The sequence below is a fragment of the Equus przewalskii genome, chromosome 18 (genome assembly GCF_037783145.1).
Source record: "Equus przewalskii isolate Varuska chromosome 18, EquPr2, whole genome shotgun sequence".
NCBI classification, from domain to species: Eukaryota; Metazoa; Chordata; class Mammalia; order Perissodactyla; family Equidae; genus Equus; species Equus przewalskii.
In genome coordinates, this window is record NC_091848.1 from 30,404,286 (window position 1) to 30,548,464 (window position 144,179).

Below are 144,179 nucleotides of genomic sequence, written 5' to 3' on the forward strand. Positions count from 1 at the left end.
TAGAAAGTCTTCTAAATTTTTGCTAGCCTAAAGTCTGCTTGTTTTTTCAACGTCAAGTCCAAATAAAACCTCCTCCATGTGGTTTCTCATACTGGGGCTCTTTGAGCTGTGAGTGACAAAAAGTCAATTTTTACTAGCTTAAGATAGTAAAAGTACCGGTTTAAATTCAGAGGATGCTGGGGGTAGATCCTAGAATCCAGAAGCTGCAGGAACCCCGGCTGCTCCAGGGACCTCCTGGTTTGCTATTGTGGGAACATCAGAATATGCCCTCTTCTTTCTCTTATCTTTGTTTCTGTCTTCACTTTGGCTTCATTGTCTACTAGTGAGGGCAAACCTTCCCCACAGGAAATAGAATGCTTATCTATCCCTCTTTATGTAATAATTCCAGGGAAGTCTTCTGTCTTGGTCACACACCCATCCTTAAATGAACATGTGTGGGTGGAAGAGGATGGAAGACTGGTGGTGGTAGCCAAGAGGAGAGGCTCTATGATTGCACATGCTTGGCAGAGGAGCCCACTCGCTCCTGAGGAGGGTTTCCCAAAGGACGGGAGAATTCTGTTGCTAGGAGATGCAGACAGGAAATGTCTATTTCGGGGAGATACAAATGTCCCAATTATAGTCCAATGTGTGACATGCCATAAGAGATGTCTGACACACGTTTTATCACCCCCAGTACCTAACATCACACTTGGTAGACATTCATGCGTTTTTGATGAATGAATGACTCAGTTCCCCCAGCTGGTTGTGAACACTCTCTTCTCTAAACTGGCCCAGATTTTTATCAGCTGCTCTCTAGTTCTATACGTTGTATTAGAGGATTTTTTGTGCCCCTATATTAGCTTGTCTTTAATCCCGGGAGGCAAAGAAGGCCCGGGAGAGCCAGGCACACCGTAAGCATGCCGCGGAAATCCGCCCCAGAACCAAAGCACAGAATGCTGACGGCACCGCTGACACTAATGATTCCGTTCTGGACGACCCCCGTGGCCTTTTTGTTGAGGCCTTCAGGACACAAAGCTCCCACCGAAAGACGCGACCCTCCTTTGGGAGGGAGGCAGGGCTGGGGGCGGGGGCACAGCGGGGCCTCAGCCTCAGGCGCGTCACCCGGCACAAAGGAGCCAGCAGGGAGGCGGCCGCGGGAGCCGATCTCAGCTCGCCAGCCACTCGCAACTGCGGTTCCAGACCTGCAGCTCCCCTCCCCCTCCCTCTCCCCTCCCCCTCCCCACCCAGGCCCGCCCGCCCGCCTTTCTGTCTCCTCTCTCCCTCCGTACTGGCCGGCCCGGGTCCATTTCCGGGCGCCGGCTATTTGGTATCGATCCGGGCCGGGGGTGCGCGAGCAGGTGGCTGCGGCGGGGCAGCTGGGCCGCCGCCTGGGGCGCCGGCGCCCGTCTCCCGCCGCCTTTGTCGCCAGCCCTTGCCCGGCGGCCCGCCCTCCTCGGGCCCGCGCGCGCTGCCGCTTGGACTTTGCGCCGCGTCGGGCGCTGCTGCTGCTGTTGCTGCGCGCGGGGCCGCGCTCGGGGCCGGCGGCGGCCGGGCAGCGGGGCGGCTGGGGGCAGCCGGACCCCGGGCCAACATGGCTGAAGTCGGCATCGACCAGTCCAAGCTGCCGGGAGTCAAGGAAGGTAGGGGCCGGGCGTGGAGCGCGCGCGGGGCCCCTCCCCTCCGCCGGTCCCGGTCCTCTCGGGGCAGGGGCGGCGTCCTTCGGCCCCGCGGCCCGGCGCCCACGGGTGCTGGCCTGCCCTGGCCGGGAAGGAGACGGAAGGGAGGCTGTATTGTGGGACCTTGGGCAAGTCCCTTAGGTTGTAAGCCTCGGGTTTTTCCTGTTTAAGGAGATCGGGGAAGAGAGGATAGCACCACCCTCATCAAGTGGTTGTGCAAGTGTTCCAGGCACTAAGCACAGCCCTTCATGGACGCTCCAGGGCTCGCCAAGTTGGACTTAATTTGTGTTCTTAAAAATCAAGGCCCATCCTAGTTGGCGTGAAGGCTAGCACAGGGGAGGGGTTGACATCCAGTTCCTTGTGGAGCCTTTGTTTTGAAACTTGACTCTTTCCCTCCTCTCTACTTTTTCTAGCTCAGCGTCTGGCTGGCTGACTTTCCCACCTTCCTCAAGGTTTAAAAGTTGAGTCTTGGCACTGCCCAGAGCGGGCGGCGCATGGGAAGCTGCTATAAGCTTTTTCCTGCGAAAAGCAGTGAGGGACGGGGAATAGGGGACTGACAGGTGACCTTGATTTTTAGTGGCTCCCTATACTGATATCCAGAAAATAAAGCTTAGTACTTGTCTGACTGGGCTACCAGCAAGTAGTCCTTTGACTTCCCTTCCCTGGTCTTGGTCACTTGCCCCAAGACCTCGCATTTTCGCTGCTGGATCACCTTAATCTTTAGTTATCTTAAGCTCTTTTTTGGCCCTAGGAAGCTCAGAAGTTCCAAAGTGCTCTCTGGCCTTGTAAAGGTTCTCTTTGTTGTGGATGTCATTTGTTTCAGCTGAGCATTGTGGCCTGTGGTGTCTTGGGAATGTAGAATTGAAAATAAGGATCTTTGCTTTCTTGGAACTGCGTGTTTCATTGTCAGTTTGATTTGACTCAAATGGCCTTGTGGATGCACCGGCCAACCCCCAAATTCCAAGAAAGCTTGACTGCTTTCTTTCCCAGAGTTCCAAACACTAGGAGACCGAGTCACTGGTTTTCTGTAGAATTTTTACTGGAGCTGGGCCTGTCCTATTGTTCCTGAAGGGTATTAGAGCTTAGGCCTGAGATTTTAGCAGTAGTATTTTTCATCCTTTCAGTTCCCAGCCTGGCTTTGGTGAAGATTCTGGCATTCACATGTAAATGTAGTTTTTACAGCACTGTCAAGACTGGAGCGTGAGTGATAGGAAAGGCAAATCTACACTTTGAAAGTCCTTTGAAGTTGTCTGGTTGTCCTAAGTCTTTTGAGAATGAGGTGTCTGTGTGTGTTGGATGTCTCTAGAGAAACAGCGATTCTTATGTACTGTGTAGTGCTTCTTTGGGAGTGGGGGATGAGTAAAATGACAGTTGGAGTTAAACACAACCTTAACATGTAAAGTATTCTACCATATTGAAACTAAAAAAAAAAATCATATAGTGCTTTGATTTACTCAGCCAAGTATACATGTCAGTGACCTGGAACAAACTTGAAACTCATTTTCTGTATGTGCATTTATATTACTCTTAAATCTTCTGGTTTCTAACCAAGACATGAATGATTTGTTCTAGTGTATTTTTCAAGGGGTTCATCAAACACTTTCCATCTAAAAGAGTTCGAGATTTTTCCCTTGCAAAACTTTGGAGTTTAACACATTTGAATTGGCTTTCATTTTGTGTAATACGGTGTTTGGCAATCCAGTTTACATAATGTGGTAAAGGGGTAAGGAAATTTAGTGGGGCTCTTTCATTAAGTTAGAATTAAATATTGATTGATTTTGAAGGTGGTCAGAAATTGTTGAGAAGATCGATGTCTTTGTAAGCTTCTAACTTTTCTGGAAATGATGTAGTGGGAACGACCTAATGGTGTACTTTTTGATCTGGGAAGTACTGCAGTCTAATAAAGTGTATCTTTCTCTAATAAACTCTTAATTATGATCCATTTACTCCGTAACAATGTCTTTGGATCTAATTAAAGAGAATAAAGCTGGTTCCCATGATTGGGTAAAACATACACAAACATTGAGACTGTTCTTAATAACTGAAACTCCAACTCAGTTTGAGAAGGAAGTTTAGTAGTAATTTGCTTAATATTCTGGCACAGTTTTTAAACTCCATTTTTAGAAATCTGTGTCCTCCACTTCTCTTTTCAGTTTAAACCTTTGGTGGGTTTATATACAATTATGATTTGGGATCATGGGTTAGATTCCAATAGAGATTGAGAAGAATAGTGCAGTGGGTGTCTGCCCCTGCCTGCTGTGTTTTCTCTAGGAAGGGGCGGGGAGCCCTGTGACCTTTGTTTCACATCTCAGTAGAGGTCTTGGGTAGCAGCTGACATGAGGAAAAGGGAATACTTGAAAATTTCCATTTCTAGGTTGAAATCTAATGCTTGCCTACTTAGTTTGAAGACGGTCAAAAATATTCATCATTTGGACAGACCTTTAAAAAAAAAGACTATGGTGGTATTTTTCCCTTGGGAAATCTTTTAAGATGGGAGACAGAGGGACACTTTTGAGTTCATATGTAGGTGAAAAGAATTAAGTCTAACTGAGTGTCCACACACTTCATTATTTCTGGTTTAAAAGCGTATTTGGAACAACCATTACTTTTTATAATAGAAATACTATTGCCGATGCTTAAGAATAATGCTTTATTTCTTCTGAAACATATGAGGTCTATGCAGCAAGATTGGAGATAATTCCCAGCCATGTTTTTAAATCAGTAGATGTATAACTGAAATGCGTCATGCAATTTATGAATAGTAGGCAAAGGTAAAGTCGTGTTCCAACAAAATTCTGAAAGTTTCTTAGTTTAGATCAGAGCTGGGCATATGTTTTTCTAAAACTGAACACTTTTCATCAATTAACAGACTTACACTTTGGGTCAATTTTAGTTTCAATTTTGCTGAATTTTCTTTCTGAAACAACAATGGGGACTCCCCACTTTACTTTTTACTCTCTTCAGTTAGATTCCTTATTATGACTTAATTTGAATTGCTCTCTTAGCGCTGTGATCTTGCCGTTTCCCTCATCTAACAAAGGTTTCACATTATCTTACAGTTCTGGTCTAAGAGTATTAGCCTGTCCGTCAAAGCCGTTTCTAGACCCTTTCAAACTTTATTAATTCCTTTGCAATTTTTTAGGTGTTGGAGTTTTCCCACTTTTAGCCATTTAGCATTTCTGTTTCACCCCTCCCATCCTCTCCCAGTGCCAGCCTTCTTTTTCCTTTCCTTGTAGCAGTAGGGGATTTTATTTTGTGTTATGTATGCTTCAGATGGAAGTTTCCACCATCTCCAAAGTTGGTTAACTCTGTGTGTGTGTATGTGTGGGTGTGCACGCGTAGCATCGGAAATCACTGCGTCTAGAAGTGACTTGTTTCTTGAAGTAAAGGTAGCTAGCTATTCTGAGAGCAAATCCTTTTTCTTTCATGAAAGATAAAAGTTAATACTTTTTCAGAAATATACCTAGAAAGCACTGATTGATTTTTAGGCCCAGGACAACCCAGTGGCATAATAGGGTAAATTAAATTAATGGCATAAATCCAGAACTTTAAGGGAAAGTTACAGAATTACATCTGGTGCAGCCAGTTAGCCCAGTATTCCCAAGGATCTAAAGCACATCACATGCATGCTAGATGTCTAATGGGACTGCAGTCTGTGAGATGTACGTTACCAGGCTCCGGGGCAAACTCACTTTCTCTTTTCTTCAAAATTCCACAGCAGTTGTTTTTGGCGGTTGTTTTTTAATGAGACCACGGCTGGATGTCCTTGAGTTGGGAGGTTTATGTCTTGTTTATCTTTCTTCACCGTCATCTGGGGTCAGGTCTTTTACATAGGCAGCAGCTATTCAGCAAACATTCAGCAAATATTTGAATGTGTGAATGAATGAATGAGCGAATGAATAAATGTGTTCTCAGATGCTCCCTGTTGGTTCAGGAATCCTGTCTCGGGCATAATTATTTCATATTCCTTCTCAGAGTGTGAGCTCTTAAAGGGCAGAGATAAAGCCTTTTAACCATGAGTATCACATATCATAATGCCACTATTAAATTTATAAAAACTTTTAATCTGTTTTTCTAATGTTTATTTTCTCATAGGTGTGTGTTAGAATTCATCTGACATAGGTATGTGTAACACAGAAAGTAAAAAAGTAATTCCATGCTCTTCTGTCTGGCCTTGGAGGTAATCATTATTAAAAATAAAATTTTAGTAAAAACACTTGTCAAATGCTATTTTATGGTTTTGATTTTTATTAAGTAATAGGTTTAATTTTTTCCTTGAGTACAAAGGAACATCACCCTTTGGAAGCTGGAAAGAATCTTAGATACGCATTTAAAAAAACAAACAAACAGTTTATGTGCTGTATGCCACTTATTGCTTGAGAATAGTTTCACAGTAAAAAATGCCCTTTAGTGCCTGGGTATGGTCTTCACTGTGGTGGAGAGGCAGGTGTGTGGAGTTCAAGGAGTTGTAAAGAACCTTCTAAAGTCGTCTGTGCACCCAAAATGCCTCTCAGGTAAGGGGAAAAAAACCCTTCAGTTATTGCTATATGCAAGTATGAAATAACTTTCTTAAATGAATCAGTGATTTTTATAAAAGGGATATAGCTGTTATTTGTAAAATAAAAATTCTTTTAATCAGCATTTCTGCAATCATTAATTTTTTTTAAAACAGGTCCTTGAAGGACAGTTTCTCCCTTGTGGGAGACTGTAAAGTTAATTGGTACTTAAAAAAAGGATCTCAGAGTAGAAAGCATTAAAAACCACTCATCTCGGCCAGCCTCCTCATTTTCCAGATGAAAATTTGAGGGCCAGGATGAGGAAGTCAGTGGTACCAAACCACAAAGACTGAATAGCTAGGAATTGGTGTATCGGGGCCTAGAATTAGAAAAGTTTAAAACTGTGAATTTTCACACTGTTCAGCCTTCCTTCCTCTGTTCTTCCCCGCCCCTTCTTCTCTTTCCTTTTTTCCCCTCCCCCTCTTCTTTTAAATTATTCTGTAGATACATACAAGTCTTTCCTGATGTGTTTCATTAATACTGTCATATGCTTAAAACAGTAAAATGAAAATAATGAATGACAAAACAGTTTCAGAGATTTTTGAAGTTATTTTAGGGATAATGTTTGATATGAATGTTAATGAGTTAACGTTGGTTTTATTTTGCTTTTTAGTTAAAAACTTTTTTAGGTTTTATTTTGATTCAGCAAATCAATTACTGGGTAAACTATAGGAGGTTGCACTCCTGCCTCAGTGTTTTTTTCTACCTAAAAAATGAATTTCTTCTCTGGTACACTCATCCTGAAGGAGCTAATGTTTAAAGATTTGGACACTTTAAGATTAAACATATTAGGGAAATAAACTCAAAGAAAGCCGTAGGCTGTGGTCTTTCCTCAGTTCTTGTAAAGGACGTAGGAGTTTTTTGAGATAAACGAATTTTGCCTCAGTAACAAAAGGCAGTGTGATATTCTGCTCAAGAAGAAAGCACTTAGAGATACCACAAAAGTTAAGTAAACTCTGCTTGGAATCCCAGTTCTCTAAGTACAGGAGCATATTTTAAAATGACTACCCTGGCCTATAGGGGCGAAAAAAAACCCCTTATCGTAGCTATATTTGCAGTTTCAGAAGTAGCCACTGAAAGGGCTGTTGGATTAATGGTTTTAACTAATGACCCATTTAAAGCGGTCCTGTGCTTCAAAACTGTAAAATTAGGATACCCTAGATTTTGGATAAGACCTATATAGGATAATTGGTTTTTATATTCAGAAGGACCTTGGAGATTATTTGGAGTGTTTATTCCGAGATGTTTGAATTTAGAAACCAGTGCGAAAGAGTTCCCAGTTTTAAAAGGACATGACAAACACACACACACACACACACACACACACACACACGAGAACTGTCTGTTTTGCCATCATTTTATGAAAAAAAAGTACACATTGAGCTATGTAGGTATGCCCGTGATAGTTGGTAACCAGACACGGACATGAAAAGTGAAGACTTTCTGATAAACCAGAACCAGTGTATAACCAATCTTGTTTATATATCAGTGTTTCTTTTTTCTTTTCAGTTAAAACCCTTGAGGTATAATTTACATACAGTAAAAATTCATCCTTCTTAGTATACAGTTCTGAGTTTTGACAAATATGTAGAGTCTTGTAACGACCACAACAATCAAGATACAGAGCAGTTACATAACCCCTAAACTTCACCCTTTTTCCTCACCCCCGCCAGCCACTGGTTTGTTTTCTGCCCCTATAGTTTTGCCTTTGCAAAAATGTTGTATAAATGGGATCATACATTAAGTAGCTTTTTGAGTTTGCCTTTTTCACTTAGTGTAATGTATGTGATATTATGTTGTGTGTATCAGTAATTCTGTTCGTTTTTATTGCTGGGTTTCTGATTATGGCTGTACAGTTTGCTTATCCAATCACTGATTGAAGAACCTTTGGGTTAATTTCACTTTTGGTGGTTATAAATAAAGTCGCTATAAATGTTTGTGTACAGGTTTTTTTTTTTGGTGGGTGTAAATTTTCATTTCTCCTTGGTAAGCACCTTCTGGGTCGTGTGGTTAATGTGTGTTTAGCTTTGGAAGAAACTGCCAAACTGTTTTTCAAAGTGGCCATACCATTTTGCATTCCCACCAGCCATGTATGTGAGCTCCAGTGGCTCTGCATCCTTGCCCACACTTTGTATTGTCGGGGTCTTTTTTTTAATTTTAGCTGTTTTAGTAGGTGTGTCATGCTATCTCAAGTGCCTGTAATTTGCGTTTCTCTAGTGACTAATAATGTTGAGCTTTTTTCTTGTGCTTATTTGCTGTTCTTTTTATTCATTTATTTTTTTGAGGAAGATTAGCCCTGAGCTAACATCCACTGCCAGTCCTCCTCTTTTTGCTGAGGAAGACTGACCCTGAGCTAACACCTGTGCCCATCTTCCTCTATTTTATATGTGGGATGCCTGCCACAGCATGGCTTCACAAGTGGTCTGTAGATCGCCACCCAGGATCCGAACCAGCGAACCCCGGGTGGCTGAAGTGGAACCTGCAGACTTAACCACTGCACCACCCGGCCGCCCCCTCTTATTTTCTATTCTTATATCATTTGTTGAAGTGTGTGTTCTAAGCTTTTGACTTTTTTAACTAAGAAATCAGACTTTTCTTTTTATTGAGTTTTGAAAGTTCTTCACATACTCTGGATTCAAGTCTTTTATCAGATGTATGTTTTGCAAATGGCAATGACTTTTAAACCTTGGTGCATGGTTAAAATGATGTGGAGAGCTTTACTATAAACACATTTCTAGTCCTACTTGATAGCAGCTGAATCTCTTGGAGGCAGTCCCAGGAATCTATAGTTTTTAGACCCAGATTATACACTTGGATGTACACAGTGGACATTTGGAATCTACTGACAGAGGAGACTGGGGCCACCCTAATCCAGGGATCCTCCCTACTCTCATTTCTTCGGTTTTTGCAGTAATAAGTCATTTCTCTATCAGTATTAACAAATCAGCAGCACTTTTTTCTCTGCAGTAATTGAAATTTGTTCCTCTGAGATAGGAGTGTGCAAACTATGGCCTGTGGGTCAATCCAGCCCACTCACCACTTGTTTTTCTACAACAGGGGAGCTGAAGATAGTTCTTATGTTTTTTAATGATTGAAAAAAAAAAAAAAGAGGACGGAGAGCGTTTAAAATGATATGAAATTCACATTTCAAGGTTTATAAGTAAAGTGTTTATTGGAACATAACCTTGCTCATTTGTTTACATGTTGTCTGTGGCTGCTTTCGTGCTCCAAAGGCTGAGATGAGTAATTGTGGCAGAGACCAGATGACCAGCAGGCTTAAAATTTTTACTATCTGGTACTTTATAGGAAAAAAATGGTTTCTTTAGGACAATTTTCAGTGAAATTTTAAAAACTTCCGTATTTAACCTTTTTTTGATATTTCAGTTATCACTGTGAACATCAGTGATCAAAACTTTAAGGGGCCAGCCCCATGATGTAGTGGTAGTTCAGCCTGCTCCACTTTGATGGCCCAGGCTTGCAGGTTCAAGATCCCGGGCATGGACCGACACCACTAGTCAGCCATGCTGTAGCGGCGACGCATATGTAAAGTGGAGGAAGATTGGCACAGATGCTATCTCAGGGCTAATCTTCCTCAGCAAACAAAAGCAAATAAACAAAAAAACCTTGTAATATAGTGGTGGTGTTGGGAACTATTGTTGATACAATATGCTATTATAATAGCATATTGTATTTTTATAATGACTTTTAAAAATATAGACTTATATCCTGATTTTTTTTTTCTTTAAGAAGAAAAAATTTTCACTCCATATAAATTTCTAGGGACTTGAAAATAAATTACTAGGTAGAAATCTTACATGATGTAGGAGTATGCCGCATGCTAGCTCTGTGGGGCTTTATGAGTGAAGTGCTGGAGTAAACAGATGCAGCTTTTTGAAAAAGTTTGCTTATGATTTTTAGCCTATTACTTATTACTGCCTCCCTTGAAAACATGTTTCAGGCATTTGCATGAATGAAGTGTCACTTTGTCCTGTTGGAAATTTTATCAGAAGTACCTAGGCTGCTTTACCACTAAACTTGGAAGGCTTAGTAAGTGATGAGCGTTTCCAGTCCTGAGAAAACTCCTCAGTGACCAAATGCCAGGGGAGTCTCCACTGGACTTTTTTGGCTTTTATTTTTCTAGTGAGTCATAAAGGCTGAGTCATTTTCCATTAACTTTACCCCAGGACTTTTAACTCCGTATAGTAAAAGCATGAATGACTTATGATGATCTCTTTCCCTCTTCACTGCATCCCCATAACAATGAAATTTGTTTTGTTTGCTGACTGTGTAGAGGAGTCCATGATTTACTGTAAGTATTATGTTCACTAATTTTCGAGCAGCACTTTCCCACCAAATACTTTAAAATATTAACTTTTTCTTTCACATGATGAGGTTCTGTAAAGTATGGAATGTTAGGATTGGCAAATATTGTCAGAAAGTCCTTATTGTCTAGATGGGAAACCTGAAGTAGAGAAAGAGAAAGAAGGGCCTCCATTAAGACCCTTGTCTTCCCATCTGCACATCTTGAGTTTGGCCTGACATCTGGGCCAAGAGCTCTTTTGGAAAAGACTGTTCCCGCTCAATGTCTGCATTTACAAATCACTTTCTGGCTTTGCCTACAAACATTTCTTCATCCTGTCAGTGATTGCTCAATTCTAACTTCGCGTGTCTGCCTCTGTCGTTCTCCCAGGTTCCCGTGGTCAGACCTCATTATTTCACCTGGGCTTTAGTGTGCCCACAAGGCATTTCTTCTTTTCTTTTCTTTTTGTAATTACTCTGTTAAAGCTCCACAGAGCTGATCCTTGAAAGATCGTTTTGGCTCTGTGTGTATGTTGGAGGGGATAGGCTGGAGGTTTAGAAAGTGGTTTTAGGAACCTGTTGATAAACTCCAGTTTACCGTGCTTTTAGCATCCAAGAATTCCAGAAACTTGGTTTCAGTGGCGCTCACGCTCCCCAAACTAGGGTAACCACTGAGGCTTAACGGCAGGGGTCGCCAAATAATTTATAGGCCAAACCTGGACACTTTTGTGAGTAAAAAGGTGATTCTAATAATTCCACCAGAATAGGCATGTACTGGTGACCACACAACTGAAGGAGACTGAACTACCACCGTCTCTTGGATATGATGACTGAGTGAGGTCCTTGTTACAAAGCCCTCTCTGCATATGTAATGTAAAGCTTTCATTGGCACTTAGAACCTGAAGGGCACCTATCTCCCATGCACTGCCTTGAGCTTCTTAATTTATTTTTTCTTTCGTAATTGATTACTAAATGAAACATTTCATTTGGCTATTCATATTTGGGTTTATCAAAATTCTATTTTTATTTAGTTAGTTTTCTTTCTGTTCCCTCTCTAGGGGTTCTCTCCATGTATTCCCCCCAAATGTGGGGAACAGATGTTGAAAAGATTTGTGCAACTGAAGGAATGTAAGAAATGCACACATTTCTGATTCCTACTTACTTGGCAGTATGTAATATAACTAACATTTTCTTTTTCAATTTAAATTAGGACGCTCCCTTTTTACTCTAAGCATTTTTGCTATGCATCTTTTCAGTAATTGAGCTCATCCTAGAATTATTTAGCAGTATTTTCTCCGGTTTACTGATACATTGAATAATTCAACCCAATTGAAATCAAGCTTGTAGTATAAAATTTAGCTTCAGCAGCCTTAATTTTTTTGTAAAGGCAAGTACCTCGAACCTAGACTTATAAGACTGGTTTCACATCTCCTCTTGACCACTTATTAGGTGTAAAGGCTCAGAGAAAACACTCAGTGTCTCTAAGCTTCAGTTTACTTACCTGTTTATTGGAGATGGTATTTGCTGTGCCTGATACATGGCCTTGTGATGAGAGTTAACTGAAGAAATGGATATGAAAACGTTTTATAAAATACACTGGTATAGATTCAATCTCTTGGTGATATTACTGTTCAAGTTGCCTTGCAACGCGCCTGCTTTTCCTTCTTTCAGACCCTTGTCCCGTGAGCCCTAACCCTGTGCCGTGTCTGACTCCCCACCCCCAGGCCTAGCTCAAATGCTCATTCTCTGTTAAGTCTGCTTTCCTGTGGATCTCTTCAACCCGTTTTGAAGTACTTCCTTCCTTAAGTAACATGTCTCATTCTCTATTTTGGTCTACTAGTTCTCTCTCAAGACAAGACTGGTAGCTGACTGATCTTAGGATTTCTTGGGGATTCTTACACAGAGGAGATACCCCAGAAAACTTGTCAGACTATCTGACAACTTGTACTCAGTGGACAGACTGACCTGAGCTAACTGAACTAATGAGACTAGAATAAGAGCTATGATCATTTTCGTGCATTCACTAGAGTAGGAGCAAGTCACTTTTACTTTTTGTTGTATGAGTTTGGGCTAAACACATGGTAGTCTCTTTTGGAGGCAATGCTTTTTCCTGTTTATGGGTTGATTTCAGTTATGTAAGACCTTGTTAATGTGTGCACATTTTCCAGGAATGTGATATGGTGTCATTTTGTCACTGTTACTAGAGGATCCAGTTAGTTTCTTAAATGATGTTGGGTTCCATTCAGAATTTTTATGTTTACTATTCCCTCCTTTAGGTCTATTTTTAGATAAAGGGGCAGACTTCTTAATAAAGTTTTAATTTAACAGATGAAACATAAAATGTATTTTTTTAAGTTCTTGATTGTAAGGGGAGATAGTTATGAAGAGTCCCAAAGTTTTGGATTGGAAACTAAACAGATGAATGTACAGCTTGCAAACTTGGAATGGTTTATGATCAAAAGAGGGTGCGAAAGCGTGAACAAAAGAGTCAGCTCAAGAGTTTTTGCTTTGAGGATGGATATGTTTAATTCATAACTGATTTTAGGATGGTTTTCTAAATTAGGGCATACTAGTCTCTTAGCTTCGTATGGTGTATTAGAAGTTAACATTGTTGGAAAAACATGCAGTGCTACAAAAAAAATTATACTTCTAGGTAGATATTATATCAGTTTTTTAAAATCATCAAAATAGTTTTGACTCCTTAAAAAATGAGTCAGGCAAGTGAATCTTCTAGAGCAGGAAAGTATTTAGGGACAGCTTGTCTTCCTGTTCACAGTTATGGGCTGCCCCTGATTTTCTTTCACTTCCTCTGCAGGGGAATTACATGATAACCAGTATACTGTAGGCTGTACTGAAGCCAGTTTCTGTAGCAATACATAGAGAAATTCAAAGCATTTAGAACACATTCCAGGTGAACTTAAAAAATTTGGTGATCTTCAAGAAGCCTTCTGAATTTGGAAGATGTTGGCTTTCCCAGGCTGTATGCTGATCCTCAGGCCCCAGGTGAACCTCTGAGTAAATGGCACAGTCCGCATTCGTATCCATTCAACAGTAAGCGACTGATAACGTCGTCTCATTTTACCCTGATACCGAAGGTTCTGTGAGAACTGCTAGTTGAAACATAAGTCTCCCTTTTATAAGGCCCCAGATTGAATGAAAGGTTATTCTCAGATTTATTGGTGGTTAAAACTACTATACAGATGTTTGCCATTTTTTGTGGTAGAAATAGTAGAACCAACAGCAGCGATGAAGAACATTTCGCGCAGGAGAAAGTTGGGAGGACAGTCATCCTGTGTGGACAGCCTTTCACATAGGCTGCCATGGTCACCTTTTAGATGATGTGCTGTCGCCAGAGACAAGTGTGTATCGCTTATCCAGAATCCGCTACATTTCGTACAACCCTCTATCTAAGTTGGATGAGTTCTTAAAGGTAATTTGGGCTGTTACCTTCTAGATCAGGACTTTGAGGTTCTAATTGGGAAAGTGACTTGTCAAAGGTCAGTCGGTGAGCTGCTGACAGAGCCAGACCTAAAATTCTGACCGGGATCTGAAATTAAGAACAGGGCCTTTATACTTCAACTTGTTTGCTCCTTATATGCTACAATAAAACTATTATATTTCTATAAATTGGGCAAGAAATACCCACATTTTTTACAATAAAGGTACCAAAATGTCATATGGATTTGGCAGAAAGCTTTTCCTAGAGCAACTCTAGTTTTAAGCATGCTGTATTTTTAATCTAAATGTTAATACATTGTTTAGATTTTGCCCGGCTATGCTTTTACTCAACAGTCTATCCTCCTGTCGTTCTTGATGGTGATACTTTGATGATTCTTCTATTTGAGGAAACTATAATTACGTGACTTTCACAGAGAATTCTATTTTGCTTTCTAATCCTGGACATTCAACTGAAAAAAATTTGGAGCTTATTAAACGTTCTAGACCTACTGATTTCCTTTTAACTCAAACGCACGGTATGTATAGGAAACATGTTCTCCCTCAGTTGGACATTTGAGGTGAGAAAGCGCGATAGAATGTAGTAAACTGTTGATTATATTGTAATTCCTTGCCAGGAAACATTTCCACACATTCATAAGAGGAAGTAGTATATTCTGCTCTAGATTCTACACTAGAAAAGTGACTAGGTCTGTGTTAATCAGTGACTTAGTGGGACCTGAGTAGAAGAAATACTTACTAGAAAATAACTGATTATAGGAATTCATTAATTCTGTTAATACTAATAATAACAGGTTCAATTTATTGAACTTCCTTTTATTGAGATTTTTGTTGTTGTTGGTTTTTTTTGAGGAAGACTAGCCCCGAGCTAACATCTGCCACCAATTCTCCTCTTTTAGTTGAGGAAGACTGGTCCTGAGCTAACATCTGTGCCCATCTTCCTCTATTTTATATGTGGGACGGCTACCACAGCATGGCTTGATGAGCAGTGCTAGGTCCATGCCCGGGATCCGAACCGGTGAACCCCGGGCCACTGAAGGAAAGCGTGCGAATTTAAGCTCTATGCCACTGGGCCGGCTCCAACAGATGTTTTATTTGGCCCATCACTTACCTAATTTAGTTGTCACAACATTTATCTTCATTTTACAGATGAGGAACCTGAGGCTCAAAGACATTAAATGACTTGCCCAAGGTATTTTAGTCTGTAAGTAAGCAGTATTTAAATCCTGATCAGTATAGCTCCAAAGTTGTTTTTCATCTCTGAAATACTCTTTAAACACTAGGCAAAATACAAAACAGAACCATGTTGCCACTTTCTGTACTCTGTTTGCTTTTGTATTATTGAGGAAATCTCAGCTTCCTCCCTGTTGGAATTTACCGCTAAGCTTCAGTTTGCTTTTCTCTTCCCGTACCACTAGCTGAGTTTCCAGCTTTCTTTGTGAATAGAGAACTGTGAAAAGTGCACATCTAACTTAAATACCATTAAGGTGAATAAGAATTTCTTTCTCAAAAAGGAAAAAAAAATATCCCCTCTGATGAACTATGTAGAGAGCCACAGTGGTTGACAGAATCACTTCTTTAAATCTACCCACAAATCCCTGTTACCTGTGTAGGAACTTTCTGGAAGTACTTTGAAACACAGGCTCGCTTCTTCCAATTTACTCTTGGGTCGCTGCCTTCTTCTGTATAGGCTGTAATCCTAGGAGAGAAAATTTGATTTTAATGTAAGCCTATTTGCATTGCAATTAGGAAGATAAATCCTCCTGATCTTCTGGGAAGGCATTTCCCTAGATTAGTGTAAAAACAGAGTTGATTCTAGGAATGTGCCCATGATCTCAAGCTATCTTTTAGAAAAACGTATTTCTGGTCAGTAAACATGCCCAATTATTGAGCATATCGCAGCAGCATATGAGTAGAATTCCAGAAGTCTCAAGATTGACCCATGTGTTTTCTGTTTATACTTTTTTACGTAGGTATGGATTTACATGATCCAAGATTACTGGAAATGTGTGTAGAGTTCTGATCAGTGATTACCGGAGTGGAACTGTGAGTGTTGCAATTTGCTTTATGGGAACAAAATTCTAAGAGAGTGCTTTTACCATGCCTACTTATCCCATGACCACTATTTAAAATAAAGTTTCTTGGGAATTTTGAGTATTACTCTCAATTTGTTGAAATGGGAATGAATTTGCTAATCTGAATAGGAAAGAAAGTGCTAGCTCGAGTATCTGCTTGCAGAAGAGAAGTGGAAAGTGGAAATATCTGCCTCAAGGATAAATAGGACTTGCAGTACTTAAGGAAACTCTTGTCATGTGAAACCAATAAACCAAAATGGTTTTTCTTCCCTTGGTGTAAACTTGTACTTAAGTTGGGTTGGATGTGATCTTTTGGGTTTTCATGGGCATGACGGGGTTTATCCTACAGAGGTTTAAGGAGCTGGGTGGCTTTTCTTTCTAGGCTAAGGCAAACAGAAAACCAAACCATGTGAGGGCTGCCAAACCATTTGAGGGCTTGTTTAAGTGCCAGGAAAAGTGCCATTCAAATAGTGGAACACAGATGGAGTTTCTCTAGGGATACATGGAATCAAAATAAAACAAATAAATTCTTACCATGTGGATATTCTTAGTGGAAAATTGCTTTGGAAAAACTTCTGTCTGCCACTGCTTATCTGATGGTATTTACGCTTTTGAGGACACCTTGTGGTTATCAATGGTCTATTGTTTTCTACTTAGAAGATCTATCTCCAGAATAATTTGTGAGTACTTTTTAAAAAAATAGGCAAATTTCCTGCAGTGCTCAAGTACTTACAATGGTTAGTGTTACTCTGATGTTACAGGTGAGCAAATGTAAGTGATATTAATTAGTTCAAAATTACTCATCTCATGAGTATTAGAGTCAGGATTGGAATCAAAGTAAGAGTACTCTTGGTTATATCATACTGCATCCTTGTGCAGTAAGGATTCACTGAATATGTCATGTTATCAGGGCTTGTGCAATGGACTACAAAAAACACTGTATAAGAGTGTCGCCTTGGGGCCGGCCCGGTGGCATAGTGGTAAAATTCCTGTGCTCTGCTTCGGCAGCCCGGGGTTTGCAGGTTTGGATCCCCAGTGTGGACCTAGCACTGCTTGTCAAGCCACACTGTGGCAGCATCCCACATAAAATAGAGGAAGATTATAGCAGATGTTAGCTCATGGCCAATCTTCCTCACTAAAAAAAACAAAAACAAAAAAAGTGTCATCTTTTTCTAAGTGTCATTTTGATAATCAGCTTTTTATGTTTAATTATGAAATTTTATAAATTTGTTTAAAGAATAAACTGAATCATTTTAAAGCAAGAGTGCTTCCTTTTTAATCAGTTTTATGATATTTAGAGTAATTATTTAGCTCCTGTGTAAGTTCATATATTCTTGGATTGTTCTAAAGTGGAGAATCCATGTAAAATGTAATTGTTCTTTAAAGAAGGCACCAAAGACAGTAAACGTAGGAGAATGGTTCTCCAGTTGTAATCAGTTTAATTTCCAAGGCAAGTTGAAATTCACAAATGCACAGATTTGCTAATCAGAATCCAGAGTTCTTCAGGAAGTGTTTGACTGGCAAAGTATTCAGTAGCAGCTGTATTTCCCAGAATTGAATTCCTTTTTCTGTGTTGAATACCAGTTCACGTTCCTTTCCAGGTGGAGGTGTGTTCACATTGTTTGTGTGACTATATCTGCACAATGGTTGCTTGATAAATGTAGAATATCTCTTGATCTTTTCACCTTGCTGAGGTTAGCAAAACTATCATCACTTGAGGGTTGAGGAAAAGAAGCATAGGAGAAATAGTATACAAGCACTTTGAAGATAAATCAGTGGCTAACACAAGACCAACAATATATTTAAGAACCTTGGTTGTCCATACTGGCAAAGTGAGTTATATCTGTTGGTTAAAACATAAGCATGCATACGCATTCTCACACACACACACGAATGGTTAAAATGGTTTTTAAATACTGCTAAAAGGTCCAATTGTCTAAATTAGCACTGTCCTATCTATCACAACTGAGTATTGTTTAGAGCAGTGCTGTCCCATAGAACTTCTGTGATGGTGAAAATGTTCTGTATTCCACACTGTCCAAAATGGTAGACAGTGGCCCCATATGGCTATTTAGCCCTGGAAATGTGGCTAGTGAGATGGGGGAACTGAATTTTTAAAATTTAATTTTAATAAATTTAAAGAAATAGCTACATGTGACTAGTGTCTCCATATACAGTGTGAAAAAAAATTGTGATTTGAGTGGATGGAATAATAGTGGCTTATAGAACATACGGCTTTGATCCAGTTTAAGGAAGTCTTTCCTGATGTCTGTCCCATCCAACATTGGACCATGTGGGTGCTCAGCACTTGGCGTTTGGAGAAAGCCTTAGTGATCCTTTGGTGGGAATGTGGAAGACAGAATCCAAGCATCAATTTGCTGGGGACTTAGACTCAGTGACCTCCAGGTTGAACTCATTTTGGGATTATGGCTCTTTCTTGAGAAGAAGGGAAGCACACTTAGAGCAATTTGCGTTAATATCTTGTATCTGCATTTTCTAAGAATAGACAAGGTCTGAGTTGTAACTTTTCTTTGTTTGGTTAGTGCCAACAGAAAAAGGTTTGGCTTCCAAGCACCAATCCATAAAGTTGACGCCTGCAGCGCAGGAAGCTTCTGAGGTTGTTTGTGTTTGTGGGTATTTTTTCTCATTTATAACTTGAGTCAGATATTTCCTTATGAAAGTCTGCTCTCTATCCAACAGTTCTCCCAGGATGAGTAAAAATTGCTGTTTCCACTCTGCTGCCTTCTCTCCTCGCTGTTTTCACCATTCCTCTCACCCCCATCTTTTACCCTGTCAGATGGAAATTTCTGACTCAGCCATTTTCACTTTTCCAATAAGTTGCCCAGTTACTCTGTGGTCTCTGATAATGATGTAGATGGTCTGTGATATTAAAGTGGTACTTCTGATTTGAGGACTTACATTATCTCAGCATTTCCAAAACCCACTTGCCTGCAATCGAGTGTGCCTGTGGTTAGCTATAATATATCTGCTTGCCAAACAAGTGGTTTGGGTTACTGGGATTTTCATTTAACTTTGAATTTGAGGGATTAGGAAGAAAATAACTCAAGAACCTATTTTGATAAATTGCATCAGAGTAAAATGTTGAGATTAAATCAGTTGTTTTGGTTTTAAAACGTCTCTTTACTGTGCTTCGCCTTGTGCTTCTGTTGAAGGTGTGTCTGTGTGTGTGTGTGTAGGCACATGTTTAAAACTCATGCTTAAATTACTGATGATGCCCATTAAATAATGTAGGGCTTCCTATTTGAGTTACAACATGGTAACTGAATTTGCTTTCATATTTGGTGCTAGTAAAACATTTCTCTGCAGTGAAGAACTGGTGTTATTTCTCCTTTACGTTAATGAGAACTGAGCAACTTTTCATATTTCCCTGCTTGCTTTGGTTCTCAGGAAGGTCCGATATAAATTTGGGGCCTTATGTAGACTTTGTTTTTGCTGGCATACTTTTTTCCTTAAAAAAAACCTTCATTCTGTAACCTTTGGAAATGGTATAATTAAATTGCATCAATAAAACGTTGCTACTGCAACTCGTTTATTTTCCTAGTAAATATCTGTTGCTTCACTGTTTAGATCCGTAAACTGGATTAAAAACATATCTGTCTTTCATTATAAAGTTTTATGAAAAGGACTATAAACAATAAGATTCCCCTTCATGGCAGATAAATTGGAAAATGTAGAAATGTTTAAAAAGGAAAATAAGCTACACTGTAATCCTACAGTACATAATCAACATTAGGATTTTGAAGTCTATCCTTTTAGTATTTTCTAAATGGGATTTAGGTTGAAAAGTCAGGTATTTGAACTATAGTCAGAGTGTACCCTGTGGAGAGGCTCCCAAGATCAGCTCTGGGCTCTTCCCATGTCACCCAGAGTACCTTTAGGACTTTACCTTTGCACAGCCCATACCATACACCACGTGGATGGTCATCAGTAGGGTGTATAAAACAACAGACTTCAGGGTGCCAGTGGTTGATATGAAACACCCATATTATACACCCTAGGGAGTGTACGTGCTCTGAGGCTGGGACTAGAACCAGTGGTGATCTCTGTAGATTGGCAGGTTTTGTCCTTCTGAGACCATTTTACCTGAAGGGGGCTGTGTCAAAAGGAGGTAGGCTTCCTGTGGCTGAAATATTTAAGAGGAGTCCAGATGATTATTTCGACAGGATAAGGCTGGACTTGACAACTATTAAGACCCTTTCTGATAATCAGTTTCTATAATTTTAAGAAAGTGATGAATCAGTCAATACCTTATGAACAGTGACTGAAATTTAGAAATAAGTGAGGAAACTTTGGAACCCAGCCTATCATCCAGGGCCTTTACTATTTTCGGAGATGCTTCCTTGGGATTAAAGTCTCCATTCTCTAAGACAGTTTGGTGCTCTAACCAAGGTGGTGACTTTAGCAAATCAGATATTTGGTAGAACCTTGAAGAAGATTCTGAGTTGTACTCTTCTGATCCTTGTAGAACTTTTTATGAAAAGGGTAGCTTTCTATCTTTCTGTAATGTTAATGGCAAGATAACTACCTCACCATCAGTTTCTAGGATTTCTTAAGATTTTTCTTTTGGTTTTGGTTCTGCTTTTTTTTTTTGGTTCTGTTGAGTTTGACTTGTTTTTCATTCACCTTATAATTAATTTATTAACATTTTTAAATTTTCTGTACTATTTGGCAGCTGGCAACTATAGAGGATTTCTGAGGACATGAGACAGTTTTCTCAAACAAATGACTCAGGAGACTAGCTCCAGATTCTGAAAATTCCTGCCAGCGTCTCAGCACAAATTGCGTTTTCTGCTTCAAAACGCCACATACCTGCTATGCACTCTGTCAGATTGTTTAGCTTAACAAACATCCTCATGTATGCACACATTTTTCATTGTCCTGGGGGCCAATCTTGGAAATGCCTCTTATTTAACTGTGTGATCCTTGGCATGCTATTTCAGTCTCAGAGCCATTGTTTCTTCATAAATTGAGTGATGTGTTTAATTGTGGTCTAAAGGGACCAACAATTGACGACCTGCCTTAGTGTACCACCTTTCTAGGTATTCTAGGATTCTATCAGGTAATTCACCTTTCCGTTATAATACATCTGAAATTTGAGGTGATGGAAGCAGAAACCTTTTACTGTCATTTAAGATAGTGTAGGTAGGCGTCAGTTCATTAGCCTTGTTTTAAGTGAGCTGGAGGATATGGATGGATTACACCTGCAAAAAATGCAGTATTTCATGGTACATCATTTATACTAGTCATTTTTCTCAGGAGCCCTTTATTTCCACAAGCATTTATTTGAAAATCATTATCTCAGGTACTGGGATAAATATTGGAGAGAAAATGATCCATAAAATTTTTCCTGCCTTTCAGGATCTTGAATGTATGCTGGGGAAACAGATAAGTAAAAGTAATTATAATATGATTAGTGTCCCAGTACTTTATTTGCTACATGCTGTGAGATCAAGGAAAACAAAAAGCATAGGTAAGTCTGCTAGGTGTGTGAGAGAATCAGTTGTGTGGTTTTGGTTGCATGTCCTATAGGATTGGATTAATAGAGAGATGACATTTGAATGAGGGTTTTGAAGGTTGATTATGAATTTTCTAGACAGTGGAGGGGTGCCTCAGGCAGATAGAACAGGGTTCTTACCCCTGCCCTCTATGTAATGGTGACTAAGCTTCCTTCAGACTTGTGAGGTTCTCCCATTCTCTGTGTTCCACACCCACACCAACCAGCCAACTCAAACTGAAACCATAATCATAAAAATCCCCAAACAGTCGAAACATTGGTTAATGATACTTAATGCCACAATCATTTGTACAATGTATGGAATGAAAGTCTTTTGTCTTTCATAAAGGAATTACAGAAATCTCTGTGCACTTTGGGGGTAGTTTTTTAGTAAGGGGGGATAATTATACTAAGGTACTCAGGATAATAACTCTGGGAAGGTGGATCAGATTTAATTATATTAGGGATCTCTGCTCAGAAGGATCTTCTCTCTCTCTCAGGCAGATGGAGTAACCATAGTATATTGGAAAGAACAGCAGATTTGGAGACTTAATCAGAGAAGTAGCCCTGCCCTTGGCTACTTTGATTGGGAACAATGTAAATGAGGATGGAACGCCTGTGTTATTTACCTCCTTAGCATAAGCCCAAATTAGGTGCCACTCTCCTCCCTCTGCCATATGATATTTGGATTTTGTTAATTTCAAGAAGATGGAAATTTTAGGGCAGTAAAAGTCAGAGAAGGATCAAAAGTTTCTGTTACCCTTTATTCCCTAGTAAATTAATTGCTCAAACATGACTTAGATACTTTTCCCTTTGTTTTCAGCTTTCTTCCTGAAATTGGGAAATTTCAGTTGTCAGAGTGACCAGCAATGTTTGCTTTTTTGGGACTCATAATTGGGGCAGATGGGTAGGAGAGTGTCTGTAATCTGTAGCTGAGCATCTCTCAGCAGCTCCCTAGCTGCTACTCTAGCCACTGACGGTGGTGGTGATGGGAGGGGTGGTGTTTTTGGTATTGGTCTTAGTGGTGGTGATGTTGATGTCACCTTAGTCCCTGTATGTGTATTATAAACTTTGCTGGGGCTGGGAATGTGGACAATTTGGCATCAGAATGAGATCTGTTCAGTTTCCCTGCATCCCGTTTCTCTTCTACTCAGGCAGTTTTATTAGAGCTTTAAATAAAGAGAAAAGACTCTTATAGATTAGGGAGACATTTCTCGTAGGGCAGTGAACAAAGGCATAGGGCTTTGCTTACCTTATCATTTCTTAGTTCAAATTGTCTTTAACATCTCTTAGACACTTAATCTAAAATTCATTAATACTGTCTTTCCAAAGGGAGGGAAACTCATTGATGTTGGAGGGAGAGTGAGGGAGATGGGAGAGGTGGTTAGATTCCAAAGGGATATTTTCCTTGGAATTTCCCTCTGCAGTTCCTGCCTAGGATTTTTCTCGTAGGTCACCGAGGAAGCATGTGCAGATGAAAGGAACGTTTTATTGCTCTTGTTTTTCAGAAGTGAACACAGGCCTATGGTGATTACCACAGGCTTATTCTTGGGAGATAGTGAGACAAACTAAACTGTGTCCCATTTTTATTGCTCTATTTTGGGACTTGGAACCCGACTTCTGAACACATATACTACCCATACCTAAATTTTATTTCATCCTCAGTTTTAAAGTACCTGGTGCGTGTTTGTCTTATTTTAATTAGGATTTAATAATATCACTCTTCTGCCATACTGAAACATAGGCCTATTTTTTCTGAAAGTTCTTTGAGCAGAACTATTTGGGGCCAGAAGAGCTCAGTTCGGTTTCCAGTTCATTTGTTTATTTGTTGCGTCATCTTGGTCAAGCCACTTTATTTCTCTGAGCCTTAGTTTCCTCATAAATAAAATGAGGATATTGATAAAACGTTTATTTTCAGGTGGTTAGGAGGAATAAATGCGAAAGTGCGTTGTAATCTACAAAGTACTATATCACTGTCAATTGTGGCTGCTTGTCATTACCAAACTTTACAAGACACAATGTGTGTCTGGAACATCTTCATTCATAGAGGGTGTTTTGATGTACGCAGAACAAAGGAAACCAAGCATAATCCCTGCTCTCAAAGCAGCGAGTTTGTATTTCACCTGCTACTAGTAGCATTTACACAAAGAGAGAATAATTCACAAAATTATACTAGAACATAAAAGGCAATACAGACACAGTTGAAAGAAATAGTTTCCAGTGAATGTGTTATTAATCCAAGCTTTTTTATGTGGGTGGAAGCTTGTAAAGATTGAATCATAAGAATTGTATTTTCTGGGGCCTACCTGGTGGCATAGCGGTTAAGTGTGCATGTTCCGCTTTGGCGGCCCCGGGGTTCGCTGGTTTGGATCCCAGGTGCAGACATGGCACCGCTTGGCAAGCGATGCTGTGGCAGGCGTCCCGCATATAAAGTAGAGGAAGGTGGGCATGGATGTTAGCTCAGGGCCAGTCTTCCTCAGCAAAAAGAGGAGGATTGGCAGCAGATGTTAGTTTAGGGCTAATCTTCCTCAAAATAAATAAATAAATAAGAATTGTATTTTCTGAAAGTTTTGGAATGTGGGTAAAAGAATGACAGAAGGGGAGTGACTTCTTCACTCCTCTTCTAGTTTGTATAGAGTTAATTGTTCCTTCTGCCGCCCCATAGGAATTTTAACCTTCCTTTGAGATTCATTTTGTACTTTAACTACTTTAAGGTTTCCTGATAGTGCTCTGCCCAAGTCACCCCTACTCCTTATACCTACCCCCAAATCATAACAAGCATAACTGCTCCATTGTTATGCCTGCAAAGATTTTCTCTAGATCTTTATAACATTTATCGGATTATATTATGCTATTTACCTTTCTATCATTTCCACCTCCTTGATGGCTTGGAAGTGACTTATTCATCCTAAAACAGCTCAGCAAATGTTTGTTGAACAAATGTGTTTACTAGTTGCTTACTATGCCATTTGTTTATTTAGGGGGATCTCAGATGAATGAGAATCATCTTTCTCTTCAAGGAAAATGGATGGAGGAGCTTTATATATGTATAAATCCTTCCAATTTCCGAGACTTGCTTGGCTTAATGTAAACTAATTTATTGTATACATATATACATATCTGGATTAAAAAATCACTAACGCTCTATTTCTTTTAATGGGAATGAAGGAGGTTTCTAGTTTTTATTTAAATGATGTTTGAAAAATGTTAGAAGTTTCTATCATGCTATCCTAACGGCAGACCTTAATTCTATTCATAACATTATTTTCTTCCTTTTTCCATGGAACTCTTACTGTTTTTTGACTTTATTGACCAGGTTTTCTTCATTTTTTTCTATTAATGGGCATCTTCTGAAATCTTACTGTATTGCTACATCCAGTGCTAATTGAGTGGAAGGCGCAGAAATTAGACCTCCAAGATCCCTACCCTGAAGAGTTTGCAACTGGATGGGGAGGCAGCTACCTGCCAGAGTTGAAGGATAAAGTCTGTTTCTTTCTGTTGATGCTCTTCTAAGCAAGAAGGCACAGTTGCATGGTTATTAGAGTTCCAAAGAGACTTAGCCGCCACACCCTAACTTTGGGGAAAATGTTTGGGCAGAGGGAGATGGCTACAGGACCACAGAGGTCTGGATGGGAATGAAGGAGAATGATAGGGTTGGCTTAATGGCAAGATCAGCCTGAGATTGGGGTGAGAGAAAGTCGACATTGGAGGGAAAAAGTTTGAGAAGTGGAAAGATAAAAGTCCAGAGTCCAGTGGTTCATCTTTTTTTTTTTTTTTAAAGATTTTATTTTTTCCTTTTTCTCCCCAAAGCCCCCCGGTACATAGTTGTGTATTCTTCGTTGTGGGTTCTTCTAGTTGTGGCATGTGGGACGCTGCCTCAGCGTGGTCTGACGAGCAGTGCCATGTCCGCGCCCAGGATTCGAACTAAGGAAACACCGGGCCGCCTGCAGCGGAGCGCGCGAACTCAACCACTCGGCCACGGGGCCAGCCCCTCCAGTGGTTCATCTTAAATGTGCTTACAGGGAAAGGTAGTGAAATGAGTTTATGCTGTTTATCATCAGTACTGTTTATACTGTTTACTTTGAAATAAAGTAGATTAGAGAAGGAGGAAAGATCGAGGCTCTGAACTTGGCCTGGCTGTGAAATGTTTTCTGTAATTCCCTACCTGGTTACTGATTTACAAAGGTGGCTGGATGTGTGAGTGTTGTCCAACTTGCGTTAGAGTAGTGATGTGGAGAATACAGAGGCAGATCCTGAAAGCAGCTAGAGTGGATGCAGAAGAAATTATGGATTGAGCAAATAGTATTTTGGTATTAATGAGATTATATGTTTGGAAGTTCTTAGTAAACTCTGAAGCGCTAAATTGGTGTATTGACAATGCAATTCTGTGCGTATGAGTGCGTGTACTTCCTTGTAGTTAGTGAAGATCGTCTGGATTCTTTTCTCGCTCAGCCCCTGCTCATATTTTGTGGTACCAATTCAGCCTCTGCTGTAGGAAGATTCAGGGTCAAATCACAATGATTGACTATACTTCAGTCTTGCTGTTTAAGTATTAGGAAATCATTGAGAAGAGTCATTGTTAAGGTAATCAGTAATTCATAAATTCCTTGTGCCTGTTATGATATGTCTAACATGTCTTCATGTTTATGGTTTAGCCCTGTTTGCTGTTGATGGAATAAAAGATAGGAATTTAAAAGATTTTTATATTATAGAGTTTAAATATAATATATGTAAAACATTACGGAAAGGACAGAAAATATAGAAACCCAGGAACCTACTACCCAAATTTAATAGATGTTAATATTTTGCCTTATCTGCTTCAGTCTTCTTTCTTTTGTTTGTAAGCAATAGAAAGAACAGCATATACAGCAATGGCACTCCTGCCCCTTGGCTCCTCTGTCTAGAGGTAACCACTGTTCTACATTCAGTTTGTGTCGGTGCTGTATGTTAAAAACAGGTACTTTTACTACAGGTGTATGTCTCCATAAGCGTTATGTTTTCAGTGTTGTGCTGACCAAAATAAAAAATATAGAACTATTGCTGTTCTTCACCTGGTCATCCACATGGAAAACTGCAATAACTTTATCATTTTTATTTTAGTTAGCATATTAAAAACATATAAAATATATTGTTTTGGCATAACTTTCTGCCATAATAATATAAATTGAAGTGGCTTTTAGACTTTTTCAACTGTAATCTACAGAATGATACATTTTACTTTGTGATGTAATGCATATATACATGTTTGTGTATGTAAAACTGGAAAAATTTCTCCAACCGATAGTTTCCTGTCCTAGGTTTGATGTATACTGTATTTTCTAGCCTATTCATTCTTAAATGCTTGTCCTAGACTTAATAAATTGATTTTATGACCTAATAATAGATTGCCACTCATGATTTGAAAAACAATCTTAAGATTAATCTAAAAAAACTTATCTTAATCTAAAATTAATACTAACTTTAGTATACAAGCATAAGCCTTTGTAGTATAATAAAAGTACTTCATATAATAAGGCAGTGTATTTAAAATAGCATTCTTTTGCACAAGATTTGATTACATTCATTCTGAATATTTGTTTTCTATGAACTAAATCCGTACATGCCTTAGCCATTTAAGTAATTAATATTAATTAGCTAAATGTTGTAGAGAATGCATGTTAGTCAGTAGAATATCTCCTTTTAGTCTAGTCCGACTTTGGTTTACCTGGAGTCCGGGAGGGCTGTCTTGGTGTCCTGGTGTCAGGAAAGGAAAGTGATCTTGCTGGCTCAAAAGCTGGCTGCTAACCCTGTCACCAGCAAGCTATGTCTATAGCCTTAATAAGTCCTTTCATCCTCTGGCCCTCATTTTTCTCACCTATCAATCAAGATGGTTAACTAGTTCATCACTTTCATTCTGTGAAATATAGAGTAACTTGGACCTGGGCCTCAGGTTATTAGAATTTGCTGAGAATATATCTGACGTAAAAGAACAGGACTGTCTGTTGGAATTACTGGCTTTACAGTTGCATTTGAGCAAGGCGTACGCAGGTCATGTTCAGTTTAATATGGTTCTTGGGCAGAAATGATTCCTCCGTCATGAAACCTTTTCAGAGGAATCTTGACGTCTGTGAGATCTGCCTGCTTTTCTGTTGTATTCTCTCTCGGTGAGGGACAAGCTATGTGAATGGATATGGGAACATTCGTAAGTGCTAAGAATGGCCAAGGAGTGTTTCTTCATTCCATTTCAGTTGAATATCCTCACAGGCAAATCCAAAGCTGCAGAAAGAAATCTGTCACCTGTGGTAAGCCCTAGAGGACAGTTTCAGGAGTCCTACACGTTGCGGTAGTCTGAGGGTTTGGGGAATTTTCCTTTTTAGTGTGAGTTACGTGTTTGGAGTAGAGTAAGTCCATACTACCTAAATTACACGACCTTAAAACAAATAAACAAAGCGGCGCTTTTCATCCTAAGAGTTCTTTGTGTATATGTTTGTTTTAAGAAGCAGGAGTTTCAGTTGCAGCATAGGGTAGAATGGACCTTGGGGACCATCTCTTCCCATTTGCTGTCTGAGAAAATAGGCCAGCAAATACTCCTGCCTGGATGTCCAGATGGAAGCAAAGTTAGGGGCAGATTTCTGGTATCTTCCAAGGTTTCCGTTGTCTTTTGGTTTGCAGATTCTTTTTAGGCAGCTCTACATTTAGAGAGACCTAGAGAACCAGTTCTAACATGTCTGAGGGTGTGGACGCATTGAAGAATGTGATTATCCTTAAAGTAGAGATCTGCTCATACCTGAGGGACCAATGTGTGTTTTTCTTAAAGAACACCAGAATGGATGTCAATCTCTGGGAAAGGATCCTCTGAACCCCAGATGACGGAGGCATAGGCTAGATTTCTTTTAACTTCTTTGACCATGGAGAACTCAGCTTTCTCTCAGCTGCAATATGCAAAACTTCTCGTCTTTTTTATTGCAGCAGTACATGCCCTCCCTTTATGCAAGCAGATTGGAATTTCTGGACCTCTGGTTCTCATTCTGTGGTTAATGTCCTTAGGCCAAGGATCAGAGCTAAAGCTAACCGTTGTTTTCTGATACTCTGCTTGGCTCTAAGCAGGTGCCATGTGGATTTTTGTGAATGAAAACTTTATACTAACTAGTCACTATTTCGTGCATTGCCACTTATAAAATTAATCGTCCTGAAATAGTACACTTGATTTTTTGAAGTAAACAAAATCCTTTTCTTTGTATGTTAAAATACTACTGATGAGCCTTCCTGCCTTCTTGTCCCCTCTCCTCCTCTGCAGTGTGCCGAGATTTCGCTGTCCTGGAGGACCACACCCTGGCCCACAGCCTGCAGGAGCAAGAGAGTGAGTAATGGCCCTCATTCCTGCTCCTTCAGTTTGCTTTTTTAATGGTAGCTTGAGGCAAGTTTCTTAGGGTGAGGCAGGGAGAGACCATCTGTCCTTCCTGAGGGATTTGTCTAGACAAATGACACCTGGCTGAAGAATGAAGTTCTGGGTGTTTTGAAGTAAGACAGCAGCCATGGCTTGGAATACTGTTGGGTGTATCATCGGTGGAAAAGAGGGACTTGAACCTTTTCCCTGTCTTAGTGTTGTGGGAGGGCAAGACAATTGTCCATGCATCTGGGGTGTGTAGAAGGCTGGCCCAGGGGTCTCTTCCTTCCCCTAGAACAGGAGCCAGAAAATCTTTTTCCAGGCAGGCAATGGTGGCATCTAGATTGTGGGTTTTTCTGAATATTTACGTATATAATTATAGAAGGTAAATCTAAGTTGTATGTTTTATACAAAAGTACATATTTGTGAATATGTAATTTGTGAGTTATTAACTCATATGTCAGTATAAAAATTAAGTAGTGAAAAATGTAGGTTATAAATTGAGTGGCAACTTGTAGGGCAGAAAGAGCCCTGGCCCAGGCTTTGGAATATTTGTGTAGAAGTCCTGGCACTGCCTCTGTTTTGCCGTGTGACCAAATGCAAATTACTTAACCTTTCTGATCCTCTTTTACTTAATGGAAAGATGAGAATAATAAGTCTGGTGCAGCCTATTATGCAGTGTTACAGAGAGCATAAAATAAAGTGATAGATGTGAAGCTCTTTTTAATAGAAAAGCTTTTATTAAGTTTCTTCTGAGGTTTATTATTAACAAGCCAGAGCATTACAATTCCTCTCCTTAATGTTTCTGTCCAGTCGAGCATCACTTGGCATCGAACGTTCAGCGGAACCGTTTGGTCCAGCATGATCTCCAGGTGGCTAAGCAGCTCCAGGAGGAGGATCTGAAAGCTCAGGCTCAACTCCAGAAGCGCTACAAAGACCTGTGAGGATTTGGGGAATGGGAGGAAGTCGTACCAGGCCTGGTTTTCTCTGTGGAGCCAGCAACCAGGGCGGAGAAGGAGACTCCGTCTGTCCCTCTGATTCCTTTCACTATTAGGTTACAAATCCTGTGGTGGCTATTCCATAGTTTTCTTTGCTTTGAAAAATTTTCTTTGTTGTTGGAACACTTTACTAGCTTTTGGGACATGTGAATTCTCATGTGAACTCCAATACTTTTAACTGTATGACTTTGACCATTTGGTCTCCCTCTCTGAGTCTGTTTTCCTTACCTGTAACCTGGGGAAAATAACCTCTCTCCCCTCCGCTCATAGGTTGTTTGGGGGATCCAGTGAAATACGGGATGTTAAAGAACTTTATGAGTTATGTTGGGTTCCTTTACTGTTTCCTAGCTGTGTTTGCTGCTCTTATCTTCCTTGAACCCCTTGCTTTTCAGGTAGAGGCAGACTCTTCTGGAAAGCTCTGAATTGTATACTCAGTGTTCTTCTTAATTTTAGTGTCTGACAAAAGTTCTTTCTCTGTCTTCTCCTTTAACGGTTAGATAGATGGAAAGATCATATCTAAGGTCTCTTCCAGCACAGTGACTTTTTTACTCTTTTTCAATGTTTTAGAGCTCACGGGGGAGTAGCTCTTATACCTAAACCTCTAATGGTGGATTTAACCACAAGATACTGTTTTGAGGAGGAAAGGTTAAAAGAAGAAGTGAAGGGATCCCTCAGTTTACTTTAGTTGCCGTGTTGAAATAAACAGGAAAGGCTGTCATTTTTGTTGCCTTTGAGAAGAGTTTGTCTTTCTGTTTTATTATTGGTAGAGAGGACTTTATTCATCATTTTGTTCAGCTTTCTTATTTTATACATAAATACTCTTATTTATTCTTACTAAACCTGACACCATGAAAGGCACTGGAGACCACAGACGTGAATAAAACATAGCCATCACCTTTAAGGGTCTCGGGAAAAAACTCGGAGCACTCCATATCTAGTGATACATGTACGAGGCGCAGAGAATTGAGTGGTAAATTTCATACCTATGAAAGAGGAGACTGGTAACCCAACACAGGTGATATATTTAACCTGAACCTTGATGGTTAATTAGGAACTTGTAGTGACAATGGGGGAAAACCATTCTAGCCCAAGGGAGTAGCATGCATCAAGGCAGAGGTAAAAGGACCTGAAATCTCATGGTAGCTGCGCAATGTTCAGTATTGATGGAGTGGAGAGTATGGTTGGGGGTATAGGTCAGGGATGAGGCCAGCAAACTAGTCAAAAGCTGGACCTAAAGGCCATGTAAGTTATGTTGAGGAATGTAGGTTTCATAGATTTTATAGTATAAACAATAGAGAACCATTGAAGGATTTTAGATTTTCATTTTGGGACCTACCCTTGGGTGCTGGGTAAGTAAAGGATTGGAGGGGGCAAGATTGAAGGCAGCTATTGAGCAGTGTTCAAATTAAGAAATGATGAGGAGGTTTGAATTGAGGACAAGGATGAGAGAGATATAGAGGGGAGGGAGACGATGAGGCCTGAATTGAGGGTAATGTTAATGGAGTTAGAGAGGATCAGAGAGATTTGAGATGTGTGGAGGCTCAGTGTCACACCGTTAAGATGAGAGCCAGAGCTAGAACATTCTAGAGTTCTAAATTATTGCCTGTTATGAAGGCCACTTCTGAGACTCTTGCAGAAGTTAAAGATCCTGAATTAGGGTAATGATAGTGTCATAAGGTTAGTCAGAGATTATCAAGACAAACCACTGTAAAATGTAAATCAGGATTTGGAGAGTGATGGATTATAGGTCCTAGATGAGCAGAACCAGGTATTATTTTTCTGCCTAGGACTTCAGGGTTTTTGAGGCATTCCTGGTCGAAATAAGTAAGCTAGAAAGGAATTTTTTCAGTTTTCACTCCCTGGCAATCTTGACAGCTGAACATGATGGGAAGGATGAAATGCTGTAGATTTTAATGAACTGGAACCTTTCACTCAGTCTGGATCCTGCACCCCCTGTCCGAAGTCAGGCTTACCAATTCTTAACTACTCTTTTCTAACTAGATTTTGCTTCCCCAAAATTCTGTATAATTAGCTGAGTGAGTTAGAACTGGCCCTTCTTGGATATATGGTTTGAAATAATTAAGCTCAGCTTAAACTTCACCTCTTTATTTTCTGTGCTAGGAAATACATCTTCTGTGTCACTTCTGACATTTAACATTTCATGGGATTTGCCTTCTCTGCTCTGCTCCTGCTTTCTTCTCCCAGTTGTCACCCTGCGTGGACTTAGTCGTTGCTTACTCCTGTGTGGGTTTTACATTAGTTTGGGAGGTCCAGGTAGACAAGTGTGAAAACCAAGACCGTGATTTTGTATATGATTCTTAATTATTAGAAATAAGTGAATGGAAAGAGGATATATAAATGAAAATTGTTCTGAGTAGATTTTTATTTATTTTCAGTTCTTTGGATTAGATGGTGGAGAGTCCTAAAATATTAGACCCGTAATCCGAAGTCATTAAGTCCAAAAACTTCTATAGCCGATAAGGTGACATGACAGGGCTTGATTCACTGGTTATTGGTGGCAGGACCAGAAGTCAGATCTTGCAGACATCTTCTTGTCTAGTGATTTCCCTACTGATTCTAAGAAAGTCTTACCACTTCTGGCCTGTGCTTTCTGTCTTGCATTCTCTTCCTTCCTTTCTGTCTTGTGTGTGCACACACACATACGTACACACCTGTGTGTCTGGACGCACATCTCCTTCACCTACATATGCCTATTTTCAAACCATTGAAAGTGACCCTTTCCTTATATAAGTGAGAGTAATTTTTCATCCCCTCAGTTTTGTTAGTACTGAATATATGGGTTTCAGTTCCTCCAGAGAAGTTAGGGTGTTCCCCACCCCCAGCACTTTTCAGTTACGAAAGACTGCCATTCAGTGTAAATATACAACCAAGACTGAGACTCATTGAGTACTTTAAGTTCAGTTAGCAGGGGGAGAATAAGAGGATATATTTGTTTAGCAAGCAAACTGTGTATATAAATCACAGTTGTAATTTTATCCCAGAATGTTTTTAGATAGTAAACTCTAAGCACGTTTGTGTTCATCTTTCGTCGCTACCAGTTTTGTGTAGAGGTTGGCTCACCAGAGCCATTGCGCTCTAGAATTTTACAGTGCCTGTTGGCTTTTCTTGAAAACTAAAAACAGAAGGCTTGTTCACCTAGGGGCATATTCTGTAGCATCTCCGAGAGATCCAAACCCCATTTTCTGTTGGAACTGCTGTTTTAAAGGTGCTGTTTTAAAGGATCTGTTTCTTCCACCGAGGTGATTTCTCGTTTCTCCCATCAGAATGTATTGTGAGCTGCTGAGTACAGCATGAAGATTTGTTCATTTTTGTATCCTCAGTGTTGAGCATAGTGCCTGGACCATAGCAGGTGTTGTTTAAATCTTTGTTGAATGCATAAATGCCAAAACAAAACAAAAGTACGGTAGCAGTGGTATTACAGCGTTTGGTTTTTCTTTACAGCATTTGGTGGCCAGAGTATTAAGAAAACGGGCATCAGCCAGAGAGGTTCTGTTGGGAACCAGAACTGGGGAATATAGTTTCTTTTTTTTTTAAGTATGATTTTATAAGTATTCACTGTTGAAACTGAAAAAAAATACACCGAATTAAAAAACTTATAAAAATCCTTTTGAAGTCATACCCCCACCTGTAGGTGACTGCAGTATTATTGACATTTTAGTGAACTTGCTCCCAAATTTTTCCTGTGTGCTTTATACATATTTGGATATTCGTGGACATATTCACGTCACGGTCTACATGTCCTTTGCAGAATCCTGAGAAAACATTCCTGTCTCAGTAGAGTGGCCCCAGTAGGGTGAGATGATATGGTGGTGTGGAAAAAGCCTGGAGCATTCCATTGTAGTGTCTGGGGATCAGATTCTGGTTCTGCCCCTCATTTTCTCTGTGATCTCAGGGAAATGATTTCACTGCCCTGGGCCTCAGTTTTTTCATCATAAGATGTGACAATATCAACCCTGTTGTATTGTTATTGTGAGGATTAAATGAAATAACAATACCTACTGGCTCAAAGTGAGTATTCAGTAAATTGTGTTATTTTTAGGAAAAATCCTTTATTTATTCATGTTGTTTTCACCTTTGTTTTTCAGTGAACAACAAGACTGTGAAATTGCTCAGGAAATCCAGGAGAAGCTGGCTATTGAGGCAGAGAGACGACGCATTCAGGAGAAGAAGGATGAGGTAGGACTTAGTTAACGCTCCTCATGCCATAGAGGAAGGGCTGCTGAGGTCTGGAGCAATTCCTTTCTGTATTCTTGGGCTCAGTGTAGGGTTGCTGAATAGACAGCAGAATTCTCCTCCCCTGGGGTGAAGAGACTTAAGGATTGCCTTCCATGGACCACTGTTTATTGCCTCTTGACCAGTTGCGTAAGTGGTGAAGTCCTAAAGATGATGCTGGTTACTTGGACATAAGGTGTGAATTAGTTTCCTAGGGCTACTGTAACACCTTACCACAAACTTGGTGGCTTAAAGCAGTAGAAATTTATTCTCCCTCAGTTCTGGATGCTATAAACCTGAAGTCGGGGTCTTGGCAGGGCCATGCCACCTACTGGGAAAGATCCTTCTTTGCTACCTGCTAGCTTCTGGTGGCTGCTGGCAATCATTGGTATTTCTTGGCTTGTAGCTACATCATTTTAGTCTCTACCTCCATTGTCACATGGGCTTCTTCCCTGTATCTTTGTGTCCTTTTGTTTTCTTTTAAGGGCACCAGTCATTGAATCTAGGACCCACCCTAATCCAGTGTGATCTCTTTTTAACTAATTACATCTGCAAAGACCCTGTTTCCAAGTAAGGTCATGTTCCGAGGTTCTTGGTAGAAATGAATTTTTAGGGGACACTGTTCCCCCTAATACAGGGTGTCTGTCTATGAGTTATTCCTGCAACTTCAGAGAGCAGACCTTGAGTGTAGCCTGAACAGGAGTCCAGGAGTAGTCAGTATGAGGCCAGGAGCCGTCATTGGTCTCACTCTTTTTTTTGTTGATGGTTTCACTCTCCTATGATATGCTGCCTCAAACAACTAATCTGTTTGAGCCTGTATATATTTTTAAATTGTGTTGTTTTTAAAGCTGAAAATGACTAAAATTAGCAATAGTATCTGGTTTGTAAGAAGACTTGAATTTGCAGTTAACTGTTACTGGCTTTTGTTTTATGTTTTCAGCATTTCTTTTTTGTTTTCTTAAAGATTGGCACCTGAGCTAACATCTGTTGCCAATCTTCTTTTTATTTTTTCTTCTTCTTCTTCTTCCCCTCAAAGCCCCCCAGTACATTGTTGTATATTCTAGTCGTGAGTGCCTCTGATTGTGCTACGTGGGATACCGCCTCTGCATGGCCTGATGAGTGGTGCCGTGTCTATGCCCAGGATCCGAATGGATGAAACCCTGGGCCGCTGAAGGGGAGCGCGTGAACTTAACCACTGGGCATGGGGCTGGCCCCAGAATTTCTTGCAATTTCTTTTCAATTTGCATTCATTCTCTGTCTCCCTTCTTTCACACTGTCTTGTGCTGTTCTTGGCCACTGTCTTGATTTATAATGAGGAAGAAAATGATTTATCAGTTTTAATAGTAGGATGACCATATGATTTATTGTATATTCAGAAACACTTTTCAGGGTTAAACAGGGCACTTTTAATTTTTACATAAACTGAGACTCTCCTGGGCAAACTGGCACTTATGATTACTCTATTAAATAGATGTGATCAGGGTCATCAGTAAGCTGGCCCACAGACACTGCAGCTCCCACTGAACCATGCTCGTTCCTCCAGGACTCCTTGTTCAGTGCCAGGTGAGGGTGAGACACCTGGTATGAGTGTATTTACCCGTTTCTTTAGAAAACAAATCATGATTATGTGATAATCAGAACTGCAAGTAAGGGTTAGGGATTAATTTCCATCCTTCCTGTTATCAATACAGGAGCTCTTTCTTACGACAGGATGTGTTGCCTCTTTATAGTCAAGACTTTGCTTTGGGGATGAAACTGGGAACTGAAAGAAGTAATTATATGTTGTAGACAGGAAAGCTTCTATTTTAAAAATAATGGAGTAATGAAGTTGGCTTCTTGTAAATGCTGCTGGTGTCCTGTGATTTTCTTTCCCCCATTCAGAGAAAAACAGGCTAGAAAGAGAAACCAAAACACTTTATTTTAGGCCTGTAGAATCTAAATAGCAATCACAATAATCTCATGGTAACACTGTATAAAGTAGGCATTGTAATGATTAACTCCATTTTTCAGATGAAGAAATTAAGTCTTGAAGAAGTAAGTAACTGGTGTCAAGCTCTAGTAAGATACTAGAGAAATGTCTGTACAATTCAGGTCCCCTGACTGAGTGCTTCTGCCTTAGATTTACTGTGACAACATAAAACACGCAGACTTTGGAGTTAGCCTGCCCTGGGTTTGAATCTTAGCTCTTTAACTTTTAGCTGGGACTTTCAGCATCTCACTTAACCACATGGACCTCAGGTTCTGAACTGGAGAAGTCATGATAATGGTACATACCCTGAGGGGCTGTTGGGAGGTTTAAACGCGATTGATCATGTGTATAAGGCCTCTGGTGCCTATGAAGTTAATAATTGTTCCTTCCTTTTGGCTTTCTGGCCAAGTGTTTTCCCCACCATTCTGCCCTTTATAGCAACTCCGATTTCTCTTGGAGAGAGATGTGTGCTTAAATCAGAAAGAGGGAGCAATAGACAGACTTAAGTGTATTCCAGTGTGGTGGGATCTGAGGATCTTCTGTTCCCTTGCCTGTCCAGGCCTCCCCTACCTTGCCCTCCATTACTGCTTGAGCTGCTGAATGTCCCCCTTCCCAGTGCAGTGGAGAGATTAAATGAGACAGCCAGTTGTGGAGATTTACTGAGAGTAGCCTTTAAAAACTCCATTCAGGCTTTTTGATTTCTCAACCGATGGCTTAGATGAGAAGATGGCTGCTGTGCCAAGATATTCTTTTATTGCAGAAAAATGTGACTTTCAGCTGACTGGTATGTTGTTGATATTAAATGAAGAAAATTTGCATTAGTAGAGTATGTCTCTGAAGGATGAGGATAATGCTTATTTATTTTAGTCCAGGGTGCCTCATAGAGGAGACTGAAACTGAGACAAGAATGCTGATTTTTTTAGCCAACTCTTGAAAAAGCATTGCTTGTTACTCATGCACTGTCCTAATTCTTTTTTATTTATTTTTTCGCCATTCTTCTACTTCCTTGTAGAGTCTGCTTACCTAATAAGTTCTTGTTTAGCAGCAAGGCTGTGGAAAATTCCTCTCTGGATTTTCACCAAAATTTCTTAGAGATTTTTGGGGTCAACACTCTTGGGTAGTTTATAATCCCCCAAAACAACCTGATGTAGACTCCAAGGCCCCTTTCCTCTTGGGACAGAGATGTTTTTTCTGAACAACATTGTATGTGAGAAGTAGAGTTATACAACTTTGTGAGGGTGAATTAGCATTTCTGAGTTTGTTGTGATATCATTTTATTGTTTTTTTTTAACAGAGCACAGATGTAAGGAAAGTAGTGCTTTTTTTTTTTCCCCCTAAGGAAGATTCACCCTGAGCTAACATCAGTGCCAGTCTTCCTTTATTTTGTATGTCAGTTGCCACCACAGCATGGCCACCAATGAGTGGTGTAGGTCCACACCTGGGATCAGAACCTGCGAACTCGGGCCTTGAAGTAGAGCCTGCTGAACTTAACCACTACACCATGGGGCCAGGGCCCCTTCCATTTTTTAAAAATTCTTTTACACAATGTCTTAAAAGTAGTAGTTGCATTTCTCTCTAGGCACCCTATTGAAGGGGCTTGTAGCCTTTGGGAATACTGGACTGAGGAGTGTGTAATTAAGGAAAGTGGACTAACTCCATTGGGATCTTTCTCTTTGGTCACAACATAAGCATTTTTCAGTGTTGTTTAATAAAGCCAAGGAATGTGTTTAGTTCATTTAACTTAGTTATTCTTACATAAAACTCTAAGTAACTGCGTGTCTGTGTGTGTATGTGAGTATCTATAGGTATACATATGTGTCTTTGAACGTAGGTCCAAATTTATGTGCACATGCAATTATTTTAAGGAAAAATATGTCTTTTTGCTTAAGTAAACATTAGTATGGCCGACAATGTTATGAAAAGTCTGTGTAACTAGTTCAGTGATTTGAAACCATTTATAATATGAACTGTTGAGGGATAAACTTAGTAATCAACTTACATTAAAAATTAACTAATGTGAACCATGATACTTTTCATAGCGTTCTTAAGATGGTTAGAATTTCATGTTCTAAAAGAGTATATAAGCGCTAATATTTTGAGAATAGCTTAGATAGCAATACATTTTAGCTACTAAAAAGAAATTTCCTGTTTTGGCGCCTTAAAAAATAAGTTTAGGGGCCGGCCAGGTGGCGTAGTGGTTAAGTTCTTATGCTCCGCTTCAGTAGCCTGGGGTTTGTGGGTTCAGATCCCAGGTATGGACCTACACACCACCAAGCCGTGCTATGACGGTGTCCCACATACAAAATAGAGGAAGATGGGCACAGATGTTAGCTCAGGGCCAATCTTCCTCACCAAAAAAAAAAGTTTATACATATATGGCCAGAAAGGGGAAGTGAGAGGGAGGGAGGCTTTTGGTTGAGAAAATTCTTCTCTCTCCTTTTCCTAGTTATATTGATGTTTTTACATTCATAGAGTTGGTATTATCCTGTTTTCTTGTCTTATAACCCTTTCAGGATTATACCTGCTTTGAGTTCCTTACTGTGTTGGATGTTACAGTAATTGCCAGTTAGAAGTTTAGCAATCTAATGGAATAAGTTTCCTTTTTTGATTCTTTTTGACAGTCATTTGAATATCACATTTTCAGATCTCCTTTTGATTGTTTTTATACCGAAGATTTCCTCATTTTGAAACTCACTATCTTTGTAGGATAGAGGTGAAAACTTTCAGGGAGAAATAACCCTGATGTAAAATCATATAAACCATAAAAACACCTGAAGGAATCCAACACCATGGCTCAGTGAGTTGTCATCTCCTTGGGAAAGCTGTGCCAGGCCCCCGTGGACTCCTCGGCCCTTGTTTGCGTGTGTGCCGCTCTTAGAGCCCTCACTCTGCCTGTCTTACGTTCTGCTGATCATTTTGCTTCTGACATTTAATAGATAAGAACTGTGAGGATGCTGACCACACGTCTTGTCTCTTCAGGTCTCTAGCAGGATGTGTGGCCCATTGAAGCGCATCAGTACATCTATGTGTTCATTAAAATGACTTTCCTCTGGCACTCTAGAGGTGTTTACCTGTGTCCTTTCTTACTCTCACAGTTCCAAATTTTCCACAGCTGGGTGAGCTTGGATAACAGAAAAGGGAGAGATGAGATATAATTGTAAATTCTCATTCTGATAAATGTCTTTATTGGAAACTCTTCTGTGTAACAGTTATTTCTACATATTAGCCCAAAGTAAGCCCACTATATGATTAATTAAAACATTGTTGAAAATGACTTCAAAGGGCTTATAAATTCTTTTAGATTTTGTTTTGTGGAACACTAATTCCATAAGGTTTAAATTTTTTATGTGGAAAAAAGTTTTCTGTCTCAAAATATATTTGGCAATTCCTGGGTTACAGGATAACTGGTTTCTTTTCTTTTATCAAAGTTATAAAATATGCTACTGTGTATTTTAAAGAGTTAGCTGTAATACATGCTTTCCATTGAATGCTTTGTGTTTTTTGGAGACCCTTGAGATCACTGTTCTCAGGAACAAGGCTTGGGAACTGCTGTTCTAGAATAACGTTTCACAGGAAGGAAACTGAGGAGCAAGGAGGTTGTTTATGTCAGGGGGACTGAGCTGCATCCAAGCATGTGACTAAGAATTGCCATCTTTAGCCTGTTCCAGGGGAAATGCTTTATACTGAAATCACCTCACTGGACTCCTTCCACAGTAATGTTGGGAAGCAGTCAGGAGAACTAACTTGGGTTCAACCACAGTTATAACAGAGCGTCAATTTTTCTTTGACTCCTTTATCCTTTCACTCCTCAAGCCTAGCCAGCCTTTCCTCTCACCCAGTCGAAGCTTACTCAAAAAAGCGCTAAGAGGGGCTGGCAAGTGGCATAGCGGTTAAGTTTGTACTCTCCACTGTGGCGGCCTGGGGTTCACAGCTTCAGATCCCAGCACGGACCTAGCACTGCTCCTCAAGCCATGCTGTAGTGGCATCCCACATGAAACAGAGAAAGATTGGCACAGATGTTAGCCCGACGACAATCTTCCTCAAGCCAAAAGAGGAAGATTGGCAACGGATGTTAGCTCAGGGCCAGTCTTCCTCACACACACACAAAATAATTTTAAAAAGGCTCTGAGCTTAAAAGAGCAAAAGCTTTGGGTGCTAAGGTGCATAACACATTTTGACTATTATTTTTCTTCTTGATTAAAAGCACTTCCTTTGACTAGCTAATGTGTTGTAAAGAAGGAGCATCATCCTTGTTTCTCTCCTGGTTCTTCACACTAAGAAAACAGCTTATTACTATGTATTCTTTAGGACTAAATTCAATGGCAGGAAAGCAATTACAAGGTCCCTGGAGTGTAGTTTAATAATTTCTGCTGGCAGTTGGACCTGGTAATTTTCCTTTATATTTTTACTCAGTTATAGCAAGGGAAATCTTTTGTATTCTATAAAACAAACCACTTAGGAAAATGTGGTGTTGGGTGCTTAGTAAACATGACAACTCAGAGAAGTTTTGCATTTATGTTATAAGACACCAATGTCATGAAACTGGCACATGGGCTGGCCCCTGGTAATACAGATTTATCAAAATCTGATGTATCAGGGAGTCAGGACTTTTGACTTTAAGTAGTTCAAACTCTTCATTGTATAGATAAAGAATTGAAGCCCAAAGAAATTCATTTTAGTAGTTAATATTTCTCTCCCACTGTCTCGAAAAGATCTCTGGCTTGAATTGGAAAGGAGAACAAAATCATCTTGACTTTCAGATTTAGGGGAATTTTTTTCCATCAAAGTAGTAGAAATTCAAATTTCTTTGCATGAAATTGTACTTGTGTTAAGTAGGATTGTGTTCTTTACCTCTCATTCTGAGATGCAGCATTTTGTCAGTGCCCACTTAAGTGTATGACACTATAGCATGGGCTTTTCCATAGATTATTTATTAGATGTTTATATATCTTTCTTTCACACAGTTTTATGAGAAATTTCCAGCATAGAAATCAGTTAAAGGCAATATGTTAATAGTATATGTGTAAGTTTGAATTTAGGCATTTATTTAATATAAAGTCAGATTTGTAAGGCTATTTTGATGAACATTAAAAGCTGAGTATGTGGATCATCGTGGCTGATTTACCTAGCCTCAGCATCCAACTTCTTTCTCCACTGACATGAAAGAAATTGATTCATTCAGGTGACCTTTTTTTTGTAAGTTTGCCTTGCAGTCAGTATATTCTTCATTTTGACTTATTCAAAAAATTGCAAAAGGAAGAATAGTACTTAATTTTTGCTTCAAGATTTCCATCACTCACCACTGAGCTATCATTGTATTCCTTGTTATAAATATGAAGAATCAAGCACCTCAGACTACGTATGATTGTTATTGCCATTTGCACAAGTGAATATTGTTGCCATATTTGTACAATCTCTAAGAATCTGGTGACAGCTAGGGACATTCTCTCCAAAAAAGTGTATGTGAACAAAGTTGGTGTGCTATTTTACTGGACTTGCTTAGAAATCATCTTCAGATTGAGAACACTGTCACTCTCCAGCTCAAAACCTTTAGTAACTCTTCATCCCTTCCGTTGTAGACTCTAGACTTCGTACAGTTGTCTCTAAGGAGTGCCTGTGATCCAGCCTCAGACTGTGTTTCTAGTCTCATCTTTCTCTGCAACACCGCACATCCTACATTCTAATTAGTATATTGGTTTGTTTCCTAGATGGATGCCCATTAAAATGTTCATAACTTTGCTGATGTTGTTTAGTCTCCTTACTTTGCCTATTGGAATCCAGTTCTTTATTCAAAACCTAAAACGAATGCAAAACCTTGCACTAATTCATTTAAGCAGAAATAATATTGCCTCTTTTTGTACTCCCATATACATTTTTACCCTGTTTTTAAGCCATTTATAATTTATTTGCGTTGTAGTTATGTATAACTTTGTTTTCGTGGGGGATAGAATGGGGAGGGTCGGAATGTTATTCATCATTTAGGAACTGGTAAAAACTTGCCTAGAGATGAAACAGGGGAAGATAGGAAGAAAACTTTCTCTTTTTCAGTTAAGACAGAGGTATTCTAATGCAAAGCTAATTCAGAATCGGCTGAAGAATTCTTTTAAAAAGTTTTAAAAGTATAAATATAATTTATAAAGCTTTATAGATTACTCTGCTCTTCCCCATCCAGAATGACTGAATCATCATCTTGGAAAAAGGGCCCACAAATATGTATTTTAAAATTCTCTTGTATAACTAGCTTTAGGAATGCTAGGTTGAATGTCTTCACATTGAGTAAGATTTAAATTTCAATTAAAAAAAGCCTTTCTTGCTCACCTGGATCATGAGCCTCTCCTGTCGAGCAGCCCTATGTGGCATTTGGATAGCATGAGCTTAATGCCAGAAAGTCTGGAGAGCTGTAGACAGAGCCCACAAAAGCTTGGCAATAGAATGTCGAACCATTGACCTGGAGGATCACTGTGTGGAGTTTATTTATTCTTTCGTAATATTTATTTCCATTCTCTTTGTGTATGCAGGACATAGCTCGCCTTTTGCAAGAAAAGGAGTTACAGGAAGAGAAGAAACGAAAGAAACACTTTCCAGAATCATCTGGGGCCAATGCTTATGGAGATAGTTACTATTATGAAGATGGAGGTAACAGTGCCTACAGCATGAGCTACTCTATCCTTAGACTCAACTGCAAAACACCCCTTTTTAAATTCATCCATTAAGTGACCTGAGGGCCCATTTAATTTGTAGCAGAATTCTATCTGAATCTAATAAATTTATCTGTTCCTTAGTTGGATGACTAGAGGCAGTTTTACGGCTGTTAGAAGCTGAGTATGGTTTTGTAAGATTTGGCATGCATTCTTTTGTGCTATTGTCACTTGGAATGCTGTATTACATTCTAAGCTTATAAACTGGGGTGTGGAAAATGGCAGATGAGTCTCTGGGCTTGATCTTTCTCAAGAAAGTCTGGGCAGTACTGTTTGAAGCAGCGGGCTGGCACAAATAATAAAGAAGTTACACTATATGTCAATTACTGGATAACAAAGCTCTTTTTCAATACTTGTCTTTTAAACCTAGGCCAATGGTTCAGCCTGCTGATGATAAAATTAGATTTTAAGGTTCTCTCTTCATGTTTTGCTCTTGATGCTTTCTTTGCTATTTGATGATCATATAGAAAAATTTCTGAGGGAGAGGAGTTCTTCCAAGTTTCTCTTCTCAAGGCCCTGCTTTTGCAGTGTGGTGGTGGTGATGGTATGGTGGTGGCAGTTGTGGTGGTGGTGATTCTTAATAAAGTGTGTTGGGAAATGAATATTTGCAAGTATTGTTCAGTCCTTTTCAAAGATCTGTCAAAGGAAAGATTTCTTATAGTTTCTAGAGTCAATATTTATTGTTGTTCAGCTTGGAGACTATACTTTGGAGACCAAGTAAATAAAATCTAAAGGCAGCTCCTAGAGAGCAAAGATTTTAAGGTTAGTGATCCCAAAGTTTTCTTGCAAACTAATTATCAATTGCTTTTCTATAATTTCATTATAAGAGGTAAGTGTTTGTCTTTGATGAGTAGAATGAAAGGAATTTATACTTAGATGTTAGGATTATTATAGTTTGAGTACAGTCTTTTCCAGTCACATTGTTCTAAATTTGTCATATTCAGTAGAGCTCAGCTCTCTGGCATAATTAGTAAGCAGGTTGATTCTCTATTTATTGCTTAATGTGTTTTTCTTCCATATGTAAAATGCTCAGCTCTGTTTTGATAGCCTTTTTCCTTATGCTGGCTTTTCTAATCAAATCATGTATTACATCATTTAAAAAGAAAAATTATTGCCATATTTTGCAATACTAGAAACCAGAAGGTAAAGAGTTACTCTTCAGCTTTAATTTAAATCTTAGAAATGTGGTGTGGTGTTTTTGTTTTTATTTTTAATCCTGCTCTAGAGGCATGCTCACTGCAATGAAAGTAACTATTTTAAACTTTTCAGGCTATAAAAACATTAGGATGGCAAGTAATTAAGTACACTCAAGTAGTAATTTTAGCCTTCCTCTATTAAAACCTTACACTAACTTGAATTAGGACTCAAACTTGGTTATTTTGACCAGAATGCTGTCATCCTGATTCATATCTCGGGGGCAGGAGACTATGTGAAGAGTTTAGTGGTTTTTCAGGGTCACCTAAAAGTTAAAAAAATCAATTCTGTATATATTTTAACTGCTTTCATAAATTTAGAGTGGCGTGTATGCCACTTTTTTGGAGTTGGGGGGGATTAGGAATAGGAAGTAGTGACCTCCTGAGCACATGCATGTAAATATTGGAAATTCCCTTCAGTCGTGTTGTTGAGAGATTCTGTGCTGCTGAATGTTTGATCCTCGTTTATATGCCTTTGAGTTAGACCAAGTTGAGTTCCACAGAAGCCACTTTATAATTCAGCTCATATTTACGAAGCAATCCTTATGTTCTTTGCAGTGGTCCTTTCCCAACACATAAGGGATATTCTTTAATTGTACTTCTCTGTCTAGTGCATAATATGATTTTTGCCTTACTTACATAATAATCACAGTATATCATTACAGAAATGGTCTTCTTTTCATCTTTTATTTTACTTACACTGTCATAAATTGATCTTTTTAAAATAATCATTTATAAATTCTCTAAAAATTTGAAATTACCCAAAACATCTGTCAGATTTATATCAACTGAAATGGTATATCTTATTCATTTGTGAATCCATGTTTTTCTTTCAAAGCCACTTACATGTATTGCAAGCATATTAGTAGTTTTTTTTTTAAGTCGTGGTCTTTGAGTCATAAGACCGTGGTTCAAGTTCCATCCCCTCCTTCAGCACAATTGTAAGTTATCTACTATAATCACTCTAAACCTTTTTCTCATTTGTAAAATGGAGATTATAAAAATACATTCTTTACATGGATGTTGAGAAGATCAAATAATGTAATTTTGATGAAGACATAAACTTTAAAGTACCATTTTTGTGTTTATCAATGCTATGTGTGTATAGCATAGAATTTTGTATATCTAAACAGAAATCATCTATTTTGAAAGACAAACATGGAGGCACACAAATAAAATGTGTACATATGCATTTGTGTGTGTTTACATATGTATATGTATTGGCTACAAGGAAGTGAATTATATTTGCCAAATAACATGGTCTCAAGAAACATACAAGTCTCAGTTCTGAACTGGACGAGGTTTTAAGGGATTCACACAGATTCCCCCACCCCGTCTTTTTTTTTTTTTTTTCTTTCCCAAGTTTAAAGATATCACAAATGAACTAGACAATAAGTATTTTTTTCTATCAACTCTGTGAAAATGTAGTGACAGCTCTGTTCTAATTCTTGCAACACATTTCGCTAAACTGCTAATATCAATTAACTTTTTAGAAAGAATCGAAACAACAATAAAACAATCATAGCCTCACAAATCCATGTTGAAAACAAAACCCTTCTTGTTTCTTTTGGGCTTAAAGGCGGACTTCACTCTTGCAGCTGCTCTCTGGGAACGTTTAGTATTCACACTGTAAACCGTTGTTCCCTGGATGTGGTCCTCATTTAAGTAGCTGCTCAATATTATTTTGATTCACAGCAGTAGTCAATTGATTCTTTCTCAGTTGTCAAGATTCACTTAAAATAATAGTTTTGTTAAAAGAGTACTTTTTTATCATGGAGAGTAATTGTTCAGTTTCATGTTTGCTTTTATGTAAAAAAATAAATCTAACCACAAATTATGAAGATAAATACTTTCTGGAAGAGAGATTTTAATTTAAATGTCATCTTTGAATCAAATTTCCTTTTCTTCTGAAAAGCTCAAGAGGAAACAACTTAAAGTTTTTGAGAAGCTTATGGCATCAGTGATGCATTTAAGCACTAATCTCCCCTTCCTCTATTTCTTTATTAGATTAGGAATAACATACTTGAAAAAAAAGAACCCATGGGTCAGCCCTGCCAGTCTGGTGGTTAAGTTTGGTGCACTCTGCTTCAGCGGCCTGGGTTCGATTCCTGGGCGTGGACCTATACCACTCTTCTGTCAGTGGCCATGCTGTGGTGGCAGCCCACATACAAAAGGAGGAAGATCAGCAACAGATGTTAGCTAGGGTGAATCTTCCCCAACAAGAAAAAAACCCCAAACCAAAACAAAACCAAAGGACCAACAACAAAAATCCCTAAAAACTAAGAAAATGCATATAGTCCTTTATTTCCTTTAAGTCTCATCAAGGTAGGGTAGCTGTTTCAAAGGCAGTTCAGCAAGTGGCTAATTCCAGCAGGGAACATATCTGTGCTGTCTTAGCAATTTTCCAGGGAATTAGGATTTCTTTTTATTATTTCCAAAATGCACTAAAAGTTTTAGAAAATGTTAAAATAAATATGCTTTTGCAAAGTGTGTATTAATTTTCTTTGTTTTCACCGTACACTTGTGCCTAAATGAGGCCTCAAAAGCACCCATTTATGTGCCATTTTTGAGGTTTGTATTAAATTTATGGACTTGTATATTTAGCACATACTGTATTTTCATACAGAGAATACAATATCATAAAGTTGTTTAAAATGTATTTAGGAAGTGACTCCATTTTATGTATTCCATTGTGGCATCCCTTTTTATTTTTGTTTGTTTATTTTTTTGTGAGGAAAGTTGGCCCTGAGTTGGCATCTGTTGCAATCTTTCTCCTTTTGTTTGAGATGTCACACTAGCATCTGTGCCAATCCCTCTCTACTTTGTATGTGGGATGCCACCACAGCACAGCTTGATGAGCAGTGTGTAGGTCTGCACCCAGGATCCAAACCCAGGAACCCCAGGCCACCAAAGCCGAGCACACGAACTTAACCACCATGCCACCAGGCCAGCTCCCTGTTTATATTTTTGCTCTGCCAAGTTTCAAGTAAGACTGAGAGAGCAGAGTTATCCAAAGATAACAGGGGCATTTACTCACTTAAAATTCTCCTCTACTCCATCCTCTTCTACAGTGAACTGTAATATGGCTGGGAATATTTGCTTTGGCCACCTAAGGGGAGAGGCTGGAGGAATACTAAAATCTGTGAATCATTTCTCTGAACTAAGTGGAAACTAGCAACATTCTGATAGAGGTTTATTGTTATTTCCAATAAGAATGTTCGAAAGCCTCTGGCTGGAATCACACAGCTTAGTGTTTTTCTGTTTTATAAGATTCCCTTAATCCCCACTTTTCCCCCATATACTAGTTCCAAATTGGTTTGTAAGTGGAATTTAACATTTAATGGCTGTAATTTTTGTTATTGGCAAATATTAAAGTACTGTGGTAACTCTTCCCTAATCATGATCAAGGTCTTTCAGATTTAAGTTATTCCACTTAATTTTATTTTAGTTTTTACCTTTTTGCTATGTACCCAGAATCCTTCATGTATACATGGAACATTCCAGTAAATGCCCATTCCCTTTTTTCAGTTAAGTTGAAAAAGTAGTCTTCTCCATTTTGAAATATGTTCAACTTGGGCCCTGTCTCTCCCCTGTGGAGTGAGTTCATACTCTATTCAGTTAACCTGCGTTTCTATTTTTCACATCCATCCACCTCCACTCAGACCAGCTACGGTCAAGGAGGGCAAGGGAGTTGGGTTCTGGATCCTCAAGATCTTGTAGACTCCAAAATGAAGAAAAGACTGCGAAGCAGAGGAAGAAGAAACCAAAACATCCACTGGAGAACTTGGAAGAGCTTGAAGTACATTGTTCATCAGACAAATCTCTGTCTTCCTCTAACTCGGGTAAAATGAGGGATGATCCCCGAATTAACACTGAGCAGCATAAAAGGAAACGGTCTGATCATGAGAGGCTTCGGAGACCTCCTCTTCCTAAGATCAGTGGTGAGGTGTTTTTGAGCGCTGAATGTGATGACTGGGAGGCTAACCGTAGCCATCGAACTCGGAATTTGGAAAAACAGTCCAGAAGCCAAGACCCACTTTCACCCAAGTCCCCACAGGAAGCAGGGCTTCACTGCAAGGAAGCTGTGTGTGGGAGGGACCGTGGGAAAGGTGAGCACAGAGAAAGGAAACACAGGCCCGGGACTCCTCCCTTCTCGGAGAGTGAGGAACGGCTCCAACTTCATGACACAGGTAATAAAGGACAATCTCGTTGGAAGTCCTGGTATCGTGTACATATGTACAAACAAATTTATTTAATAAGCATTTTAAGCAACCTGTTCTTTCTCTCTAGTTTGTGCTCATGGCTTTGAAATGTATCATGGAGCCAAATATTACAAAAGATATTTACTTAATCTCAAGTCCATGGGAAGAAGGAAAATGTTTGTATTCTTCCCCTTCTGCCTTCTAATCAAAGAATACGCTGATTCCTTACAAGGTTCTTTCAGCCCCAGACTGCAGTGGAGGTGCCCATCCCAGATACAATTCTTCATTTGCCAAGACCATGCGTCAGAGATTCTGACACAAAATCAAAGCTTCTGAATTTCTGGTTTTAATTCAGTGAACCCAGAAGATCTGGTGACACTGCCTTCATACTGTTTGCCTAACTAGAAGACCAGCAGGGCTGGAAGTACTAGATTTTCTTGACCTCATCTTTCCCATCCGTAAAGTGAGATTGGATAGTCAATCTCTTAAGACAGCATTTTTCAAATTATAGGCCTTAGTCCATTTTGTCAGAATCAGCTGGGCTGTTTCCTAAAAATTGCGGATTCCTGATCTCACATATGTTATCATCTCTGGAGTGCAGCCTGGTAATTTGGGTGTGTTTTAGACCTGGAGGTGATTCTTCTGTGTTCAAAAGTTGAAAACCATTGCCTTAAGGTACTTTCTATGATCTAACCTTCGACCCCAACTCTACAGTTGGCATTCTAAAGTACCGATATCAGGTAAGTTCTTGGTACTTGTATAGGAATGAGGTGAATATTAGACTTCAGCCTCAAATTTCTGGCATCTCAGAGGTTTAACTCTGAAGTCCATCATTGACACAGTCATGGTTCTCTCTCTTCTTGTCTGGAAACTGCTGTGGTGATGTTTTGCTTGCGGCTGTACCACTGCAAGTCGTAGCACTACCCTGTCTGGTATTTTAATTAGATATACTCATCTCCCTGATTCTCTTTTACTCTTAACTGAAGTTTTACAGAGATGCAAAGGTTATTGGGAAAGGTTATTGGGAAACCAGGGAGGTATCTGTTCTTAATTTCTTCCTTATTGTTGCCCAGACAACCTATGCCTCTGACCTCTGGTCTGGAAACTGGTTTCTGGGTTGCAGATTCAGGTTTGTTCTTCCTATCATGTTAATCCCTTAAATTATTAAAGGACTTGGTCATAAAGAAAATGAAAATTCAGTTCAGCAAGCCATGTTGAGTATCTGCCACAAATATTCTTGCCTCAGGCTTTATGTTTGGAGATTTATGCTTGGATCTGAGCCTCAGAGGGTTAATAAGGCAAGCCAAAAAGATGGATATGTAAATAGACAATTGCAAATTAGGTATACTTTGAACAAAGAGCTCTGGGGCAATGGAAGAGGAAGTGGTACAATCTATAGAAAGTAGGCTTTACGAGTAAGTTACACTAAATCCAGATTTAGAAAGACACATTGGAGTCCTAAAGGTGTGGGGGAAGAATGGTGATTACACTGACCTCTGCGTTTCTGACTGTGAAGCTGACCTTCTGAGTGTGGGATGGTTAACCTTTGAGGGCTTGTTAACCTTTATTGTTTTTAGTTATAATGAGGGTATCTTAGGCTTAGGAGGGATGAAACTAATGTGAAACTAAACACTGACTCACAGACCCTAAAATTGGAGTTGAGGCAAATGTTTTATTTTGCCAGCACAAGGGTTGAAAAAATAACGTGGGTAGGCAGGTACTAAAATGGCTACAACATAACCGCTAGCGTCTATCATTTTGTGTTCAACTTACTTTACGAATTTTACCTCCCTGGCCCCTCTAGGCATTTGATTTTGTGACCTCCTAGAATAGTCACAGGATTGCGTTAGATATAATTACTAGGTACCGGTCTCTATTCTTGCTGTTGTAAAAGCACAGTTCTTAAAGTTATCACAGGTCGGACTTTTATTTAACTTAATGAAGAAACTAGCAGGACGACAAAGAGCGAGTCCTAAGAACATTTGTGGGACAGGATTTTATGGTCAGTGGAAAAAAGAAAACAAAATGTAGTTGCTAAATATAAGATTGGTTAACTTTCTAAAGGGCAGTAAAACCATACTACCTTTAAGAGTAGCTTCTCTATTGAGCTGTTAAATCATAACAGCTTATTAATTTTCTGCCCGTTAACTTCCGGCCTCTCAGGGCCATAAAATATCTGCACCTTTTTGCTGTGACATCCTCTGAGTGTCAGACTGGCTTATTACAAAATACTCTCGCATGGTATCAAAGAATCTGTCAGTAATCATTTTACCTTATTCCAAGCTTGGGATAAGTTTCTCTTGAATACCAGTGCTTTAAACAATTTTATGTTATTCTATGAGAATTTATTTAAAGGTAAGCTTTCTGTGTGTTTATTGAGGCAGATTCTTGTGTCCTCACATTGGAGAAAGATGAACAGAAAAAGACAAGCAAGAATTAGATTGAGAAATGAATGTGGAACTGTTGAAAATATGACTCACCTGACCTTTTGAAAGCTAATTTCCAGATTATATTTGGGCTACCAAGATGAGACCAGGCATTCCATTAATTTCCTTCTATTAACTGTATTTTTAAAATGTTTAAAGCGTCTCTGTTTTTTTTGTAAAAACAGCCTTACACTGCCCTATCGGAAGTTCCTTCTTACATACTTAAAAAATCTCTTTTCACCTCTGATGTGGAGGCCACTACATTGAGTGGGCAGTCCTGTCAGTCCAGATCCAGTATTCCAGGGTATGGAGACTTTCTACTTATGAGACATGCAAGCTCCAGTGGTATATCAAGAATTCAGATAAACTATTCCTGCTAAATATTTTGGATTTAGAGAGAGATTACCTCAAATTCTTTTTATTTATTCATGCTTTCGTTCGTTCATTTATTTATATTGAGATATAGTTGACACACAATTATATTAGTTTCAGGTGTACAACAGAATGATTTGATATCTGTGTATATTATGAAATGATCACCACAATAAGTCTAATTAACGTCTGTCACCATACATAGGTAAAATTTTTTTTTCTTGTGCTGAGAACTTTTAAGATTTACTCTCTTAGCAACTTCCAAGTATACCATACACTGTTATTAACTATCCTCAACATACTGTACATTACATCCCCATGACTTATTTTATAACTGAAAGTGTGTACCTTTTGACATCTTTCAGTCATTGCGCCCATCCCCACTCCCTGCCTCTGGAAATCACCAGTCTGTTCTCTATCTATGAGCTTGGTTTGTTTTGTTAGATTCCACGTATAAGTGAGATTGTACATATTTGTCTTTCTCTGTCTGACTTACTTTACTTAGCATAATGCCCTCAAGGTCCATTCATGTTGTTGCAAGTGGCAAGATTTCCTTCTTTTTTATGGCTAAATAATATTCCTCTGTGTGTGTGCACATCACATTTTCTTTATTCATTTATTCATTCATCAGTGGGCACTTAAGGTTGTTTTCATGTCTTGGCTATTGTAAATAATGCTGCCGTGAACATAGGGGTGCTTATACCTTTTCGAGTTAGTATTTTGTATTTCTTTCGGATAAATACCCAGAAGTGGAATTGCTGGATCACAGAGTAGTTCTATTTTTAACTTTTGAGGAACTTCCATGCTGTTTTCCGTAGTGACTGCACCAATTTGCATTCTCACCAATAGTACACAAAGGTTCTTTTCTTTCCATCCTGCCGACACTTATTTCCTGTCTTTCTGATGATAGCCTGGACAGGTGTGAGGTGATATCTCATTGTGGTTTTGATTTGCATTTCTCTGATGATTAGTGACGTTGAGCATCTTTTCATACACCTGTTGGCCATTTTCATTGGAAAAATGCCTATTCAAATGCTTTGCCCATTTTTAAATCAGATTGTTGTTCTGCTATGAGTTGGATGAGTTCTTTCTATATTTTGGATATTAACCCCTTATCAGTTATGTGATTTGGAAATATATTCTCCCATTTTATAGGTTGCCTTTTCATTTTGTAGAGGGTTTCCTTTGCTGTACAGAAGCTTTTTAGTTTGATGTAGTACCACATGTTTATTTTTGCTTTTGTTGCCTTTGCTTTTTGGTGTCAAATCCAAAAAATCATCTCCAAGACTGATGTCACAGAGCTGATACCTGTGTTTTCTTCTAGAAGTTTTATGATTTCAGGTCTTATGTTCAAGTCTCTAATCCATTTTGAATTAATTTTTGTGTATGGTGTAAGGTAGTGACCCAGTTTTATCCTTTGCGTGTGGCTAGCCAGTTATCCCAACACTGTTTATTGAAGAGACTATCCTTTCCTCATTGTATATTCTTGGCTCCTTTGTAGTAAGTTAGTTGACCATGTCTGCATGGGTTTATTTCTGGGCTCTCTATTCTGTTGCATTGATCTGTGTATCTTTCTCTTTTTAACTGCCATGAAGTCATGTTATCACCCTGTCAAACCAATTAAGACTATTCATCTGGCTATTTCATTTGAATGCCTTCAAAGTGTCTTTGATAGATATTAAAACATTTTCTCAGTTAATTCTGTGGTGTAGAGTAGGAGGCATGGTAGTGGAGAGAGTTTAGTGTCTTGAAATCTGAGCACATCCCACTCTGTTGTTTCTTCACTGGATGGCAAACTTGAGGGAACAAGACATAGGTGTGATCTCTCCTATCGTCCTCAACTAGGCTTGAGGCTGCTCACTGAAGTGTCATTTTTCTATAGATATGAATATGGTATAGCAACCTATCTTGTCCACTGGCTTGGCCCAATACCAACTTCCCTATCTAATTTGACTTATTTTCCCTGAAATATTCCTTTCTAGTTATGACCAAAGTAAACAGCACTCAGGGAGGTTTCTATTCCATTTAAATACGGTCCACTCTTGGGATTATGCTGTTGTTTCCTGACTGTCCCAGACCACTCAGAAATCTAGGTTACAACCAGCCCAGCCTGGCGTAAGATTCAGTAGCCCTAGACATGATGTGAAGTTGGAGTGGACTCTCTGTTCTGGGTAATCAGATGCTAATAGGCCTGAAGTTGAGAAAGCCAGGTTTAATCGTCTGATAGTCTTTATTTATGGGAAAGGCAGATGAGCTGTGGCTTTGGTTTATTGCAAAGCTGGGTTTAAAGCTCTACAAGGAAAGGCTTCACCAGATAACTTTAACTCGCTTCATTTGCCCAGAATTTAGTTGAAATTTCCTAGAAAAGAAAATTCTTTTCTTTCCTTTTTTCTTTTTTGTTTAGAGCAAGTGAATCAAGTGTGGTGAGACATTTTGATAAAAATCGTTTCAATGTATGGTTATTTTTATTTTATTTTATTTTATTTTGAGGAAGCCCTGAGCTCCTATTCACAACCAGTCCTCCTCTTCTTGCTAAGGAAGATTGGCCCTGAGCTAACATCTGGGCACATTTTCCTCTGTCTTATATGTGGGACACCTGCCACAGCATGGCTCAATAAGCAGTGTGTAGGTTGCACCTGGGATCCAAACCAGTGCACCCCGGTCTGCCAAAGCTACGCATGCGAATTTAACTGCTACGCCACCATGCCAGCCCCTCAATGTATGGTTATTTTGATGGACATAATACACTCGTGTTCCAATGCTAATGGCAAATAAGAATCAACTGTTTAAGATTTTTTTAAAAAAACAAACTACCAAATGCCAGATCTCACTCAGGCTACTTAACTTAGAATCCCTGGGATTTGGGTCAAAGATTTTTCTGTTTATTTACAGCACCCCAACTGATTGTAATATATAGCCATGGTTGAGAACCACTGATATAAAGAAATAGGCAATTAGGAGTAAATTTTCTTTCTCCCTTCAGTTACCCGTTTACTAAAAGTCACTGTTCCAGATGGTTAATCTTGTTCACTGCACTAAAAATTTCTATTTCTGAATCTAAGTGTAATTTATAGAGGATACCAATAGGAAAATATCCACGATTTTGAAATAACCATTAGCATTTACCACTTAATTAAAAGTTATGAGAGGAATATGTGCTATTTACAACATTTCAAAGTAAAAAGCCAAAATTCCCCTCTGGTCCTCCATGTTCCTTTCTCCTCAGGCATAGAACTATAAAGTCATTGTATTCTCTGCTATTTCCCTTCTGTTCTATCTTCCCTAATATTTAGCCACACTTAAACTGTTCAAAGCTATGGGAAAGATCTAAAGCAAGTAGGGTTGTTGCCCATCAGAGCAGAAGCCATGCAGGGCCACTGGCTGGCTAACAGGTACTGTCATGTGACTCCCAGGTGACACTCTTTCTGTTCCCCTTCAGGTAAGGTATGCAAGGCTGAGGCTATAGAAGAAAACATCATTTCCTCCAGTCTTAATAGCTTAATCTCTTTGAAACTCCAGTTCTGTAACTTTCTTTCCTCTACATTCTTTTTATTTCAGGGACTTAACCTTTTTTTCAATTCCTCCTTTGCAAAAGCCTCTTAACAGTTCTTTGTGTTATTTTCTGTTGTTGAAGAAACAGTTTGCAAGGGAGGGTGGGAGCATGGTTTCCTACCAGGCAGGTTTGGGTAGGTAACTTTGTTGACATGTCTGGATTATCAGCATCACCACTTCCGTACCTAGGGGAAAATATTATTTCCTAAGTGCACCCTACACTGAATTTTGGAGTAGAGGCAATATTGTCAGTGTTAGATACTAAAGAGAAACTTTGCTTTAAATTTTGCAGCTTTTCAGAAAACAAAGTCAGTTGCCTTATTACATTGTGTTTTTTCTAGGAATGAAGCCAAGAGGGATGAAAGAAGCTGTCTCTACTCCATCACGAGTGACCCACAGGAATCAGGAATGGTATGATGCTGAAATTGCCAGAAAACTGCAAGAAGAAGAAATTTTGGTGAGCAAATTTTAACACTGAAGTTCAGGTAGATCAGTAGGTTTTTTGCAAATTGAATCATTCTTGAGATTATATAATAGGCATTATAGTCTTCTATCATTTAAGAATCTGATACCTTTTTTATGGGTGAAAAATCAAGACACTAGGAATAGAGTTGTCAGGTTTTCCTTACTGCATAAGCATTATTAGCTGAATTCCACATCTCTGTCTCTCCATTGTTGCGTTCTGATAATTCTCTAAGAGTCTGCTGTAGAATTTGGTAAAAATAGACCCTGCTCTGGCTGGTGAAAGTATATCAACTGATTATCAACTTTAAGGATAGTTAATCACAGCTAGTTTCAAACACCAGTTTATTTTATGTAATTTTAAAAAATGGACAACATAGATTTCTATTAAATTATTCTCTTTTGTATTTTCCATACCATAGGCTACCCAGGTGGACAGGAGAGCAGCTCAAGTAGCCCAGGATGAGGTGAGCTCATGTTAGCTAATGAGTTTGTTTAGCCAGTATTCTTTGGGAGTATCTCAGTAATTTTCTACCCGCAAATGGGCAGTCAATGATATTGACCGGATTTTGTTTAGGAAATTGCTAGACTTCTAATGGCCGAAGAAAAGAAAGCTTACAAGAAAGCCAAGGAGCGGGAGAAGTCATCTTTGGACAAAAGGAAGCATGACCCCGATTGGAAGGTAGCATCTGTTTTTTGTTTATTTTTTGTTTTTTAATTGCAAATAAAATTACAAATGACAAAGGGACTCTGCTTTTAGGGTAAGCTTTGCAGATATATTTAGGGTATGCAAATGGTCTATATCGTGTGTGTGAATCTGACTTATAAAAGTTGTTTCACTATGAAAAATCATATTGAATTCTTGAAAGTAACTGTGTAAAAACTTAGTGCTAAGATTGAAAAATTTAGCCCATTCATTTTAAGACCAACTGAGATGCAACTGCCTCTGGTCATGAGCATTCTTAGTTTACTATACTTACCTTACAGGGGATTGCAGCGTTTCCACATGCTCTCAGCTTTCCACAGTGGCCTTGTCTTCCTCTCTCTACTTTCCCTGTGTGCTTATGTTGTCTTTCATTCCTGATCATGTGCCAGCTGTTTCTCTTTCCTCTGACTTAACTTGATGCATGGCAGACGGACAGACCTTGTCACCAGCAATCACTGCTTATGTCAGAGTGCAAGAACTATCTAGCATGAGCTTGAACTGTTATCTTCTCCTCATTCATCAGACATAGTAGACAAAATAGTCAGTGACTGCAGTTCATTTTGCTGTAATCTAATTGTTGTATATGTTGATTGCAAGTTCAATTTAACAGACTTTACTTATTAGGTACTGTGTGCAAAGCACTGGTCTGGACTTAGAGAGAAAGACAAAGATATATTATCCTCACAATAACGTATAAGATAGAGAGGAAGACGGCTGTAGACAGCTGACAAATATAAGGTCAAGCTGGCGAAGAAAGTGTAATGGAAGAACAACAAGGGAGGACGGGAGAATTCAGATAGTAAGGCTTTTTAGAGAGGGAGTTTGTGCTTGTTCTGGAAGGACGTAACTAGTGTGTGTATCCATGATATAGCTGATGGTTAGCACCATCTCCTTCAAACACATTCCTTCCTTGGGTCTCAGGTTCTGTCTCAGTCTCAGCATTGGTTAGAAGGAAAAAGAAGACGTAGAAACCGTGGTAATAGTCTTGCTCTGCTATTGTCTGTTGCTCAGTTACCCAGTTGTCGATCTAAAAAGAAATGACACTGTTATTTCCGTGTGAATTACTTATATTTATCTCCCTCTTTTACCCTCTTAGCAATGTAAGATTTTTCCTGACAAACATATTTCAGTTTAGTAGAAGCATTCCCAAATGCTTCAGCTACAGAAATTAAGCCATAATTACTTGCCTAGGAGTTACTCAAATTCTTTGTTAACCCAACTATGAAGGAGTAGGTTATTTTTAAGGCTTACAGATCAGGAAGGTAAGAGGGGGAAGGCTACATTTTCCAGCAAGTGTCAGGACTTCTAGAGTTTCTAGGTTCTGTAACTGGTGCTGGTACAGTTCCTCTCCTGGAAAAGTTGGCTCGAATGTGCCTTAGTTTCCTGGCTTGAAAATCATCATGCCTAAGTCGGATGTTCAGAAATAAGTTGAATAGCGCAAACCTAGCTTCCACAGAGTCTGGGAGTCCACCAGTTCTTGTCAGTGCTGTGCAGCTGTGATGTTAATAATGGGTCTCCAAGCACGCCCTGTGGGGGAGCTGTTCATGTATATTTAGCCCACTCGTTGGCTGCACTGACAGCTTTCACCATTGCCTTCATGACTATTTTTTTTTTTTCCTCTGAGTGGTCGTATTTAAAAATATTTTACGTCACTCAACTGAATGTAAGTCACCTGAAGTTACTAAAGGGGGGTTGATTTAGATATTTTCTAAACCTAATCCTTCTCTTTTTTTGCTGTTTTCTGTATATGTATTTTCTTTTTCTTTTCTTTTTTGTTTTTCTGCCTATAGACCAAACCAGCTAAATCAGCACACTCAAAGTCAAAAGAGAGTGATGAACCTCATCGTTCTAAGAATGACAGGCCAGCACGGTAAGACGACACCTGAAAAGGAGAGTGACGGTTGGCTTTGGGGTGAGTCAGGAGATGTTGGTTGCCTGAGGAGAAGTTGTACTCTTTGGAGAGGAGATCCAGAAATCTGCCATTGTGAGGTGGTATCGATTCTTGCAGGGTTATTTTCAAACTTTATTTCCAGTCTTGAATTGGGTTGAACAAGTCAAATCAGGAAGGTGGGGCATTTTACAGAAGCTCAGGTGTATGAGGAAGGATGTGCTTTTTGTTAGGACCAGTTCTTGTCTCTGGATTCACTGAATTGATGCCCTCAGCTAAGGGATGGTACTAACCATACTCCTAAGTAAAATCTCAGGTTTTCAATTTTTACTGAGTTTCATGGTCACATTGGTATGTGCATGACATTTACATATGCTTAAATTCATTTCTGTGTGAGTTTGAACGTCTTAGGCAAGTACGTATTTGAGTCATTGCAGTCTGTTCTAAATCACAACAGATCAAATACCTGTGGCTATGCTAGATATTCTTTCTGACTTCTTTCAGTCAGTCTTGGGTCATATTTATGGAGCATCTGCTATCTTTCCACCTCAAGTTGTCAACATTTAAGTTTCTAGGGAAGCAGCCTTTTTCTTTTTTCCTTATTACTTTCTGTTGCTTTTCAAGAAGAAATATAATTGGAATAGGAAGAGAGAACATTAAATAGAAAAAGACAAAAGTAACACTAAATCTAACATTTTGAAAACTCTAAATTATTAAAACCTTGAATTTCAGTCCTGATTATTAATAGTATATTTATTAATTCTTAAAACATAAGTCTTATTACACTGAAAATTTGTACACTGTTGTTTCCACTCATTGCCTACACTAAACTGCTAGACTTGTTTCCTGAAAGTGAATAAATTTACTGTCCTTAAAAAGCCATAATCTATTTTTAAACTCATGGGCTTTCAGAAGATAAATACCTTTCAGAAAACTATATCAGGTTTGGAAAGCTCGTAGGGCAACAGTAGTAAGTCTCATTCTGTAAAATTGATTTTTCTTGTAGCTTGTAGTTAAGCACATGCCAAACATTTTTTAAAGCAGATTTTTAGAACTACAGGGTTCAGTTTTATTTACATCTCTACAACATCCACATAAGATAAGAAATAACGAGGGGCCGGCCCTGTGGCCGAGTGGTTAAGTTCACACGCTCCTCTGCGGTGGCCCAGGGTTTCGCTGGTTCGGATCCTGGGCGCGGACATGGCCACGTTGAGGCAGCGTCCCATGTGCCACAACTGGAAGGACCCACAACTAAAATATACAACTATGTAATGGGGGGATTGAGGGAGAAAAAAAAGCAGAAAGAAAAAAAAAGTAACTAATCTGTTCTCTAATAGGTGTGGTTTATTATACTTTGTTTAGTCAAGTGAATTAGAATCATCTTTAGGGTTATTTTGCTGTCTTCAAAGTCCTTGGCTCTTTAGAACACTAATAACTTTGACAGCAGATGTGACAGAAAAATCTAGGATGGCTATTTAAAAAGATTTATTAAATTTGAAAACAAGTTTCTGGAATGTAATAGGTACTCTTAAAAATATTTGGCCTATTGAAAGAACGAATAATCAAATGATCCTGTATTAAAAATGGCTGTTATAAATGAGTGAAAAGTGACCTATGACTAGTAGAACTGAAGCCTGTTTTGATTTGAGAGGAACATATGTATTTAGATGTCATTTACAGGGGCCAGCCCTGTGGCCAAGTGGTTAAGTTTGTGTGCTCTGCTGTGGCAGCCCAGGGTTTTGCCAGTTCATATCCTAGGCGCGGACATGGCACCGCTCATCAAGCCATGCTGAGGTGGCGTCCTGCATGCCACGACTGGAAGGACCCACAACTAAAAATATACAACTATGTACTAGGGGGCTTTGGGGAGAAAAAGGAAAAAGAAAAGTAAAAAATATATATATATCATTTACAGAAAGATTATATATTTGACAACCGAAAACTGAATAAGAATTTTATGAAATCTGTGTTTTCATAGTTAAAAATTAAAGTCTATCATCTTATTATTGATATCTTGTACAACTCGTATCAGAATGTATGCTTTCTGGTTGGAGTCTATCATTTCCTCTTTCACATTTAATCCTGGTGGAAAAGTTTAGTTAGCCATTTGTACAGAAAGGAACAGTTTCAGGGATCAAAAACCAAGGAGCTTCCTAGGTCAAGAGGTTTGCTGCAGTGTAGTAATTAATAATAGAGAAGAAACAAATTCTCTTGTAGAGCTTCTAACATTCAAAGTCAAAAATGAGTTTCTTTGTTCATTACAAGATTTTCTGCTCTGTCTAAGGAAATAGAGAACGAGTTCACAATCTGAATTATTTCCAACATTTTGTAATAGAAAAATGTTTCAACCCAAGTTCCAAATTCTTCTAATTATAGAATTTTATATTGGTAATACTACATGGTATCTTATTTGCATTTTTCTCTCAGAAAAACTTAAGGATTTTGTAAGTCTCATTTAGTTCCTGCAGCATTGTTATCAATGTGAAATATATTTATCCACTCATTCATTAATCAGATACTTATTGAGCACCTTGGTAATTGCCTAGAATTAGAGTAAGCAACAGTCAACAAGAAAGAACTGTTTCCTGCTCTCATTAAATATATAATCTAGACAAATAATTATTATGATTGCGTTCAATGCTATGGATGAGAAGTGCAGGGTGTCATAAGAGCATAAGGAGATAATTAGCCTGGTCTGGGTGTCTAGGAGGGCTTCTTGAAGAAATGACTTTTGAGTAAATTCTGAAGGATATTTGGCTATATATCACTAACTTAAAAATGTAAATCATTTCATGAGAACAGTAGGAAGCAGGTAATCTTAATACATAAAAACTGTAAAACAAACTATTAACACGATTTTTCCAACTTTGGATATGAATACCCTTAACTTTGAAACAACTGTCTCCAGTGCAACAAACTAATTTGATAGGACCCCTGGAAGCAGTAAGCCATAATTTGTTTGCCATGTAACCCAAGACTGGACAGAATAATATCCCAAGAGAACTGAGGGCATTCTGGAGTGATTTGTTTATCCTTATGTGCAGATCCTGGAGAATTTGTTGGTGTTCTGTGCTCTGTTTCACACTTTAGCTTCCTTTTGCTTGATGATGAGGTAATGGTGAGGCAGTAATCATGGAGCTGTTTTTGTTTTTGAGGCAGTTTAGCCCTGAGCTAAATCTGTGCCCATCTTCCTCTATTTTATATGTGGGATGCCTGCCACAGGATAGCGTGATAAACGGTGCATAGGTCCATGCCCGGGATTGGAACCAGCAAACCCCAGGCTGCCGAAGTGGAGCGCACAAACTTAATCGCTGCACCACTGGGCCAGCCCCAGTCACGGAGTATTTTTGAGAGTACCACTCGGCTTTTGTTTTTCTGATTTTTGATCACCTAATGAGGTTAATAAAAGAGTGAAGAATAGACTTTACCACCCTGATTACCAATCCCGTTTTCTTGGGTCTAAGTTATTACTTTAGCCACCTGTTTTTTGAAATTGAGTTTCTTAAACCTAGAGTCAGATTTTTTGGGTTCAACTCTACCTATCAGGTCTTACACTACTTATTTAAGGTAAGTGTTATAAATGTTAGTTGACAATGAAAGAAAAACACTGTATTTATTTTCTGATTGTAAACAAATGGTTCAAAGAGAAAAACAAGAAAAATGCCACATGATTTGTTATGCTCACATTAATTATATGTGTATAACAATGGCATGAAAATGGAAAAATGTATGCCAAATACCGTTTGAAAGTATAAGATATGTATCATATAGTCTTGAATGCAGATACTGCTCCTGCTAAGAACGCACACCTATGTAGCAGAGCATAGTGTAGTCATTAAGAGCGCTGGTTTTGAAGTCCAGTTGAGTTTGAGCCCTGACTCTGCCACTTACCAACTGTGTGAACTTGACAGATCACTTACCTTGCTTAACCTAGTATATCTCTAAAATGTGTGTGATAGCCACCACGCAGACTTGTCCTGAAAGGGAGTTGAGATCATCTGTGTAGAACCCGTAGCGCAGTCCTCAATACATACCTAAGTTGACATTGTGCTGGCCTCTTCTGGAAGCTGGATACCCAGAGAGAGACTTACTGCTTGGGGACAGGGTGAGAAATTTGAAAACACTTGCCTTTATTCTTCTGTGACAGAGCCCACTATACCAAACGAATCATAACTTTCCAAACTTCGGAATACTTAGGCCTTCTGGATATATATAATTACACAAAACATCCTACAGCGTGGTTATATGTTTGACAAATTTTCTTGATCTCCTCTGGTTCCATGCTTTAGTGCAAAATTTGAGTCCAGCTTTGAAAACAACAACAAAAGGACAGATTTTGTTCTCCACCTTCACTGCCAAATGTTTGCAAAATCTGTGTAACACAATTAAAATAATAAAAAGTGGAGTAGTAAAAATTTCCTGATGTTTTTCCGTTTTGTCTTCTTTTCACATGAAAAGTTGCCAGTTTGTGACTGCCCTTTTCTTGTCTAAGCTCTGCTTCGCCACCTAGTGGATTAAGGAACTTCGCTTTAAATTTTATATGTTGACCAGTGTCCCTCCTTCCCAGACTCCTGTCCTTCCTCCTTATCTGCCACCCTCTTTTTTTTTCCTTCCTTCCTTAACTTTCTTTATTGCTTTCTTCCCTTCTATCCTTTCCTTTCTTCCTCTTTTTCTTCATAAAAGCTACCAAAACAAAGTAAATTTAATGTTAATGGAAATGGTCACATTTCATTAAATTTTGTTTCTCCACCTCTTAAGACAATGCCCCTCACACATATTGGGTGTTCAGAAAATATTTGTTTTTATTGAATTATATACATCAATGCAAAGGAACAGTAGGATAAAAATAATTTACCCAAAGTCATTCTCTAAAAAGAATTCTAAAACATTGTGGCTTTGCGTTTCTACCAAAAATGCTTTTACTACTGTGACCCAGCCAAAGGTGGAATTGTAGTTACTACTTAGTGTATCTCTTTAAATTCTGACTTCCCTTCAGGCCCCCACCGCCGACCATGACCGATCCTGAGGATTTGGGTTGCTCTCATTTTACAAACCAGCATAATTCCACACGTCATTTCTCAAAATCAGAGTGCTCTCATAAAGGTAAGAAAAATATATATGGTCATGTATAGGATCTTTTTTTATAATCCTCATGCTGTGCTGGAAAAATCAAATGTTGTCTCACAAATCACTAGACTGGAAAGGTAAGTTATCCTTCCTCTCAGATCATGATAGTATCCTTCATGTTTTAGAAAACAAACAAAGATTTAAAAAAAAAAACCCAAAACAAAACACCTTAAATTGAATGCAAGATTTTCTATGTGTTTGCATTTTTCTCCAGAGAGAGTTTATAGCTTTCATCAGATTCTTAAAGGGTGACTGTCTCCCCGTTTAGGTCTACTGGGCATTTTTTATACTGGCTTTTGTTTTCCATCTGCCCATGGCTCTATTAATTAGATTTTTTAAAATACACATGTACATATGCACATCACACAAAACTTTTTTGCAAAAGACAAAAAGGGCAAAGAAAATGAAGAAAGAATATGAAATCCAAGTTGGACCAGATCTTTAAAATGAAAGGAATAGTGGGGTGTAGATGCTTTTCCAGGTGTACACATTCACTTACGTGTATTTTTATGATAGTCATAAAATGAGATAATGAAAACGTAGTTTCTTATATTAATTTCCTCATCTGAAAATGGAGATGATTTTAATAGTGTCAGTGTTGTCAGGGTCATATAAGTGAAATGTATGAAAGCAGATTGCAGTAGACTTTACATAGATTAAGTCTTATTAATTGATGTTTATTTGTTACAGTCTTTCAAGATTTCTTAGGTGACTTTTTGTTATTCTTTTCCCCAAATCCGATGATAGCTTTCCCAAACTTCTTTAAATTTTCTTTTCTGCTGGCATTATAGAATACCGATGCACAAGTGCCACTCCAGACTAATTAAATTGGAATTTCTAGGGGAGAATGGTTGCCAGGCGTTGGTATTTTTTAAAAAGTTCTCCTTACCCAACCCCTCCCCCCACCAACATTATCCATTGTTGAGAATAAGACAAAAGACATTATTTAAAAGATGGATTAGTTGGATTAAAAGATGGATTATCAAAACTACTCATACATTACAGTTTCCATCAGTTGGTGGCCTTTTCACCATCACTGTTTTTAACTGAAAGTAGCTCATGGTTTTTTTTTTCTCAAATTATATGCATGTATTAACTTTTTAGGGATCCCTTCCTGTCCTTGACATACATTTGAAACATAATATTAAAATAACTTATTGATTCTGTATATAAACATTGTACAGTCAAGAACAAAGACAACATGAACCACTTGAAATGCATAGAAATAAAGATAAATTATGTTGCTTGAGCAAGGGGAAAAACAGAGAGTTCAAAGATTTTTCATTAATGGCGATTCTTCTTTTTTTCCTCCTCTCCCCAGGTTTCCATTATAAGCAGTAAAAACCTAGGAATCTGCCTTGAACACAGACTCACTGTAGCAAATACTCCTAGATGATACAGAATGCATTCCGCGCTTATTTTTTTTCTTCGTCTGTTTGTATTCCTGGGCTTTATCTCAAGTGTTTTTCTGACCATAAATAATTTTAATTCATTTAAAATGTTCTGCTTATTCCTGATCACTTGGGCAGTACAAGAAAATCTGGCTTCTGAATAGTGACCCCCTCTGCGCTGTCTATGCCTTCTGGGATATAGGATCTGAGAGCTCCATAAAATGCAGTTTGTGTTAGGTGTGGAGTATTGGTATCCAGGGACTAGGCTTTATTTAGCAGTTAGAATTTTGTGAAGATAATGATCAAAATAAAACATAACATTTGGATGCAACGGAGAATAAAAATCCAAGAAATAGCTTTTTTTGGTGCATTAGTGTATGATGTATTGAAAGACAGAGGCTTTTGCCTTTTGTACTCTTCAGGAAAAAAATCACAACCATAAAATATTTAAAACACACAGACACACACACCTGGAACAGTTGAAATACGTTATTCTGACTGCCTGGATCATAGAGGTTTTGCATGTCCATATAAGTCCTCCCGGGAAAGTTGGCCTAGATGTCATTCTCTGACACTTTTCTGCTATTGCTTCTTCAATAGCAAGGCTTTATGAAGCCTCTGGGCATCGGGCCGTTTGTTAGTATTTATTGGCAGAAATTTAATTCTATGAAATTTTAACTCAGGTCTGTGCAAAGTCAACTGCAAATGAAAAACTTTGTATCCCTTCTCCTATTTTACATTTACTTCCAGAGTTGAGGGAAATGGAACTGGAAGATGGTCATACAGGTGATGATGCCATCATTCTCTCTGGCCATAGATTGAAGTTTTTCTCTTGCCAAAAAACATAGCAGTATTTGTTGCAACTTCTCTAAAATGTTTTGTGTATCTGTCAGTGATTAGATTAATTCAGTGTGAAGTTGATGTTGATAAAGTGGTTCTTTATCCATGTGTTTGGTTCTACACAATCGTTAATGATACATGGACGTCAGATTCTTTTGTACAAGGCCATTAAACCCTTCCTCAAGATATCTTGAGTCTTTGTCTAGCTTCCAACCTCATGGAAATGCTTATTTTTTCAGTACTAGTCAACTTAAATGGCAACCGAGATATATGTATCTCTCTGTATTCCTTCAGCTTGACATGCTATTATTTTCATTGTATGAATCTAATATATTTGGCATTTTAGTATGGTGGTTGTTTAGGAGAGAAATATATAGGTGACTAGAAAAAAAGATGTTAATCCATTCTTTTCCCACTGAGAACCACCTTCAGTTTGCCTTATCCTTCCAGATGGTCTTTAAAATTGGGGCAGTATTCAGGAAGCTGTTTAGAAGAGTTGCTCGGAGTCCATTTGCATCTTTCTTTGTGAGAAAGATCTTTAGTTTCATAAAGTTTTGGATTTTAGGAACTTCAGTAAAAGGCATCTGAGTTAAGTTTTGGGGAAATGGTAATCTAGAAAGAAACAAGACCGTGAGAGATGTAGTCATTTCTGAAAAATAGAGGAAAGGGAAAATAATAGGACTTTGAAATGGCCGTGAGGAAATGAATGAAGAAAGATCTTTGCTTATAAATAGGCAGGGGCAGACAAAGTGGAGGTCCTAGCCTTAAGTCAAATTCCAGAGGCTGGTTTCAATATCCAAAGCTAAAGCATTGTTGACTTATAGTAAGACTATATTTTCCTTTGTCTGCCCTGTGATTTTGCTTCATGTTTTAAAAAGTTTTTTATAGTAGCTTTAAAGAAAAAAACGCAGTGTATTTTTATTTGATAATCAGACAAATGGACAACATCATTTGCTGTATTTTTATTTTATAAATGTTTATTTTTCTATCTCATACAATGATTGGTTTTTCTTTAAAAATTCTACGTTTCTCTTGCCTCTCATGTACTTTATCCAATCCTATTTATTATTGTAAAATGCTAACTGGAGATGATTCATTCAGAAAATGTCAGGCCGCTTAACACGTAACCAGGATGTTCGTGTTTCGGCTGTCCTAGGGAGTGACCAAAGGTGATATTTTCCTTGCGACGCCCAATTCAACATCTGTGTTGAAAAGTTGTTACTTTTTGTTTTTTAGGTTTTTAAAAGATTAGAATTTTGAGGTATTTTTATTTTTTTGTAAAGCAAACACTTTTTAAAGAGTATCAGAGTAATTTTTTTCCTGTGAGTAAGGAGATAGAAATCAAACTCAGCCGGTTAAATCCTCTTATTCTCTTTCAAATAGTGTAATAATCGTCTTTGAGACTGTAGAAGCAACTAACAACTGTGTTTTACGGAACTGACAGACATTCTTCACTGTGTTCTCTGCTTTTCACTTTGTCATTTTTATATAAAGATGGAAGCATTTCTTTTGTTCTTGTTCCTACTGCTGGAACACACGCCATTTAATTTTTGGGCACACATGTGTTATGCTTTAATGTTAGGAAGTGGACTGACACTTCTGGCCTTGGAAAATCTTTCTGTTTCTATGACTCTGTTCTCTGGAGGCCAGGCCCCATTACCACCAGCATTGCTGAATGAGCACAGTATGTTATGGAGCCTTATCATAAGGCTGCTGGACATGTACACCTCCTCCCCACAGCCCAGTAACTTTTTGTAAGTGATTGCCTGAAAGCAGGGTTAGATGAGGGACAGATTAAATATTCTGAATTGAAAAAATTTGGCTCTAGAAGTGTCAAACCATTGCTAGACGTAATTATTTTATTGGAAGACTGGAGAGTTGCTACACATGCTTTAAAAGAACATTGAGATTTTTAGAAGGTGACTTTCAGACCACTGAATTACTGCTTCTCAAGTGACATTATGACAGCCAGCAACAGACTAATGAACTATAAAAAAGACGGTATGGTTTTTGATCATAGAGAAACATCCAAATTAGAAAAGAAAGATACGGATAGTTGCTTCGAGGAGGAAAACCTTTTCAGAGTGGCACTGGTCACTTGGATCTAGACATATTCTAAAATGTGTGACCTTGGGCCTTGTGTTCCACGGAACTCTAGAAAATTATGAACCAGACCCTTTTTCTCCTTTTCTTCTCTACTGTGGCCTACAGCTGACCTGGATGATGAATAAATTTGTTGCTGACTTTGTTCATACCTTTCCTTCAATGACAGGACTTTTCAGTATAAAAATAATTGACTTTTAACTGATAATTGTTTTTCCTTAATATTGTCAAATAGTCTCTAAATTTTGTCTTGTGCCAAACTTCCTTGGAAACACCTGCTGTAATATGGTGCAGTTTACCACATAAGTGGTTAACATTTTCGGGCCTTGATTTTTAATGAGTATTGCCTTTGTATAAAAATCACTTTGGGGAATACCACGGTTATTCATTTATTCAATGATGATTTTCTTGAAAGGTAACTGCGGTGATTGGCTCTAAGATCTTCAGCCTAATAAAGGAACAAGACCTCAGCGTAGTCACCTTTCTGAAAGACTGAGAACAGAATAGAACTTGGACTCAAAGGCTTTTTTCCCTTTTGGGAAAACAGTATTTGTGTGGGGAATGTTAATATGGAAAGGGAACACTGTTCAGGTAGATTTCACTGTACATAGTGTGCCATGTTCTGATAACAAGTGGCTTTTTAGAAGCAATCACAAAATCATCAAAACCTGCTTTGTCAGCACAAAGGAAAAAATAGATTTTTTAAGTACTTTGTCCATTACTTACTGCTCATAGAGAAGTGACTAGATAAAATGGTCCCATTTTCTCCTCATATCTGGTGGTGCCTGTGAGTCTTAAAGCCATAACTGCTTATCTTACTGTTGATAGAATCCTTTTTTCTCCTTAGCCCATAATAGGTCATATGGACAAGGAGAAGCAAATGGGAGACTGCCTGATAATGCTGCATGGGGCAGGGTCATCCAAATTCCTGACAGAAGAGTCTCTTTTATCCCTGTTGATAGCTAAGATTATTAAAGGGAAGAGTTGAGGCTATTGTTGCTCCTACTCTTTAACCATTGTTAGAAATGCTGAAATTTAATCTAGAGAAGTCAAGAAGGAAAGGGTAAATTAGGAAAATTTCACTGCTACAGAGTCACTTTTCCGATGAGACCTGCCTTTATGCCAGCAATGTCTGTAAGGAGCAGTGTTGCCTTAAATTAGTTTGATTCTGACTGAGGTCAGTGTACTGTACTTCCAGTATGTGAATGACTGTCAACTCTCCATTGAGATATAGAATTCACAGGTGATCCCCAAACGTCCTTGCCATCAGAAGCTTTGCCATCAGGAACATCCTCCCACTGAGCTGTGGTGACCTGTGTATACACTGATGGGTATTTCAAGTTGCCTCTCAGTCTGTGAGTGAGCAGTGGCATGACCAAAAGGCTGGTAGGAGAGAGAATTTCCTGGCCAAATTCTTCAGGTGATCACTTCCTAAATAACTGAGAGTTGACCGTCCTTCCTTTCTGTAGTGACTATGTAGAAGATATTTCCAAAGGTTCTATTATGCAGTGAAGTCACTCATTATTGTTTTGTAAGAATTTCACCAACACTCTGATGTATTGAAATGCATACTAGTCACAAAAAAAGGAGGAAACCAAACCAAACAGAGATATTTACTTGAAATGGGATTTCTTGATTTGAAGAGTGTTTCTATTTTTATTACATTTAAGAGAAAATTAATCAGGAAAACTTTTGCTATGGTAGGAAAGACACCAAGAGTGTTTTTTAAGGTTGTGTTTGTTGCCACAAACTAACACAGTCGTCTAAGTAATCATGTTGATTTGTGGAAATATCTGGTCCTGAAAAATATTCTCTTTCCCTTATGTATTTGTGAACACTGCCTAGAAACATGTTCCTAATCGATTTAATATGCCTTTATGTATTCTCAGCAAACTAGAAAATGTTTTTCTCTTTTTGAATAACTATTCATAGCATAGGGAGCCAGCACTGTGCTGGTTTCAGCATTTCAGATAAGGACAGAATTAATTGTGTAACTTAGTGCCCCATTATTCATTGCTGAGGTTCGTATAGAAAGAAGAATTGAAAGACAGGGTTTGAGTGACATTTCCTTCCATCAGAGCAAGGGTTAAGAACAATGAAGAGAGACAGTTGAGAACATACACTGTTTCACATCATGTACTTAGGATGCATTTTTTGTTGCACTGAACTTCAGACCATAATTGCTAAAATAGTTTCTAGCTGTTAAAATTTAGTTGAGAAGGTTTTTGATGCCAGAATTTTTTTCCTGATTAAATTAGCCTCTGAATCCCTGTAGGTTATAACTTCAGCCCTTGCTGTACCCTGCAAGCCAAATGCCCCTTCTCAGAAATAGCTGTATTTTTCACCTGCCTCTTAAAGGCAACCTAATATTTATTTCATGAAGTATTGTAAATAATGAGGAGGTATAGTGGGAAAGTAGCGTATAAAAATGGTGTTCCAAAATAAGAACCCTCTGTAATGGGGTTTCCTTAACAAGAATCCATTCCAGCACAGTGTTCTATTTCGAAAAGGTACCGAATTATAAAGTACAAGAGTTTGCCCATATTAATCAAGTTGCTCAGGAAATTAGAGGTGGTGCTGTCATTTGTCTTGTAATTTGGAAAAGTGCTCTCCTGACTACACAGTGCCCGGGTAGTTTCGGATTCTTTGGTAAGAACCCCTTTGACATTTGGAATGTGGATATGTTTGAAAGAGAAGTGAGATATTGTCACAAGTGCTCATCAATTTGTAACCAAGGCCCAGACAGAGAAGCAGCTTTGAAATAGCTACTTAATGGAGCTGAACAGAACCTTAATGGAATACAGTTGCCTATCTGAGGATAGAAAACAGAGGCCACCTCAAACCACATGCCTATCTAGAGATTAAGTGAAACTGTGAGGGACACTTTGTGGATGCCTTAAAGGTGACTGGTGTTGGATAATGGTGGGTATGTATGCACCCATCTGGACTTGACTGGTAGAAACAGTCTATTTCAATTCACCTTCATACAGCACAAGTTGTTCCTGCTCCTGACCTCATTGAGGAGTATGAGGAACGTGGCGCAGGTGACTTTTTGTGTCTTGGGAGGGTGAGGTGGTAATGACATTCAGACCCTCCAGTGCTCACGCCGCCCTCAAATGCCAGTTATACATCTGCATTAATTCATCTATGCAAGCTTGTGTTTTTATGATTTGTCTTCTACACCTTATGTCCCATTTGATTCTTTAAACATCAGGTTTAACACTGATATTATGAATAATTTTTAAACCAAAGTCTTGTGTAAGTCTGCTTGTTCTCCTGGATGGTCTGACTGAGGCAAACACCAATCTTGTCCTTCTCTCTTAATAAAGTCATCCATTTGTTAAGCCAATTGTCTCTGTCTTGTGTTTTCTTTCCTGCGTTAAGGATTTGAGAAGTTCTGGGAGTATTTTGTTTTTTCTTCTTTACAAAGTAACCTGAATATGTCTTTGTTTAGTCTCAGTAGAATTTTCTTATTCCATTCCATCCACTTTCTGTAACCTGTATAACATGATACTGGTGTCTAGTACAGTGGAATTCTCAACAAATACTCCCAAATCTAAAATTATGCAGAGAAATGGCTTTGTTTTGTGTGTGGTGGTGGGTGGCTTGGTTGATGTATTTGGGAGAAAAACAGGTAAGTGGATGTTCACACAATAATCTGTAAAAATAGTGTAACAACTCAGTCTGCACCACACCTGACACTCCATGAATTTGAGATAATAGATAGTAATAATAACTAGCGTTTATTTAAAATTTTATCTTTATAAGGCTTATTTGTCGTATTTGGTGTGGTAGAATAGTCATGTTGTGGGAACTGATTCTGCAAAAATTTAACAGGTATCTTAAAAATACCGTACTGTTTTCACTGACTACTAAACTCATTTTTAAAGAGGCATCTTTTTGGTTTCCTTGGAGCAGATTTTCTAGGCCTTGATTTGTTCTCTGGCAAATATAACAGGGAATCGAAATGATCTCTCTTACATATCTATACTACATACCACTGCCAGATGCCTGGGGAGCACCAGTGGTGTGCAGGTGTCACTATTTTATTTAGTTGAAGAAAGTTGGTGTGTTGATTTCAGCCTTCATTTTCTAAGGGATTACTGAGTGAAAGTTGCCGGTGAAAAAAGTCGACACGTCCAGAAGCCAGTTTATTAAAGAGGTAATGAGGTAGCTCTCTTTCATACTGTGGAGGAGGCACGCAGTGTGATTGGCGCGCAGAGTTTTGTGGAATGTGGCTGAGTCTCAGTCACAGGCTGTGGCCGTGTGGTGTGGTGAGGCAGCGCACTAGAAAGCCCCTCCTCCAAAGAAAGGCAGCCTGGAGGGCGTTATCTGCCTCCTGCACCTTAGAAATATGGAGAAATCTTTAAGAAGGCTTTGGACTACTACAAGGCAGGGGCTAAGAGTTTGAAGACAACTTCACCCCCGTTTCAAGGGTCAGAAAGACCACTTTTTTCCTCCTCTCCATTGTATCTGGGTTACATGCTTAAAGAAACACACAGAAATTAAAGGCTGAAACATAGTGTACTAAAGAAATCAACAGGAATAAGATCAGGGTGCCAGTCCTGGCTTGCTATGAACGTGCTTCAGAACCTCTGGACACCACTTGTCCTCTGTACCTCAGTTGTCTTACTGTACAGTAGGCACACCGCAGTGAGGGTTGCTGATCCCTAAGCTCTCCTTCAGGTCTAACATTCTAGGATTCCTGCTCTCAAGGGCTTCTGGGTTCCTTTAAGCTGCCCCAGAAAGAGGGCAGCTGCACACACTCCCATGGGCCTGGAAAGTCACAAAAACTTCCTAGGTATTCCTCTGAACGGCCTTGTTCCTAATCATCTGTTCTTTTTTAAAAAAATTTTTTTGACAAAAATTATATTTAAGGTGTACACTGTGATGTTTTGATGTGTGTATACGTTGTGAAATGATTACCACAATCAAACTTAACAGCCATCACCTCCCATAGTTACTGTTTGTGTGTGTGTAGTGAGAACACTTGAGATCTAGTCTCAGCAAATTTTAAGTATACGTTGTTGTCAACTGTAGTCACCATGCTCTTGCTTAGGTCTCCAGAACTTATTTGTCTTATAACTAAAGTTTGGACCCTTTGTCAAGCTTGTGTTCTTGACTGCATTACCCTGCTTCTCCTAGCTCCACACCCAGTAGAGTGCCGTAAACTGAAATGTGTTCTTCTAACCCAAATCTGTCTATCAACCCAAGCGTCGAATGAGAGCCTCCTTCATCAGATGGCCTTTGGAAGTTCTTGTGTACTTTTATACCTCCCACTAGATACCTTGCATTTCATACTCCTAGACATACTTTTCTTACCAATTCCTGAGCCTAATTATACAGATTTGATTTTGGTCATGTTAATCATGACATGCTCTTAATTACACCTGCCATGCTTGCTTATTTGGTGTCATTACTTACCTGATCTTTGCCCTCATGAGCAGCAGTGCTCTCTGCCTGCCTGACCTTGCAGAAGTCTTTCCAGCTGACCCACCAAGCTCCTGCCCTCGTATCCCTGACTGGGCCTTGGGGGCTCTCAGAGACAGAACTGGGGGCGTGTGCGGGTGCGCGCGCGTGCGCGCACGCGGGCATAGCTGACGTTGACTTTAAGGGTCTGTATATAAACGACAATGGGCTTTTCTGGCTTGGAAAGGTAAGTACCAAGTGATGTCATATCAGTTTTCCCTTATGCATCATGCTTTTGGTGTCAAGTCTTAAGAACTCTGCCTAGCCCTACATCCTGAAGATTTTTTTCTGTATATCTTTTTGCTAAAAGTTTTGTAGTTGTAAGTTTTATACTTAGTTGTTGACCTATTTTGAGTTAATTTTTATATAAAGTGCAACACTGAGGTCAAGGTTTATTTTTTTGCCGGGATGTCCAGTTGCCCCACCACCGTTTTTTGAAAAGACCATCTTTCCTCCATTGACTTGTTTCTACACCTTTGTCCATAATCAATTGCGCATATTTTGTGTGGGTCTTTTTCCGATTCTCTGTTCTGTTACATTGATCTGTGTGTCTCTTCCTCTGCCAGGACCACACAGTCTTGATTACTGTCGCTATATAGCAAATCTTAAAATTGAGTAGGCTGATGCCTTGAACTTTATTCTTTTTCCAAATTGGTTTAGTTCTGGTTCTTTTCCCTTAGCATATAACTTTTAGAATAATCTTGTATACATCTACAAGAAATATTGCTAGGATTTTAAAAGAAATTTCATGAAACCTCTACATCAGTTTGGGGAGAATTGACATCATCACTGTGTTGAATCTTTAAAAAAAGACTTTGGCATATCTCTCCATTACTTAAATCTTTGATTTCTTTCAACAGTGTTTATAGTTTTCAGCATATACACTCTACATATTTTGTTAGATTTACTCCTGTGTTTTATTTCTTTTTGTGCAATTATAAAGAATGTTTTTATTTTGTGTCTATGTGTTCCTTGCTAGTATATGGAAATAAATTGATTTTTGTATGTTTATCTTGTATTTTGTGGCTTTTTGTGAACTCAGTCATTCAAGTGTTTTTGTAGATTGGTTTTCTACATAGACAATCATGTCGTCTTTAAATAGGGGCAATTTTATGGCTTCCTTTTCTATCTGTTTGCTGTTTACTTCCTTTTCTTATTGTCTTGACTAGAACTTCTAGCACTGTGCTTAATACAGAGGTGAGAGTGGACATTCTTGCCTTGATCCCAGTCTTAGGGGAGAAGGATTGCTGTCGTCATTAAGTATGTTAGCTGTTGTCTTTTTAGATGCTCTATATCAAGTTGAGGACCTTCCCCTCTTGTTTGAGAGTATTTATCATGAGTTGGTGTTGAATTTTGTCAAAACAATTTTCCTGTGATTGATATGATCATGTGGTTTTTCTTCTGTAGCCCGTTCATTTGGTGGATTACATTGATTTTTCAACATGGAACAACCTTGCATCCCTGGAATAAACCTCACTTAATCAAGATGTATAATTCTTTATATATGTTGTTGAGTTTTGTTTGCAAATATTTTGTTAAGGATTTTTGCATTTATATTTGTGAGGGATATTGATCTGTAATTTTCTTTTTTTGTACTATCTGGATTTTGTATTAAGGCAATGCTGCAAAGAGAGACTTTTTTCTTTTCTGTTTTCTGAATGAAATTGTGTAGAATTGGTAGTCTTTATGAAGATTTTGTAATGAATTCTCCAGTAAAACCATCTGTGCCTGGAGATTTTTCTTTTGGGGAATTTTTAAGTTAAAAATTCAATTTTTTTCTAAGTTATAGGGCTATTTCAAATTCTGTATTTCCTATTGAATTAGAGTTTTTTAAGGAATTGAGCAATTTCATCCAAGATGTCAAATGTATGTGTATAGAATTGTTTGTTGTTTTCCCTTATCTCTTTGATGTATGCTGGGTTTGTAGTGATATCTCCTGTTTTATTCCTGATATTGGTAATTCATGCCTTCTCTGTTGTTTTTTGTTGTTATTTCAGAGATTGATATGTTTTATTGACTTTTTCAAGGAATCAGCTTTTGATTTTGTTAATTTTTCTCTATTCTCAATTTCATTGATTATTCTTTCTGCTTGTTTCAAGTTCATTTTGCTCTTCTGTTTTCTAGATTCTTGAATTGAGAGCTTAGATTATTGATTTAAGACTTTTCCTCTTTTCTATTATAAGCATTTCGTGACATAAACTTCCTTGCTTTATTAAATTAAATTGTACTACTGTAGCTGTCGCACAAATTTTGATTTATTGTATTTGTCTTTTCATTCCATTCGATTCAACGTAGTTTTTAAAATCTCCCTCAAGACTTGCTCTTTGATCCATGCTTATTTAGCAGTGTTCTGTTTCCAAGCTTTGGGAGATTCTCCTGATATCTTTCTGTTATTAATTTCTAGTCTTATTCTATTTTGGTTAAAGAACACACTGTATGATTTTGATTCTGTTAAATTTGTTGAGATTTGTTTTATGTCCCCGCATATTGTCTATCTTAGTAAACGTTCCATGAGCACTAAACAAAATGTATTCTGTTGTTGGGTGGAGTGTTCCACAAATGTTGATTAGATCTTGTTGGTTGATGGTGTTGAGTTCTTCTGTATCCTGACTGATTTTCTGTCTAGTTGTTCTATCAGTTGTCAAGAGAGGGATGTTGAAGTCTCCAACTATAATTTTCGATTTGTCTGTTTCTATTTTCAGTTCTATCAATTTCTGCTTCCCATGTTTTGCAGCTCTGTTGTTTAATGCATACACATTTAGGATTGCTGTGTCTTCTTGGTAGAGTGACCATTTTATCATTAGATAATGCCACTCCCTGTCTCTGGTAATTTTCTTGCTTTGAAATATACTTTTACTGATGTTGATATAGCCACTTCTGCCTCCTTTTGATTACTGTTTGCATGGTATATCTTTATTTATCTTTTTAATTTCAACCCGCCTATATCATTGTATTTGAAGTGAATCTCTTATAGAAAGTATATAGTTGGGTATTTTTAAGTCCATTCTTCCATATATATCTTTTAATTGGTATATTCAGATCATTTAAAATTAATGTAATTATTGTTCTGTAAGAACTTGTTTCCCATTGTAAAACAAAAATAAATTACAAAAAAAATAGAACTTATCTGCCTTGTATTTTTTGTTTGCTCTTTTTTCCTCCTGTTTTTCATTTCTCAGTTTTCTTACCTTCCTGAGGGTTACTTGAACAACTTTTAGAACTCCATTTTGATTTATTTGTGGTGATTTTTGAGTATGTCCTTCTGTATGCTTTTTTGGTGTTTGCTCTATTTATTACATTATATATACGTAACTTATCACAGCCCACGAGTGTCATTTTTCAAGTGTAGGAGCCGTACCTCTCTTTGTGTCCCTCTCCCCATTTATAGTTATCTTACGTATTTTCTCTACATGCATTTTGAATCACATCAACAGTGTTATGTTTTTTGAATCAGCCATTAAATATTTAGTAAACTCAATGGAAAGGAAATTCATTGCATTTATCCATATTTTTACTTTTTCTGTTGTTGTTTTGTTCCTTCCTCATATTCCAGGATTCCTTCTTTTAGCACTTCTGGTTTGTTTAGAGAACTTTCTTTAGCCGTTGTTTTAGAGTTGATCTTCTGGAGATGAATTTTCTTAGTCTTTCTTCAAGTGAAGATGTCTTGATTTCTTCTTCATTCTTGAAGGATATTTCAACTGGATGTAGGATTCTGGGTTGACAGTTCTTTTCTTTTAGCACTTAAAACGTGTGTCATATTCTGGCCTCAATAGTTTCTTATGAGAGCTCTGCTAACATTTAAGTTGATTTTCCCATGTAGGTAAGGCGTCATTTGTTTAATGCTACTAAATTTTAAGACTTGTCTTTAGTTTTCAGATGTTTAACTATAATGTGTATAGATGTGGATTTCTTTGGGTATATCATGTTTGGGGTTTGCTCAGGTTCCTTACTCTATAGGCACATGTCTTTTGCCAAATTTGGGAAGTTTTCAGTCAGTATTTCTTTCTTTCTTTTTTTTTTTTTGGTGAGGAAGATTTGAATGAAAGAATCTCATAGATGAGATAGTCCATTTTCTTTTTTCTTTCTTTTTTTTTTAAATTAACGATTGACACCTGAGCTAACAACTGTTGCCAATCTTCTTTTTTTTCCTTGCTTTTTCTCCGCTAAATCCCCCCAGTGCATAGTTGTATATTTTTTAGTTGTGGGTCCTTCTAGTTGTGGCATGTGGGATGCCATCTCACAGTGGCCTGATGAGCGGTGCCATGTCTGCACCCAGGATCTGAACCGGCGAAACCCTGGGCCGCCAAAGTGGAGCACGCAAACTTAACCACTCGGCCATGGGGCCAGCCCCAAGATAGTCCATTTTCTGATAGCCTCTTATTTCCTTAGTCTAAGCTGGTTCCATCCCTTACCTCTTCCCCTTCTAAGTTATTGTTGTCACAATTTATTCCATTTTGTGTTGTGAGTTTGTGGTTAACATGATGAGATTATTTTTGATGTTTTCATTTCCCTTTTCTTTAATGTTATAATTGTTTGTTAACCTGTTCTGACAGAGAACTGCAACTTCTGATTTTGTCTGCCTATTTATCTCCTTGCTCAAGGTATTATAAACCCTTATCTTTTTTTTTTTCCAGGTATGAGAGCCACCTTAGTCATTTCTCGTGTGTGTGTGTGTGTGTGTGTGTGTGTGTGTGTGTGTGTCAAGGGGGAGATCTTGTGGTAATGAACTCCCTTAACTTTTGTTTATCTGGGAAAGTTTTTATTTCTCCATCGTATCTGAAGGATATTTTCACTGAACGGAGTATTCTTGGCTGAAAGTTTTTGTCTTTGAGAATTTTGAATATATAATTCCACTCTCTTCTAGCCTGTAAAGTTTCTGCTGAGAAATCCACTGAAAGTGTGATAGATTCCTTTGTAAGTTATTTTCTTCTGCCTTGCTGCCCTTAATATTTTTTATTTTTCATTTACTTTCCACAGTTTTACTACTATATGCCTTGGAGAAGGTCTTTTTACATTGATATATTTAGGAGTTCTGTTACCTTCTTTCACTTGTAATTCCAACTCCTTCCCCAGGTTCGAGAAGTTCTCAGCTATTATTTCTTTGAAGAAACTCTCTGCTCCTTTCTCCCTCTGGGATACCTATAATCCTTAGGTTGCATTTCCTAATTGAGTTGGATATTTCTCTGAGAATTTCTTCATTTCCTTTTAGTCTTAGTTCTCTCTCCTCCTCCATCTAAAGCATTTCTATATTTCTGTCCTCCAGATTGCTAATTCTGTCCTCCATAATAGTAGCTCTGTTATTCAAGGATTCCAGATTTTTCTTTATCTTATTCATTGTGTTTTCATTTCCAACATTTCTGATTGGTTTTTCTTTATAGTTTCAATCTCTTTTGTGAAGAATTCCCTTTGTTCATTAATTTTATTCCTGATTTCATTGAACTGTCTATCTGAATTTTCTGGTAACTCGTTAAGTTATTTTTATGATAGCTATTTTGAATTCCCTGTCATTTAGATTATAAGTTTCTGTGCCTTCAGAATTTATTTTTGGGTGCTTGTCATTTTCCTTCTGGTCTGGAGTGTTAATATATTTCTTCATACTATTTGAGGGGGTGGATTTGTGTCTTCGCATAGTGATGGTATCTGGTTGCAGATTCCACCTGCTGCCACTGGGGTATCAGGAGCTGTGTATTCTAAGCCTGCTGTGATCCCTGGCATCTGTGTCTCTTCTTTGGAATCTATGCTGACAGGGCCCATCTGCGATTGCCTCCTCGCAGCTCCTGCTTCACTAACATATGCATGGGCACTCTGATGGGGGTCCCTTGCTCTGGCCCACTGGCTGAGCTGGTGCACCAGGTGAGGGGAGGGATGCTTTCGCATGTGTGATCCTGGGGGCATTCTCACTCTGGCCTTGCTATCTACCCTCCTGGGGTGCTGTCTTGATGAAGACACCCCTGCAACAGCTTAGCCTCCTCTGTATGGTGCTTTTCCATGGGCTGTGAGGGAACTTGGAGAGTGAAGGTGTTCCACAGAGAGCCACTCCTCCCCATCTCTTCTCAGAGCAGCAGGTGGTCCCGCGCCCTAGGTTGCTGCTGGCGATGGAGAGGAGATCCCCTTACCTCCTTCCACTTCCTTTCATGGGGTCCAGCACCTCCACCTTCAGATGTATGGCTGCCTTGGTCTCTCAGATGTCTTTTGTGTTGTGTGAATGTCCCCTGTTGTTTTATGAATGTCCTTTTTGTTATATTTTAGGGGGAAGAGTCTAAGGGAAGAGTTCACTCCGCCATGATGCTGACATCACTTTCTCCCTTTCCAACTGTTTTTGAGTTAAATTTTTCTTAATTTTATGTTCACTTGATTACTGTAAGCCTTTAACTATTTTCCAGAGTTCTGACAGTGTTGATTCTGACAGTTTCTGCCTATTTTTTTGATATTTCTGTGGGGGAACGAGATCTTGGAGCTGCCTATTTGGTCACTTTGCTGATGTTACTCTTGGCAATTTCTTAAAAAGCAAATTGAGTCATTTTATAGATTAATATTGGAAAATTTGTCTCATTTTTCATGAGTAACTAGGGGAGTAATAGACTCTAGAATACTATTTAGCTGTCAAAAGGAATGAGGCAACTCTCAGCCATAGAGTGATCTCCAGGATATATTTTGAAATGATGAAGGCAAGGTGGAGTAATCATGAAGGTTTCCATCATGTATCTGGAAAAAGGAGGTGGAGGAATGATGCTACTATGTAAGCATGTTTTCTTATAATAGGGAAAATGGAATGTTAATAAAATGTTTTAAAGTTAGCTATATAGGAAGAGGAAATACACGTGTAGGGGAGATGTAAAAGCTAGATATAATGGTATATACCTTATGTTGTAGATTTGATGTTAGAACCAGACATTTTAAATAACTATGAAACAAAATTTTATAAATGGGAAGGCAAAGTAAAATGAAGCAAATAAATTTAACTGTATGCCAGTGGTACACAATCACATACAGAGAAGTATTTTCAATGATTTGATCTATATATCTATGTCTCTCTTTTGATACACACACATACACGTTTTAAACAAAATTTTTCAGCATATTTGTTTACTGAAAAGGCCTAGAAACCCAGAAACAATGAGCACCCCAGTGGCAATGAACATCCTTCTTCCTCATATTGTGGTCTTGAAATAATATTTCCTACAAAAAGTAACCAGACTTTGATAGAGAAATGGCTAATTTTAGGTATGAGTTTAAATTTACAAGATAGACCTGGAATATCTTGTACTACCATATAGCAAATAAGCTATCAAAGACTACTGGAGCCATGTCAAGATGTTCTCAACCAGCCAAAGATAGGATAATTTGTGTATCAATAAGGATCATAACTAAAATGGATAGAAACACATCAAATATGTTTAAATACACATTTATAATGATCTTTATCCCCTTAAAATAACCCTTATTGCTCACCTATGGCAGATACTATGGACCAAATCATTATTTTGAAAACTAGTGAATGGAATAATTGAGTGTTTATCCTGGCTGTTTTTGTTTTTTAACTAAGATCTGTACCTTATTGAATAAATGGCTGACAAAGATAAATTTTCCTTTATAGAACATTTTATCTGATAGTCAAAAAAATGATAGGATGAGATTATTATCATTTTGCAACCCTCAAAAAATTAGTAGATCTAGGCAATGGTCACTAACAGTTGGTGTCATAAAAGGAGAGGATAATTAGATATTATATTCCTCCAAATGGAAGTAGCGACACTAGCAACAAAATTACCAAGTTTCTAGATTTATCTCCTAATCTATAGCAAGTATAGGGCTTTGAGGAGCATTTTAAAAAGCAGTGTAAGGTTTCAGTCCACAAAATCCAAACTATGAGAAACTTTATAAAACAAATAATTCCTCAAAATGTATTTGTAAGGAAAATGGAGAGAGAGAAAGAGGTATAAGATATAAGCCTTACTTTAAATGCAAATAGACTGAAAACAATCCATGAGGTGGTTGGGCAATGTGAATACTGACTGTATATTTGATGATATTAAGGTTTTAGTGTTAATTTTTCAGGTGTGATAATGGTATTGGGGTTGGGTTGTAAACAAAAAGAGTCCCTATATTTCAGAGATACACCTGAAATATTTATAGTTGAAATGATTTGACATCAGGAGTGGGAAGTGAATGAGGTAAAGGAAGAAAAGATTGGGCATATAGCAATAATTGGGGATGGGTAAACTAGGTTTACCCAGGGAAATAAATTTTCAAAGTTTATAAAGGCACACTAAAGTAAATATGTACGTGTTCTTCAGTCAAAAGGAAAGTGATATTGGGTAAAAAGTCAGAAATACAGAAAAGGATAAATATAAATGAAAAGTATATATTTGTTGGTAAATATAAATGAATATTGACTGTCTAAAACACTGATAAGATATTTTGGTTTAAAATATAAATAAAATACACAAAATGGTATATAAAGTATGAAAATTAAAGTAAATGGAATTAAAGTGCCCTAAGGAAGTATTTCTCGAACTTTTAATATGTGAATCATCCTGTTAAATTTTAGATTTTGATTGAAAGCTCAGGAGTGGGTCTTGAGATTTTGTGTTTTTAACAAGCTCCCAGGTGATTTTTATGCTGCTAGTCTCAGAAAACACTGAGTAGCAAGGTAAAATTCCTGCAGTGTCTTGGAAGAGGTAAAAATACTTTTATTGGTCTCTAATATGTCAAGTATGCTTGCTGTAATCTGCATCATAACAACTAAAAGAGTAGTAAAACTACTAAGATAATAGTGAGGAAAATGGGATAAAAAAATAAAATTGATCTGAAAGGAACATGAGTAAGATCGAACAAATAGAAAGCCAAAAGCCAATAGTTAGAGGGTAAAAGCAAACCTAAATATTCCAGTAGTTCTATTAAACATCTTTTGGGCTAAATGTTCCAATTGAAAGACACAAGATTGTCAGACGTGTAAAACCCTGTTATATGCTGTTTATATAAGAAGTACTTAAAATATATATACAGAAAAATTGAAAGTAAAAGGACAAAAAAAGATGTGCCATGGAAACACTAAGCAAAAGGAAACTGTGATAAATATCAGAAAAGGCAAATTTTAGTAAAAAATATTACTAGAGAAAAAGAAGAACATTTTTAACTGAAAGCTTTGCCTCACCAGGATGACTTTGACAAAGTGAGCCAAGGAAATTTTCTGACAGACAGAGCCATCTAAGCTGGGCTGAAGTAGCCGATTATCCACCATACTGTGCTCCTACCACTCGAAACTCACTTTCTCCATACATGCAGGCTCTTGTGTAATTCTAGGGGTAAACAGAAACAAAATCTTTCCAACATGAAAATTTTCTCAAAGTGAAGTGGCCTCCACTGGGAGATGGGGATTTCTAACCAAATGCAACCTGGGCTAAGACTGCATCTTATTCCCGTTGCCTAGCATGGAGCCCGACACATGGTAGTGATACTGGCTCAACACAATGTTGATATGAGGGAAGCCATATTGTAGAAAAGAAACCATATTGTAACTTTTAATGACCTCTGATCAACTAGCCCAGACATGCTTTGTAGATTTTGTAGCCCCTCTCAGCTGTTTTAAGATGATAACTTTGTTTTAAGTTCTCTAGGAATGTGATAACCCCTAGGCAGAGAGCCTGTGCTGATAGCCATCATCAATGACAACTGAACCATTCTCTGAAGCATATCCAGTAAAAGAATGGACTCTCAGGAACTGGGACCAGATGTCTGCCCCACCTGGAGACCAGCCCCGTATATAACTGGCCTGTAGTCTTTGTTCTGTGAGAGGTTCTTTTAGACATGAGTTGGCCATCTTCCCTCTTGCTAGCAAGCTGTAATAAAGAAACCCTTTCTCTCCTACGACCTTGCCTCCTGACTATTGGCGTGTCTTGTGGTTAGCAGAGGACCTTCCTTGGGCGGTAACAGTAGGAGCTCAGTGAAGAAGTTTCTGTGTTGAGTAAGTCAATGGATGGAAAGAAAAGAGGGCTCCTAAAGCTCTTTGCAACCTTGACCTTCTTGGGATCTCCATTTATTATGCCTAATGTTTAAAAATGATTAAAGAAGACAATTTAGGTCAGACAAACAAACTTTAACATTTCACGAAGCAGACAGTCTCCTTTCAGAGAACTGCAAAATGGGTTGGAAGGCAGGAAGTTGAGTGGGATAAAGAATAAAGAACATGGAAAAGACAAATAGAAAATATCTGATTGGCTGGAGCCACATAGTCAAGCTAGTTTGGGGTAAGAAGGAACAAGGAAATGAGTATGGAGCCCAGAGTTATCTTGCTGTTTGGGCATTAGCTGACTGGATATGCTGTGTGTCTGGTCTAGTAGAGCGTTTACAAGGACACGGATGTTATCTAAGTCTCAGTTTGCTGACGTGGCACCCTCGGGCAGGAGTGGCTCCATCTGCGCCAAGAAAGTTATTTCAGCAAGAGTCTTGCTCAAGATCTGATGAAAGAATGAATGAATGAATGAATAAATATTAAGGAGAGTCTAACGTATGGATCAGAGAAAGCTACCTGCAAACAGCTAGTGTGTTTTTATCCTATCAGTTGTTTATAGATTATGTTGGCAGAAGTGAACATTTCAAATGAGGGCCACATATCTTAGGTTCAGAGAAGATTTGTGAAAGAGGTGTCATTTTTCTTTGCAGTTTTTGGTAAAGCATCGAGTGGGGGAGAGCTGGCCCATTCACAGGGGCAGGGAGCATCCCATGACATGTCTGCTCCACTCTCCCCTTCACCCCCATCACTGTGGATAGCTCATCTTGAATTCCCAGAGTCTTGGCACTTCCCAGCATTCCAGAGTCCACCGCCAATTTCCATCTGCCATCATCCCCTCACCCCTCTAGGTGACCCTCTTAGAGAAGATCACCACCCACGCCCTCTGGCTAGGGCACATGTAGTCCCCAACTAGGCTGGGGAAAGAAGCTTGCTTTGCTCTGACATAGTCTGGAAATGCTTTACCTCCCTAGTTACGCCGTCTCATTCTGCTTCACAGGCCCAGTGGCCAGCCTCTAAGCAAGACCTCTCAGTGGTGCTAGTGACACCCCTCAATAGGCTTGTAGTGGGGCATAGGGACTTGCCACCCTTGCCCCCGTCTGAGGCTGTGCTTGGGACATCAATAACTTTCTCCAAAATTGATCAAAAATCCGAAATTCTCCCATCTTTACTCTCCTAGTCTTTTTATGCCCTCAGTGTACATGAGGATTTCAGGAGTCATCTAACCACATTTGAGCACCCACTTTGACATTTATGCCTGGTAGTATAACTTTAGTATGCAGCAGCTATGACTTGTTGTAAAGTAGAAATACAATGCAAGCTCAATACGTAACTTTAAATTTTCTAGTAACCATATGTAAAAGGGTAAAAAATGAGGAGGGGAAATTAATTTTCATAAGAGATTTTATTTATCCCAGTACATCCAAAATATCATTTTCACAAGTAATCAACATAATAATTATTAATTAAATATTTTAAATTCTTTTTTCCCATAACTCTTGAAATATGATGTGTATTTTACACTTACAAGGCCTGTCAATTCAGACGAAGTATATTTCCAGTGCTCAGGAGTCACCTGTGGCTGCTATATTAGCAAGATCTATTACATACATCCGCTCAAATGGAGACGGGGAGAATCCCATTTTAACATGTCAGCTAGCTATTATATAATAATGGGAGTGAAAGCATTTTATAAACTGGTAGATAAATACAAGTGATTGGTAAATGCAAAGTGGTGTTTTTTAACCTTCGCCGAACTGTATACTTCTATTTCTTTGAATGTTGTACCTGCCTTTTCCCAGCAGAGGGCGCTCGAAGCTGGCAAGAGAGCGTAAACCTTGATGTGCTCAGACTTGGTGCTCTTCCAACTGGATTGGCTGGATGTAAAAACCAACGCGCTGGTTCAGTTAGGAGCAATCATAATTTTAGAAAAACAATACTTTATAACAGTATAAAATGTTAATTATGGAAATTTTTAGGATATTGATAAATAGAATCTAAATTAATTATCACATCTCTCATAGCCCCACTGAAACACAATCACAAACACTTTGTACTACATTCTGCTCCAGGCTCTTTTCTGTACATAGGATTTAATTCCATGCAATCGTAGTCATATTAAAGAGAATGTGGGGTTCAGGGAGATTTGAACATGCTTAAAAGTTGATGGAAATTATCAACTAGAAAGAAGAGTTTGAAGAACATGGACAGCAATGGCACCGTTGATAGAATAAAATTCCTGATAAAGAGTGGAGCCAGAGACACATAGTCATGTGCATTACATGTGTGTAACATAGACATATGTATAAGGAATCAGCCTTATAGATCACATTATAGAATGGGTCATGTGTAATGTGACGGCAGGAGAAAAGGGAATGCACAGATTTGGTGGTAGGAAGTGGATAGAATTTCTATCATAATTTCTTTCTCTCTCTCTCTCTCTTTCTTTCTGAATTTCCTGTGCTGAGAGTGAAGGGGTCATTTTGAAAGTTTGAGGAGTGTGAAATAAAAAGCAAAGTTCTATTCTAGCATAGAAAAGTGGGATTTAGAAGCTTGCGGAGAATGGTGACAGTTTGGAAAGACGGCTGAGGAATTGCTGAGCGCTGTAGATTGAGAGGGAGCTGTGATTAGATTCTATACATTTATGGTGGCATCGATCTTCGTGGCTGCTTGGTTTTCAGCAGCTGCATCAGCAGCCCATGTGTAGACAGAGAAGATATGACTGGTTGGAAGTGATCCACTGTTGGGGTTTAGATGGGCGTGTGTAGCACAGTCAAAGGGCAAGAAAGAAAGAGGTTGAGGTGAGGCACCATGAGATCTTGTGATGAGGTCAAGGGACCAAGAAGTAGCATTCCTGGGGAAGAGGGGACAGTTCTCCGAGAGGTCACAGTGATCAGAGTGAAGGAGTCAGCAAATGAGGCAGCGAGTGTAAAGGATGAAACATTTTGGTCAGAGTAGGATATTTTATATAAGGGAGAGGACTTAAGCCCAAGGAGTAAATGATTGACATGGAATGCAAAGAAAAGAAGACTGTAGTTTGAGATAAGGGACATGGAAAGCGCCTAATGGTTGCTGGAAGTGTTGTTTACGTAGGCATTGCATCCCTGAACATGAACAAAGGTGTAGTCATGGGGATTTGCACTAACAGCAAAGAACACAGATCTGGGAAGAACAAAAATTCCTTGATGCCCATCTCCAAAGTAAACCTTAGGTAACCAGGAATTTGTGTCAATTTCTAGGCATCAGACTGGCAACGAAACAAAGGCTGCCAGGGTAAAATGAGAATGCTTTCAGGATAATAAATTTGAACCGTTGTCGGGTCATGTACCAGGGGGTTTAAGAGCCTCAGAGAGGTTTGGGTTAAAAATATGTTTTTGACTCTCTTGCCAGCTGTGTGGCTTGGGCAAATTACGGATCAATTCTGAAACTTAATTTCCCCATCTATAAAATGGGAATAAAGATATAATCTACTTCAAAATTTTACAGTACCTTTTTCATATAAAATGTTCAATAAATGATAGCTGTCATAATCAAAACTAAGGGGAAAAACAACTCTGATGTGTTTATTGATAGAAGGCAGAACATGTTCGAGCTAGATGGATACTCTGAGTTTATCACATACAATGGCTTCAATTCTGGGCAAAGCAAAACAGAGATAGAAGCCGGGAGACGTTCAAGATCATAAGACAGGATTATCAGGATCTGTAACTCCTAGCTAGAACCTACAGCCTCATCTTCTTTCTTTTTGTTAGACTAGCTGACCTATGTCCTTCTTAGTGTGGGCATCGCTTACTAAAGAATCTCTGGCTTCTTTTGAATATTTCCCAGAGCAGGGAAATCACCTCTGCTCACAAAAAATCCAAGTTTTTTCTTTTCTTTTCTCTCTTTTCTCTTGGCAGCTGTAAGAGTTAAGAGTTTCTCCTTTAAGCAGCATAAACCTATTTTTCTTTCTTTCCAATCATTTGACCTTCTTATGCCCTCTGACAGTTCTATTTTCTCTACTCCATGATAGCCCTTCAGACATTTGAAGACAGTGACATTTGAAGACAGCCACTGTGTCTCCCTTGAGGTTCCGTTTCTCTGACTTAGACATCCGTGGGTCATCAGAGTCCTTTCGTGGTACAGCCCAGGGCCTTTGCATTTCTCGTCACCTCTTTGCCTCTTTTAGTCTGTCTCTGTCCCTGCTGGCACCTCACCTCCAGGCATGGTCTGAATTCCATCAAACCGAGCAGGGCCATCGCCACCCTAAGTGTGGACATAGTTCATGCAGTTAAAGCCCACGTTGATCCTTCATTAAACTTTTCATCGGTTTTCTCATGCACCACTATATAGATTCCCCAGAAGTGCGGACAAATTTGGCAACAAAGAAGCCTTACTTTTTTTCCAGGTTACATTTCATTTTGCAGATTTGTCTATTATCTACCTTTGATGATTTTTTCTGTGATCCTGCTTGTGGCAAACTAGATGTATGTGCAGATTTGAAGAACACTGGCTAAAGCTCAGGTGATTGGCAGCTGCTTCATTTAGAACCCTGGAAAATGTCTTCACAGTCAAAGGCCCTGAGCCTTGCCTCTCCGGCAACCCACGTGGGAAGGCGGGAGGGAAGAGGGTTACACACAGCCTCTGGCAACAGCCTCTGGAGACAAAGGGCTTGCAAACCCCAGGGCTTGTGCTGCTGGACTGGGACAACATTTTTCTCATCAGAAGCAAAAGTAGTATTCCTTTTTTGGGAAGGATTATTTTTAATTTTCAAATTATACTCTTCCTACTCCTTTGAGTTTAAGCGTTCTTTAGGTTACAAGATAGATGTGCCAGTAAATGGAATTTTTTATTTGCTTACTTGGAAAAATAAAATTTGGCAATCTGTTGATCTACCAAATTGAAAACAAAAATGAAATCTCCAATTTTTAGAGGCCATTGGCCTCGAACTTATTTAGATACATTAAATAAGTTGTATGGACAATAAATGTTTTAATTCTAGAGGAGGAAAAAGTTTTCCTCGACCCTTTTAGGGTCCCTGGCTGGGTTTGAAAATTAATCTGACAAAGACAGGTTTAACAGGAGAAAAGCACACAGATTTTATCGAATTTTTACACGAACATGGGAGCCTTCACAAGAGAATGCAGAGCCGACAAAGTGACCAGAGAAGGAAGCTTTTATACCTTTTAGACAAAAAAACAATAAATTTGTAAAGAATTGACAGGACAGAGGAGTTTGGTGAGGGATGGTAAATGGTTAAGAGGAAGCTAGGAAGAAAAGGCTTAGTTTAACAAGGTTCATTTGTATGGATTTCTTGGCCTCGAATTGTCCATCTCTGGTGATAAGCAGGTGTCCCTTCCTCCTGGTTCAGGGAGGGGACCCTTCACATGGAAGCTTTGTGACCCATTTCAGGGAAGAATGATGAGGGGCAGAGAGATCAGAAGGACCTTAATTCTGCCTTTTTCGTAAACTCCTTCAGCTTGAAATATTCATTATGCCAAGGTGTGCCACATTTGGGGGTAGCATGTCCTGAACCCACCAACTTCCTCTGAATACGAATTTCTACTGAAGGAATAGTCCACAAACTAGACCTCCCTGTGTGTTAGGACCAGAGAGCTTTACCAACATTGACAGTCAATGCTCACAGCAGCTCCGTGAGGTAGGGACGGCTATGAATTCCCCCGCAACAGAGGAGGACACTAGTAAGTGGCAGGGCCAACGTGGTGTGGTAGGTTTGGCTTTCAACCAGGACACGGGATCATCTCTCTAGGTCTTCAGGGGGTGGTTCTTGAACTTTGGCTAGCATAGGAACATAGCTGTGAAATGGAAGTGTGCATCAACCAGAAAGCGAGGCAGTGAGTAGAGCATCTGTGTAGCCCTGTGAAGGTCAGTTAAACCCTCTGGGCCTCAGTTTACTCATCTCTTAGACCCTAGGTACTGAAGCCCCCTTCCAACTCTGATGAGTAAGTTTTCAGCCATGCTGATGGAATGAAATAGAAAAAAGAAAAGGACAAATAGATGAATGAAAAAAAAATGAGGCTTCTTCTCTCATGAAGTGTGTGTGTGTGGTTTGAGGGTTCTCCTCTAATGGAAATATGAGGTGGTTCTACGCACAAACCCTCTTACTGAAGAGGAGAACAAATTATAGGAAGGAGAATAAGCAGTGAGAGTAGGGTCAGAAAGACAGATGCTGAAATCAGTTGCAGTGTTGGAGGGGAAATGGCCAGCCCATTAATCACGTAGGACCATGAGGCATAAAGAAAGCCATCAGCCCAATAGGAAATGGGTTATCTTGGTAAATGCCAGATCTTTCCTATCTTATTCTTCCCTATTCCATTCTATTTTAATTGACATGTTCAGCACTTTCTGAACTATAACGATTAAGAGGCAGCTTCTGCTGATGGCAGCTGGTCAGGCCTCTGAATCTGACACCAGGATGAGAAGGAGAAGGCACATCTGCCATGGGAGTCCGGGCTGTCAGGAGATGACAGGGGCTGCCCTTCCGAGGGGAGATGGCCTTTGGCAGGAGTAAGTGCTTTCACCCAGAGGCACCCTTGCTGGTGAGATGAGAACAGTGTGCACCAAGTTAGCAGACTCAGAGGAGAAGCTGGCAAAAAGAATCACATCGCATCTGCCAGAGAAAGTGATCAAAAGCAACAGGACTCAGGCAGTTGGCAAAAGGTGACCCAGGGATCCTGGGCTGCTGCAAAAACACAGCTGGTCCCAAAGATTGTGAGAAAGTGTATGAGTGGCCTCCTGACAAGGCTCTGGCAAGTTAAATGATCTCTCTGTCTCTCTCTTTTTCTCTCTTCTATTTTCAGAAATCCATCCATTTACCACTTGCAGGTTATTAAGAAAGACTATTTTATACAATGTCTGTAATTGTGGATTTGGGGTGTCCCAGTTGGACCCCATGTATTGCATGGGAAACTCTGCCACTACTAATCTGAACCCTGCTTCAAGCAGGAGATGATGCTTGGTCTTTCTCTGCCAGATGTTGAAATGAAATGAAAAACTGCTTCATTCCAAATTCAAAAAGAGTATATTTTGATAAAAGCCACACCAGAGGCAGGTAAATAGTGTATCCATTTCTCCATGAGAAGGGATATTTTAATCTCCTGAATGATGGTTCTTTGGCCACATTCTTTGTTTTCTGTTTCATTCAGGCTGTGACTTCATAAAGAGAAAGGGTCACTTTCTTACAGACGTAATTTAGTTCTATGTTTTCTTTTTTTGTGTGTGAGGAAGATTGGCCCTGAGCTAACATCTATTGCCAATCTTCCTCTTTTTGCTTGAGAAAGATTGTCCCTGAGCTACCATCTGTGCCAGTCTTCCTGTGTTTTGTAGATGGGACACTGCCACAGCATGGCTTGATGAGCGGTGTGTAGGTCTGTGCCTGGGATCTGAACTTGTGAACCCTGGGCCACCGAAGCAGAGCGCACAAACTTAACCGCTACGCCACTGGGCAGGCCCCTAGTTTTTCATTTTCTTTATAATCACGTGGTGACTATTTGGGATTACACTCTCAGCTGGAAAACATTTAAAATTTTTAAATAAATATGTTTACTGCAATTAAATCAACTACAGCTTGTTCATTGTGAAGGTTTGAATTTTCCCCAATTTTTCTTAAAAACATACTTTATGTGCTAGAAAAACAATTCACTCTCCTACTGCAGATGTTCACATTGTAGAAACAGAGGCCCAAAATGATCACAGGATCTGCCCATGTCAGCTTATTGATGGCAGACAAGTCTGGGATTCCACACCCTAACCTCACCCTTGTGCTCTCTCTAACCTGCAGTCCCACCTCCATTTTCAAGTAAAAATCTGTTATCCAGTGATAAGCAGTCGATGATTTCTACATTCTTCTAATTCAAAATGTGGCCTGGGAACCAGCACCATGGATACTCCCTGGCAGAAGGTAAAAATGCAAAATCCTAGGCCCCATCTCAAACTCATGGAATCAGAATCTGCATTTTATCTCAGTTCCCAGAAGATTCACGAGCAACTGAAATGTGTGATGCTCTAAGTTCTCAGGCTGGACTTTGAAGTGTCATTGATGGGTATGTTTTGTTAGGGTGGGCTCTTCCGGCTTCACAGGATTGCAAAACAATGTATTGTGCACATATTTTCATTTCAACTCATAGGCTCATTTCAACTCAGCTTTAATTTAGCTTGTTACATGACAAAAGTGTAGCACTATAGATAACTAAGGAGATGACTATTTGAAATCAAGTACAAATCTAGAAATGATCTCTAACGTGACACTGATTATTGGATACAGTAAAACCTTTTGAGCTGACAGTCAAGGCCCGCCTTAACTTGGTGTATAAAAATAGGGGACTATGATGGTCTAAAAAGACTTGGAAATGAAATGGGAAGGTGTCAAATAGGGCTATCCCCTTCCATTGAGAAATACACAATCCATCACAGACTCAATCTTAAAACATCCTTTGCAAACGTAGGTTGAAGGCAGGGAACATTTCTTGTCCTCTTTCTTGTACGTGAATTTTTTGCTCCAGTGGTAAGAGAAGGTCTGGCATTGCAAACCTGAACTGGTTTGCTCCTCTTGTGGAATGTAGGAGCAGGGGTGACCTTCACATGCTGGATTCAGATCCGGCTCATCTCTTCCTCTCCTCTCCATTCAGACAGTCTCTGCCTTGTTTTCTCTCCTCTCCCTATTCCAGGAATGTATTAAGGCGCCTTCGTCTTCAAATCCATTTTCTGTAACGCCAACAGAAATGCATTTTTAAAAAAACAAAACAGATAAAAACAAAATCTCAGAACCTCACCTCCTGTGTAAAACCCCCAATGTCTTCTCATTTTTAAGATTAAGTAAAAAGTTCTTAATTGACTGACATTTTAATGTCCACTGTGATTTGGCTCTTAACCAATTCACTAATGCGATGTGGGATCCTTGATGGGGCCTGAATAAGAAAAAGAAAATTCCTATTCTATAAAGGACATTAATAGGACAACTGGAGAAATTTGAATAGAGTCTGTATATCAGAAGAAGTATCACATCAATGTTCAGTTCCTGATTTTAGTAATTGTACCGTGTGTATGTAACATAATGTCCTTTGTTTTAGAAAGTTACACTCAGGTGTTTAGAGGTAAAAGGGCATTGTCCTGTCTGCAACTCACTCTTAAAAGGTTCAGAAAAGAAAGTATAACACACACACATACACACACAGATAAATACATGCAGTAAAATGTTAACACTTAGGGAATTTAGATGAAAGGATTTTAGGATGTTTTGTACTATTACTACAAATATTCTGTGAGTCTAATATTTCTGAATAGAAAATGAAAAAGAAAAATTTTAGTCAGCCTATCATGTAAGTCATCCTGCTGCAAAACACTTACAAGACAGTAATCCATGAAATATCCCCATGACTTATTTTTGAATGAAATGAAGGCTTATCAACAATAGGCATATTATGATTCAAGGTATATAAGCTATGTGTACATATATATTTTAGAATAAAAAATGGACTAGAACAATAAGTAAATGTTAAGGGTAGTCATTCCTTAGCAATGGAATTATGGGTAATTTTCATATATTTTTCCTTTTGCTCTTCTATTTTTTCTTAATTTATTCAAATGACTGTATTATTTGTTAAAATGAGAAAACAGTGAAAATTATTATACTTGCAAATACTTTGTTAGATTTTATTCCATCTTATTTTATTTGGAAATTAAGATTATAAGTAACGAATTTATTTTGCATCTTAATTAGCAAAACGTTAGTGCCTATTTTAACCTCGCTGAGACCAGCTTTTCAGTGCCTTTCCTGGGATTTGGTTTTTCTTGGTTGTTGACATGGAAAAAAATTGAAAAAAAATCACTTGTTTTTCCTCAAACTTTAATCGATAGTTCTCACCTACTTTAATACTTGAATTTTAACTGTAGCTGCTAAAAATGGACAAACTGAGTGGTTTGGATAAGTGTATCTACAGTTGCCTTAAATCCATTGGCAAACATGCTAAAAAGTGCCAAAAAGGACAAAAGTCAGGCACAGAGACTGGCTAATGAAACAAATGCCCTATATACTATCTCTATTTAAGGGACAAGAGTAATTACATATTTATTTAATGAATGATCAATCCCCAAATAATTGAATTTGGCCACAGCAGGGCAGTCATTGTGTGTGAAAAGAGGATTTGCTAATATGGAGTTTTCATCTAAAAACAACGAAAAATAAGGGATGGCCCCATGGCCGAGTGATTAAAGTTCTGTGCATCCCACTTCAGCGGCCCAGATTCATGGGTTCAGATCCCTGTGACAGACCTACACCACTCATCAAGCCATGACGTGGCAGCAACCCACATACAAAATAGAGGAAGATTTCCACAAAAAACAACAAAAAATAGACAATTGAAGAGGCAAGGTGAATTTTCCCTTAGGGTGTACCTCCATCTCCTCCTTCATCAGCCTTAGGAGAATGACTGTACTTTTTGAAAGTTAGCAATACATTTTTTTCTTACTTTTTTCTGGTTAAAAGCCACAAATACTGTAGATAAATTAGAAAACATAGAAAACAGAAGAAGGGGAAAAATGCCTTGTAATTCAAAAGCAAAAGATGACAACTCATTTAGATTCTTCTCAAGCCTAACACACATATTTATTTTACTAAAATGAGATCATATCATTTTTCTGTCTTTTGGTGAGGAAGATTGGCCCTGAGCTAACATCTGTTGTCAATCTTACTCTTTTTGCTTGAGGAAGATTGTCACTGAGCCAACATCTGTGCTGATTTTCCTCTATTTTGTATGTGGGATGCTGCCACAGCTTGGCCTGATGAGCGGTGTGTCAGTCTGTGCCCAGGATTTGAACCTGTGAGTGCTGGGCCACTGAAGCAGAGCATGAGAACTTACGCACTATGCCACTGTGCCAGCCCCAAGGGATCATAGCATTTTTTAACACATCCTTTAGAATTAATATATTGTAAATGACTTTCCATGTAAATGTTCCACTGTATGATTTTACCATAAGCAATTGAAACCAGTTCACCTTTATTTGATATTTATGTCATTTCAAGTTTTTTCTCTCTCTCCTAATAGAGACAACATTTTGATGACTATCTCTGTAGCTAAACCTGTGTACATTCTTAAATATTTTCTTACTTCTCTTGGAAATGTGATTACTATGCATTTTTTAAAGAATTTTGATACATATTTCCTCCTTCAGAATGGGAGCAATGTTGTATACTCTCACTTTCTAAGACACATTCATCGGAATAACCCTGGACATTATTTTTAATCTTTGTCAACCTGATAGTTGAAAACTACTGTCTGTTCTAAGTCACATTTCCTTGATTACAAGAGAGAATAACCTTTTTCCTGTGCTTGTAGGCTATTTATATTTCTTATGTAAACTATTTTTCATTTGCAAACTAATACTAAACCGTGAGAATGCCAGAGGCGAATGAGCTCTTTTTTCTTTTTAAACCAGGGAATCGGTTTCCAAGCACAGTCTTAGAAGGAAACTCTGAGGTAAAAGAGATAATGTAAAACAGATAAAGTGCAGCTGTACAGGTGGAAGCAGAGCTGTGGAAGCAGGAGAAGAGAGCCAACTGAAGATTTTTGAGCAGCTGAGTAGAAATTTGCATGGAGGGAAGAAAAGACTGGAGGCAAGAAGACCAGGTAACGACATATAATCATGCAAGTGAGCAGAGACATCGCGGTCTGTATTTACATGGACCAGGAAAATTACAAGCAAATCTGATTACTGCTTTTCTCCCTCCCTTCTACTAACTCTTTAGAGAAGTCAGACCTTGGAACGTCTTCCCAGATTTACTTCAGTCTGACAAGTAGGAAAACTCGGGAAAACCTGGATTGTGATAACTTAATGATTGACTTCTGTAAGGCTAGTTCAACGCTTCTCAAACTTGAATGTGCAAATGACTAACCTGAGGTTCTGGCTAAGACGCAGGCCTGGGGTGAGGGCCTGGGTCCCGCGAGTCTAACACTCTCCCAAGGGATGTCCCTGCTGTGGCTCGACGGGTCACACTAAGGAGCAAAAGCTGGTTCAACTCCTTTATCTTAGAGACAAATTACTTGAGACTTAGAGATGTGAGGACTTCTATTATATCTACCTGTATGGCAGAATATATGGCCAGAAACCTCTCCCAACAACAACACACACACACGCACACACACACACACGCACACGCAGCTACTGGGGATCCTGGATGAAATATAGTTGATAGCCTATTGAAAGCACAACTGAGTTTTAAAGTTTACAGGTAGTAAAACTTACTAATAATTTAAAGAAAACACACAACAGGAATAGACAAATATATCAGTAGATCAGCATAGAGAGTGGAAACAGAATTAAATATAAATGTAAGTATATATTTTCTTAGCACCTTAATAGCCTGCATTTCAATTCAGGAGGAAAAGGATGGATCATTTAATACATGGTAATGGGACAACTAACTTTCCTTCAAAAGAAATCAAGATAGGTATACAATATACCATGGTACATTGTAGTCTAAATGAAAAAAAGAAACAAATAAATTATGTAAAAAATTTAAAATACAGCTGTGAGAAGAAAATAAAGGAAACTCTTTGTACAAATCTTAGGAATCCAGAATCCCCAAATAACAACAACAAAAGGATAAATTTAACCATCTACAAGTGAAAACTTCTGCACAGTCAAAGGCACTAGAAACAAAGTCACAAAACCAACAATATCCGGGAGAAACACTTATTGATAAAAGGTTACTATACCAAATGTGAAAAATCTCCCAGCAGATTAATAAGAAAATCACAAACAACCCATAGAAAAGTTTAGAAAATAGAAACAGATGATTTAGAGAATAAATGTAGATGGGGAACCTAATAATGGGGAAATTCAAATGAAGAGTGCAGCGCCCACTCTCCTTGACCAGCGGCGTTAAGTTTAGATTGACAGACTCGTGAGAGAAAGAGAAAGCTTTACTCAGCACCAAAATTATTTCACTTTACGGCAGGATAAATGAAAGGCAACTAATTACCCATGACACCAACAGAGGGGGTCTTTTGACTCTTAGCACCGCTTGCCATATCCCTGAATCCCAACACACTCAGGACGTGTGTGATCACAAGGGACAAAGCTGAGCTTTTGGAAGTCATCAACCCTGGATTCTCTACAGTTTTGAATACTTGCTAATGGTACTACTGTCTGGTACAGTAGCATCTCATGTATATTGTTTACTTATTACTTGAAAAATTGTCTGTATGATAATGGGCAGGTTCTTGGCTCAGTACATCGTCCTCAGGCTGCTTATCATTTATCCTGCATCTATGACAGGCATAATTCTAGTTGTTAGTTTCACAAGAAGAATTGAACCAGCAGCCAAGCATATATGTGTGTGTGTGAGATATACAATATATTGTATAAATACAATCATTTATAAAGTAAAACTGTGTTTTCCTCTGGAGCAATCTGGTATATATTTATTCATACTCTTTCCTATCATATACATATATATATATATATTTTAACTGTCATACCAAACATTTGTTACTTTTGAGTTTTATGAAAGAAATAGTTGGGGGCCTGCCCTGTGGCCGAGTGGTTAAATTCGCGCACTCCACTTTGGCAGCCTAGGGTTTCGAGGGTTCGGATCCTGGGTGGGGACACAGCACCGCTCATCAGGCCAAGCTGAGGCAGCGTCCCACATGGCACAACCAGAAGGACCTACAAGTAGCATATACAACTATGTACTGGGGGTGCTTTGGGGAGAAGAATAAGAAGAAAAAATGATTGGCAACAGTTGTTAGCTTAGGTGCCAATCTTTAAGAAAAAAAAAAGAAATAATTGGTTTCAGGGACCTTTGCTGAGGAAATAACAGTATCAACTAATGCTAAATCTGACCCAAGGGTAAACCCTGTGAAACTGACTACAGGATGGCTCATCAGAGTCCCAGAGTCTTAGAGGACATTTAGGTCTTACTAAATGAAGGCCATCGGTACCAAGAGGGCATTTCTGTATTTGCAGAGTTGTTGCTTCTGTGGGTGTCCCACTGCAGGGAGAATGGGGTTTTCCAGTAACTGTCGGACTTCCACGGTGGCTAGGGCCCTAAACACCTGGATTAGCTTGTGGTTTTTTTTTTTTTTTTTGGTAGGAAAACCCTCTAACACCAGGCTCCTGAGGCTGATTTAGATATTCAGTCCCATCATGTCTCTTCGTATAAAGCTGACAGACGTCCTGGTCCAGTAATATTAACTGTCCAAGCCTAGGATAAGTTTCCAGGGGTCTCAGAATTGAAGTCCTCCGCATGTGGCCAGAACAAGATCTCTAATCACAGGTTTAAGCCCAGTTCTTGACAGCGTCAGCCTCCCCAGAGTTGATTTGTGGCTCTTTGTGTTGACTTTGAGACCTTCCCAGTCAGCTCTGAAGGGTTTTCAACAGGCTTCTTCTAGAAGCTCTGTAGGATACTGGCTAATGGCTGCTGGCTTTTTCAGAAAGCTGAGAGGCCAAGTAACAGCCCCTCTGTGCTCCAGAAAATATGGGAGAGTCTTGGGATCTTTATCTTGGATTCCACTGCTCCCAATAGCCTTTGGAGCTGTGTTCTCCCTAGGGGTTTTGCCTCATGATGGGATCAGGAAAAAGATTCCTGGGGGTTACCTGTGCACAGTCAGCTCAAAAGGCAGCTTCACTGGACCTGGAAGTAGTTTAGGAGCTACGATTTTGCCTCCAGAGGAGCATAGTCCACTGTGGGGTCAGGAAGGGGATTAATAGAGTTCCTGGCTAACCTGGCTTCCACAGAAGGCCTAGGGTAAGCATTGGGTGTTCTCACACCTACTGTGAGCCACAGAAACAGTTCTGGGCTCCCTCACGGTTCACAAATTACCTGGAATTCCACAACTTTGGAGCTTTTCAGAGATGGTCTGAGAGACTTCCAAGCAGATGTCCAGATTCTGGGGCCTTTGGGGACACCATGGGTGGATCTGTAACCCTATGTCCTTTGAAGTCCAGGAAGGATAGTCTTAGGGTTTGGGGCTCCAAGTGAAGGGAGAGTGTTTACCATTGAGAAACCCACTGAACACTCTTTTGAAGAAGAGGAAGCTCCTTCTCTCAGCCACTGGATCTCCTAGGAGCCAGCAAGCCAGGAGGCCCCCAATCCAGGAAGAGTGTTTGTGTTCCCCTCTCCTCCTGTGGTAAAAAGAAATAGTTGAACTCAACCCTGTGGGATCAGGGAGGCTAGTTGGAATTGTGTGCATGATGTTCTGGAAAGTTATATTTCTGAAAGCTAGACACTAGCTAGATTAGATCTGCTCCGTCAGCAAGAGGGGAGACCTGTGGCAAGGTTCTGAGGCCCTTCAGACACAATGGGAAGAGAATGAGAAAATCCACCATTTCCAGGGATGAGATTAGTTCTGAAATGCCTGCCATTCCATTACTGGCCCTGACTCTCGTTAAAGCACAGCTTTTGCTTCTGGGAATGGCTGTATTTCTTTGGGAAATTTTCACAGGTTTGGCATTTTTAAAAGGACAGCCCTAATACTTAGAAGATCTGTGGGTATTTAGGTAAATTATTTATGGCCTGAAATCTTGTACATTCACTCTTCAAAGGAGTGATGCAATATAGATGAGGCTTGAGTTCTGCCTCAATGCATAAACCATGCTCAGCGTTCTTACAGATGGTCTTCTCCGTGTGGAGTCTTTCGGCAACCTCTGTGGTGTTTAAACTTTTATGGCCCAACCATTGCTCAAGGTGAAGCAGGTGTCCATGGAATTTTATTTTAATGGCAACTTCCTTGTGGAATGGTTGTTTGATTCTCTTCTCTTATTAGGGTCTATCTGGGCTGAATTTTCAGCATGAGAACACTGGCTATTAGGATTAATTCAAATTCTAAAATAAAACAATAAGGAGGTGTTATTTTCGTTTTGCTGGAGAAGAAGTTTAGGCTATGAAGAATTAAACCATTTACCCTGGGTTATACAGTAGACAGTTGAATCTGTTTACAAATCTAAATTTGACCTTCAATTAATTCTTTCATTAGCCCATCAGAGGTTCTGAAATTTTAGCATGCGTCAGAATTACCTGAAGCCATTTGTAAAAGGCAGATTTTGGGGTCCCACCTCGGAATTTATGATTCAGTGAGGCCTGAGAATTTGCTTTCTAGCAAATTCCCTAGTGACATTGATGCAGCTGGTCCAGGGACCACAGAGAACCAGTGCTCTAGACTATGCTGAGGTTCTGGAAATTTTCATCTACTATAGATATTCGTTAGAAGCTTTAGCTTGTAGAGTGTCATCAACATCTTTTATATTGTTATACACATGTGAGTAATCCAACAATATTTCTAGGTCGTATTAGACTGAAGTTTTCATTCTTTAGACTTTCTCTTCTGAAAGAAAGACTTTAACTCCAAAGGAATGTATGCCACTCAATTATTTGCTTTTATTTCCCTATGAATATGGGGCAAACTCTTGCTTGGGTCTGGGTGAAATAATTTATCCTCTGATATCCCTGGAAAAGATCTGAAATAAAACAATATTTTTTTTCTCCTTTGAAAAAATGGAATTTAAACCCTGAGCATACCATCTCTGTTTGGGAATATCGAAGACCGCATTGCTCAGCCTTCTGATGATTCTGACTGCTTAGTCCTGGCTCCCTGTTCAACATCTGTGTGATCAGGCCTAAGGCCCTACCTCCATGAACATTCAGGTTTTTCATTTTTCAAGTCAGAGTGACGCTTCTGTGTGGATCAGATTAGATAAGAGATGTGAAAAGGATTTGTGCATTCTTCTTAAATTGTGAAGTGGCATTACTGTATTTTTAAAAGACAGAAATGAGCAGGGGCAAAACTGTTTTGGGGGATAATCTGCCTCGAGACACACTAATATAATGAACTAATACTTTCGTCCAAACACTCACAGACGAGTAGGACAGCTCAGCTTGTTTTTAACACCTGTGGCTGCACATGTTTCCTTATTTCAGAGGTCTTGGAGGTCCTTGCTCACTTTCAATAGGTTACAAGTTATTTCTGCTGGCAGAACTCAGTGGGGTTTCAGTATAACTGTACTTATTGGAATTCGCAGAACAATTCTGTTATGATTCATATATCAAAGACCTAAGTTGGGTGTAGCTGTAAAATTACGTCTCAAGTACACCTTAATGAGTAGCCTATTAGTGTTATTTATTGCCTTCATTCTATAAGACCTTTAAGAGCCAAGCTGTTTTCTGGAAGTAAAATATTTAACGTTTAAGCTAGCATTGCCTTTATCCCCAACGGTACATTAAAATGATAAGTTTTAATTTTCATTTAATTCTTCACTAAATTTGAGCATGAGTAGCTGAAAGAGACCAAAATTTCTGGGGCGCCTTTTTGAGAAGAATCACAAATTGGTTGCTAATGGAGAAAACCCCTGAACTCAGAAACTCATTTTATATTCTGGGTTTTTTTTGCAGAAGATACCTAAATTACTCATAAAATTTTTATGAACAGGCAATTTTTGAAGCTGAAAAGCATAAAATAATGTTGAAGCTCTCAAAGTGAAGATAAAATTGTTCCTCAAACCTCCCCCCTCCCTCTTGGCCCAGTTTCTGGTGGAAAGCTCGCTTATAAAATTGCTCTCCTTTCACTTCCTCTTTTCTGGGTGACTGATGGTAGGGAATTTTGTTTTGCCTTGGGTAACTTCAGAGAATACATCTTTCGCTCACTGGATTCAGCGCGTTTGTGTCTGTACAATTTTCTGGCTCCAAAGGGCAGGATGCTGTCATGGACGTTCTTACTTTGTTTTGAATCTTCTCCTCATACCCACACTATGGTCATTGTAGGAGACGGTAAAGCATATATGGGTTGGCCTTCAATTGGAAATCCTTTATAGCATCAATCAGAATTCTGATGGGAAAATGGAAACCACATTAGTCATTTAAAATAGAATAGATTTGATTCAGGAAATTGTTACGCAGAAAGAGCAAAAGGAGAATATTGGTTATCTAGAATAACAGCTACAGAAAGAGCCTGGGAGAAAGAGGAAACAGTGAAGACAAGGCACACAGTGTGGCTGCTTTGGGGAATGCAGAAAGAAGCTGCAGGCTTGACCAAGTGTCTCGCTACAGAAGCTAAAGGGGTAGGAGTCGAGGCAGGAAGGAAGTCTTTTCTCCTCTCCTCCCACCTTCCAGTATCGCTCTAAGAGGACGGCCTATTGGCAGAGCTTCACGGTCAGCCACTGGCATGGGAGTCTGGGAAATAGAGTTTGTGTATTTTGAGCCCCAGCATCTCAGAGTAGAGTATAGAATGAATTTGGAGGTGTGATCAAATGGGTAACTAATCAGCACAATCATAATAATTTTTAATACAAAGAATAATTTCTCAGCAAACTTTCTCCCTATTAATATAACTACCATCACTTCAGGGTCCTATAATTAAATATATGATGAAATTTTATCAAGTGGCATCTTAGTAATTTTCAACTCTTTTTTCATCCTGTTATTCATGGGTTTCCATCTGTCTTTCCGGGTCTTTGATAGCTACTATTTTAAATTACCATAGTATATTTTACATACGAATACTTATACATACATATACACACTTAGAGGCAGTTTGGAACATGGGGTTTTCACCTTCTGTGCTGATTTAGAACTTAAATTCTAGAAAAAGTGCAACCGCACAGTATCTACTCATCTAGGATACAATTTCAAACAAATAAAAGCAATTTAAAAAGAACCAAAATATATAAAAAATTATTTCCCTCTAAAGAAAAAGAATTTGAGAACAGAAAATAGAATTTTTAAAGAAAAACTTTAGAGCTCATCTAATCAATGAATCTTAAGTTTCAAAAGTTATTTCCATGCAATAGTCAATTCTTTCCTTAAAGATTTTAGTGCTGGACTGAGACAGCAATGAAAAACATGAAATAAATTTACTCTTGAGGGGCCAGCCCCATGGCTGAGTGGTTAAGTTCACCAGCTCCGCTTCGGTGGCCCAGGCTTTTGGTGGCCCAGGGTTTTGCTGGTTCAAACCCTGGGCGCGGACATGCCACTGCTCGCTCATCAGGCCATGCTGAGGCGTTGTCCCACATGCCACAACCAGAATGACCCACAACTAAAAATAGATAACTATGTACCGGGGGGCTTTGGGGAGAAAAAGGAAAAAAGAAAATCTGAAAAAAAAAAGAATATTTGAATTGAAAAAAAAAATTTACTCTTGGCACATGTGACTTTATTAACCCAGTTTTCTTGAATTGTGTGGCTTGGAAATATTTCACATGGATGAATGAGTCAAAGGCACTCAAAGAGAAATGAGAATGGACTAGATTGAGATGTTAGCTCAGCTTGCCCAAAAGAGTTATAATTAGAATCCACATTATATAAAAATAGGCAAATATGCATCGAGGTGTGCTCTATGTATTTACTCAGGGGAAAATATTTGATTTCTTTGGTGTAAGAAATTACCAAATTGTTTATGACAGTGAGGCAGGACACATACATAGTATAACAAGCAGTTACTGAGGCTTTCTGTGATGGAATATAACTGTGGCCTATCCTTTGTGTATAACTAAGGGAAAGCACAGAGCTGAAAACCAGGTTTAGGGCTTAAGTTTCCCCTCTGTAAAATAAAGAAGGGAAAACACATGATCTTTATAGCTCAGAGACTCTGGTGTTGCTCTTCTCCCTGCAGTGAACAAAACCTGCTTTCATAAGAAGAAAATGGCGTTGCTTTCTGATCAGTGTCCCTTCATTTTAGTTCTCAGACCCACCTGAACCCTTAAACACAATCGAAGTTGCAGTCATGTTGCAGCATCTGCATTTTCCCAAACATACGTTTTTCTTCTCTTTGCTTCTTTTCTCAGCATGAAACGCCCTTTCCCTTTTCTCTTCCTGTTGAAATTCAACCTATGTTTCAAGATCCAGTTCAAATTCCATGAATTTGATAATCCCTCCAAGATTCCTTTTGCTTTATTCAGTTGCTGCGTTGTTTTCTTTTTTTTTTAAAGATTGGCACCTGAGCTAACATCTGTTGCCAATCTTTTTTTTTTCTTCTTCTTCTTCCCAAAGCCCCCCAGCACATAGTTGTATATTCTAGTTGTAGGTCCTTCTCGTTATGCTATGTGCGACACTGCCTCAACGTGGCCTGATGAGCGGTGCCATGTCTGCCCCCAGGATCCAAAGTGGTGAAACCCTGGGCCACTGAAGCAGAGCACGCGAACTTAACCACTCGGCCATGGGGCCAGCCCCTAATTGCTGTTTCGTTACTCCCAGAACATTTCTGCCTATTATTTCCTGTTTCCTACACAAATAGTTCCTTATTTAAGGAGATGTACCCCTCTGATGATGCTACATGGACTACTATGGATGAAAGCCTTATGCTCTTTTCCCTAGAAAACCATATATATTTACACGCAAAGAATTTTACACAGGATTTGCTGAAAAGAGCTAAAGATTTTTAAAGGTAGACTATTTTAAATATTTAATGCATCATTATTTTTTTGAAAATGAAAATACCTGATCTTTCCTTCCTTCCTCCTTCCTTCCTTCTCTTTCTTTCTCTCTTTCTTTCTCCCTTCCTTCCTTTCTTTCTTCCTTTTTCTTCCTCCTTCCCTCCCTTCTTTCTTTCTTTTTCTATCTTTTCAGCTTATTTATCCTTTAATGGTGTTTTCTACTTTATTAGAGAATCAAAAGTTTGGGTACTCTTTTCTTGGAATGGAAGTATATGTCAACAAAACAAATACAGTGGAAGCCCTAAATTGATATACTTACTCTGAATACCTTTGTCGAAGAAAAAATACTTTCTCATGTTATGTCTTCAACAACATTGCAGAATTAAGTAGGGGGAAGAACACTGGATCTGGTGTTCAAAGACATGGGATCAATTTTAGGATCTACCAGTTAGTATGTATGTGAACTTCAAATTAATGTAATATTCCTTAGCCTACTGCTACTCTGTAAAATAAAAAGTAAAAATTCTTATATGATGGTGGAGATCAAATGAAACATATATAAAAGCATTTTGTGCACTGTATTTTGCATCAGTTAAGTTGTAGAAGTTGTTTTTATTGTCATGAATGAATAAGGATTCTTACAATGTAGCATCATATTTAAACATAAGCGTCAAATCTCTCTTGTAATATGAAACTTTTCAGGGAAATAAAGAATACTTAGTGACGTGAGTCAGGGAACTTTATCAAAAATGGCTCACTAATTGCTCATTGTATAGTATCTCATTTTTAAGAAAATCAAAATTGAAAGATACGCATTGAATTGATACCAGTGAAAGGAACTAAAATATAGTGGGAGTGGCAATAGTCTTACTAGAGACATATCTATATCATCTTCTTACCATCTCTTGGCCTTGCTTCTGTGTCAGCTGTGTTGTCACCAGGTTACCAGAGGTAAAGAGCCCCAGTAGTGTTGGGGTTGGACAGGAAAGGAAAGTCTTTGCTTTTCTGGGTACTTTTTCTTGTGATCTGGTGATTTAGTTCTCTTCAGAATGGTTAAGCCACGACTGGCATTATCTAGCTTTAGGTCTCTCCCTTATTAAGGGACCCTGATGGTTTAATGGCTCATAAATTCTATTCCCTGAGATTCTGCTTGACAGGAGTTTAATGCTGGAAGCAGATGACGTGCCCCTGTGGTACCCATTAAAAGAGCGTCATCGTGAATGGGTTCCACATAGAATCACTATTCTTTTCGTTTTTGTCTTAAAAGTCTAAATGAGGCTTTAAAATTAAAGAAAAGACCCTAGAGGCTACAATACTTTAAATTAAACCTATCATTTCCAATAAAGGAATGAGATATACTTAATTTTTAAAGTTCCAACATCTCATGACTTTTCCATTTATAGGCTAAATGACTTTATGGAAGATATTTTTTCCCTGAGTCTCAATATTATTTTTAATTTTCTTTGAAGCCCCAAAGATGCATTCGATTATTTAAAATGTTTTAAATAGACTCATATGTAATGTTTCTCTTTAAAAGCATATTATTTAAAAGAGCATTATAATCTCAAAAGCATCAATGGAATACCTTTTACTTGCATAAGGTTTTTTCATCTGTGTGTTCCAGTTACACGTGCCTAGTTATAACAGTCTTTCTCATTCACAGAAGCATTTTTAATAATTTTGTTAACCAATGATCCCTAAAACAATAATTTTTATTTCTACAGAATGAGAAGCTTTTGTGCATGTATATTTGTGTGTGGGCACACATGTAAAATTATGAAAAAGGATGTTAATGTCTACAATAGGAAAGAACAATTCGCAAATTCCTGATTTATCTTTGGTTTAAACATCTGTCTATACATCTCTACAACGCAAAACATCCGTAAGTTTCAATTAGACTGTAACTTTAAATTTAATTTAGAAATCAAATTTTTGTCATATGACTAAGCACAAAGGAGTGCTGGTAAGTAGTGCTTGTATTCATTCATTCGTTATTGATGAGGTGCATCATATGTGCAAGTCATTCACAATGGGGAAATGAAGAAGATACTATCCATACCCTCAGGGACCACTGAATCTCCCTGCCTAGAGAACACTCAGGTAAATACATTGACTATCATAAAACGGTAAGACGGTCTTGTCGCTGAGATTCATTCAATGAGCTATGAGAACACAGCAGGAGAATTTCCCTAGTCCCCTAAGAGAGAACGAGCAAAGCTTCCTGGGTGATGTTCAAGCTGAGTCAAGAGAGGAGGATGTGCAGAGGTGCAAATGCTTGAAAGAGCATGTTCTTTCAGGGATTCATTCAGAGCATTCATTTCAATCTGACTGAAATGTCAGGATTTGGTATATACGTTTCAGGATGACTGAAGTGTAGGCTGCAAGGCACACGTAGTACAAGACGAGGCTACAGAGACTGGCAGTGCCAGCCAGCTGGGGGCAATGCTTATGTGTTGATATTTTCTTTTGAAAGCTGTAGGAATCCAATGAGCTGTTTTAAGCCATGGAGGAAATGAGAAATAGCTTGATCAGCTCTGCATTTTAGAAAGATCACCCTGGTAATATTGTGGTAAAAATAATGAAGGTGAATAAACTGGGGCTGGGAGAAAAGCTAAGTGGGTAATGTAAACGGAAAGGTTCTGAAGCATCAGGAGCTGTGCAGGGGAATAGCATCCAGCAGAACCGAGAGACCTCTCATGGGTCCACTCAACACGACTTGGTGACCAATTATATGTGAGGAGTAGGAGAGAGGGAAGTATCAAGCATAATTCTTGTGCTCCAGATTAGGCAAAGTGGTGATTCCATTGATTAAAAAGGGAGGAGGTTTAGAGAGGTGATGGAAAGTATTGAGTGACCCTGTGGGGCCTAAGGTAGCCCTTGAATAAATAAATAGACAAGTGCAAAGGGCATTTGGTGGGGCCAGGTACCTTGGAGAGACATCCAGTTTGGAAGAATAGATCTGTGCTTTATCAACACACACAGTGTTAATTGAAATCAAGAGTGCATGGGGCCACTCAAGGAGACCCAATACAGTGAGAAGAAAATAAGAACAAGGATGGAACTCTGAGAAACACCATCTTTTAAGGAGTAGCTGGAAGGAATTGAATCTGTGCAGGAGGCTGGGAAGTGGCTGCACATGTGGATAGAAAAATAGACAAGAATTGTATCGTGAAAGACTTACAGGAGACAATTTCAAGAAAAGTTCGGTTCAGACTTCCACATATTTCAGAGAAATAAAGTAAGATCAAGGGTGAAGTGTGTTTATTTTATTAGGAACAATGGGGTAACTGATCACCCTTGTGAGGTAAGTTTCCTTGCAGAGGTAGGCATAGAAATCCTATAGCAGGGGAGTGAGTGCAGAATGGGAGGGAGAAAATATAGGCTACTTATAAAGAACTTGGTTACAGAGCATATCAGGGAGATGAGATGATGGCTAGAAGACCCTGAGAATTGGAGAAGGTTTTTAATAATGGGACAGAGATTTATAATTTTTGTGTATGAAGAGAAAGGAAACAGTAGAGAGAGCTTTTGAGGTTACAGAAAAGGTGTTGTGAGGTTTCTAAGGAAGGAGAGTATGTTTTAGGGCACAGTTTGAAGGATTATGTTTAGATTTGATATGAGATAAACTTTCCTGTGACTGGAGAGAGATGATAAGAGCGAGTGGAGGTACAGCTATTTATAGATGGACAGAGACGGGGTAAAAGCAGAAAATTGAATGATGACCTATACCTTGTGGAGTAAGAGAAATCTCTGTGAACTTTTAAAAAAACGATGAAATGTCAATATGTCTGTGGGTTTTCAAACTCTAGCTTATTTTCACATGAATTCAGGTGGTCTCTACAAAGTTGAAATGGCATACTAAAAATATAGAATGATTTGTCCTATCAAAAGTTGTGTGGAATAAGCTATCGAAGAAAATTTTTCAATTTTGTTTTTTGACTGTGGATGTCAGTGTTTGGTACTTTACCATGACACATATTTACCTACAAATATGACAAAAGAGCCACAGTAAATAGTTGAAAATGGTTTAAGGGAGTTAAACACGATTGGAGAATCCAAAGTCTATGTATTTAATGAAGTGAATGTGTGATTGGCAGGATTTATGAGACTGGAAGTTGCAGGGTGACTGGAGGGTCCAGGGTCTCTCATAATGTTGGGGCTCCAAAACATGTTTTTGATGTTATCCAAAATGTCACATATATAGTGATGGAATTTTCCAGATCATAAACATAACTAATTTCTTAAATGTAAACCCATAATGTACATCAGTTTCATAGCTATTTTGACATTTCTTTATCCTGCAAATGGGAACTTCAAAAAGTAGAAATGGCCTTGATTTTACTTGCCCACTGAGATGGCCTGGTGCTTAGGTAGTAAAGAGGGCTCTTGGGAGCGTAATCAAGGACGTTTTCATGCCGGGATCATATACTTGAATTTTTTCAATTATTATTTTGGGAGGATAGTAGAAACAAGAAAAAACAATGTTTGTTGATAGAATTTGTCCATTTATTTAACAGCATATCGGTTCAATGGAAATTAAGACTAATTCATTGTGATTACTAGTTAACATAGTAAATCTATATGATAATCTAATAGATTATGCTAAACCAATGATTAAACATCACTGTATACTGCACATTCCTGGGTTAGCTTATTGCTTACTATCAATTGAATGAAGAGTAATTTTTACAAGCAGAAAAACTCTACTCATGCAATATTCTACTGTTTAAATGTCTTGCTTAGGGAAAACCCTACTGAGAGCTAGAAGCAGACAAAACGTTCATCCTGAACAACTTAAAATAGAAATACACACAACACTTTTAGCACTAGAGTTGCCAGACAATTTCAATTAAATATTCTGGCATACTTGATAGAAAACTGTTCAACTAAAAATAAATAACATGGTAACTTTGATAATCTCTTGTAGTTTGTATTGCATATTAGATTTTGTGACTTGTAGTGTCCAATTTTTTCTAAAATCTCATTTTTTCAGCTTCAGCATACGTGAAAAACATAATATGAAGTATGCAGTGTTCACTCCTACTGTCTTGAACATTCCGTTTGTTTTGTCCTTTAGTCCACACACTTCCCTCAAGTCTGTACATTTTTTTTCACACCAGCACTGAACCATTTTGTACAACAATGGAATAGGAAGTTCTTTGATGAAAAAGAATATTTTCACTCATCAAGAGATGCTATTCTTTCCAAGATGTGAACATCATATTCAAAGCACCAACTCTTACCTAAAGGAAATAAGAAGGGGACTATTTTCAATGTGGGAACACAAATATTTGAACGTTTCATCAAAATAAGGAGGTTACTCACAATTAGTCAAACCCAAAACACTCAGAGTACGCGACACTGCACTTTGAAAAGGCGCTTCTCCAGATACCTGGACCTCTGGTGTACATGTGTATTGCTCCAGAGAGCAATTTGGTTAGTTCATTAAGAGCAACCTAGTCCTGCTGCAATTCAAAAGTTCAGTTCAGAAATGATTTTCTATTTGTTCTTACCTTTGAAAGATTAAGACACTCAGTAAAAGAAAAGAATAGAGATTCCAGGTGAGCAAGTCTTTTGATAAAGCTGCTAGGTATTTCATACCTTGAAAGAGTTCATAAGATAAAAACAGGATGAAAAAAAAGTGAGGGGCTGGCCCCGTGGCCAAGTGGTTAAGTTTGCGTGCTCTGCCTCAGAGGTCCAGGGTTTCGTTGGTTTGGATCCTGGGTGCAGACATGGTACCCCTCATCAGGCCATGCTGAGGTGGCGTCCCACATAGTGCAACCAGAAGGACCTCCAGCTAGAATATACAACTATGTACTGGGGGGCTTTGGGGAGAAGAAAAAATAAAAAGAAGATTGGCAACAGATGTTAGCTCAGGTGCCAACATTAAAAGTAAATGAACACCATACCTTTAAAAATGGTGGGGGGATTAAAACAAAATTAATTTGTCCCTGCTTAGTACACAGGGCTAATAATAATAATAATTTTAGTCAAATACAGTGCATGAAACTTGACTAGATGCTGGTTTAAAACAAACTATAAGAGACGTTTGTGGAGAATTGTAGAAGTTTGAATATGGACTGGATATTAGATGGAATTATGGAAGTGTTGTTCATTTTCTGAGATGTAATGATAGCACCACAATGTTACACGAGAATGTCCTTATTCCTAAGAGAGCGTGCTGAAGTATTCAGGGTAACAGGAGAATAAAAAAACTAAACAACTGGACATTTACCCTATTTCACTGTATCCAAGACACCATTATTGTAAGGTTCACCATTATGGTTTAATAACTAAGAGAGAAAGATGCCACCAATAAAAATAATACTTGCTTTCATACCACTTTGCATTTTATTTTATATTTATTGACAGATCTTTTTAAGTTGTTTGTTGGTAAAATCATATATCCCTTTCTACATACCTAAGAAATGGAAACAAAAAAGTTGGTTAAATTTTCCTAAAGCTGCCTCCCATTCAGAGTCTGGCTCCTCTGGACTGTGTGTGGACTCAGCCGTCCACATCGTGTCATTTCTCACAGTATCCTCCTCTGTACCATTACAAGAATTGATGTTGCTGCATTTCTTCAGGATGCTTCACCCTTTACTTTGGGACTTTCTGCCAAGCTGCAGACACCCCTTTGCAAGTGCTTTTGAAGACTGCACTTGGGCAGACAACCATCACATCACCACTGCCACCATCTGCAGCAATTATAAGATGCCATCAGTTTAAGACATCCCAATTTCAGAAATGTTGAAACTGTGGTAAAATATGTACATCTTTGAATAGAAGAAACTTGTTATCTTCAGTTCAGTTCAGACCCCTGGCAGCACAATGCCCATTTACTAGATTTTATTTTTACCCTTAATTATGCTTAATATATTTTTCTGGATTTTTAAACCCATCATTGGTTAAAAGGAACAACATTAGAATTGAAAAGATTAAAATCATTTGCTTATTGCTTTATAATTTGAAAACTGCCTTCATACGTCCAAACTGATTTAATTTTCTAACAAATTAGATACCTTTTCAGTACTGTGATTGTTGGGTACTACTGGATACTACCTGGGTTGTTGGGTGCTACTATTATCCCCACGCCCATTTTACAGATGAGGAAACTGAGGTTCTGATATATTAAATGGTTAGATTGTGTACACCAGTAAATGCTCGACTCTGAATTCAAATGCAGGCTTCATGATGCCAAAATGCATGTGCTTTCCATTTACCCTTCTACCACAGAAGGGAGCAATGATCACAGCGGCACAGCCTCACAGAAACACAAACCAGCAGGCAGTATGTCAACTGAGCTCAGAAATAGAGCAGTCTAGAGATCTTAAGTGTTGCGGTAAACAATGTTAGGGCCCTTCTTAGTAATAGTTGATGTCCATGACGTTGATTTGAGTCCTGAGAAAAAGTTATCTAGGGCTTACTTATTATTCTTGCTATCTCTTTTTCAAGAAGGAAGTATTCCAGTTTAGAAAGTTCAGCTTCCCAAAAGGTTAATCAAAAGAATTATTATTTAGAAAATAAGTTTCTGGGGATTACACATATTCAAGATATTAATAAATTATCATTTATTTTACATTGCACTCAAGGAATTGTGACTTTGATACCCTAAACTAAGCCTTCATTATTACATTTCTGATTAAAAATGTAATATATATGATTTATAGATGATTTGGAACATCCAGGAAAGTATAAAGAGAGAGAGTAAAAACTGAATAAAAAAAACAAAATCCAAACACCTAAATATAACCATTGTTAAAATTTGGCATATCCTTCCAGATTATTTTCTGTGCATTCAAAAATATAACTTTTATCATATTAAAGATATTTAGTATCCTGCATTTCTCCACAGACATAATCATTGCATAGTATTTCATTTTAAATAATACCTGATATTCCTTTTAACTGAATGAATTTCAGCAGATAATAAAATTATCATGTAAATGATGTATGTTTGATATCCAGAAAACAAGGGTATGGTCTGTTTTCAAATTGTCTCTTTCAAACCCAAATATAACAAAGTTGAAATGCTTTAGGAGCCAGCTGGGGGAACAGTCCACCTGGAACTTAGTCATTTCTTGGGAAGACACAGGCTGGAGTGTTCGTGAGTATTGCACGGGGATTGTGTCCTGGGGCCTGTGTCAGACACCTCTCTTGAGGACACTGTAGTCATTAAACTTGACTCTCCTTTGGTAGAAGCTGGCCCGTTTCTCTAATGCTCTGCTTGTCATTCGTTTAAAGCAGAGATGAAAGGTTTTTTAGAACCAGCTTTATGCCAGCTCAGGGCTGTCATAATCCAGCACTTTGGGGATCTCTTCCAACAGCTGAATGTGACCTGGCCTTGCTTGCCTCATCTTTAGACTATTTCCTGTTAATCTTACACTTTGGAGCTTTTGTTTTCTACATTTGCCGAATTATTTCAGTATCCTTGGATTCAGTTTAGAGTTTGACATCTATGAGTGGCAAAATTTTCCTATTAGTATTCTTGTCTCTCTAAAACTACTTTGAAAGCTTCTAAAATCATCTTTAATGCACAATTAGTTTATCTGAGCTACCCAAGAAGCAGAAAGCTATGAGATGTGTGAGCGTTTTGTAAGGAATTCGAATAATGGGGAGTTTGGGGTTCACCTTTGCTGCCTGATCTCTGCTTCAAGTACAGTCTCTCTCAAGGTCATTAGTTCTGTCTCTCTGCCACTCCTTCCATCAGAAGGATCTTTCCTGTTAAAACAAGATGGAATATTTCTTGCTAAAAACTGCCCTTTGCGTTTCCTCTCATCTATCTTGTAGACATATATATGCTTAGAAAATGTCAAGAGCCCTTTAATAGGCTTCCTATGTTTGAGGAATTTCCCTCAATTTAATTATGTGTCCCTATTCTCAATTCAGAATCCAGAACTTTGTCCTCCCAGCCTTCCTTGCAGCAGAAACAAAGGCATGTAATCTGGACTCTCCCAACCAGATATATCCTCACAAGAGAGCAACGTGAAGTAGGAGTGAGCACGTGGGAGTCATTTTCAGGCAAGCCTGGTGGCCGAGGTGTGTGATCTTTGGGGACAGCAGTGTTGGAGGTTCTGGCACCCAGCTTCCAGGGCAGCTGTAGGACGTGTCCCCGTTGGTAGTGACAGTGGGGTTGGCAGAAGCAATCCCTGGACTTTGTTCTCAGTTACACAGATCCAACTATGACTCCGTCTCTGCTTCAGATATCTTTTGAGGTATCTAATATGTAAAGCAGATTCTTTTTTTTTTCCTAAAAAGGAAGGAATTTTGTGGTTTGCAATTCTGAATCCTGAGAAATACACCATGTCCCCTACCCACTATGCTGTACCCTTTGTCGCCCCAGTATAGGGTCTGTGTCTTATTCCTCTTGATCATTTGCCTCATCTTTATCCTCCATGACAACTAGTACCATTTCACAGGGTTTACAAGTGCATCAATTCTGTAAATGGTTTGTGAGTTAAATTAAATTATCGTAAAGCAGCCCCAGGCAGCTCTGTAAGAATTGTTCACTTTCCTCTTATGAACGAGAGAGGTTTTCCCTTCCACTCTTCATAAATAATACTTTTAAAAAATTATTTCTTTTAAGTCGGTAAGGAAAATCGATATCTCTGAATAATGTGAACACAGATTTTCTGAACAGAACTGGTAGAGGAAAACTGGAACAGAAAGATTTACTGGTTTGCAAACGTAAAACAGGAAATTCATATGGTTTCCAGAACCCAAGTGAAAATGAAAAGTTGCAATTTAGGTTAAATCCTCGAATTTAACAGTCAGATTTTGTTTGTCCTTGTCTAAGTCAACGTGGTGTAATGGACACACGAAGACTAAATTGGGACGCTTGTGCTCAATTCTGGCTCCCTGCCTTAGTTCTGACTTTGGATAGGTTATGGCTTCTGAAACTTGGCTTTGTTCATTTTCAGTACGAGATTGTTACCACACTGTCCACCTCCAAAGCTTGTTCTGGGCTAGGACGATGAAACTGTTGGCATGATGGCTGTGCTTCAGAACTGGTAAGAAGGATTAGGAGAATTGTTCTTCCTAGCATTTATGTTTCTTTCTTTATAATACTGTCCTATTGAAAAACTTCTAAGTGCCCCAGAGAATTTGGGATTAGAGTAGAGAGCATATCATTTGAATATCTGCTTCTTTCAGTTTAATCTTTCCATTTTCATGGAGATTATATTGGAAAGAATAAATACTATACCCTATACTTTGGAGAGCTTTAAAACTAAGAAAATATGTCTGTATCTCACAATTAAATAATAAAATTTCTCTGTTAGGATTTTTGAGCTGCAAGAGATAGATACTCAAATCTAGCATAATTAATAAGCAGAAAAGGAATCTTATTTCTTCTTTTTCATAGAGCCAGGAAGTTTAAGGGATGAATTTTCAGGCATAGCTGGATTCAGGTACTTAGACACCACTGTCAGGAGTCTTTCTTTAGGATTCTGATTTCTGTATGTTGGTTTGTCTTTGGACTCTTTCAGTGTGGGAGCAAAGGTGACCACTGGAATCTCTAGAGTCATGTTCTTTCAGTTTAGCCATCCCAACAGAAAAGTGAAGTTTTTCTTGATAGCAACAGCAAACCTCCATGTGATCTCAGTGGGCCAGGCTGAGTTATGTGCCTATCCTTGATCCAGTCACTGTGGTTAGGGGTTGGGGTTTATTCTGTTTGGCTTCATCTTGATCACACGCCCAATCCTATAGCTGGTGCATTCAGTAGCCCATGAACCTCTGGCACCGAGAATGGGTAGAAGGAGAGATTCACAAAGAGAGACTATGCAGGGAAATTTTGGGGAAGTTGCCAGGGACAATGTATTAAGAAATATCTGTAGAAAGTGCTTAAACCTGCCTTGGTGAAGTCTTGTTCTCTATAGCTTTTATCTCTGATTTAGTAATCAATAACTTAGATGCCATCTTTATTATCTCTAGAACAACGAGTTACTTTGCTCTATTACTGAGGATATGAATGAGGTGCCCACGCTATCCTCAAGGTGGACAGATCCATAGAGAGTATTTCTAAGATGTCCAAAAAGAGAAAAACAATAAAGTGGTTGCAAGAAGATAAGGCTGCAGAATGTGGCCGTTTGGGGCCTGCATTTGTGAATTTTCAATAAAAGGCTCCTGGCACATAGATCTGTCATGTCTTCATTAGGGGAGATGTGGAGACAGATACCAAGCAGCCTACATCTTCCAGGTGGCCCTAGGGGACCACGGGGCAGAAAGAGCTCAGCGTATGTTAGTTTTCAGCCTGTTTCCTTCCTTACATAGTAAAAGTCAAATACAGGATTCCCTAATATCAAACGCAGATATGCAGAAGTGGGCAGAGACTTGATTTAAAATTGGAACATTTGAGTCCTAATCCCAATTCTGCCAAGAATCTGCCATGTGTGCTAGGGAAAGTCCCTTTTTCTATCTTGCCTTTCATTTCTTAATCTGTAAATTCACAGATTTGAACTCGATGATAACAAAGGCCACTTCCCGCCCAGTAAATTGATCCTGCAAGAAATTCTATGTTTTGATTCTTTTTTTAATTTAAATTTTTTAATACAGGTAAAACATTTGCATGCTTCAAAATGCAAAACAATATCAAAAGAACACTGTGAAAACCTCATTCCAATCTCTGCCCGTGTCTACCATGTTCTGCACTGATCTTCACTTTTATTGGTTTCTTTGATATTGTCCCAGTGTTTCTTTATGAAAATTCAAATAAATATATATTTGTCCTCTCCCCCAATTTTTCACATAGAAATTAGCATACACCTTTTTTCCCCCACTGAAAATATCATGGAGCTCTTTTCACATCACTATATACATCACTTCTTCATTGAGCCTCTTGTATTCCGCTATTTCCAATATTTTGCTCTTAGAAATAATGCTATGCATACAGATATGTCTATGATATAAATACCAGGAGCGGAACAGCCAGGTCAAAGGATAAATGCTTTCATAATTTATGCTTTTCAGGACTACCTTCTCTAGGGATCATACAAATTTATACTCAACCTGAATCAGTTACGAAGGCCTATTCCTTCACAGTCTCACCAACAGAGTGTGGCAAAACACCCTTGGATTTTGCTAATCTGATAGATTAAAAATGGTATCTTGGCACAGTTTTCCATTTTAATTTTCTTATTAAGAATAAATGTTTAGGGGCCGGCCCGGTGGCGCCGAGGTTAAGTTCGCATGTTCTGATTCTCAGCGGCCTGGAGTTCACCGGTTCGGATCCCAGGTGCGGACACGGCACGGCTGCAAGCCATACTGCGGCAGGCATCCCATGAATAAAGTAGAAGAAGATGGGCATGGATGTTAGCTCAGGGCCAGTCTTCCTCAGTGAAAAGAGGAGGATCGGCAGCAGTTAGCTCAGGGCTAATCTTCCTCACACACAAAAAAAGAATAAATGTTTAGCAGATTGACTTCCGGCACATCAGCGTGAGGAACTTTGTTGACCTGCTTCCCAGCGAAACTGTGAAAATTATAAAAAGCACCCATTTAACGTCTCTGGAAATGGTCCTAAAGGCAAGCAGCAAATAAAAAAAGATATTCAGAAAAATCTACAAAAATTCAGCAAGAAAGGAGAGAATCCGTGGTGTATGAACTCTCTCCATACACTCTTCCAGCTCAGTGAGGTGGAGAATCAACTGGGAGGAGAGTATGTGGGTCTACTGAAGATGTAATCTAGACTGTAGGCTGGCTGGTTTGCGGGAGAGAGCCAGGGACTAAGACAGCTGGGAGGAGCCCTTCTGGGGTCAGAACAAATATCAAGCACTGACCTCAGAAATTATTCCTTCAAAGGAGCCACAATTTGACTGGATTACTTTGTAGGGAAATTTAGGCACCAGGAATTGTTGAAAATACTAGCACAATCAGTGGGCAGTTTGTGGAGTTAACAGCTGGATGTGGTCAGGGAAAGAGGAAGAGCGTCCTACCAATATGACTGTCATCCCCAGGTGACTGTGGCCGTATCTAAAGCTATGCCTCCCTGAGGAGTAACATCAGAGACTTCGTATTGTGGGGGGAGGAGGACGGGGAATAGACTTCACCAAAATAATCCAGTCACTAAACAAATAAACAAGTAAATAACAACAACAAGCCTCAGAGAGAAGGGACTAATACTCAGAATTGCTATAACATATGATCTAAAATGTCCAGTTTCTGACCAAAAATTATGTGGCATGCGAAGAAACAGGAACGTTTCCAGCTTGTTGCCCTGGAGAATTCAGATTCAGTATTGCAACATCAGCTCTTACCTGAGTTTCTGGCCTGATGGCCTGCCTTATGGATTTCACACATACCAGCTCCCACAATCACATGAGTCAATCCCTCAGAATAAATCTCTCTCTGTCTCTGTAGAGACTTCACTAATATAAGGTCAAAGAAGAAATATACAGGAAAGTCAGAAAATACCTTGAAATGAATGAAAATAAAGGCACAACGTACTAAAACTTAGGGAATGCAGCTACAGCATATTTAAAAGGAAATTTGTAGCTGTTAATGGCTACATTAAAAAAGAAGAAATCTCAAATCAATAACCTAACCTTTCATCTTAGGACACTAGAAAAGGAAGAGCAAACTAAACCCAAAGCAAGCAAGAGGAAGGGAATAAGAAAGACCAGAGTGGAAATTAATGAAAAAGAGAATGGGAAAGCAATAGAGAAAATCAATGAAACCAAAAGCTGATTCTTTGAAAAGATCAACAAAATTTACCAATCTTTAGCTAGATTAACTAAGAAGAAAAAAGAGAAGATTCAAATTACTGGAATCAGAAATGAAAGAGAGGCCATTACTATAGACGTTATAAAAACAGAAAGAATCATAAAACATTACCGTGAACAATTGGATGCCAACAACTTATATAAACTTAGATGAAATGGATAAATTTCTAGAATGACATAAACTATTGAAAATGCTTCAAGAAGAAATAGACAATCTGTGTAGATCCTGCAAGTGAAGAGACTGAATTAGTAATTTTAGAAACTACTCACAAAGAAAAACTCAGGCCTAGATGGCTTTATTGCTGAATTCTACCAAACATTTAAAGAAGAATTCAGCAGGCCCTGGTGGTCTAGTGGTTAAAGAAGAATTCATGCCAATTTTTCACAAACTCTTTCACAAAAACAGAAGGAGGCCAGACACTTCCCATCTCCTTTTATGAAGCCAGAATCATCCTGATACCAAAACCAAATAAAGACATCACAAAAAAACTACAGACTAATATCTCTTTTGACTACAGCCCCCAAATCCTCCAAAATAATGCTAGCAAACTGAATTCAGTAACATATAAAATAAATTGTACAGCATGACCAAGTAGTATTTATCCCAGGAATGCAAGTTTGGTTTAACATCTGAAAATCAGTTAATGTAACTCTTCATATCAATAGAATAAAAACCAAAAATGACATGATCATCTCAATAAACAAAGAAAAATTATTTGACAAAATCCAACATCCTTTCATGGTAAGAACAATTTAGGAGCAGAGGAGAACTTCCTCAATCTGGTAAAGGTCATGTCAAAAACCTCACAGCTAACATTATAATTAATGGCAAAACGCTGGATCCTTTTCCACTAAGATAAGGATTATGTCAAGGATTTCTGCTCTCATCAATTACACACAACATTGTACTGGAGGTTCTAACCAGGGCAATTAGACAAGCAAAAGAAATAAAAGCATGCAGATTGGAATGGAAGAAGTAAAACTCTCTATTTGCAGATGACATGATCTTATATACAGGAAATCCTACAGAATCCACCAAAAAGCTATGAGAACTAAAAAATGAGTTCAGGAAAGTTTCAAGACACAAAATCAATTCTTAAAAATCGATTTTATTTCTATATACTTACAATGAGCAATCCAAACATGAAATTAAGAGAACAATTCCATTCACAATTACATCAAAAAGAATACAATACTAAGGAATAACGAAAGAAGTGAAAAACTTCTTTTTTATATATACTCTGAAAACTATAGAACACTGTTGAGAGAAATTAAAGATCTAAATAAATGGAAAAACATCCCATGTTCATGGATTGGAAGGCTTAACATTGTTAATATGGCACTAATTCCCAAACTGATCTACAGATGAGGACAATAAGTAGCAGAATTCCAGCTTACTTTGTAGAAATTGGCAAGCTAATTCTAAAATTGAATAGCCAACACAATCTTGAAAAATCAGAGCCAACTGGGAAAACTCAGCCTTCCCATTTTCAAAACTTACTACAAAGCAACAGTAATCATAGTGTGATACTGGCACAAGGATAGACTTATAGTTCAATGGAATGGATTTGAGAATCAAGAAATAATATCATACATTTATGGTCAACTGATCTTCAACAGGATGCCAACACCATATAATGGGGGAAAGAATAGTCTTTTGGGCAAATGGTGCTAAGACAAATGAATTCTCACACGCAAACAAATGCAGTCGGGCACCTACCTCACACAATACGCAAAAATCAACTCAAAGTGCATTAAAGGCATAAATATGAGAGCTAAAACTATAAAACTCTTAGAAGAAAAGATAAAAGTATATCTTCTGACCGTGGACTTGACAAAGACTTCTTAGATATGACATCAAAAGAATGAGCAACAAGAAAAAAATAGGTAAGTTGGACTTCATAAAAATTAAAAACTTTTGTGCTTCAAAGGACGCCATCAATAAAGTGAAAAGAGAACTCAGGAAATAGGAAAAAGTACTTTCAAATCATATATCTGATAAGGGACTTATATCTAGAATATATAAAGAACTCTTAAAACTCAATCATAAAAATGCAAGTACCCCAATTAAAAAATGGGCAAATGTTCTGAATAGATACTTCTTCAAGGAAGACATATAACTATGTACTTATGGGCACGTGAAAAGATGCTCAACAGCATTAGTCATCAGGGAAATGCAAATCAAAGCCACAGTGAGACGCTAGTTCACACACACTTGGACAGCTGGAATTAAAAGGTCAGATAATAACAAGTGTTGGCGAAGATGTGGGGAAACTGGAACCTTCACATGTTGCTAGTGGAAATGCGAAAGGATGCAGCCACTCTGGAAAACAGACTGGAATGATTAAACATAGTGTTATCTCATGACCCAGTATTCTGTACATACCCAAGGGAAATAAAAACATACAAATGCAAATATTCATAGCACAATTATTTTTAATACCCAAAAGGTGGAAACAACCCAATGTCCATCAGTGAACAAATGGATAAACATATTGTGGTATATGCATACAATGGAATATCATTTGACCATAAAAATGAATGAGGTATTGCTACTTGCTATAACATGGATAAACCCTGAAAATATTATGCTAAATGAAAGAAGTTGGTCATGAAAGACTACTTACATCACATATTATATGATTCCATTTATATGAAAGTCCAGGCTAAATCTACAGAGTCAGAAAGTAGATTAGTGGTTCCTTAAATGTAGGGAGGGCGTTGGCAGATCTGGGAATAGAGTGTGATAGCTAAAGCCTGTGAAGTTTCCTTTTGAGATCATGAAAATATTCCAAAATAACTGTGGTGATAGTTGTATATATCTGTGAATAAAGGAATAAAAACTATTGAATCATATGAATCGTATGCTTTAAGTGACTGAATTATGTGCTGTGTTAATTCTATCTCAATAAAGCCGTTAAAAATGCAAAAAAAAGAATGAATGTTTAGCATCTTTACATCTGCTAGAGGACTGTTAATATTTCCATTCAATGAACTATTTATTCATACCCATGACCATTTTTCTTTTTTGTTGCCTTTTCCCATTAATTCTAAGAGCTCCTTTTATACCTGGGAGATCAGCCTTATCTGGATATGAGATGCAAATTTTTTTCTCTTATTGTCATGCTTTTCAACTTTGCTTATGCCTTTTTCCCCCAGGAAAAAGCCTCTAATTTTTTTAGGTGTATTAATCTACTTCTACTTTTATGGCTTCTGGATTAGAGTCAGAGAAAGGCCTTTCCTACTCCAAGGCAATAAATAATTCTTCCACATTTACTCCTAGCTCAGTCATGTTAAGTTTCAAATTTTGCCTTTAAGTTTCTAATCTATTTAGAGGTTTCCCTAGCAAAAGTATCAAGTATGGACCCAGCATTCTTTTTTTTGTGAGAAAGATTGGCCCAGATCTAACATCTGTTGCCAATCTTCCTCTTTTTGCTTGAGGAAGATTGTTGCTAACATCTGTACCCATCTTCCTCTATTTTATATGGGATGCCAATATAGCGTGGCTTGACATGCAGTGCTAGGTCGACACCCAGGATCTGGACCTGTGAACCCCGGGCCACCAAAGTGGAGCACGCAAACTCAACCACTATGCCACTGAGCAGTCCCCACTTTTTATTTTTAGGCAGCCAGCCAATGGTACCAAAATGCTTTATTACAAATCTCATCTTTTCTTCACAGATGTAAATGTTATTTTTATTACATAGTAAACTTCCTAATATATTTGGCTTTATTTTTTGGCTTTCTATCTTATATCGTTCATCTGTTTCTTCAGGCACCAACAGCACATCAGTTTAAATACAGAAGCTACGTATTTTAATATCTGTCAACAGAGACACCCTTTATTACTTTGTTTTAAAGAAGTTTTTCTGGCTATTCTTTTTTTTGTTTTGTTTTTTTTAAAGATTTTATTTTTTCCTTTTTCTCCCCAAAGCCCCCCGGTACATAGTTGTGTATTCTTCGTTGTGGGTTCTTCCAGTTGTGGCATGTGGGATGCTGCCTCAGCGTGGTCTGATGAGCAGTGCCATGTCCGCGCCCAGGATTCGAACCAACGAAACACTGGGCCGCCTGCAGCGGAGCGCGTGAACTTAACCACTCGGCCACGGGGCCAGCCCCTTTCTGGCTATTCTTGCTTGTTTATTTTTATTTATGAACTTTAAGATTAACTTTCTAGTTCCAGCACACAAACAAACACACACAGACAACAAAAATAAGACCCCATCATCACAAAAACACACAAAAAAGCCTGTGAGTTATTTTTTAAATATCATGTTCCATTATAAATAAACTTAGGGGAATTGACATCCTTCTGATGTTGCTTCTTCCTATTTAAGAAAGAGGGGTGTCTCAAGTTATTCAGTTCTTTTGTGACTTTCATGAGTGTTCTAAAGTTTTTCTTGTATACGATATGAAAACCTCTTTAATTTTTTCCAAGAATTGTATCTTGTTTATTTTTTTTTGCTGCTGTTATAAATATATTTTTTCCTTCATTTAATCCTCCAGCTTATTTTTTGTATACATGGAGTCTTTTGATTTCTGATTTGTAGTTTGGTGCTCTGCTACATTACTGAATTCTCTCACTGTACTAGATTTTCGGTTCGTTACTTGGGTCAAGGAATATAATCATATTATGTGAAGTATCATCTATCATGTTGGAGGAGATTATCGAGAAGACGTGACCACTGTTCACCCTCCTGCTGAACCCAGGCAATCGAAGGCTCCTTGTGCCCTCCCCTGTCTGTGGAATGTACGATCTGTCCACCAATCCCACCTAGAAGCTGTTTCAAGATAGCCTGGGGAAAGTAAAGTGGTATTGAGACCAGTAAAGGTCTTTACATAAACTTTTAAGATTCTGGCGGGGCGGTATAGAGATCTACACATGCGGCCACCCAAGACAAGCCTTGTAGGTAAATTCCTTTGGTTACTAAACCTACCATCTATCAATAATCTGGAAAGTTCTCCCTCTTTCTTGGCTCTTTCTTTGCCCTCTATGTACCAGAGGCCAGTTTGCAAACCATTTGTCCTCATTTCCAATTTTTAGACTTATAATTTCTTTTTCTTCTTGCTGTTGGTTAGTATAATGTTACATGAGAAAGGGCCTACTGGGAATGTGGTTTTGCCTTGAGTTTAATACAAATTCATTTTGTGTGTCACACTTAAGCGTGATGCTGATTTTTGTGCTGAAATATATATCCCTCATAATTATCACTATCTTATGTTCTATTATGTTATTTTACATTACATTATCTTAGTATCCATCAGTTCATCTTTTATTTAGTATTTTTAAATGAATTTGTTCAAATATTTAACTAGATATCATGAAATGATATTTCTCATATCATCAACATGATATTATGACAAATGTTGATAATTTAGCATTCTTGCATTTCTGAAATAAACCCTATTTGATAACAATGTGTTAGATTTTTAATATATGGGTAATTTAAAGAAGCATTTGGTTTGGTTTTTGCTGCTATTGTCTAGAATAATTTCTTTGAAATTAGAGCATGTGCTCTGTATTGTTTGCACTTAGGGGGATTATTGAGATTTTCTGTATGTCTTATTAGTTTCCTTGAATATAACCTGAGCAATTAAAGATAAAGTTTATTCTTTGTTTTCTAGGCACAGAATTTAATATCAGTCAGATACCTTTTTGATTATGTTGTTTAGATCTTCAATATTGATCTGCCTTGGATTAAAAGAAGTAAATTAAAGTCTCTTACTTGCAATGTGTTTTGGTCCAATCTTTCTGTTTCATCTGCAATTTCCACTTTATGAAAGCTATTGTAATATTATTTGCCATTTGGATATTCATAACTGTATTCATAGTGATTTGCACTCTTTAGCATCACAAACTGTTCTTCTTTGACTAGTTTTCTACACTTTGATCTAAAATCACCTTTGTCTGATGTATAGATTGTGACGCCTGTTTTTCTGCTCTGCATTTGTTTAACATACCTTTGCCCATCCTTTATTTTAAACTTTTCTGAATCACTTTCTTTAGGTGTCACTTGGCGTGGGCATGTGCTCACATACTACTTCGTGCTTCAATGTGAAATCTGTTTCTTTAAATAGGTGAATAAGCTTGTTTACATTTGTTGGTATTGCAGATATATTTGGTTTTATTTCTACAATAATTTTATGTTAAGTTTTCTGTTACGTATTTTTAAGTGTACTGAACCGCTATGTTTCTTTATCTGTAACTCTTCTGATATTTAAGATGATTGTTATTTTCCTCCTAACTACCTTTATAACTGTACCGCTGTATAACACTCATAGTTCTCTGACCCTCTACAAAGTATCTAGTACAGTTTGTATTCTTTTTCTCCCTTGGCTCAATTTTAGTCAATACTATTAACATTTGTAATGTTTACCATTGTTTTGTAAAAGATGTCTATTCTTCTATTGCTTTTCTTGTCACTTTAGATGTTATCCTATTAGTCCTAATTACTACTGGAAAGGCCATCTCCTAGCTTTATTTAACTTCTATCTTCTTTCCCACCTTCTTCCTCTCAAGTTATATTAATTGCATTTTTTTCTACATCATGAGCTTTTATAATTATATTCTATCTTGCCACCTACTCCTAACATTTTAAAAAATGTCTTTGTTTTGCAATCAAATATCTTCTTTTTTCCCTGCCAACTCCCTTTACATTTCTCTAGTCATCTCTTAGTAGCCTGAAGGTTTTCCTCCAGCTACTTTGTTGTTGTTCTTTTCTCCCCCAGAAAGACTCTTGGGATCAGCTGCTAGTCTGTCTCCTTTATGCTTGTAACTCAGCTTGGTTTGATGGAAATTCCTTGGATCATTTTTTGTTTCCTTAAATAAGAGATGTTTCTTCATCATCTTCTGCTGTTGAATGTAACTATGGAGTAATCTGAGACCAACATGACTTTTTTGCTTTATTGGTGACTTGAATTTTTTGCCTGACTGCCCAAATGATTTTTTGTTTAAAGTCAGATAACTTCTATATAGCTCACTGTTGACTGGTCTGAGTCACTTTTTCTTGGTACACGATTTACTCTTTTAATAAGCAAATTTAACTTTTTCTTTGCCAGAAAAATTTCCTTCAGTTATATTTTTAAATATTTGTTCTGTCTCATTGTTTCAGTTTTGTTCTTCAGAAACTATATTATATGTATATTTGATCTGCTTTACCAGTTTTCTGTATCTGTCATTTTCACTCTATTTCGTCTGTTTCTTTATTCCATTTTCATCTCGTTCCATATCTATCATTTTTTCACTAATTATTTTAATTCTGTTTCTTTGTTTCATTTGTTCTATTCTCAATTTTCCTCACTGTATTTCCCGCAATCTCCATGCTACCTTGTGCTTCTTCCAATTTGGCAGCTTATATGTTACTTCATTTTGCTATCTTGCCTATTTCCTCAATTCTCATATTTCCATTTTATGATCTCCCTTTGTAGCCATAATTGTTTTGTTAAATTTCTAAATTTAATGTTAGATTTTTGTAATTCTGTAATTATAATTTTCATGTTACATGACATACTTTCTGGTAAGTCTTTTTTTTTTCTGACAGTAAGTTTTGTTTCTCACTTTCACCTTTCTTTTTTATAGTATCTTTTATCAAGGCTGTGTCAGATCCTCTTCTGATGGTGTATGGTTGAATGAGTTGAATTTTCTTGGGTTAGCTCTTTCCAAAGGTTTGGGAAGGGAGAAGAGAGGACAAGGGGTACTGTGGCCTTCCAGGATTTCTCTCTCAAAACCTCTGTCCTCTGCTGCAAATGACACCAACTGTCTTCTTCAAAGAGAGCCCCACTGTGGGTTTTTGCTGTGAGGATGTACCTCCTTCACTTCTCTCAACCAAACTGGGCCTAGGAGGGCTTTTTCCTGTCCTGGGTTCTCCAGCTCCCTTAGTTGTTAATGCCACCAAGGGACACAGTTCTTGTCCAAGGGACATGGCTGATCCTTTTACTGCCAGAACCTGTGATTTTCTGGATCTTTCTTAATTTACAAAGGCTCAAGTCCCTCACTTATTGACACTTTTTCCATTTTATTTCTCCATTTTTACCCCCAAAACAGGTTCAGTCTGCTCTTAGTCTATTTCATCTCATCTTTGTTCAAAAGACTTACTTTTCCCAATTTTCTTTCCCATGGGTTCCTGACCTCCAGAAAATGCTTTTTCTTTTTTCAGACTCTTTCTTCTACTTTTCAGCCCCTTGGAAACTTACTCTTTTTACAGTTCACCACTGCTCCCAATGCTGCTATGCCCCATGGGGCTAAGGCCAGTTTCAGCTGCTTTAGACTATATTTTTGAACTTGTGAATCTTTCTGTGTCTTAGTTAAGATGAAAATGGAATTTGCTTGTTTTCTTCCTTCCTCCCTTCCTCCCTTTCTCTCTTTCCTTCCTTCGTTCCTTTCTTCTTTCTTCCTTTCTTTTTCTCTCTTTTTCTTGATAGAGGTTCACGATGAGAAGGAAGAATATTCAGATTAAGGCTACCTCCATAACCATAGTTTGATGTCCAATGATTCAGTATAAACAGCAAATTAAATCTTGAAGTTTTAAACGGCCTTTCATTATTCAGCACATGCAAATATAGCCTTTACATCAACTCAGGAGATTTATTACTACTTTTCCTGTGGCTTCATGAGCCTGCAACTAGTGCAGCTGCACAAGGCCCTGCACTCAGAAGGCCCTGCACTTTATATTTAATGTTCTGCTGTTGATTCCCGTCTTGAAATTCTTAATAATTTGATATTTGAATTTATGTTTTGTAAGCGAAGTCTGATGGGACATTGGAGAGTATGCAGTGGGACTGGGGACTGGGCACATGCACTGTCCTGCTTCACATGACCTCCCCACCTCCCTGGGACAGGTTCTTTGCTGCTTTCTTCTGCCCTTCAACAAACTGCTGCCCTTTGTTCAGGGAGGTGACCAGGTTCTCAGAGGGCCACGTTCCACCATTTCTCTCCACCCACGGAGCATCGGGCAGGCAACTTTACAGGGAACTCTCACCCAACTCCAATCCAGGTATTAAATTAATTTCAGTGAGAAAATTTCAACTCTTTGGGGGTCACCCATTCATAATGAGTTGAGTGGCAAGCCCATGGGAAGAGGAGACTGAGCAGGCCCTCCTTCACTCCTGGGAGTCCTGCATTTGCATTTTCCACCAGCCTTCCAGATAATGTAGCTGGCCCTGATTGTTATTATCATTTTGCAGCTTAGAATATTGAGGCTTAGACACAGCCACACATCTAGTAAGGTCCTGCACCAGGATTGTGGAGCTCTTAGCCTCTGTTCTCAACTTCTGAATAATGGTACTGGACTGTTTGCACAATCATGATAGAGCAATTGGAAGACAAATACTGAAATTCCATTGAATTTGTCGTCTGCAATTGATGTGCTTTAGATTTATCAATGTTTACTGATCCACAACTATGTACTCGGTAATTTATCGGGTAATGTTACAACTACAGAGATGAAACAGACTTGGTTTTCGCCCTCAAAGAAATTAGGTATTGTGTGTGTGTAGGGTTGCAGGAGGTAGAGGTGTGGCAAAGGGTTAGGGAAGAGGAGTGGTGGCGGTAGTAGAGATGAGTTAACGCTATTACTCGGGGAAGAAAGCTAATCAAATTTCGAAGAAAGGTAGAACCAAATCCTGTAAGGATGCCATTCAAATGCATCCTTAGGAGCACCTGGTCTAGCTTTTTAAGAATAGTTAACATTTTGACATGCAGAGAAGAAAGGCATGAGAGCCAGCAGAGCAAAGACTGTGCATAAAGATGCTGTGATAAGATGTTCAGAGATGTGGTCAGTTACAATGACATTCTGGTAAGCCACTAGGAAGTAAGTGGAGAAGATACCTTTGGCTGGAACAATTGTACTTTCATTGAAGGCATCAAGAGGGATTATCAGCTGAACAAGAGTTATGGCGCATTGCAAGTAATCTTAAGCAAAACATGAGCACATTTCTTGGGTGATTCTCAGGAATATTGAGGTGAAAAGGAGTTTCTCTGCAGGGACTTGAATTTCCTGTAGATATTGGACACTCAGAACTAATAAGATTCAGATATTAATGTAATGGGACCTTAGTTTTATTAGTAGCCTAGTGAAAGCTGAGACAATGATAGCATTTAAATTTAATAATCTATACCCATTCATTAAATGCATATTAATTATTACATGCCAAGTCCCTTGGAAATAGTGTAATGACCACATCTTGCCCTCAAGGCACTTTGATCTAAAAGGGCAGACAAGATGGGTAGGTAAACAACAAGAGCAAAAGTGCTAAGTACCTTCTAAGATGTGGACTAAAGGCTATGGAATTTCAGAGGATGGAGCCATTCAAGCCTTCAAGAACATCATAGTGGTCTTCGTCCAGTAGTTGGCAGTTCAGATGGACTTTGAAAGATGGAGAAGATGTCACCAGGCAACCACTGAGGGAAAAGATCCCCAAGTGGAAGGAACAACATGAGCAGAAGCAGGAAAGTAAGGAGCAATACAGTGAATTGTGAGAAATTCCGTTTGATTGGGGTAGCAGTAGGGAAGGGTTTTGTATGGCTAAAGAAATGTCAGTGGAGACATCGTTACAAAGGATATTCATCGTAGAAATTCTTTCAAGTGATGGATAATTTATAACCATAAAGAAGGGCAGAACAATGAAGAGCCCCAAATAAAAGAGCATGAAGCTGCTTCAGAACGGCTGTGAGCTTTCTTTCTTCTGGAGAGGAAATACCAACGAGTTTCTCAGATGACACTAATGTGACAATGTTCCAAAGAATAAAGAAAAGTTGCTGACTGTGATGACTATAATTGCGTCTTACCACTTTCCCTTTATTTCAATGGCCATACTGAGGCTTTTGATATAGACTTCGAGGATGACCGTTCCAAAAGCTCAACTATTCACGTGCTTGTCCAGAAGGAAAATTCCATATCTCTTCCTGAGAGATAACATGTCCATATGAGTAAAGAAATCTGAAATAGGTAGTCAATCTAAACAAATTAGCTTATAACCGTAAATCCTAATTTTTGATTGGAATAAAAAGATAGTATTTTAGGCAAATAGAGGCAAGCGTTTTTTCAATGTATTATTATATTGCAACAATGTGAAGTAATAAAACAAATATCTTATATCTTGGTAGCCTTTTATGGTTTTCAAAGAGGCTTCACATCCATATTCTCAATTGCCTTCTCATAGCTTCTGAAATTACCAGGACATGGAATTTTTGCCCTACTTTTCAGATGAGGAGACTGAGAATGAGATATTAAATGACTTTCTGAGGAATCAAAGGTTTTTGAAGAGACTAAAGAGTAGTACTAACTTTCCTGTTACAGATGCAGGAACAGAGACCTATGGAGCTGATTGACTCACCCAAAGCCCTGGAGCTAGTAATTCATGAAGGTGGTACTCAAATCTTGCATTCCGACTCTTGGACCAGGAAATTTCTCTCCACACCCTACTGCTTCTGAAGATTAAGTAAGCGCTTTTCTTTTGAATATTGCCTCCATATGATTCAGCGAATACTCAAATTCTATTTCACAAGAACGTAGTCAATTCTATTAAATTTACTGTAGCCAGTATGCATCAGTACGATTTGTTCCATCCTGCACTCTCCTAAATGAGTAAATTCTTCACCTGCAAAGGAGTGACATTTAAAATAAAGCCAAATAATTTTCTGTTTTTGAAAATGTCAAAGATGATCAGGGATCACTTCCAGTCTTGGAGCTATAGTAGTAATTTTTTCTTGAATGACTCTGTGGTTTGATATAATCTGTGGGTCTCTTCCTGTGAGTTGCATTTTTGAAATTCACTTAATCCCTTGCTATCTTAGAATCAGTATCAAGCACTAGATGGGCCGTCCAAAGTTTAGTGTTTATGGTTATACACACAAAAAAAATCATTGCAGGCTACAAATCAGCATTGTAAACAAATGCTTTCTAACCACTGGGAGAATTATTTTACAGGATGAAATAAACAAGGGACAAAGAACAGTTTGCTGCTTTATAAGCCTTAAATGGTCCAGATAACTTTGAAAATTCTTCCAAGAGGAAAAAACAACGTTCAGTTACAAACTTTAAAAAAAAAAGGTTCATGACTAATTATTTATGATATACAAACTGTCCTATTTCTTAATAGGTATCACATGTAGATTGTAATTTGGATATAGAAAAAATATTTTCTATATTTCTGCTTTCCAAAGAGGATGGTAAGAGTCGGTGGGCAATTGGACTTACAGCTTCTTTTTCCACTCTCATTTTGTGTGATCTTAGGGAAAAAAATCTTCATCTCCATGGCAATACAGTTTACCATTTTTTATGGTGTATTTATAATTGCTGCTTTCAGTGAATGTTTTTTCAGGGCCTCCTAGATGTTATGATATAAAAACTTTACAGCTACTCTTTGGTCCACAGACATTTGCCTTATGATTTTGGAAGAGAGCAAGTTCTCTTTTTTACACCTTTTATTAACATGCTCATGACTCCTCCAAAAGACTGGTCTGGTGCATGTCAGTCCTCTATGTGACAAAGCAATTCATAAGCAGGGATCAGGCAGTGCAGGACTGAAAGCCAGTCACCAGAAAATGGCTGAAGGCAGCAGCCTTTCTTTCTGTGTGACTTTTCCATGTTTCCTTATCACGCTTGTGTTTCTACTCACCTGAATTCCAAGATTTCCTTTTGCAGAGAGCACGGGACTTGGCCTTCTTTTCATGAAAGCATATTTATAAATAATTGAGAAACTTTAGTGTTTAAAAATCACACCAAGCCTTCTTCATTGGACCTGGTTTTGGGCTGTGGCCTATAGCACGGCTTAGGGAGGCAGAGGACTGCAGTGGCAGGGAAGTTAGGGTGAGACAAAGGTTGCTTCCGTGATCTTTAGGCCCCTTCATGGTGGCAAGTGACTGTTCCTTCTTGCCTGGAAGACAGCTGGAGTGAGAAAACTTCTTGGGATCCCTAATCTTTTTCAACCAATAGTTCATGGATATTACCTGAGAGAGATGAATTCCATGTGAACATTAAAAAAAAGAAATTTATTCAGGTAAATACAAGGACTTGATCCCAAAATATTCTCACACTACGGCAGAGCATAAAATAAAAATAAGTCTCTTACCTCACCTCTTTACTCCAGGTCTGCTGCAAGAGGCAATCTCCTTTACCTTTCTTTGATTTACATTTTTCTTGTGGATACCTGGTACTCTCCACTCCACCACCCATAATTTTAAGAAATAAACATAATAAATCCATTTCTTGATTCATCAATTTTTAGCAGCAGCAGTTGATTCCAAAAACAAAAGACGTAGTTTGCTCATGTATAAACTACTCCTGTCTCTCTCTTCTTCCCTCCTTCTGTCTCCCAGTTTCTAAGAATTGTACCATGATTTTAACATTTTCATGGTTTATAGACTTGAGAATTCTATGTTCTGTGGACAAAATTATGCAAAATAAAATCCAACAGTGTTTACATTATCAGGATTATGGAAATATCATTCATTGCAGAACCAAGTTGTGTAATTGGATCTGTAAAGAAAAGGAAATGTAATTCTAAAACGTTAAATGAGTCACTTTAAAGAGAATTTTCCTCAAGTCAAGGCCAAATGAATTCTCTTCTCTTACAGTCCATTAATTGTTCAAAGTCATGCCATACTATAGATCAACTCATGCCTGGACCATGAGGAAATGAGCCTTTCAGAAATCTGCCTGGGAGACTGAGGAGCCTTTTGGAGAGAATGTCTAAGGAAAGAGAGAATAGGTGGGGACTGTTTGAGCAACAAGGTTTTAATTGCCAGAGCAAAGAGATCTCTCTATAGACTGGTTTCTGGCTCCTAGAGAGGACTTATGTAAGTAAAATCTAAGATAATTATTTTTACTAACATTTTCTAGGGAAGTTAGGGTCCAGGGAATCATTGCTTTGATAATTTGATATGCTGTTAACTGAACAAAATACAAAAATAGTAAGAGGAATATTTATAGAACTCTGCCCCAAGGTGAAATCTCCAGGACCTTGACACTGAATGATATCGGCAGTAGGGCCTAATGGAGATTGTGGGGTTTGGTGGACATAACAGGATATAAGAATAACTGGACCGTGGCAGAATCTAGTGGAAACAACTACTATATGTGGTAGACATGGAGGTGTCAAGAAGAAGCTGATGTGGACCCAGCAAAGGTAGTGGTACTTAGAAGGAGCTGTAGCATCTACTGAAAGCAATTCACACCTGGGAGAAATGGCAGCACTCACTGGAAATGGGTGTATCCAACAGTCTCCAGAAAAGGAAAATTAGTTTAGAAGATGGAAAAAAAGTGGTGGGTTTTATATGGAAGATGAACAGCTTATTCATGAGGTCTCCCTGAGGACATCTGATTATGTTAAGAGGAGGTAGGGAAAAAGGCTAGTCAGAAATCAGTTCTACTCATTTGTTGTCTTTTATATGGGCCTTTGACCAATGTTGTAAACATTTTAGTTTGCAGTTATATGAAGACATTTCTCTTCAGCCATATGACATCATGGGAAAAATCTGGTCAGAGGAACCACGTTTGAGAAGATCTTGCCCAAGTCCCTTGAAGATGATCAGAGCCTAATTTTCCAATCTGTAAATTGGGGATCAAAACCACCTTCCTCACAAGGTACTGTAAGAATTAACTGGAGAGATGGGAAAGTCGTATGTAAACCCTAATGGATTATAGAACTGTTCTCTTTCATTCGATAGAACACTGTAATTTCAGAAATTCTTTCTTTGGATGCTTCCCCCTTCCCAAACACCTGGGGCTCAACCTTCTTACCCCTTGCTCCGTGGAGCAGTGATGATAAGTAGAATCCTCACTCCCCTCCCAATACAATTGGCTGGCGTGGCCTGCCCTGAGGCTAAAGGCTTCTTCAGTATTTTGACTTTTTCCAAGGGCTCTCAAAGAGGATACACTTTATGGTCATTAGAAAGGAATATTTCACCTTAGATAGCAGTTCAAACTTCCCACTTTGAACCCCTAAGTGAATCTATACAACTTAGATTTATTAACAAACCTTTTGTTATTGTTGAGAATTTTAAAAAGAAATTCATTTTTCTTAAGTCATTATTTGGATTTGCTCAGTATTTGTTTATTGGACTTATGTGGGAGTGGTAACCAGAGCAATGTAAGAGGAAAAGTACTAGAATAGAATTCATAAAGATGAGGATCTTCAGCCTGGCTCTTTCTCTTTCCATCTGTGTAATTTTGAGCAAATGTCTTGACCTCTCTGATCCTTATACATTTTCTAAAATAAATTGTTTCCTGTTTCAAATAAGGAGCTGTGGTATGGGGAACAGATGTAATTAAATGGGAAGATTCTTGCACAGTGAGTCAAGGTCTAAATTTTCCTTTTACTATATTCGGGGTTTCGAGCAAAACATTTGTCCTTTCTGAATATTAGTTTCCTTATCTGGATAAGGAGGGGATACTCCCAATCATTTTTCAAATACTTCTCAGCTGCATTCCATTTTAACTCTGATATGAGCATCTGTGGTAGGCAGAGTAACTGTGCCCCAAAGATATTAACATCTTAATCCCCAGAACCTGTGAATATGCACCTTACACAGCAAAAGTGACTTTACAGATGTGATTAAAGATTTTGAGATGGAGATATTATCTGGGATTATCCAGATGGACCCAATCTAATCACGGAGTCTTTAAGATCGGAGCACCTTCCCAGCTGAGTCAGCGAGAGGATGCTGTGATTATGGAAGAAAGCCGCAGGCAAGGAAACAGACCCTCACCTGGAGAATCCTACAGAAAGGAACGTCACCCTGCTGACGCCTCGACTTTACCCCAGTGAGACCTGGGTTAGATTTCTAATGTATAGATCTCCAGGATAATAAATGTGTTGTTTTCTGTCACCAATTCTTCGGTAATTTAATAAAGCAGCTATAGAAAAAGAATACAGCATATCACTCATCCCATTAGCATTTATTTATCTCCAATATGCACTAGTTGCTATAGAGGGTGCAATGAAGGATCGGACATGGATTTTCTCCCCTAGGATCGGGTAGTTAAGCAGCAGAGGTGCGTCTTATGCACAACTGTGATTCAAGCAGGAAAAATTCAAGTATGAGAAAAAGATAGCAGATGAAAGTTCATCGGAAATTCAGAGAAAGGAGAAGTGAGCCCTATCTTGGGGAGGATGGGGGAAGAAGTGATCAGGAAAACTTTCCCTGAAGTCATACTTTTAAGAATGTGTAGAATTGGAACATGCTAAGATGGGCCTACATTTTAAGCCACAGGAACAGCACATGCAAAGGTTCTGAGGCCAAAAATCATGGATTGGGTGAAAGAAATGGTGGATAAGTACAATTTGACTGAGTTTGAGCATGAAAAATTGAATGTTAAGCATACATTTGACATTGTAATGACTGAGGCAGAATGAGAAATGTTTCCTATTATGCAATATTAAAAAAAGCCAAATGTAAAATTATAACTGAGCTGTAACTTCAGCTTTGTAAATTATGTCTGCACATGAGCAAAGGCTGGAAGGAAATACTAACCACAACAAAATTCATAAGTAGGCAATATTAGGGTGGAAGCATTCCAGTTAATTTTTTGTTTTTTGATTATTATGTGTGCAATAGTTGGAAATGCATAAAAGCAGTTTGTGGATGGTTATATTTTACAAATATGAGGGTTTAAGGTGCATATACATAGCTTAAAAATATAAATAACTTGCACATTAAACTTGGTGGTCATTGTGTGCACTCTTTAATTTCTAGGAATCCTGCAAAACAATGGCATAGTTACAAATTCTCTTTGCCTTTCGAATTATTATTAGCATTTGAAATGAGGCATAAAGTATATGTGCAAGATTTCCCTGCCCACAGCAAAATACTCATCTAACAGGTACCCATCTGGTAGAAAGGACTGATTTTTCATCAGGATATTGTGATGACAAAGCTTGGCTACATGTAGAAAAAGCAAAATATGGGGTATTATTTAAATAGAGTGATGAAATGCAAAGATAAAATAACATTTCTTAGAAGCCAACTTGTGCTCGAGGGACTCACTTATTAGGCAGCCTTGTGATAGAATGTAAAATATATCCATTTATCCGAAAAGCAATTTATTGCCCACCCCACTGCCTTGCTAACCTCAGCAGTCTCTCACGGTAGCTGGGAGCAGAATTAGTTGCAATAGTATTCATAGGTCTATCCACCTCTATCTTATTGACAAGACGAACTAGATTTGTTTCCCACAGGAAAGGAGATGTTGTCAATTGTTACGATTTATTAGAAAGCTGCATAGTCATTTGGTGCTTTTACTAAATTAGCTTTTTCTAATCATCAAAATATATATGTGCATTGCTATCTTCTGCATTGCATTTGACTTCACAGATGCTGCAGTCAAACCTTAAGTAGAACGACTTACTTGACTAAGTCACTAAATCCTATGTCAGACTTAGAAGGGCACTTAGGAATTATTTATCAAACCACCTCACTTTATCGAGTGGGAAACTGAGGACCAGAAAGGGCAATACTTTCATGAAATCTCGTAGTGAAAGTTAGTGGTAAGGTAAGAATGAAAATAAGTCTTCCTACTCTCCATTTAGTACTATTTATAAATGATATACTATATTCTTGTTGGAAAGACAGATTGGGTTAAAGGGAAACAATGATAAGCATGTCTTTGAATGTTTAAATAGGAAACTAAGTTTGATTTGGGGGACAAAAAAAAATCAGGGTAGTAATTAACAATGTTGCTAGATGGTGGAATAGGGGACACAATCAGAGAGTGATATGGGGCTGATATTGCTCTGACCACATGTGGCATCTTAATTTTTACTATTGTGTTTAGAACAAAATATGGCACAGAGCAATTACTCACTAATGTCTACTGCAATTACGCTCTTCTAAAATGACGATAGAAGGAACCAATCAACAGTTAACACTGAGATAGCTATTGACTTTCCAACTACACTGAGCCCAGTCAAAGGCTCTGGAGGGCTACCACAGCATGACAGATCCTTGTCCTCCAGGAAATTGAAATCTAGTTGGAAGAAGAAGAATGGAGTTTACAAAACAGCAACAAATATTGCTGAAAAGAATCCATTTAATTGCAAGCTTATTTGGCATAGTCTCTAAGAAAAGGAATCAGAGACAGGAATGATCGTAGTGACTGAAGCGTTAGTAAAGAATTCAAAGAGAACATGAGAGTTGAGCTGGACCTTAAAGGACAGGGAAATTCAGAGCAAGAGTTGAGTGGAGAAGATAATGAATCTCTTGATGATGAATCGCTTTTATTAGACTATTTTCTTTCTGGGGTTCTTTTTACATCATTACCTGTTCTTTTGTCTCCTTCATGACGAGGCACTTTCAATGAGCAGGGGAGGGGAGTGCTATTGGCATCCAATGCTTTGAAGCCAGCGATGCTGCTAAGCATCCCTCAAAGCACAGGACACTCCCTTCTTCCTCTTCACCCCCAACAAAGAATGATCCAGTCCAGGCTGTCCAAGTGCTGAGACTGAGCAACCCTGCCACGGAACCATGTGTCAAACTGCTAATTGGTCTTCTTCATGCAAATGTCTCATAAATACCTTGAATTCTACTTAATAAAAATGGAACACATCATTTTTCCATCTTCCAAACCTCGAAAAATGTCTGACAATGTTCCGAATGGTTAAGCCTTGATAAAATTTCTTTATTAACTATGATAGTTTCCATAATGAAGTTAGGTCATAAAAGCAAGAACTAAGTCAACATTTTTTTCACAAAGTCACACCAACAAATTGAGGAAGAAGGACTTAAGGCAGCTGGCCTGTGAGCCTTTCGCTCCCTTTATGAGCTTCATATTTCCTCGGGAATCTATTCCCTTTGTTTTGTTCTTTCCTTAGCTCTCAGTGCCTCGCATCCTTTTCATGTTCTTCTCCAGGTCATGCCCACTGCAATTTTGGCTAAGTTAACTAATCACCGTATCCTTATAAGATCACCATAAAAATAACCCTGCCTTTGTAATATAGATATGCCTGTTTTTAATTTGATAAGAAAATTAATACAAGAGAAGCACAACTAACGTTGAAATCCTCAATTCTCTCTACTGTGGATTGACATTCTCTATCAAACTTGGTTATACAAATTTCACATGTTCAAGTGCAAATCATTAAAAATATGGAAAGCTATTTCTAAGCTTTTCCTGCATGGTTAGGATACACCATTACCTAGAAATGCGAAGTATGGACTTAAAGATATCAACATTCCTAGTCTTTAAAGGTTACTTTTTGTGAAACCACTAACTTCTGTATATAATTGCAACTTGAGGACTGGGGCCAGTGGTATGTTGGTAAACTAGCTCCCTGAAAAAAAAAGAAAGAAAAAAAAGCCACAATTGTAGTATTTGCCCATTTCCAAGGTATAAATACTCCTACCATTGTCAATCAAGTTGCCAAAGGTTTAACATCTGGCTCACAAAATTCCTGAATATTTAACAATTGACTCTCGCAAGCCAGTACCAGCCTCCTCCAGCAGACTGCTGCCAGTTCTGTGTCTTTTTCTGTGGGTAAGGCAGGCTGAAATGGGAATCTCATGATGTGGGATTTTGTTCTGGCTCTGGCGTAAATTTACCATGTGACTCTAGGTTAGCTATTTCATGTCTCTCAACTTTCAGGCTTCTCAGCTGCAAAACATGATGGTTGAATTGATGATCTCCAACATCTATTACGGCTGTAGCAGTCGAAGGTGCAAAGTATTCCCTTTGTCAATCACAATGACTCTCACTGTTCAAGCATCAAATATCAGTACTAAGAAAGTATAATAAAAATTTAAGATTAAATTGCTATAAATGGCTTTCTGCGTGTGTGCGTGAGGACGACTGGCCCTGAGCTATATCTGTTGCCAATCTTCCTCTTTTTGCTTGAGGAAGATTGTTGCTGAGCTCACATCTATGCCAATCTTCCTCCACTTTATGTGGGATGAGGCCAAGTGTGGCCTGACGAGTGGTGCCATGTCTGCGCCCAGGATCTGAACCCCCAAACCCCAGGCTGCTGAAGCAGAATGCGTGAACTTAATCGCTACACCACCGGGCTGGCTCCATGACTTTTCTGTTGTCATTTGTTCTGTCCATTACAGATTAGGTTCTGAGTGGCATCCTATTTCTCTAAAGCAGCTACGAATCGAGTTGAAGCTGCTCTTCATTTTTGCTAGTTTGTTTATTCCTTCATCAGTTATGCTTTCTCCACTAAATAAAACATGCCCGCACCATTAACTTTTATATCATTAATCTGTTTCTAAAAATGGCCATTCTTTTCTTGATTTGATCTCTCTTTATGGAATTTTGGCAATGCAACATGAGTTTGATGATGTCACATCTGAGAGATTTCATGAAGTGGCAATCAGTATAGGAAGTGGAGAATGTACTTTTTTATGCTGTTTTATCTAAATAGACATATGCTTCTAATCTTTTATGCCATAAATAATTTTCTGGCATCTGTGACATACAGCTATTATCCTATGAATCTATTTCTGTGAAGTGTAACCAAGCCAAAGGAATAAGCCAACTATGTGTTCCCTCTTTCTGGTCAAATGCAAATTTTCTGTTTAAAAGGCAAATTTTTCATTGCCAAAAGATGAATGAGATGGCGTGGAATTTCATTTGGTTCCCACTTTCTTTAAAGTAGGAAATAATGTATCAAATGAGAATATGCAGGAGACCATTTCCCTTGATTATGAATTTGATACTCACAAAAGTAAAAGTGGATTAATTTAGATAAACTTTCTACTTCTTGTTAATTTTCTTTGCCTTTTAGCCCACAATAGAACTGTACCTATGGCATCATTGAAGGCCCGAGCTGAATGACTCTTTAGGTGTTATAATCCAATTTATTGATTATGCATTTGGAAAAACTGAGACCTAAATTTAGCAGATGACTTGACCGAAATAACACAGGAAAGGTCATACTGCTGTGTCCACTTTATCCTGGAACATTCTGCACTCATGGCATCTGCCTTTCCTATTACAAGGACACAAAATCAAAAAGCATGCTTATCTACCTTGGCTACCCCACACTCTCTCCTTCTTACATTCAAGGGTCACAGATCTCTTTCTTCTCTTCTCTGCAAACTTTATACCAGAATTTGATCACACTCCTCTCTGCTTATTAAGATATAAGTGACTGATAACAGAAAAAAGAATACCCCTTCTAGAAAGCATTTGTGTTTTCAAGAGACCCTCAGGTTTTGTCTAATACAATTTTTACTTTAGAAAAGTTTTAGATTTACAGAAACCCTGTGAAGATAGTAGAGAGTTCTCATATACTCCACACACTCTTCCTCCTATTGTTAACATCTTACATTGGTATAGAGCATTTATCACAGTTAATGAACTTGCATTGATATGCTTTTATTAACTGAAGCCTATATTTTATTCAGATTTACTTAATTTTTTACCTAATTCCCCCTTTTTGTTCCAAAATTCCATCCAGGATAACACACCATATTTATTTGTTATTTCTTCTTAGGTTCCTTTCGGGCAAGATAGGTTCTCAGACTTTGTTTTTGATGACCTTAACAGTTTTGAGGATTAGTGATCAGAAACTTTAAAAATGTTTCTCAGGGATCGGCCTGGTGGTGTAGTGGTTAAGTTCTCATGCTCCGCTTGGGTGGCAGGGGTTTCACTGGTTCGGATCCCAGGCACGGACCTACACTCCACTCGTCAAGCCATGCTGTGGCAGGCGTCCCACATATAAAGTAGAGGAAGATGGGCATGGATGTTAGCTCAGGGCTAGTCTTCTTCAAAAAGAGAAAAAAAAGTTTCTCAATTGTTATTTGTCATGATTAGACTGGAATTATGAGTTTGGGGGCCGAAGACCACAAAAGTAAAGTGCCATTCTCTATCACATCATAATAGCAAGGATACATGCTATTAATCCATCATTGCTGTTGATGTTAAACTTGACCAATTGGCTGCAGTAGTGTTTGTGAGGTTTCTCTGCTGTGCAGTTACTCTGTCTCCATGCAGTTCTCTCTGGAAGGAAGTCACTAGTGTGCAGCCCACACTTAGGAGTGGGAGTTATGCTTCACCTCCTAAGGCAAAGTATCTACATAAATTATTCGGAATTCTTTTCCTCTGCAGATTTGTTTATTCTCTCCCGTTTATTTGTTTTTTCAGTCATTTATTTATATGAATATGCACTCATGGAATATAATTCAACTTTATTTATTTTCTTGCTCAAATTGTTTCAGTATTGGCCACTGGGAGTTCTTTCAGTTGGCTCTTGTGTCCATTTGACATACTCCCATTACCGTGTATTTCCAGCACTTCCTTGTTTTCTGACAATACCAGATGCTCCAAGCTCATCTTGTCTACTTCCTTCTCTAGTCCTGGAATCAACCATTTCTCAAAGGAGCCCTGGTGTTTATTGGAAAATGGTATTTTACAATGGCATTTAACATCATTAAAATTTGCCATTTAAATAGTATTTAAAACCATTTAAACCATTTAAAATTTGGTATTTAAAACCAAGATCTGGGTGCTAGTTGTGCTCATTGCTACTGGGATATCATTGATTTTAGGCTCTCACCTAACAGAACAAGGAAATATACATGTGTGTAATAGCCTGTGTATATTACACGTATTTATAAGTATTAATATATGTAACCATCTGTGTCTATTTTAAGTTAAATATGAGTTCATACTGTTGTCTCCAACTCTAATACATTATCACATGGATCATTTTAGCCTCCTAATCTGGGTTATCTGTAAATTCCCCCATAAGAGTGAGATACTTGGCTCCCATCATCTGTCATCCATTTAATTGTTAAATCGCAGTATATATGCATAATGGTTTCAGAACTGCTAGCCCAATATGTGGGAAATGACTTTTGAAATCGAGTACAGTGCTTATGTACAGTTCTTTTTGACTTTACTTGTACACAGTACACTCATTTCCAAAGTTGCAGTCTTGTGTCCCTTAACGATGGGGACATGTTCTGAGAAATACGTCATTAGGCGATTTCATCGCTGCGTGAATATCTACAGTGTATTTACACACACCTAGATGGTATAGCTTACTACACACCTAGGCTATATGATACTAATCTTATGGAACCACCACCGTATATTCGGTTCGTTGTTGACTGAAGTGTTATTACGTGGTGCATGACTGCACTTAGGTCAACACCTTTCTCCCATCCCCTTCAGTGAGGTTATTTCATAAATTTGTAGTACGTTAGATTTTAATCACAATCTGCACTCTATCCTAGGATTCCCCAACCTCATAAATGCTTTTTCTTAAATATCATACATTAGGATTCACCCTATATACTGTAAGTTTCTATGGGCTTTGACAAATGCATAATGCCATATAACCACCATGACGGTATCCTACAGAATATTTTCAGCACCTTAAAAAAATCTCTTCTGCTTCACCTATTCAATCTTATTCCCCCCACCACTCTCCAAACCCCTGTCAACCACTGATCTTTTTACCATCTTCATAGTTTTACTTTTTCCAGAATGTCTTATAATTAAAATTACACAGAAGGTAGCCTTTTCAGACTTGCTTCTTCCACTTAGAAATAAAGGTTTAAAATTTATGTATGTTTTTGCATGGCTTGATAAGTCATTTCTTTTTTATGACTGAATAGTATTCCATTGTATTGATGTTCCATGGTTTGTTTCTCCATCCACCTTTTGAAGGACACTTTGGTTGCTTCCAGTACTTGGTGATTAGGAATAAATCTACTATAAACATTTGCGTGCAGATCTTTGTGTGAGCATAAGTTTTCAAATGAACTGAGTAAATGCTTAGTGTGAAATTGCTGAATAATACATTAAGACTATATTTAGCTTCTTTATAAGAAACTACCAAACTGTCCTACAAAGTAGCTGTACCATTTTGCATTCCTATTAGCAATCAATGTGAGTTCCTGTTGCTTTGCATCTGTGCCAGCAATTCATATTGTCATCTTTTTAAGTATTAACTATTTTAATAGGATTATAATTGTATCTCTTTGTTGTTTTAATTTGCATTTTCCTGAGGACCAATTATTTGTACAGCTTTTTATATGCTTCTTTGCCATATGCATCTTCTTTGGTGAGGTATATGCTTAAGCTTTGGCCCATTTTTTTAATTGATATGTTTGCTATCTTATTGTTGTGTTCTAAGAGTTCTTTGTATATTTTGGATAACAGTCCTTTAACAGATGCACTTTTTGAAAATATTTTTTCCCAGTCTATGGCTTGTTTTCACATTCCCTTGACATTGTCTTTCACAGAGCAAGAGTTTTAATTTTAATGAAGTCCAGTTTATCCATTGTTTCTTTCATGGTTCATGCCTTTGGTACCGTATCTAAAGGTCATTGGCATATCCAAGGTCATCTAAGTGTTCTGCTATGTTATCTTCTAGAAATTTTATAGTTTTGCGTTTTTTTTTTCCCCAAAGATTGGCACCTGAGCTAACGTTTGCTGCCAATCTTCTTTTTCTTTTTCTTTCTTTCCTTCCTCTCCCCAAAGCCCCCCAGTACATAGTTGTATATTCTAGTTGTGGTCCTTCTGGTTTTGGTATGTGGGATGCCACCTCAGCATAGCCTGATGAGTGGTGCTAGGTCTGCACCCAGGATTTGAACTGGTGAAACCCTGGGCCACCCAAGCGGAGTGCGTGAACTTAACCACTCGGCCAAGGGGCTGGCCCCAAGTTTTGGATTTTACGTTTAAATCTGTGATCCATTCTGAGTTAATTTTCGTGAAGAGCGTAAGGTCTACATCTAGATTCACTTTTTGCATGTGGATGTCCATTCGTTCCAGCACTATTTGCTGAAGAGACTCTCCTTACTCCATTGTATTGCCTTTGCTCTTTTGTCAAAGGTAAGTTGACTACATTTGTGGGAGTCTATTTCTGGACTTTCTGTTCTTTTCTATTATCTATTAGTCTATTCTTTTGCCAATACCACACTATCTTGATTATTGTAGCTTTATAGTAAATCTTGAAGTCAGGTAATGTCAGTCCTCCAACTTTGTTTTTCTTCAATATTCTACTGGCCATTCTTGGTCTTTTGCCTTTCCATATAAACTTTAGAATCAGTTTGTTGATATCCATAAAACAATTTGCAGGAATTTCGATTGGGATTGCATTGAATCTGTAGATCAATTTGAGAGTGTTTTGGATTTCTTTTCTTTCCTTTTCGTATGTCTTGCAATTTTTCTAGTGAAAGCCAGGTATGTTATATTTGGCAACAGGAAGAGAAGTAAAGAAGACTTCATTAATCTCTGAGGTTTAGCTCACAGATTAGTGTGAGGATTTATTTTAAGCAGCTAGGAGTTGAGCTGTGTTTAATGTTTGGTTTTGCTATAGGTACCAGTGGCTTCAAATGCCTCTTGTGTCCTTGTATTTGTCTCTCCTCCTTACTTTCTAGTTTCCCCATGTTCTCCTCCTCAGGGAGAATCTGTGTTTCATAGGCCTTTCTGCTGTCCCCCATGGTTGTGATGCTAGAGCCCTGTTCGCGTGGTGGTAAGGTATGGGGGTGGGAGTATTCTACAACAATCCAGTTTAGCCTCAGTTTTTTAGTAGGCTATGTACCTGGCTGTGACATTTATAAGTGATTTTTCAGTCATATAGCTTTTTTCTCCCCCTGACCTCTACCTCCTTTCCTGGTTGCAGTTGCCAATCGATTTCCTTGAAGCCTTGTCCCTATTGATTGAATTTTTTTTTCCTTAAGTTGGACAGGAATTCTGGAGGGCACTTGAGTGGAGAGGAATTCCATTTCCTCAGCTTGGATATGATCTCAGAATTGTGCTCAGGCAAAATCATTCTTCCTGGAGTGTAGGCCTTGGTAATGGAGAAAACTCTGGATGTATTTCACAATGGCTCCTCTTCCCCTCCTCTTGCCAGAACCATGATGAGAGTTTTCTGGGATCCTCACAGTGAGAACCTGCTGGGGTTTTGGAGGGAAAGCCCATGAACCAGAGGAACCCCCATAACACTGTAGCTCCCAGTATGTCTTCCTACTCCTGCTAGTCCTTGGTCAGTCTCCAGTCATTCATCAAAAGGTCCCTCAAGTGTTCCCACCAGCTTAGAGTCCAGACGCTTTGGCTCCAAGCAAACAGATCTCAGTTGCTGTACCTTTCTGGGTTGGCCTGTCTCTTCAGATTTTAGGGATAGCAGTTCGCCCTGCAAACTTAATTATCTGCTAAATTCAAGAAAAGTCATTGATTTTCAGTTTGTCCAGTTTTCTCTTGTTGACTTCTTCTGAAAACTTTACCTGTCAAAGCTGTTCCAAAAAGTTTTCTGTCGTATATATATTTCTGACCTTTTGGGCATGGACTAATGGAGTTATTATTTGGGAGTGGGCATGGGCTTCAGGTAATGCCAATGATTCATGTTACTGGTTCATTCATGTTTAAATTGTTATCAGAGGGAAAATGACCTCTTCAATGTCTCAGTTTCCACAAATTAAAATGAGAGAGTTGCAATATACTATCTTTAAGGGTCCTAATGGCTTAAACATTAAATCTTAAGATTCAAAATTCTCCTCTCAGGACTCGAAGTCATAGGACAATCCACCATTTCTCTCTAATGTCTGGTTCTGCCCAGATCTTTCAGGTCGAGACTGGCCCTATTCTGGTCACTCACCATATCTCCAGCAGGCTCTCCGCTGACCTGAAACAACCTCCAATCTAGTTCCAAGCTGCACCTTTCTATTGTTTTGGAGTCAAACTCTGGTGTTATACACTGTCAGAGCTGGAGGAGGCCTGGACAATCTTCCAGTCCACATTCCTTTGGGAGACTCAAGGAGCCTCTCTTTTGGGGATACTACTTGGAAAACAATCAGTTGCTTTTTCAATCTGTGCCTCTCGTAAATGTTTTATGGCTTTACTACTGCCATCATTACAAGCTATTATTTCTTGAGCTCTCGTTGTGTGTAAAGCAGCATTATATGCCTTACACAAGTTATCGCATTTATTCTGCATATCAACCATCTAAGTCAGATAAATATTTCTCCATTTTATTCATCTGCCAATTGTCATTTCGAGAGAACTGGTTCACCTTTCCACTGCTTGGATGTGGATGACCCAGGATTTGAACTCAGATCTGTGTCACTACCAGGCTTGGGCTCCTTCTCATTACTAAGTGATATGTGCTTGAGTTTCTGATTGGCTTAAATGTGTATGTTCGATGATTTGCTACCTTCAACCAGAGCATATCTTTTCATGTCATTTGCATTCACATTTCATGACTCTATGGATTTGTTTGGTGGAAATGTCATCCTTTGTAACCAAATAAATAGAATGTTCTTCTACTTGGTATGGCATGATGATACTGATCTAAAATGTTAAGAGATGTAAATGGTGCCCCAGATCTTCTACGTAGCTGTGTGACCTTAAGGAAGTCATATTTTTGTATTACAAACCACTTTCCAGATACTGTTCTAAGCACTTCATATATATTAGTTCATTTCCCTCTGTCTTCACAACCCTGTAAGACATATATTGTTAGTAGTGCAATTTTACAGTTTAGAAAACTGAGGATCAGAGAGATTAAATAACTTGCCCAAGGCATGCAACTTGTTAGTGGCATTGCTGGGATGTGAGCATAGGTAGGATAGTTCCAGAATCCAAATTTCTAACCAATATG

The 144,179-nt window shown here is 38.5% G+C and overlaps 1 protein-coding gene across 2 annotated transcripts; it reads left to right on the forward strand.

The window, feature by feature from the left end:
* Window positions 1–964: 964 nt before the first annotated feature.
* On the forward strand, window positions 965–70,431 carry CCDC50 (coiled-coil domain containing 50). 2 transcript variants are annotated; one of them, XM_070582529.1, is made up of 12 exons: window positions 965–1,619; window positions 28,833–28,895; window positions 29,736–29,862; window positions 34,027–34,117; window positions 42,641–42,758; window positions 47,676–48,203; window positions 54,907–55,022; window positions 55,450–55,494; window positions 55,605–55,709; window positions 57,524–57,603; window positions 62,618–62,724; window positions 64,070–70,431. In XM_070582529.1, the coding sequence occupies exons 1-12, from the start codon at window positions 1,571–1,573 to the stop codon at window positions 64,087–64,089; spliced, it is 1,449 nt and encodes a 482-aa protein (XP_070438630.1). In that variant the 5' UTR covers window positions 965–1,570; the 3' UTR covers window positions 64,090–70,431. The 2 variants fall into 2 exon arrangements, with proteins under 2 accessions (XP_070438630.1, XP_070438631.1); XM_070582530.1 differs by lacking the exon at window positions 47,676–48,203.
* The last annotated feature ends 73,748 nt before the right edge of the window (window positions 70,432–144,179 follow it).

Coding starts and splice junctions, on each gene's coding strand:
- CCDC50 (XM_070582529.1), top strand. CDS start 1,571: ATGGCTGAAGTCGGCATCGACCAGTCCAAGCTGCCGGGAGTCAAGGAA. Junction 1,620..28,832: donor GCTGCCGGGAGTCAAGGAAG/GTAGGGGCCGGG, acceptor CCTCCTCTGCAG/TGTGCCGAGATTTCGCTGTC. Junction 28,896..29,735: donor CAGCCTGCAGGAGCAAGAGA/GTGAGTAATGGC, acceptor GTTTCTGTCCAG/TCGAGCATCACTTGGCATCG.